Below are 144,179 nucleotides of genomic sequence, written 5' to 3'. Positions count from 1 at the left end.
CTTCCAAAAGCTCAGAATCCAAAGTCTGTTCATCCCCTTTGTGGATAGCGCCTGGTCCTGGACTGCCTGCCCTACATTCCTCCCCCGTAGTACCCATGCAGGCCAGTGACCCCAGCTGGCAGCACGGTGCCACATGGACAGCAGTCAAAGAACACCCAGATGCAAACTGCAGCTGAGGGCCAGACCTTTCGGGTCAGTGGCTGCTGTGTTCAGTTCTCTCCCTGCCTCCCCAAGTTCACATGCCAGCCTGATTTCTATCTGGAAGCCTCCCAGCCCAAACATGGAACAAAAGTTCCCTCTGACAAGCCCATTCTGGGTTCCAAAGTATGTTTTTATGTTTGTTGGCAAATGGAAGTGTCACCAACAACAATAACAACACTGTTTCCCCTCCGCTGGAGCTACTTCATTTCTTCACATTTGTTCCAGGGCTGGAGCTGGACAGATGAATAATGTAGGCTAGGCGGCTGGCCCGAGCCCTGACCTCGTGCCTCCAAAAGCAAACACGATGGTGAACGTGGAGACTTGTTTGTTTGAACTCTCACTGGGTAACTTAAAAAAGGAAAAGAAAAAAAAAGAAAAAAACACCTACCACCATCCCATTTCATCAGTGTAGCCACTGAAGTTTTATTGTTTTGCTTTATCTTTTTCTGTTTTCATTTCTCACTTTTTGAAACAAGGAGCTACAGCCCTCTACTGGTGCAAGAGATGGCGCCAATTCACCAATCGTCGAGGCTACCCTGCCATCTTGTGGCCATCTTACGAATGTGCAAGTTTAGAGACAATCAACTGCCAAACATCATAAAACACAGGTTGTTTGAAGGAATCTGCCAAATATTTAGACAGGCTTTCATTGCAGACACCTTGAGAAGATAGATCTGATTGTTTGGGGAGGATACAGATTGGGTTTGGAGTCAGAATGTCGTTCTGTATTCTCAGCGCCCGTCCGCCTCTCAAGGCATCACGCTTGAGCAAATCATTTCATTTTTATGAAGTTGTTTTTTCATCTGTAAAGTAGAGGTCATAATAAATGTTTGATTCTTGAGTTTTGTGAAGCTTAGATACGACTGCATATAAAAAGTGACTTGTAAATTTTATACACAAATACACATAAATATGAGCTTCCCAGGTGGCTCAGTGGGTAAAGAATCCACCTGCAATGCAGGAGACACAGGGAAAATCCACTGGAGGAGGGCATGGCAACCCACTCCAGTATTGTTGCCTGGAGAATCCCATGGACAGAGGAGCCTAGCGGGCTACAGTCCATGGGGTCCCCAAGAGACAGACACAACTGAAGTGACTGAGTAGGCACACATAAATATATGTTAATATCGCTAAAGAAGTAGATTATCTCACTATACTCGGTAAGACTTTTTTCAGAGACTCAAAGCCTGTTTCGCTACCTAACCTCCTTTAGGATAAAGCCTGAGCCTTAGGCTTAAGGGAGAAGGATTTCACAATGTTCCATGCTTTCCTAAATGCATACTGTCAAATCCCTTAACTTTCACTTTCCTGATGCAAGTAAAACCAGTTTCTTCAGCCTTTCTTCATAGGGCCAGCAAATCAGTCATGAGGAACAAGGAACATCAGTGAGCTTTTGGAGGTCAAACTCTGCTTACCTGGAGTCACAGAGTGCCCATTAATGCCTGAGCTTGAGTACTTGGCTACCTTGTCTTCTGGAAAAAGCCTGAGCCAGATGCAGCTGCTGAGGAGGCACCCGTAGAGGCCTGAGCGGCACACGGCTGACGCGGGATGACTCATCAAACACAAGATGGGTTTGGCCGCTGCTTCTGTGCAGCTGTTTGGAGGAAGCCAAAAATTTCTGGTGCCTCGCTCTGGACTTGGTGAACAAACCCAAATGTTGCAGTTCTCACTTTGTGCTAAAGTTTCTGCCCGGCCTGGGTTGGCAGACTAGCCGGTGCTGGGTCTACTGATAAGAATGTCCGAGGCCCTAGCCTGAGCTCAGAGGTTTCCCACCCACGGGCTGGCCCTTTGCGTCCTCCAGTTACAGTTTATCACACGTCTCATTGATGCAGGAGGCAGGCTTAGGGCACATTTGGCAGCAGGATCACTAGTTTTGCAGAGAGAAAATAGCATGCCAGCCAAAAGGACATCAAATCCTTGGGTGAGTGGTGAGGAGCTCTGACTCAGATTTCCAGGCCATCTGCCCTGCAGGCTGGGCTCCACTTCCACCTGTTTCCAAGTTTTGTTCATCTAGGCCTGTCCTCAGGAAGCCACCTTCAGATTCCCAAATATTACCAGTGAGCCTGTGTGTTAGCAGGTGAGGGGGACCAAGGAAGATCCTGTGGCAGGTGAGGGGGACAGAAGAGAAGGTCATGCTCCTGTCCTGCCCAGAGAGGGTCTCCTTCCAAAGGCTGAGCAGACCTCCACAGTCAGAGAGGCCACTCATTCCCCCTTCTAGTCCTCACTGGGCTGCCCCAGAATCTCCCACAGAGACCAGCCTGTGGAAGAGCCTTTCTCCAAGGTCACCCCTACGGAGGTGGGGCGGTGGTTCTTCCTTCTCCTGCAACCATGAGGGGCAGCAGTCAAGGTCTTCTGTCTGGAAGCTATAAGAGGGTCAGGTTTTTCTTCAGAGTTTTTCCTCACTTTATAAACTACTTATATCAGCCAAACGAGAGTAGGATCCAAAGGTATGGTGTCGAAACGTTCTGAGCTGAAGTTCATATGATCTGACAAAGCGAAGGTGATTGTCAGCGCACTGAGACTGCTGGCAACATTATTAGTTTTTGTTGTGTGTTGATAAAGATGGATTTTGGGAATTTAAGCACGTAGGTTTGAGTGCAAACAATGTGCAAGAGGCAGCCAGAGATCAGAGTGTGGGGGTGTCAGAATGCACTCGGGACTGGGTGCTCTCACATTCACACGTTCAACTGTGATAGGTGACGTGGAAGCGGGGGTACTATCAGCTTTAAATATGATATATATGGCTATGTGTGTATATATATATATATATACTATATATGTAATATAATATGTGTTACACGTGTGCTGTGCTCAGTCATGCCCGACTCTGACTCATGTGAGTGCATGGACTGTAGCCCACCAGACCCCTCTGTCCATGGGATTTTCCAGGCAAGAATACTGGAGTGGGTGGCCATTTCCTACTCCAGGGGATCTTCCCCATCCAGGAATAGAACCCAAGTCTCTTGCACCTCTTGCACTGGCAGGCAGATTCTTTACCAATAGTGCCACCAGGGAAGCCTCTATACACATTATGGCTACAGTAAAGATTTTGACTGGCCTTTGTCCCTGTTCACCTCTAAACCCTTGGACTTCCTAGAGTCACAGGAGTCTTATTATTCATGGTGGCCCCTCAGACCACCTCTGAGTTTATGCTAATGAGGTGACCAGTGGTGCATTCCTAGGTAGATTCAGGATGGGGTCTGGCAGAGCTGGAAAGACCTACATGTGATTAGAGTTGGGCTTTTGAGCTATGTGATGTCAGCGCAGCCTCTAGGGAGGAGAGTTGGGGTTCAGTCACTGTGGCCAATGATTCCCGGATCATTCCTGCAAAACTAAAACTCAGTCAAAACTCTGGCCACCCAGGACGTGCACCGGCTTCCCTGGATGGTGGTCACACACTGACGTGCTGACAGTACCAAATCCTAAGGACAAGGGAAGAGCATATTCAGGCCCCTCCTGGCCTTGCCCTGGCTCGTCCCCATCTGCATCCTTTATGTGAACTGTCATAAAGTACAGCACTTCCCTGGGTTCTGTGAGTCATCTCCACAAACTGTGGAACCTGAGGTGGTGCTGGGAAGCCCCCCAGATTTTAGCCAGTTGGTCAGAGGACAAGGCCTGGGAACCCCCAACCCAGAAGCTGGCTTCTGAAGTGAGGGAAGTCATGTTGAGGGTGTGCCTTAATTCATGAATTACACTGCACAGTGGAAGAAATCAGAGAGCCCTGGGGAAATTCACGAGGGTGCACTGATGTGGGCCCTAATGTTTGTTCACGTTCGCCTCCCTCGTTACAGAAGAAACATCCAATAGTGCATGTGGGTTGAATGAGTAAGTTAATTATGTAACAGAGTATTCACTGCCCATTGCCCAGCATGGGGTGTGGATCGGGCCTCACCTGACCCCCCAGATCAGCCCCATCCCCACCTGTACTCTTCTAAGTGTCATTTCTGTCCTGGAGCTTACAAGTGCCCTGGGAGGCTCCCTCTGTCCGTCCGTCTGTCTCTTCACCTTTATACTCAAATCCCCTTACATGAACTCTCATTAGCTTGTTTTCTCCCACAGTCTGGGCCATAAGAACTTAGTGACACTTTATACCAGAGTCCAAAAACCAATAATAACATCAAGCTAGTTTTCCTCCCTGGAAAGGGAAAGTGGAAGTGAAGTTGCTCAGTCGTGTCCGACTTTTTGTGACCCCATGGACTGTAGCCTACCAGGCTCCTCCGTCCATGGGATTTTCCAGGCAAGAGTACTGGAGTGGATTGCCATTTTCTTCTCCAGCTGGAAAGGAAAAGGAACTGCTTAAAACATATCAGATTCCCTTTCCAGGAAAAGGAACTGCTACAGAAGAATCTGATATGTTTTAAGAGACCCTTCCTTTGAACTGGAAGTTTTACTCTTTTTTTTTAATTGAGATATAATTGACATGTAACACTGGGATTAGTTTTAGGTGTACAACATAATATTTTGTATTTGTATAAATTGTTAAATGATTATCAGAATAAGTTTTGTTAACATACTTCACCACACATTTACAGACTTACAATTTTGTGTGTGTGTAGATTTTTAAGATCTACTCTCTTAACAGCTTTCAAATATATGATGCAGTATTATGAACTACACTTAGCATGCCATACACTACATCTCAGAACTTATTTGTAACTGGAAGTTTATACCTTTTGCCCACCTTCATCCATGTCCCCTACCACCTTGTTCCCACCTCTGGCAACCACCAATCTGCTCTGTATCTATGAGTTTGACTTTTTGTAGATTCTACTTACAAATGATATCAGACAGTATTTGTCTTTCTATGTCTGACTTATTTCACTTAGAATAATGCCCTCAAGGCCCATCTATACTGTTGCAAATGGTAGGAGTTCCTTCTTTTATTGCTGGATAATATTCCACTGAATATATTTACCACATCTTCTTTATCCATTCATCCTTCAGTGGACACTTAAGTTCTATGTCTTGATATTATAAATAATGCAGCAGTGAACATGGGAGTGCAGATATCATACCCAGAAGTGGAATTGCTGGATCATATGATAGTTTTATTTTCATTATTTTGAGGAAACTCCGTACTGTTTCTCATGGCAGCTGCACCAATTTACATTCCCACCAGCACTGTACGCTCGAGGTTTCCCTTTTCTCCACATCCTCACCAAAACCTGTTTTCTCCTGTCTTTTTTATTTCTTGTGATGCCCATTGTGACAGGTGTGAAGTGATATCTCCTGTGGTTTTGACTTGCATTTCCCTGATGATTAATGATGCTGAGCCCCTTTCCTGTGAACTGGGAATTTAGACTGTTCTACTGGGAGGTCCGTTGATGATAATCATCAGAACAAATCCCTAAACAATACTTTTAGAAAGACATTTTTTAAAATCACAAGCACACAAGAAAACCAAGGGTATGCTCTTAATGACTTAGAAATTATGCCAAATCCTCAAAACCCAGGTGGCAGGTAAGGATGGAATTAAAGGAGGAAGCTACAGCACAAGGCAAGAAGGTGAGAAGATAGTGCCCGCAGGTGGAGCCCCCTGCTGGTGCTGCCCACCAAGTGCACAGGGCAGGCTTGGGGGCCATCGCTGTGACTGCCTTGGGGTAGCCTTGGGGGACTCATGAGTTGGGATATTTAGATTTGAAAGGTGTACCGCTGAAAAGGAGGGAGCCCTTTTGACACATCACCTCACAGCCTGCCTCCCTCCCTGCAGTCCCCAGGCCCAGGCAAGCATGAGGAAATCCTGAGTGCAGTTTTGACCCCCACCAGGAGACACCAACTACATGAGAAAAAACCAACCCCATGGGAAACAGACATCAAGCTCAACCAACAGACCTGTACTGGTGGACCCCAAGGAGGCAGCCTTCAGGGGAGACAAAGGCCTGAGCAACTGACATTCAAAAAAAGACCCAGGTTGGGCCAGGGAGGCCTGCTCCCTCCACTTTGCATCAGTTATTCGCAATTTTTCCACAGAACATTTCCTGCCCTACCCAGTTGGGTTCCTTTTCTGCGTCCCAGAGTTGGCCTCAGAATGCTTGAATCCTCAGGACCTACAGGCTCTACAATTTCTTCATGAATGTGGTCCCCATCGTGTGTCTTTTCCCCTGGGATTTGGTCTGGTTCCAGTCTTTGAGTGTTTTTGTCCTTAAAAACTTTTACTGGTCTCACAGGGTCTCTGAGGTCTGGAAACACATCTGAACCTTCATAAATACCTTCTGAATGAAGTGCACCACTTAGGCACTTAAGGGCACCAACGTGCCTCTTGAGCTCCATCCTTGCCTCCAGGAGGTTCATTCCGCCAGCCTTCACTGTTTTGCAACTGAGAGACTGAACTCATAATTTTCTGGAGGTTCATTTTTAATTATTAAGATTGCTCTTTAGTCTCTAGGTCATGTCCAAGTCTTCTTACAACCCCATGAACTGTAACCTGCCAGGCTGCTTTGTCCATGGAATTTTCCAGGCAAGAATCCTAGAGTGGGTTGCCATTTCCTTTTCCAGGGGATCTTCCCAACCCAGGGATCAAACCTACATCTCCTGCATTGTCACACAGATTCTTTACTACTGAGCTACCAGGGAAGCCCAATAAATAAGTAAATAAAAATAAATATTTTAAAAAGCAAAACTTAGTATAATGAACTATCCAGTCATTCCGTAGTTCATATCCATTTTAATACATATATCAGTCACAGAAGTAACAGATTTCTAGAAGCACCTACAGCTGGTCCTACAGCTGCACTAATAGGCGGTTCTTCTGGAGAGAAGAGTTGAGGCACACCAGTAGCGTGATGCCCTCCTGAGTCACCTGGGCAAGGCTGGGGGCAGGGGACAGGGAAGGGGGCTGAAGGTTAAGGGCATGGTTTAGGAGGAGAAGAGAACCTCTACTGATTTTTCATTTTCTAATCATTTCTAATGAATCATTCTCAGGTTAGGTATAGGCAAATGGATAGCCCAGGCCTAGGCCCTTGGACTAAGTCAGCTGTTCACTTTAAAATGCTGACTTTCAAGTCTGGCAATGTAAACAAATACTTGTGTTGTCATTTATATTCTTTTTGTTGTTGTTGAAACTAATAGCTTGGTCTTTATTTTTATTTTTTGGCAATTTCTTATTAAGTCCTGTGGATGTACATTATGTAAGTTTCAGGTGTACAACATAGTGATTCATAATTTTTAAAGGTTGTATTCCTTTTATAGTTATTATAAAATATTGGCTATAGTCCCTGTGTTGTACAATATGTCCTTGTAGTTTATTTACTTTATAGAGTAGTTTGTACCTCTTAATCCCCAATGCATATGTCCTACCCCTTCCCGTCTCCTTACTGGTAACCATGGTTTGTTCTCTGTATTTGTGAGTCTGTTCCTTTTTTTCTATACTCACTCAGTTCAGTTCAGTCACTCAGTTGTGTCCAACTCTTTGTGACCCCATGGACTATAGCACGCTAGGCCTCTTTGTCCATCACCAACTCACGGAATTTACTCAAACTCATGTCCATTGAGTCAGTGATGCCATCCAACCATGTCCTCTGTCGTCCCCTTCTCCTCCCACCTTCAATCTTTCCCAGCATCAGGGTCTTTTCTAATGAGTCAGCTCTTTGCATCAGGTGGCCAAAGTATTGGAGTTTCATCTTCAGCATCAGTCCTTCCAATGAACACCCAGGACTGATCTCCTTTAGGATGGACTGGTTGGATCTCCTTGCAGTCCAAGGGACTCTCAAGAGTCTTCTCCAACACCACAGTTCAAAATCATCAATTCTTCAGTGCTCAGCTTTCTTTATAGTCCAACTCTCACATCCATACCTGACCACTGGAAAAACCATAGCCTTAACTAGATGGAACTTATACTCACTAGTTTGTTGTATTTTTTAGATTCCACTTATAAGTGATACCATCCAGTGCTTGTCTTTCTCTGTCTGACTTATTGCACTTAACATAACACCTTCAAAGTCCATCCATGTTATCACAAATGACAGAATTTCTTTCTTTTTATGGCTGAGTTGTATTCCATTGTATGATATGCATATGTATATATATACACAAACATATGCATATCAGATCAGATCAGATCAGTCGCTCAACTGTGTCTGACTCTTTGCGACCCTATGAATCACAGCACGCCAGGACTCCCTGTCCATCACCAACTCCCAGAGTTCACTCAGACTCACGTCCATTGAGTCGGTGATGCCATCCAGCCATCTCATCCTCTGTCGTCCCCTTCTCCTCCTGCCCCCAATCCCTCCCAGCATCAGAGTCTTTTCCAATGAGTCAACTCTTCGCATGAGGTGGCCAAAGTATTGGAGTTTCAGCTTTAGCATCATTCCTTCCAAAGAAATCCCAGGACTGATCTCCTTCAGAATGGACTGGTTGGATCTCCCTGCAGTCCAAGGGACTCTCAAGAGTCTTCTCCAATGCCACAGATCAAAAGCATCAATTCTTTGGCACTCAGCTTTCTTCACAGTCCAACTGTCACATCCATACATGACCACAGGAAAAACCATAGCCTTGACTAGACGGACCTTTGTTGGCAAAGTAATGTCTCTGCTTTTGAATATGCTATCTAGGTTGGACATAACTTTCCTTCCAAGGAGTAAGTGTCTTTTAATTTCATGGCTGCAGTCACCATCTGCAGTGATTTTGGAGCCCAGAAAAATAAAGTCTGACACTGTTTCCACTGTTTCCCCATCTATTTCCCATGAAGTGATGGGACCGGATGTCATGATGTTAGTTTTCTGAATGTTGAGCTTTAAGCCAACTTTTTCACTCTCCACTTTCACCTTCATCAAGAGGCTTTTTAGTTCCTCTTCACTTTCTGCCATAAGGGTGGTGTCATCTGCATATCTGAAGTTATTGATATTTCTCCCTGCAATCTTGATTCTAGCTTTTGTTTCTTCCAGTCCAGTGTTTCTCATGATGTACTCTGCATATAAGTTAAATAAACAGGGTGACAATATACAGCCTTGACGTACTCCTTTTCCTATTTGGAACCAGTCTGTTGTTCCACGTCCAGTTCTAACTGTTGCTTCCTGACCCGCATACAGATTTCTCAAGAGGCAGGTCAGGTGGTCTGGTATTCCCATCTCTTGAAGAATTTTCCACAGTTTATTGTGATCCACACAGTCAAAGGCTTTGGCATAGTCAATAAAGCAGAAATAGATGTTTTTCTGGAACTCTCTTGCTTTTTCCACGATCCAGCAGATGTTGGCAATTTGATCTCTGGTTCCTCTGCCTTTTCTAAAACCAGCTTGAACATCAGGAAGTTCACAGTTCACATATTGCTGAAGCCTGGCTTGGAGAATTTTGAGCATTCCTTTACTAGCGTGTGAGATGAGTGCAATTGTGCGGTAGTTTGAGCATTCTTTGGTATTGCCTTTCTTTGGGATTGGAATGAAAACTGACCTTTTCCAGTCCTGTGGCCACTGCTGAGTTTTCCAAATTTGCTGGTATATTGAGTGCAGTGCTTTCACAGCATCATCTTTCAGGATTTGAAATAGCTCAGCTGGAATTCCATCACCTCCACTAGCTTTGTTTGTAGTGATGCTTTCTAAGGCCCATTTGACTTCACATTCCAGGATGTCTGGCTCTAGGTCAGTGATCACACCATTGTGATTATCTGGGTCATGAAGATCTTTTTTGTACAGTTCTTCTGTGTATTCTTGCCATCTCTTAATATCTTCTGCTTCTGTTAGGTCCATACCACTTCTGTCCTTTATCAAGCCCATCTTTGCATGAAATGTTCCTTTGGTATCTCTGATTTTCTTGAAGAGATCTCTAATCTTTCCCATTCTGTTGTTTTCTTCTATTTCTTTGCATTGATCATTGAAAAAGGCTTTTTTTATCTCTTCTTGCTATTCTTTGGAACTCTGCATTCAGATGTTTATATCTTTCCTTTTCTCCTTTGCTTTTCACTTCTCTTCTTTTCACAGCTATTTGTAAGGCCTCCCCAGACAGCCATTTTGCTTTTTTTGCATTTCTTTTCCATGGGGATGGTCTTGATCTCTGTCTCCTGTACAATGTCATGAACCTCATTCCATAGTTCATCAGGCACTCTATCTATCAGATCTAGGCCCTTAAATCTATTTTTCACTTCCACTGTATAATCATAAGGGATTTGATTTAGGTCATATCTGAATGGTCTAGTGGTTTTCACTACTTTCTTCAATTTAAGTCTGAATTTGGCAATAAGGAGTTCATGGTCTGAGCCATAGTTAGCTCCTGGTCTTGTTTTTGCTGACTGTATAGAGCTTCTCCATCTTTGGCTGCAAAGAATATAATCAATCTGATTTTGGTGTTGACCATCTGGTGATGTCCATGTATAGAGTCTTCTCCTGTGTTGTTGGAAGAGGGTGTTTGTTATGACCAGTGCATTTTCTTGGCAAAACTCTATTAGTCTTTGCCCTGCTTCATTCCGTATTCCAAGGCCAAATTTGCCTGTTACTCCAGGTGTTTCTTGACTTCCTACTTTTGCATTCCAGTCCTCTATAATGAAAAGGACATCTTTTTTGGGTGTTAGTTCTAAAAGGTCTTGTAGGTCTTCATAGAACCATTCAACTTCAGCTTCTTCAGCATTACTGGTTGGGGCATAGATTTGGATTACTGTGATATTGAATGGTCTGCCTTGGAAACGAACAGAGATCATTCTGACATTTTTGAGATTGCATCCAAGTACTGCATTTCGGACTCTTTTGTTGACCATGATGGTTACTCCATTTCTTCTGTGGGATTCCTGCCCGCAGTAGTAGATATAATGGTCATCTGAGTTAAATTCACCCATTCCAGTCCATTTCAGTTCGCTGATTCCTAGAATGTTGACATTCACTCTTGCCATCTCTTGTTTGACCACTTCCAATTTGCCTTGATTCATGGACCTGACATTCCAGGTTCCTCTGCAATATTGCTCTTTACAGCATCAGACCTTGCTTCTATCACCAGTCACATCCACAGCTGGGTATTCATTTTGCTTTGGCTCCATCCCTTCATTCTTTCTGGAGTTATTTCTCCACTGATCTCCTGTTGATGGATACTTAGATTGCTTCCATATCTTGGCAATTGTAAATAATGCTGCTCTAAACATTGGGTTCATGTATCTTTTCAAATTATTGTTTTTATTTATTTTTCAGATATATACCCAGGAGTGGAATTGCTTGGTCATATGGCAGCTCTATCTTTAGTTTTTTGAGTAATCTCCATGCTGCTCACCACAGTGGCTATACCAATTTACATTCACACCAACACTGTATGAAGGTTCCCTTTTCTCCACAGCCTCACCAACATTTGCTGTGTTCTTTTTGATGACAGCCATTCTGACTGGTGTGATGTGATATCTTATTCCTGTTTTAATGTCTATGATGATTAACAATGTGGACCCTCTTCTCAAGTGCCTGTTGGCCATCTGTGTGTGTTTGGAAAAATGGCTACACAGGTCTTCTGCCCATTTTTTAAATTACAGTTTTTTTATATTGAGTTGTATAGCTTTTTACATATTTTGGATATTAACCCCTCATTGGTCAGATCACTTGCAAATGTTTTCTCCCATTCAGTAGGTTGTCTTTTTGTTTTGTCGATGTTTTCCTTTGCTGTGCAAAAGCTTTTAAGTTTAGGTCCGATTTGTTTATTTTTGCTTTTACTTCCTTTGGTTTAAGAGACAGATCCCCAAATATATAGCTTTGATTTATGTCAAAGAGTGTTCTGCCCATGTTTTTCTTTAGGGGTTTCATGGTTTCCGGACTTACATTTGGTTTTTAATCCAATTTGAGCTTATTTTTGTATATGACTTTAGAGAATGTCCTAATTTCATTCTTTTACACATGGCTGTCCAGTTTTCACAGCACCACTCATTGAAGAGATGGTCATTTCTCAATTGTATATTCTTGCCTCCTTTGTTGTAGACTAATTTACCATGAGTACATGAGTTTATCTATGGGGTTTTTGTCTTGTTCACTCGGTCTATATCTCTCTTTACGTGTCAGTACCATGCTGCTTTATTATTGTAGCTTTGTAGTGTGGTCTAAAGACAGGGAGTGTGATTCCTCCAGCTTGATTCTTCATTTTCAAGATATTTTTGCTATTTGAGGTCTTTAGTGATTCCATACAGATTTTAAAATGACTTTTTCTAGTTCTGTGTTATTTATATTTATTATCCCACATCTAATTCTAGCTTTAAACATCTTTCAATGCCTACTTTTTATACCATTCAACTCATTCACTCCCCTGGAACATTCCAATCTCTTCTACATATAAGAATTCACTGCTGGCACTAGAATTCCTCTATGGCTGAGAACTGTCTTTGCTGAGACGATTACTTAGGTAGAAGATGAGCCCCACTCTTAAGGGCCTGGGTATTAGGTGGCCTCATGCCATATCAATAATAATAAGGTCACAGCACTGCATGACAGAAAGAGAAGACTACGCCAGGATGAATAGAATAAGGAGGGAGGGAAAGGACAACCCAGTGGCCCCATCAGGGACCCCCAAATCTTCAGCAGTATCTTCTAAACACATCACAGTTTTGTTTAAGTGATTTTATCTTGTGAAAACCAGAGAAGGAGCTGAGTCCCTTGTTGGGGTAAATGTGGTCAGGACTGACGCAGCCCAGAGGAAGGCCAGACCTGGAACAGAGGAGGCCAGGGGACCCACACCTGCCCCCACCCCACCTAGTTAGCAGCAACCTCGATGATGTCTTCAGCTTCCACTAGCTTCAGAATTAGGAGTTTTCAGACCATTTCACCTGGACAGCCTCAACAGTCCAGGTGATGTCTGGACTGTATTACATATAATACTGGGAAGTTGGAAACTTGAATATACAATAGGAATCTGGTTATAAAAACAAAGAGAGAGCTAAGTGAGGAAACAATTTACAGACATTAAAAATTATATTTTCAAAGTCCATTTAATCACATGGAAAAGTTCCTGCTCTAATATCGGAAAAGAAAATAATCCAAAATGTCATTGTTGGTATTAGTTTGAGTTTGTGTTTTGTTTTAATAAGTGATCTTTGAAAAAAAGGACTAAAATTTTAACACAGATTGTTCCAGAGTTTGTTGGATGACAAGTGACTTTTCTTTTGTCATTCTCTTTGTTTTATTTCTACATGATTTTCAAACTCTCCATAATGAGCAAAGTAATGTCACAATCAGAAAAAAATCAACATCACTTTTGAAGCGTGGGAGCAGAGTTTGTTTGCATTAAGTGGTTTACTTGGCAGACACAAGAGAGATGAGCGAGAGGAATGCTGCCCTTAAGTGATGCTTGGTCTTGATTTATTTATTTTGGTTTAGGTAGAGACAGCATTTGTTTAGCAGAGATGAGAGGGACCTAGCCGCTTTTAGGAGAGCTTCAGGGTTGTCAGGAAAAACAACAACAACAACACACACACAGAAAAGAAGACACCACAGTAGCTCCAGGTTTGATCCCTGGGTTAGGAAGAGCCCCTGGAGAAGGAAATGGCAACCCGCTCCAGTATTCTTGCCTGGGAAATCCCATGGACAGAGTAGCCTGGCGGGCTACAGCCCATGGGGTCACAGAGAGTCATATACGACTTAACGAAAGAGCCTGTATGAACCATTTAGGGAGCCTAAGTTATACTGAATATAATAACCAAGGAAGAAATGATTGGCTGTTCTGTTGCTCTTTAGCTGTGAGACTTTGGGCAAGTCACCAATGCTCTCCAGGCCCGAGTTCCCACCTGTATTATATAAAATAAAGGGATTAGGAAAGGTGATGTCTCAGCCCTTGCCTCTCTGGAGAGCCTGGATTGGCCCCAGACCATACGCCCTAACAGGGCGCATCTTAATTCTAGAGACAAGATCTTGTCGAGTGGCTCTGCGTTCACTTTTCGCGACTTTTTCGAGTTTCCTCCCTCCTGGCATCAGCCTGGTTTGGCCTCCTCCTGCCGATGCGTGTGGCTCGGTGACGACAGCTGAGCTGGGAGCAGAGCCCCATGCCAGCCGCCACCTTCCAAGAGGCTGCGTCCTGCCCGACTGCTTCCTGGGCTGCCCGCTGACCTCGCTCCACAGCTGCCTCCACCGTGCAGTCCTCCCGGAGTCCTCATCATGACCGCAGGTGTGGCCTGCCACCCGCCCTCGCCACCAGGCTCTCAGACGCCTCAGGAGGCGTCAGCTGGCCCTGGCGCCTTTGCCATTGGGAGTCCTGGCACCTGCCCTTCAGAGCGCAGTGCGCAGTCGTGCCCTGAGGCCTTCAAAGCTGCCTCGCCCAGATGAGTCCCACGGGGCAGATAATCTCACCTCTTATAACAAATGGGGAGCTGTGGTGGAGAAACTGCCGTGTCTTCCAAGAGGGAACAAAGACAGCGGATCAGCCAAGGCAGAAGTGAAGCCTCGGCACTCTCCCAGAGCAGTGGAGGCTTTCGTAATCGGTCATGCGTCTTTTACCTTTTGAAACTTTGTCGGATTTATATATAGCCTCCATCTTGTCCCTCCGAACTCGGCAGGGCTCACCATCAGTCACTGGGCTGAACACCTGGAACTCTGTGGGGATTATCATTAGAAGGATGTGAGGCCAGGTGTGGTTTTGGACCGGAGACCTATTGGAAGAGGGAGGATTTCTCACTTTCCAAGTTTGCTCTGCTCAAGTTAAGACAATTAACCTCCTTTCCCCTTCAAACAACTGTTCTCCGCGGCTCTGCACTAGCAAGATGCGAGCCGAAGACACTGTCAAAAGTGGCCTGTGCCCTTCAAAGTCTTCAGATAAAAAGGTAGGTTGGATTGTCCCCAGGGCTTCTTCCTGCCACCACTGCCCTCTTTGCTCCACTAATTTCACCACTGCCTTCTGGACCTTACACCTCCTGAGAACAGGAATTTTCTCTAATGCTTCGGTGGTGAAGAGATTGTAGCCAAGGGGAGTCTGGCCAAAATTAGGCCCCCACATTGGGCCACACTCACCTCTCAGAGTTTGCCAGGCCTGCCTGCAGGGAGAAAGGACAGATGGCAAGGTTATTCCCACCCACCTGGGGTCTTAGCTCTCTTAACTGATGTAGCTGTCAGCACACTATTCCCCCTCTTGGTCTGCAAAATCTCCCCGGACACACACACACTCAAAAACTCTTGGTAATATTAGTATTTTCAGGAAATCATGCACCTCCTTCTTACATTATGCTGATATTCTATTACATAGCTAGCATGAATTGAATGCTTATTCCATTCTGGGCACTGTGCTGACTGATTTTTATGCCCTAATGACTTCATTTAATCCTCACGCTAATCCTATGAGGAGGTTTGTGGGATGAATCTAAGGCTTGTGAACTGAAGTGAATTATCCATGTCACCCAGCCAGGGAGGGGCAAAACCAGGACTTGAAACCCGGTCTCATCTGACAAGTGAGCTTTTCAGCCATCATCCAAGATCCTCTCCATGACGCAGGGGCTCAACTGCAGGTGTCAAGGCGTTGCTGGTCTGGTGAGGTAGTCCTAGCCAGTCTTGGCACTTCCATCCCCAAGAGGGAAGCTCACCCTCTCCCCTCTCACACAACCTGGCCTTTTCCTGAGCTTACAGACCAGGGCATGAAGATCCACCACTCTCTCAAACACTTCCCAGTTCTGAGGTTTCAGATTATGGGAAATAATTCATCACAGAAAATTAACTCTTCATCTTTCAGAAGTGATCTAACTTAGTCATTCCCTGGTGGCTCAGATGCTAAAGAATCGGCCTGCAATGCAGGAGACCTGGGTTTGATCCCTGGGTTGGGAAGACCCCCTGGAGAAGGGCATGGCAATCCACTCCAGTATTCTTACCTGGAGAATCCCCATAAACAGAGGAACCTGGCAGGCTACAGTCCATGGGGTCACAAAGAGTTGGACGCAACTCAGCGACTCAGTACAGCACACACAGTCATTTTCAAATTTGGCAGCGCAAGTCACAACTGGGGAAACTTTTTAAATCCTGCAGACCAGGCTGTACCCCCACACCAATTAAATCAACTTTAAATTGGAACCAACTAGCATTTTTAATATTTTTTCAAATGAGTGCAAATTTACAAAACAGTTGGAAGGTGCTCTGGACTGAATGTTTGTGTCCCCCCAAATTCATCTGTTGAAATCCTAACCCCCAGTGTGATGGTAATCAGGGGGTGGGACCTTTGGAGTAATTAGGTCATGAGGGTGTAGCCTTCACGAATGGGATTAGTGCCCTTGTAAGAAGAGACATGTGGACTTGTTTCCTCTTTCTGCTCTCTGTGACGTGAGGATTCAGTGACCTGCCAACTGGAAAGCAAGCCTTCACCAAGAACTTGACAGGGCTGGCACCCTGGCCCTGGCCTTCCAGCCTCCAGAACTGTGAGAAATGGATTTCCGTGGATTAATCTGCCCAGTCTGTGGTATCCTGTTATAGCAGCCCCAACTAAGATACAAACACAATACAAAAAATTCCTTCCTGAACCAACTGAGAGTAATTTGCCAAACTCGTGCACCATCTTCCCCAATCATTTTAGTGTCTGTTTCCCACAAACAAAGACTTTGTCCTATATAACCTCAATAGTGAAGTGAAGTGAAGTCGCTGAGTCATGTCCGACTCAATAGAAAACCCTAAATCAGGATATCACTGTTGTTATAGCTCTACTAACTAGTCCTCAGATTTCATTCACATTTCATGAGTTGTCCTAATAACATTCTTTACAGGAAAGGGTCCAATTCAGAATCATGAGTTGCAGCTATTGGTCAGGTGTCTTTAGTCTTGTTCAGTCTGGAAAATTCCTCAGCCTTTCCTTGACTTTCATGACCTTGACGCTTCTGAAGATTATTTTGTAGAATGTCTTTCAGCTTGGGTCTGTCCAACATTTCCTTACGAAGGGATCTGGTTTATTCTTCTTTGACAAGAATGTCACAGAAATGATGCTGTGTTCTCATTGCATCCTTTTGGGTGGTCCACGTTTATTTTCCTGTTACTGATGACATTTACTTTGATCATTTAATTAAGATGGTGTCTGCCAGACTTCTCTGTTGTAAAAGGACTCTTTTTCCTTTTGTAAATTAATTAGCATTTTGTGATGAGAGGCAAGAAGTGAGCTGCATATTGAGAGACTGACTAGCCATCAGTTACTTTTACATCTCCTCAGGTGATTTCAGAGTGCAACCAGCTTGGAGAATCAGTGGCCTAACTTCTTCCTGTGAATAAAGCATCAGCAAAGACATGGGGCCTTTGTGACACGAGTTAATGCTGCTGTTGCTGCTGCTGCTAAGTCGCTTCAGTCATGTCCGACTTTGTGCGACCCCATAGATGGCAGCCCACCAGGCTTCCCCGTCCCTGGGATTCTCCAGGCAAGAATACTGGAGTGGGTTGCCATTTCCTTCTCCAATGCAAGAAAGTGAAAAGTGAAAGTGAAGTTGCTCAGTCGTGTCCGACTCCTAGTGACCCCATGGACTGCAGCCTACCAGGCTCCTCCATCCATGGGATTTTTCAGGCAAGAGTACTGGAGTGGGGTGCCATTGAGTTAATGCTAAGAAGAGCCAACTGTATTAGTCAACATTATCATGAGAAATGCTGGACTGGAAGAAACACAAGCTGGAATCAAGATTGCCGGGAGAAATATCAATAACCTCAGATATGCAGATGACACCACCCTTATGGCAGAAAGTGAAGAGGAACTCAAAAGCCTCTTGATGAAAGTGAAAGTGGAGAGTGAAAAAGTTGGCTTAAAGCTCAACATTCAGAAAACTAAGATCATGGCATCCGGTCCCATCACTTCATGGGAAATAGATGGGGAAACAGTGGCTGACTTTATTTTTCTGGGCTCCAAAATCACTGCAGATGGTGACTGCAGCCATGAAATTAAAAGACACTTACTCCTTGGAAGGAAAGTTATGTCCAACCTAGATAGCATATTCAAAAGCAGAGACATTACTTTGCCAACAAAGGTCTGTCTAGTCAAGGCTATGGTTTTTCCTGTGGTCATGTATGGATGTGAGAGTTGGACTGTGAAGAAGGCTGAGCGCCAAAGAATTGATGCTTTTGAACTGTGGCATTGGAGAAGACTCTTGAGAGTCCCTTGGACTGCAGGGAGATCCAACCAGTCCATTCTGAAGGAGATCAGCCCTGGGATTTCTTTGGAGGGAATGATGCTAAAGCTGAAACTCCAATACTTTGGCCACCTCATGCTAAGAGCTGACTCACTGGAAAAGACTCTGATGCTGGGAGGGATTGGGGGCAGGAGGAGAAGGGGACGACAGAGGATAAGATGGCTGGATGGCATCACTGACTCGATGGACGTGAGTCTGAGTGAACTCCGGGAGTTGGTGATGGACAGGGAGGCCTGGCATGCTGAGATTCATGGGGTCGCAAAGAGTCGGACACAACTGAGCGACTGAACTGAACTGATTGAAGTCTATGTGCCATCCACTGTGCTAGTTACTTTATAAGCATCATCACCATCACTATAGCAGCTTACAGTTATTATTATCCATTCATTCAATAAATTCCTACTGAGCACTAACTGTGAGCCAAACACTCTTCTAGGTTCTGGAGATATAGCTGTGCACAAGAGACACACAAATCCCTTTTCTCATGGAGCCTACATTATACTGGAGCTAACACTGTGATACTTACTTTATACTCACAGTTTATGACAGTGATGATAACTTGCCTCTACTGAGCACGAACTGTGGGCCAAATTCTTAGATCAGCCTTACAACAACACTGTGAGGCAGGCTCATGAACTTATAAACTTATGTCAGGAAAAGAAAGACTGTAAAGCATGTAGAAATACACTTACCACAACACTTGATACATTAATTATGTTCCCTTCAGTCCTAGCAAAGATGATCATGGACACTAGAATTTGGGGAGAATCATACTGAGTCAACAAAATGCCACTTTATACGCATCAAGTTGGCAAAAACGAGAAAGCCAGACCATATCAAATACTGGAAAAGGATGTGGGGAAATGTGACCTTTGAGCATTGTTGGTTCGAAGGTAGCTGGTGAGCCACTCCAAGGGCATTTTCTACATGTATCCCTAGAACCCTGGAAAGCCACCTTTGGGTTTATCCACTGGAGAAACCATCACAAGTTCACAAAGAGACATATGTGTGAAGAGCTTCACACAGACTTGGATGCTGTCACAGAGCTGGAGGCAACCAGGGGCCCTTACCGGGGAAATGAACAAGCAACATATGTTACAGGTATTTGGTGAAATACTTTGCAGTAGACAGAAGAAATTACCCAGACTACATAAACCATGTATAACTCTCAAAATCATACTGTTAAGCTCAAAATGAAAGAAACAGAATATTTATAGCACAACACTTTTAAGAATTTTAAAACAACACACAAAACCACACTCTATATTATCAAGGATGTTTCCACACACATATGTGTGATGGAAGAGGGACTGGAAGGAGATGTGTTAAATATATGTCTAGGTATGCACAGAGGGGCAGGGGAGGAGGAGGGCAATGGGATTGGAGCTGGGAGACTGACTGAGAAAATAATAACGAATTAAACAACAGAAGAGACTTGTCAGGACAATTCCTTACATCCTGTGAATTTATGAGTGTGATCAGTTTGATTCTGTGGCTGACTTTATTCTGCCTGGAAGCAGAATAAAAGACAGTGCATGAATGTCTTTAAAAAATGTTATATAAGCACTCCAGAAAGAGCTCCCTTACACCCAACCCTCTTCAAACCCATCCTCACAGAAGAAGCAGAGTCTCTGAAACAGACTGACATCCTTTTACATCAAGCTGACCTCCTGAAATCAGGCCTGCGTCAATGCTCACCCTGAACCACCCCAGGACCCCTGACGCATGTTTTCCACAATGCCTTCCTCCGGTGACAGAGGGCCAGGAAAGAGAAGAGAGTTGCCCTGATCAGGAAACTGGTCTTGGCTCTGCAACTTACTGGCTGTGCGAGCTTGATCAGGATGTTCACCTTCTTCAGCTAGTTCCTCATCTCTCAAAATGGGAATCACACCAGCTATCTGAAAGGGCTGTTTGCAGAAATAAAGGAGATTCTGTATGAAGGAACATGGCCATGGTCCCCCTCCCTCCCTCTGGAGAACTTCAGTGGGACCTGAAGTCTCTTGTCCATAATTCTAAACATCCCCCAAATGCTGGGCTCACAGTTGGAAGTGATGGGGATACACTCCCTCAGTCTCCTCACTCTGGGCCATGCGGAGGACAGAACAATGGCCGTCCACACGTGTCCGAGTGGTGGCTCCATCATGCCTGGACCTGAGGTAGGTGCAGACAGCGAGTTCCCAGAGGAGGACTGTTCAGGGTGGCAGAGCCTTTTCTGAGCTGTTTGTCCCAAATGACTGGGCATTTTCTTTCCTGCATCTTCCTCAAAATAAATGGCACTGCTTTTTACCTGTGCTGGAAGGCCTCTTGAGTTCTTCCTCCCGCCTCACTCCAAGTCTAGTCACCAGCTCAGTCCTGTTCATTCTTCCCCCGGGAGCCTCTCCGAGCCGCCTGGACCCATTCCTGGGGACCTGTGAACTGGCAAGCTCTTAGCATTTTTCTCCAGGAAGGCTGCGATAGTGTCTTGTTTTATCTCCCTGCCTCCTCCAGCCCCATCCTCCAGGCAAGAAGGAACCTTCTGACACATGGTCTAATGTCTTCTTTACTACTCCAAATTCTCACAGGTTGCTCTAGACAAGCTCAGTTCACATCACTGCCTTTCCTCTTCCCTGCCCCAGTCTTGCTGGATTTCTTCCACTGGGTACTTGCCAAGGCCTTTGGCTCCACCCATCCATCGTGTGCAGGCTCTCCGGCTCACTTTGTGTGGCTGGTCCTTGTTGGCTTTGGGAGCTCAGCTCTGCTCTGCAGACTAGCCTTTCCTGATCACCCTCTCTAAGGCCTCCTTACCACCCCTACTGATTCCCATGGATGTCCCTGTTCATGGCTTTCAGGACATTTATCACAATCCTAGTTTGCTTGCAGCCTTTAGTCCCTTTTTTATAGAACTTCTTCTTCCAGAACTGGAAGGGTGCCAGAGACATAGTAAATCCTTGTGTGTGTGCACGCTTAGTCATGTCACTCTTTGCAACACCATGGACTATAGCCCACCATGTTTCTCTGTCCATATTTCCCAGGCAAGAATACCAGAGTGGGTTGCCATTTCCTATCCCGGGGATCTTCCCAACCCAGGGATCGAACCCCCATCTCCTATGTCTCCTGCATTGGCAGGCAGATTCTTAACCACTGAAAGTGAAAATGAAGTTGTTCAGTCATGTCCAAGTCTTTGCAACCCCATGGACTGTAGCCTACCAGGCTCCTCCATCCATGGAATTTTCTAGGCAAGAGTTCTGGAGTGGGTTGCCATTGCCTTCTCCGGGGGATCTTCCCAACCCAGGGATAGAACCCGAGTCTCCCTCATTGCGGACAGATGCTTTACCATCTGAGCCACCAGGGAATCCCACTCTTTACCACTGATGCCACCTCGAAATACCAACACGGCCTCCTCAAAATTCATGTCCACCTGGAACCTCAGAATGTGACTTTATTAGTCAAATCTACCTCACTTGTCTTCACTATTCAAGGTCATTTTAAGACTTGCACGTCCTCCAAGTTGCCCATAGCCTAAACAACAAGACATTTGCCCGAGGGACTTCTCTGGTGGTCCAGTGTCTAAGGCTCCACGCTCCCAATGCAGAGGACCCAGACTGGACCACTGGTCTGCAATTACATCCCACATGCCACAATGAAGAAGCTGTGTACCACCACTGAGACCTGGCAAAGCCAAATAAAGTTTAAAATATATTTTTTAAAAAAAAGATGTTTGCCCAAGTTGTTATCTAGGGACTGAGAGTCAGCAGCATCTAGTTGGAGCTGAGCTGGTTGAGACTGGATAGAACCATCAACCCTTCAACTGGGTGTGTGCAACTTGGTGCCCCTGTGAGTGTGCGTGAGCAGAATGATCACCCCTTTATCCAGTCACCTTTCCCACACTTCAGGTTGCCCTGCTTCTTTACTCCTTGTCCCATAAGCACCTCAGGTTCCTTGCCTCCAGGGAGGTAAATTTGAGATGTTTTCTCCCATCTCCTCACGTGGCTGCCTTACAAATAAACTCTCTCTTTGCTGCAAACCTCGGTGTCTCTGTGTCTTGGTTTGCTGTGCCTTGGGCAAAGTGAACCTGGTTCAGTAACACTTGTCTATATCTGGTCTGGGATCTTAGTCTGTTTGCACTAGGTCCGGGGAGCCTTTGTATTAGTTTTCCAGGGTGGCTGTAACAAATCATCATAAATTTAGCAGCTTTAAACTACACAAATCTGTCCTAGTTCTGTTGGTTAGAATTTCAACTCAGGTCTCACTGGATGAAAATCAATCATTGGCTGGGCAAGTCTCTAGGAGAAAATCTATTGCTTGCCTTTTCCTGTCTTTCTTGCCTCGTGATCCCTCTTTGCTTCAGCCAAGAAGGGTCTGCAGGAGTCTTCCTCATATTGAATCCCTCTGACACGAACACTCCTGCCTCCCTCTTCCACTTGCAAGGACCCACCCAGATAATTCAGGATAATCATCGTGTTTTAAAAGTCAGATGATTAATAACCTTAATCACATCTGCTACCTCAGTTCCCCTCTGGCACTTAACCATAACGTGTTCACGGTTTCCAGTGATTAGGGGGTGGACACCTTCAGGAAGCTGTTCATTATGCTGCCTACCACACCCGGGAAACCAGATAAAATGGGAATGCCAACTATACTGCCAGGCAACTTTGCTCATGTTAAAATTGTCCCCTGATTGGTAAATCACCTAAGAACTGGGAGGAGCTATGAACCGATTATAAACACCTGAGGTGGGCATCATCTCTTGGGCAAAGGGGGAATCCATTTCCTTGCCTTCCCCAGAATCTAGAGGTCACCACATGTCTTCAAGGCAAGCAGCGTGGCATCTCTCTGACTCAGCTTCTGTCGTCACGTCTCCGACTGCAGCTGGGAGGGGACTGTTATTCTGCCTACCGCAGCCTTCCAATATCTCATGCCACCTCTGTGGTCCAGAAGTGGAGGGGGCAGATCACGGCTCACCCACACTGCTGGCTTCTGAGGGGACTTTAAGGTATACGCCCCTCCCTGCGCTGGGTGCCCGTCTGTGGCTCCTGGGCAACCATGACCCCTGGCCATCCTCAGTGCTTCAAATTACCTGTGGAGGAGGTAGCCCCCTGGGAAGCCAGGTTTCCATTCTAGCCTTCAAGGGAAGGAGGAAGATCTCTTATGACTCCAACAGCAACAATATCCACAAGGCTTCCCCTGACTTTTCATCTAGGTTTCCAGATTACAGAACATGTTCTGCAGCCTGGGGAACCACCCTAAACTCAGAGATCTGGTGGTCACCTACCGTCTCCCTAAAGCACCTTTCCTGCCCCACTAGTCAGACCTGCCTCGTTTGTAAAGCCATCAGTTGTATCATGAATCTCTCTTCTTGACAACGTGCTTGGTGTCTGAGCCTCTGTTTCCTGGTCCTAAACACCCACTCACCATTGACCTGAGCCCCAGGACTCCGGACTCCCAGGAATCCATCCATGCACCATTCAGTCACTTCTTCAACAAATATCTCTGAGTATGAAACCACAGCCAGGCACCACACAGAACAGGGCAGGTACAAACTCAATATGGAGTCTACAGTCTAGTCGGGGAAAGGTTGTGAAACTAACACAAGAAAAATAGAATTACTAAAGGTGAGGAGCTGTATGAAGCCAGTAAAGGATGCCATAAGAAAAAGAAAGAATGGGAAGACTATGCCTGCAACACAGGAGACCTGAGTTCTATCCCTGGGTTGGGAAGGTCCCCTGGAGGAAGGAACGGCTACCCACTCCATTATTCTGGCCTGGAGAATTCCATGGACTGTATGGTCCATGGGGTCGTGAAGAGTCAGACACAACTGAGCAACTTTCACTTTCAAAGGAGAAAGAGATGGCATCTCTGAGGAAAAGACGTTGCTACTGAGACAGAGGGTTGTGAATAAACTGACGGGAAAAGAGAGAGAAAAGCAAGTGCAAAGGCCAGATCCCTCAGTCTTTCTCAACCAGGTTAAGCGTCTTGGATTTCATCCTAAGTATAGGAACGTCATTGTGGGGTTATTAAGCCAAGAAGAGGAAGAACATTATCTCATTCATATTTTACAAAGATCGCTAGAGCTGATTGGCTGGTGCAGGTGGCAGTGGAACCAGGGGTCCCTTCTGTGACCCCAGGATAATGCGGGGTGACTTCACGCCGCTTTTACGAGTTTTATGCCTTCATCCATCTTCGTTCTGCTTTGTGATAGTGTTGAAAAGCACTAAGTTTCTTCTCAGGTTAAAAAAAGGCAGGGACAGAAGTATGAACCCACTTCCCATTAATGGTCTGAACAGCTGCTGAAACACCTCCGGCTACAGTAAAGATTCCAACCAAGTTGTGAACAGGTGAGACCATCTTTTCTGACCCAGTGAATGGTATTTTCAGTAGGTTGGCATCAACCCACTTAAGGGGCAAGAGTCTAGTAGTGGGAGGGTCAAAGGGCTGAACAAAGGCTGCAGAAGAGGAACTTGGCACAGCTATGAGTTTGCTCAACCAGTGAATTTATTAGGATGACTTCACAACTAAATCTGTTTCTCCACAACAGGGGAGCCTCTTAAACTCCATGAAATCCTTTTTGGGTTTTAGAAGCACCTTTTTCTAGGACTTATCTGTGACCTTTCTGGTCACAAAGACACTGAGCCGGGGCCCTGGTGTGCTGTTCCTCACCTACAGACTCACACATGTCCAGCTCCCAGAGCACAACAGTCAACCTCACTGAAAAATGGGGTCCAAACTGGAGGTACAAGCTCTCTTCTGGCCTGTAAGTCAGGATATAGACGTGGCTCTTTTGGAGACTGGCTTTGCCAGACAGAGGCTCTGGTTGGCTCTCCTGTCCCACCCATGAGCACCATGGAGCCCAGCACAGTCTTAATGATCATCTACTGGTTATTCATCATAGCTGGAAAAGGCATAACTATGGACACAGTAAAAAGATCATTGGTTGCCTGGAGTTCAAGGGGAGGTAAGGATGAATAGTGGAGCACAGAAGACTTTGGGGGTGAGACGACTTTGTATGATACTATGACGATGGACACATGTCATTACACATTTGTCCAAATGCACAGAACATACAACAGCAAGAATGAACCCTGATGGAAGCCATGGACTCAGTGATTATGTTGTGCCTCTGAAGGTCCATCAGTTGTAATAAATGTACCATCTGGTGGGGGTGTTAATGGTAAGGGAGGCTATGCATGTGTGGGGGCAGGGGGATACAGGATAACTCTGTATCTTCCTCTCAATTTTGCTGTGGACCTAAAACTATTCCTAGAAATAAGTTCTATTTTTTAAAAAGTACTTTAAAAACTATTCAGGCTTATTATATGGTATATCCAGACAATGGAATAGTGTGTGTGTGTGTGTGTGTGTGTGTGTGAGTCACTCAGCCATGTCTGACTGTTTGTGATCCCATGGACTGTAGCCCTCCAGGTTCCTCTGTCCATGGAATTCTCCAAGCAATAATACTGGAGTGGATTACCATGCCCTTCTCCAAGAGGATTGTCTCAACCCAGGGATGGAACTCACACTTCCTGCATTGCATGTGGATTCTTTACTGACACATGCTACAACATGGAACATACTTGAAACCGTTATGCTAGGAGAAAGAAGCCAATCACAAAGGGCCACATATGATTTCATTTATGAAATGTCCAGGAAAAGCAAATCTATAGAGGCAGAAAGTAGATTAGTAGTTGCTGAGGGCTTAGTGGAGAGGGAAATAAGAGTGACTGCTAATGGATACATGGGTTTCTCTTGGGGGTGAAAAATGTTATAAAATTAGAGCTGGTTATACAATGCTGTGCACATCTTAAAACCCACCAAATCGTACACTTTCAAAGGGTAGTTTTGTGGGGTTTTTTGGCATATGTATGATAGCTCCATAAAGTTGTTAAAATGCATCCACAACTGTGCCCTGTCCTATCCCATTACTTCAGACTGTCTGGAGATGAAGCCCAGGCAGCAGTGGATTTTTAAAACTCCCTAGATGATTCTAATTTCTAGTAAAAGCTGAGAACCACTGGTCTAGCCTAACCCTCTAGGAAGCAGCCGAGGACACTGGGGTCGAAAGTTGTAGTGACTCATACTCTCACTTTGCTGGGTCAGCAGTAGGACCTAGGCGACACAACCCACCCTCTTTTGTGCTCACTCTCCAGGTTAAATGCAGAACAGACGAGCCAGCGTCTGCCTGACACTCCAGCCTCGATGCTCCCTGGCCTTCCCAACGCCCACAGTGGCTCTTAAATCGGTCTCTTTCCAAAGTACCGAAACCACCTCATTTGTCAGTATTTCTCTTCCAATCCACTGCTGCCTCCTTTGCTCTGATTTCTGGGTCATTTCTCTAGCTGCCCTGTAGACTTCACAGCTCCCTATTCTGAAGCCCTAGTTGTCCCATTGCCTTCCAGTTAATTTCCTACCTATTATGAATTTGCATGTACATTTAACACAGAGAATAATTTCTGTCTTCAGCTGTGAGGTTCTATCCATTCTACTTTACAGTCAGAGAGGAGAAGCTATTCATCACAGGGGTCCCATTTGGCAACCAAGTGTAATCGGCTATTCATAATTTCCATTTTGAGCTAGATGACTGTTTAAACTTTAAGGGATCTTCACTACAAGTTAACATCCAGGGTGAGAATATAAAAAGCTTGTAGCATGTCATTTTTAGGAATCACTACTGTTAGGAAATTAGGAATGTGTTGCAAGCAAGGCTTTATCAGATAGCTTAAGAGAAAAAATAAAAAAGGCAAAGTCAATCATTTTCAAAAAGAGGGTTTTTAAGTTTTTTAAATGTACAATTTCGTATACAATTTGATCGATGAAGTGTGTGAACTTTTGTGTTTTCTGAGCACTACGATACTTGTAATACTTCTTAGTTGAAGAAAGTAAGGGGGTTGTTTTCATTTATATTTGTATCCTTTCTCCCCTTTTAGATTTTAGATTTTTAAAGGTCAAGGGTCTTCTCATCCATCTGTTCATCTGACACCACCCCCCCACACCCCCATTGGAATCTGGCACGGAATTGGGCTCAACGTGTTTCAAACAAGCTCAGACCAGTGACCCTCAAATGGAAACAGGGACGTCGGTGATAGGCTTAGAAATAGCACCATCAACCTATTTCTTATTGTTATATTACAAACTATATCTACTCAACAAATATCTACTGAGTTCTTACTCCGTATCAAGCACGGTTGTAGGATAAAGCTGGACAAAACTGACAAACCTCTGGAGACACTTTCACTCTATCGAAAGCAAACCACCCCATGTGAGCTGGTGGGGACGTGAGGAATGAATGCTGGGGGAAATCAGAGAAATAAAAATAAAGATACTTGCACCATTTCCGTCACTCCCTCCACACTAAATTCATGGTTTCCTTTTTCTTGGGAAATTGAGACCAGAAAAAAGATCGAGGAAAAAAATTCTAGAATCTGAATGGCCGTGTGAAGTTCCCGTCTCACTTTCACATAATTTACATCATTCAATCTCGAAACCCCAAGGAATAGATGCATTACTCCCCTTCATAGGTAAAGAAGGCAAGACTCATGGAGGACATGTGACGTACCCACAGTCACACAGCAGATGACATGCAGAGCTGGACTCAATTCCCCAGGTCACCGACATCCTGGTCTTGTGTCTTCACACTTTACCACCCAGGTTCCCAAGGAAGCACAGAAGCCTGGGGGAGGTGGAGGTGTGGGAAGAGGGTAATGTATCTTGGCCCGAACACTGAAGTATTGCTCTCAGAAGTGGGAGTGAGAGTAAGTATGACTGCAAAAGTAGGCTGGGGCCTGGCCACCCAGGCCTTGAGAATGGCTTTGCACTCATCTTGAGAAGAGTGTGCACTTAGATCAGTTGCCCCAGCATAAATATTAGGAGCACCCCTTTCACTATCAGAAGTGTCAGGGACTTCCCTGGTGGTCCAGTGGTTGGGAGTCCACCTGCCAATGCAGGGGACACAGGTTCAGTCCCTGCTCTGGGAAGATTCCACATGCCAAGGGCAAGTAAGCCTGTGCACCAACTACCAAGCCTGCGCCCTGGAGCCTGTGCTCCGCAACAAGAAAAGCCACTAGAATGAGGAGCCTGTGCACTGCAAGGAGGAGTAGTTCCCGCTTGCTGCAGCTAGAGAAAGCCCACAAACAGTAGTGAAAACCCAGCACAGCCAAAAATAAAGTTACTCTCATTTCTCCCCCTGCCCCCAACTCTGGAGAACCCAGAGGTAGTAGAGTGAGCTGAGCAACAGGAAAAACGGGAGCTTCCCCTAAGGCTGCTGGTCAGTCCTCAGCTTTGCATTGGCTGGAAGACGAAGCTCTGACTTTACGTTCAAAACTGAAACTATCCCAATTCCTGAAAGCTTGGGATTTTTCGAGACTGAAGAAGTTATAGGCTTTGCCCAAGAGACTGTCCAGGAGTAGAAAAAGAATATCTGACCAAATGTATTTGAGTGCAGTGATAGGAAAAAAATAATAATAGTTTTTCTTCTGGTCATAAAACAGCAAGTGTCTAGAAAAGGGGAAAAGGATGTTCTTGAATTACTTTAGTAAAAAATAACAACAACAAAAAAAACACCCAGGATGATAAAGTGTATGGCCACTGCTATGGTCCAAAATGTCTGTGTCCCCCCAAAATGCACATGTTGAAATCCTAACCCCTAAAGTGATGGCATTAGGAGATGGGGTCTTAGGTCATGAGGGTGGAGCCTTCAAGGGTGGGATTAGTGCCCTTACAGAAGAGATCCCACTCTTCCTTCTACCATGTGATAACACAATGAGAAGGCATCAGCTATGAACCAGAAAGTGGGGTCTCAACCCCACTCAACCATGCTGGTGCCTTAACCTTGGACTTCCAGCTCCAGAATTGTGGGAAATAAGTTTCTGCTGTGTATAAGCCTCCCAGTCTGTGGTATTTTGCTGTCGCTAAGATAACGACTCTGTCTCTCAGCATGGAGGTGGGAATGAGACCTCAGCAACGGTCCTAAGCCTGTTTCGCTGGCTCTTGCCCTGACACCCTTAATTAGAGGCTATCTGACTTTGCAAAAGCCGCTCAACGTTTGTGGGGTCCTTGGAGTGTGTTTTATGTGTTCACAGGGTCCCCTCACGTCCTTTGGCCCTGGACCTGTATCGTTTGCTGCCCATGAAGGTCGGTGAGGGCTGCCACCAGACGCTGTCACAGGTGTCGTGCGTGCCTGGAGGTATACACCACCACCATCCCCAAGCCTGTGTCACATTTCATTACCTACACAGTGAGTCCTGAGTCTTGTGTGAAAGTAGAGCCTGCACTTTCTGCCTGCAGTGCCCTTCTGCCAAGACACAAAGACATGGTCATCAGGGCTTCCTCCTCAGGCTCGTTGTTTTTGTTGCTTCAACTCTTTTCCCCAGACTTAGACAACCTCCTCCGTCTACTCCAGCCTCTTCCATCATCCTGCTTGCTCAGACAAGACTGAATCTCAGCTTGATCTCAAGCCCAGACCACTGACAGTCTGGCTTGATTCAGCAGACAACAGGAAGCCTCTGATGGGCTTTGAGCAGAGAAGAAACCTCATCATTAAGAAGATTCATCTTGGCAGTAGCTGCGGAAATGAACTGGTGGGGGAGAGAAACTGTTCTTGCTTCTATCCCAGGGCGGATCCGCTTCAGGATGACGGCACTCTGGTGCCACCTGGAGGCAGCCAGCCTCAATTACAGAAGCAGTTTGCTGAGAGCTGAGTTCTGAAGCCAGATTTGCGCATCAGAAAGTCACAAAGCAACTTTTCAGTGCTGCCCGGAAATAGGCCCATTGGTACGGACCAGGCTAAAAGGAACAAAGCATCGAGGGGGAGGCTATGCTGGAGGCTCTAGGAGCCACCTAGACCTCCGTGCCTTCCTCCAAGGAGGCTGGTTTATAAGGAGATTCTTGAGTTAACTCAGTGCTGAAGCCTCCCAGGATGGGCTGTAGACACACACCCCCAGCCCCTTACAACAGATTTGCAAATCAGCATCTTTGCCAAAATAAAGGGTGGTCCTTGCTCAGAGGAAGGAAGAGGACTCACTCCTGTTTCAAGTGACACATTCATCCCAGGTGGCTGGGCTCTCTTCCTTTAGAAGTCCTCACCCACACTGGAAAGAGAAAGTGTGTCTTTGACAAAGACAGTAGAGAGGCTGTTATGGGGAGGGTGTTAGTCAAGAGCCCGCCCTGTGAGCCTGCGGAGGTTTTTCCAGTAACTGTTTTTTTTCCCCTAATGGCCCTGTGATTGATTTACAGCACAACCCAGGAAGTAAGTAACAAAGAGGGAATACTATGATTGTAATGAAGCAGTTTTGAGAAGGGAGACTAGACCTAAATCTTTGAATCCTGGATTCTTTCTGCCAGAACCCACTGAATTACATACTTCAGTATATAATTCTTATAATATTATGTAATTTGTTTCTCCTCTCTTTCAAAACAATTTCTTATTCCTTATCAATTTTCTCCAGGTTACTGAGTCATGGAAGTTTTTCATGGCTAAAATTTCTTTTGCTATTAGCTTTATCTCCTTTTTCATAGCAATGTTTTCTTAAGAAAGTGTTTCACTGTAGACAAACAAGGTCATTTCTCTGAGTCTTTGCCAAGACTGCACTGGACTTTGGCTTCTGAATGAATAGGAACTTACAAGCAGCCTAAAATCAGTCATCCTGATTTGTGCAAGGAGAAAAGGAAAGCTAAATTACTCACATAATACTCAAGCAGCCCTGTAGGGTTTATATTGTCATGTGCATTCTAAAGGTGATGAAATAGATATTCAGAGATACTCAAAGTATCTTTGCCCAAAGACACAAAGCTAGACAGTTGAAGAAGTAGAATTTTTAATTCTAGGGCTGCCTGACTTCAGAGCCAACTTGTTATCTACAGCATAGGAGTTTAGGCAGAGGAAATCCCAAAGTGCTAAAGACGGCAGTGTGAATCCTAAGGACGAAAGGAAAATGCGTTGGGCCTCAGGGCCCACGGGGAGGGGCTATGTTGAGGGAACCCCAGTGCTGGTGGTCCAAGAGAAGAGGTATTGGGGACAAAGAAAGGCTGGGCCCAGGAAGGGTAACAGTCAGATTGGGGGTGGCCCCAATGGCAAATGATGAGGAAGAAGCCCTGGGAAGGAATTTTGCCTCCAGTGCCAGTGCCTTATGTCTGCCACTGAGGCTCTCTCCACCCCTTTCTTCTTTATTCTTCTCTCTGGTCTCACACCAGCCCACTTTCTTCCTCTATCAGTTTTACTTAATTGTGAATATCATGGTGGAGTCAGGGGAAGTTCAGGCCTCTTCTTCTGACTCAGCATAACATAATGCCTTTCACTTCCTCCTTTCGTTAAGGGCAAAACGTGTGCTATAAAATCAAAGTTCACCTTCTGCAACTGGCTTCCAGGAGAGTTATCTTTTCTGTGTTTTTCTTTTAAACTGCTTTCAAGCTTTCTCTTCCCTCCTGTCCTCTCTCAGAGGCCTTAGTGTTGAGGGACTGAGCTGCATGGAGGTGAGGGGAAGGGAGCTGTCCCCCGTGGAGGCCGTGATGAGCTTGGAGTGGGTTACACTGAGCAAATAACTAACTTGAGCAAGTGAGTAAATGTAGGGAGGGCAGTGAGAGCCAGGCTGGAGAGATGACAGGAGGCGAAAGGAAAGACTGAAAAGGAACTCGTATTGTTGAGGTATTAGATTATAATTGGAAGTATAGTACAAGTTCATAGTTTTTAAATATATAAACATAAAAATATAAACCTGCATACATAGATACAGATGATATATACAGATATATATAGAGAGATACACAAAGGCATATAAACAAATTTTAGCCCTATCAGCTGAGAGGGCCCAGAAATTATAACATCCCAGTAGCCGTGAGTGTATGGACCATCTAACATTGGTTTCTCCCTACCATTCTTCACTAAAAGGAACCAGGAATAAAATAAGCCTGGAACTTCTTTATGCCAGAAAGTAATGAGATGCTTAAAGAATGACTAAAACTGAAGGTGAAAAAAGTCACCCAGTCGTGTCTGACTCTTTGCGACCCCATGGACTGTGGCCTATCAGGCTCCTCCGTCCATGGGATTTTCCAGGCAAGAGTGCTGGAGTGGATTGCCATTTCCTTCTCCAGGGGATCTTTCCAACCCAGGAATCGAACACCCGGGTCTCCCGCATTGCAGGCAGATGCTTTACCATCTGAGCCACCAATGACTAGGACATGTCAAAAGGACACAGGAACAAGCTGAAGGAGATCCCATTGGCTAAATCTGGGACAATCTAAACATCAAAATGATATGCTAGTATCTTACTTTCATTTATTACATGAAATAAGAATCTGTATTGATAAATGAATAAATAAGTTCATGGGACGTGTGTGTGAAAGCTCTTTCTTCTAGTAGACTGCTAAGCTGTAAATGGAAACAAAATGATGAAGGTAGAAAACCATCATACGACACCACTGCGGTGATTTATTCAGGTAAGGGTCCACAATGAATGCAAAACTGACTACTGGAGGTTGATAAGGACTAGGATCTTGGTATCTCAGAAAATCTCCCCACAAAATGCTTACCATTACTAAAGAGAAAGTAGTGATTTGATGAGATATCTGGAAGATGCCTGCACAACCAAGCTATGAAGATCAATGTCCCATGGCTAGACAGGATGACATCTTATGCCATAATATGTAAAGTCCAGCTTCTTTTCCATGGTGTTGCTGCCAAGAATGAATAGCGAGGTCTAACCAAAAGGAAATATCAAATAGAACCATATCTGTGGTCATCTTACAGAATAAAAGGCCTGTACTCTTTAAAACCAAAGGACATTATCAACAGAGGAATGGATAAAGAAGATGTGGTACATATATACAATGAAATATTACTCAGCTTTAAAAAGAATGAAATATGCCATTTGCAGAAACATGGAATGGACCTAGAGATTGTCATAGTGAGTGAAGTAAGACAGACAGAGAAGGAGAAATACTGTATGACATCCTTACACGGGAATCTAAAAAGATTTAATACAAATGAGCTTATTTGTATTATAAGAGAAACAGAAAGAGACTCACAGACCTAGAGAAAGAACTTACGGTTGCTGGAGGGAAGGATAGGGGGAAGGGATATGTAGGGAGTTTGGGATGGATATGTACACACTGCTATATTTAAAAGGAATAACCAACAAGGATCTACTGTATAGCACGGGGAACTCTGCTCATTGTTATGTGGCAGCCTGGATGGGAGGGGAGTTTGGGGGAGATGGATACATATATACATATGTTTCAGTCCCTTCACTCTTCACCTGAAACTATCCAACCATTGTTTGTTAATCAGCTATACCCCAATGCAAAATAAATTTTTTAAAAAAATCTAAAGGACATTAATGACAGAAAAACTCGGAGAAATTACTCCAAGTTGAAGGAGATTGAAATGATGTGGCCATTGAATGCAATGTGTGTGTTCCAGGATTGACTGGATCCTGAACCAAAAGGGAAAGAGAGTTGGCTGAGCTGGCAAACTTTGAAGGAGGTCTGTGGACTGGATGTTAATGTTGGGCCCTTGCTAGTTCCTCATTTGAAGGGTTTGCATTAGCTTCCTAGGACTACCATCATAAATTACCACAAGTGGAGCTTAAAATGAGAGAAATCTCTTCACTGGATTGTGTGTGTTCAGTCGCTCAGTCATGTCCAACTCTTTGCGACCCCAGGGATGGTAGCCCGCCAGGCTTCTCTGTCCGTGGGATTTCCCAGGCAAGAATACACAGCGGGTTGCCATTTCCTACTCCAGGGCCTCTTCCTGACCCAGGGCTCAAACCTGCGTCTCCTGCATCTTCTGTGTCTCCTATGTTGCAGGCTGATCCTTTACCACTAGCACCACCTGGAGGCTAAATCACTTCTGAAGACTGGGGGCAAAACTGCCCCATGCCTTTCTCCTAGCTTCTGAAGGGTGCCAGCAATCCCTGCCATTCCCAGGCCTGTGGCAGCATCACTTCAGTCTCTGCTTCCATCTTCACATGGCCTTCTCCTCTGTATGTCTCTGCGTCCCTCTTTGTCCTTTCCTCTTACTCTAAGAGCATCAGTCTACTGGATTTAGGGACCACACTAATCCCAAGTGATCTCATGTTGAGACCTTTAATTCCATCAGTCTATTTCAAAATAAGACCACATTCTGAGGTTCCAGGTGGGAAAAAAATTTTGAGGGAACGCTATTCAACCCACAATAGGGTTGTATCCAGAAACACACACTGGAGTGTTTAGGGATGACAGGGCGTTGTGAATGCAGCTTGCTCTCAAAAAGCTCAGATAGTGATAACAAGAGACTCAAGAATTCTTTGTGGAACATTCTTACAACTTTCTGTACACTTGAAATTATTTCCAAGTGAATCATTTAAATTTTTAAAAACCTGCTTTTGACCTTTATTGAAGGTTTTCATGGGGCAATATTCAAGAAACAATAAGCAAGATGTTCAAGCTTCCACGGGTTTGGCCACCATTTGTCATTTGTTTGAGGGTCTCAAAGTTTGGGGACAACCCTCCTTGACTGGGTAGGAAAGAGCATGAGAACCCCCATTCCTCTCAATGTCTTGCCCTTTCACATTTTCAGCATTTTCCAGGGTTTGAAATATTGTTTTGGGGTCAAGGAGATCAAATTTCAGAGGGAACTGATTTACAATTTGGTCACAACCATGAGAAGTCTGGGGCTTCCCTGGTGACTCAGATGGTAAAGAATCTGCTTGCAATTCAGGATACTGGGGTTTGATCCCTGGGCCCGGAAGACTCCCCTAGACTAGGGAATGGCTACCCACTCCATATTCTTGTCTCAAGAATTCCATGGACTGAGGGGCCTGGAGGGCTACCGTCCATGGGGTCATGAAGAGTCAGACACTACTGAGCGACTAACACACATGAGAGGGTTTGTTCAAGCAAAGCCTAAGAGTGAGGGTAGTGGCTTATCTGGTTCACAAGGCTGGGTGCTGTGCCCTTGCCTCCAGGGCTGGGCAGCCACGCATTGGCCTAAGGATCACCCAGTGCCACGTGTGCTGCATGCCTTCAGTTTTTATTTTTAATTTGACTTCAGACTCATGTTTAGCCTTTTCACTCTTACTTTGTCTTTCCTGATTTTCTCTTCTTTTTATTCCTATCAAAGAAAAGTGAAAGTCACTCAGTCGTGTCCAACTCTTTGCGACCCAGAACTCTTTGAATTCTCCAGGCCAGAATACTGGAGTGGGTAGCCATCCCCTTCTCCAGTGGGTCTTCCTGACCCAGGAATCAAACAGGCATTTCCTGGATTGCAGGCAGAGTATTTACCAGCTGAGCTACCAGGGAAGCTCCTATCAAAGAAAGAGAAACACAATTCCTTTTTGCCCATCACACATGTTTCTACTCTCAATCTAAAATCTATCTCTGCGTGTTTTTAACCTTTTAATCCAGCCCATAAAAGGGCTTTGCCTTTTATTTTTCTGCTTGAAATCTCACTTTACTGTTTATTATTTCTCATTACCTTTCAGGTTTAGCGGGTTGTTGACTGCTCTGTGTTTTACTTTTCCTACTTTTTACCTTTACTTTTTACCTTTAATCTTTCAAACTTCCATTGGCCCTTTATCATCCTGCCCTGATTTTCCTTCTTTTCCTTTTCTTCCTCTTCCTTGCAATGACTGGCTTTGACAGTGACTGTTAAGAGGATGATCCCTAGGGTATGAGGCATTTAGAGCAGTGACCCTGCAGGCTGTCTTCCCCATCTGTCTCTCAAGCCTCTAGTCTAGTTCACACCATAGTCTTCACGGAATCCTTGCCCCGTCTTCAGAAAATTCATCCACTCCAGGGCTATGATTCTCTTAAAAATATTGTTTACGTCTCACATAATCCAATCATCTGTGTTTTAAAGTCAGTGATCTTTAATATCCAACCAAACTTTGAATGAAACGTGCTGGTGACCTATGACATTTCACAAGGCGAAAGGACGGGGTCAAGGAGGTCACAGCAGCCTGGCTGGATGTGGTTGACCCATTCGGCCCTGAGCCCTGGGTAGGAATTCTGCAGAGGTGCAGTCCTCAGGCCCATACAAGACTTGTTTTTCTGTCTGTTTCCAATATGCTTATTTCCAAAGTGTGTCACCTTCCTTCCAGGCTGGCCAGGAAAGCTTGCTGGGTGTGTGGTCCTCCAGGCTTCCCTCCAAAGACAGTACTGGAAAAACTGGCCAATGTGGAGATTATTCTCAATGAGTTTTTAAAATAACCACGCAGTTCTCTCCAAGGTGAACCTCTATTATCAGGATCCATTCTGTACCTCCCAGATGCACTTGGAAAATCTTAACAAGAGATGAATGGGAGTCTCATTTTCTCTCCATATCAGAAAACATCTCTCCTTCCCTACCCCTACATCTCTGTATCTGACTTTTGCCATTTCCTCCAGGATGGAATGGCCTTTCCTGGTGGCTCAGTGGTAAAGAATCTGCCTGCAATGCAGAAGATGCAGAAGACTCAGGTTAGATCCCTAGGGAAGGAAGATGCCCTGGAGGAGGGCATGACAACCACTCCAGTATTCTTGCCTGGAGAGTTCCATGGACAGAGGAGCCTGATGGGCTACAGTCCATAGGTTCACAAAGAGTCAGACCTGATTAAAGAGACTGAGTGTGCACTTCAGGATGGAGTATTAGTTTTGTTTTACTGTCTTCGCTAATCCAGGGAAGAAGAGGAGAGTTTCAAAGACTCCTTCTCTTCCTGCTTAACTATAGTAGCTATACCAAGGAACCAATGTAGGGGTAAAACCAGCACCAAGTACTTCCATCATGATTGTGCATTCAGGTTCTGGGGGAAGGACCACCAGATGGGTCAGTGAGCCCAGTGGACTCCCTATAAGCCAGACTTAGGCCAGAATACCATTTATTACCTGGCCTCGTATGTCTCCATTCAAACAGGGGTGCCATGATCATCTAACTCTGAGGGTGATCAATGTCATTATGCAGGAAAATAACCACAACAATCACTATAGAAAGACTAGGACAAACATTACTACATACAATTGTGATGTTGTGGAGTTTTTCCTTGAAATAACCCAGTTTCTTCTTCAATCAATGGGTCTGAAAACTATCTCAGGACCAGAAAATGGGAAAAGGATTGTGACTTTTAATTGTGGCAGCTGCCCCTGTCTGTCCTTTACTTTTCTGGTTGTTAATATTGCCCGTGTTTGGTGCCCGTCTATAGTGTCTTAGCAACACGTGTTCTATTAACTATCTCCAAAACTGTAGATTTGGTCCCTTGGCTGACCAACTGACCTGCCAGTCACCTCCTACCTCCTGCAGCATGTGGTCATTGGGGTGGGTTTTCCAGCCTTATACTGTACAGATAATTATGGCCCACTTCTCTGACCTTTCCCTCCACTTCCTGCCACAGCATTTTGGCACATCTACTTGATTTAACATGGGCCATTGCTTCCTCCAATCTTCTGGGAGCTATCTTTGCTCTGTCTCCTGGGATCTTTGCCAGAGAGTTAAATCTTATATCCCAGGAGAATGCTCCAGTATCTATAAAATTTCCCTTATCCAACTGCATTTTCTACCTCATAATATAAATATATACCCAGAATTTGTCTAAATGGGTTTGGTAAGATAGCAGACATGGAAATGGTTGTTATGAAGGAAGACATTTATACTCACAGATACCCAGACACAGGAGGCACGACACCCATGCAGAACCACATGGGGAAAGAGAAGGGATGGCTTGGAGTCAGAAGAAGGAAGAGGAGAGTGTGACCCAGAGCCTTTGGAGGGTTTTCTTGGAAAGGAATAAGTGAGGCAGGTACTAATAAGGGAAACACACACTGAAACTGTCCACCCTGGCCACGTACCATAGTAACCATTTGGGATTTTACATTTGAGTAACCATTTGAGTATTTTACAGTGGGAGATCCTGGTAAGGAACACAGAACTAACAAGCCACCACCAACCACAAAATTCAGGAAAGTTCCAAAGGAGATGCCACACGTCCTACCAACCTCTCAGAATCCTCCTTTTTGGAATCTATCTTGACTGAGCAATGTGTGTACCACCAGGAAAGACCCTGAATCAGAATGATTGGTCAGAGACAACCTAGAAACTAATCCCATCATCATAAAACCCAAGACTGTGAGCCACGTGGCAGAGCACTTTTCCTGGGTGCCCTTACCCTGCTGCTCTCCACCTGGGCGCCCCGCCCAGTAAAGTCTCTTGCTTTGTCATCACGTGTTTCTCTTCAGACAATTCACTTCTAATTGTTACTTCTAAATGTCACTTCTAATTGTCCTATTAGACAAGAGCCCACTCTCAGGCCTTGGAAGGGCCCCCCCACTTCCTGCAACAGTACTCTGAGTAGATTTAAGACTGCGTAGTTTGAATAATTTCCCCAGGTTCTGGACTATAAGAGTGGTCCACAGTTGTCCCATACCCAGCCCTGGGGTGATATTGGCTTGGTGTGTGGGAGTCTCTCAAAGGACACAGTTGGGGAATATGGGGTTAGGATGGGTTGGTGTGCATATGAGAAGTGCACTCGCATGGGAGTCATTTGCTCTCTCTAGGAATGAGTAGCCCTGGGAGTAGCAGTCTCTTCAGAATCAAAGACCCAGATGCCAGAGCACTAAGAATACAGAGAATAAGAAAATATAGTCACTACATCCCCCACTCCCCCACATCCCCCATTCTCAGACTCAGCACTCTGAGAACCTGGCCTCTCTATACACTGCTGGCTCCCTCCAGGAGATGTTGGCCAGGCCCTGCAGCCCCTTCAGTGGATAATTCCTTTCCTCCCTTAGCAAATATAGCTCTTTCCCAGCTGGAGAATGGCCTCTCTTCATGCTAGTTATTGGCTTAACAACCAAGAGGTCAGATGAGGGCAGACCCCGATGAAGGAGCCTGCTGTCATACAAGGGAATGGCCTCTAAAGTGTCTCAAGGCTTGTCGGGATAGATGTTAGACCTTAGTATGGAGAAGGGAGCTGATTCTGTGGACAGAAGAATCAGGATATTCAAGAGCATCAACCCAGACATCTGCACTTTGTATTTCCAGATCCCATTCTTTACTCATGAGAGTCCTGACTTGGACAGAGCAAACCTATCTAGGCTGAGTGTTCTACACTCTCTAGAGCTCAGCTACTCTTTCAATTATAAATCCTGGGCTGGACTTCAGCTTTTCTGCCCTTTGGCTACAGGGGCTACAGATTCCTTTATATGCTGCCAAGAAAGCCTCTGACTTTTGTAACTACCTCGTAATCCGTGCAATCACTGTCAGCCTTTCATTTTCCAAAGCATCAACTGCCTCCCAGAAATAGCCATCTAAATCCTTTGTCCTTCTAATTCCTTTTCCCCCTCATTTCTTAAATGTGTAATACATTTCACCTATGAGTGCGTTTCATTTCACTGGCATATCATCCCAGTTCACTACTGGTCATAGCTTTATCATTTGCACTGCTACCTTCTACCAGGGCTAAGATGGGCCACAACCACCAGTTATGAAGTTAACTTTGCCAACTGGACAACAGACGCTTCAGCTGCACAATCCCATATTAACGTCCTCTTCTTGGACTATTGCTGGTAGCAACAAATACAGGTTGAGTCCCTAGGAAACAGACTGTGAGATGGAGATCAACATGCTTATTGATCTTATTATTTATTATTTTTTATTTTTAATGTTGTTATTGTTGTTCAGGAAACTTATTAGAGAGTGTGTTCTTGGGATTAACCTCCCTGGAGAAAGAGAGGGAAATGACTGCAAGGAGAAGTTGGACTGTGCTGTGGTCTCAACAAAAGCCTCCGCTGACCCCATGGGGAACTTTAATACTGGGATGCCCCTTCAGAGTTGTGATGATTTGGGGTAAGGCATTTGAGGCATTATACCCTCACAAATAGCAGTCATTGGATACAGGCTTCCCCAAGAAGAGAATGTGACCTTGAGCAGGATGGACCTCTGTAGCCAAGGGTAATTTCTGGAGAAGGCAAACAGCTCAGGGCTCTCAGGCAGCAGCACTGCCGGAGTCCTTCAGATCTACAGGGGACCAGGTACGGGGCTGGACCATCCTGCATCTTGCAGTCTGGACATGAGCTATCATTTTTAAGTTTTTTTTAAATTTTTAATGTTGTTATTGTTGTTCAGTCTATCAGTCGTGTCTGACTCTCTGCGACCCCATTTATTGCAACACACCAGGCTTCCCTGTCTTTCCCTACTCTTTCTAGGGATAAGAGTATATCTCCCAGGGTATATACTCAAACTCATGTCCATTGAGTTGATGATGCCATTCAACCATCTCATCCTGTCACCCCCTTCCCTTCCTGCCTTCGATCTTTGCCATCATCAGGGTCTTTTCCAGTGAGTCAGCTCTTCTCATCGGATGGCCAAAGTATTGGAACTTAAGCTTCAGCATCAGCCTTTACAATGAATATTCAGAGTTGATTTCCTTCAGGATTGACTGATTTGATCTCCTTGCTGTCCAGTGGACTCTCAAGAGTCTTCTTCACCACCCCAGTTCGAAAACATCAATTCTTCAGTACTCACCCTTCTTTACAGTCCAAGTCTCAAGCTTTGTAATATGCTGTCTAAGTTTGTTGTAGTTTTTCTTCCAAGGAGCAAGCATCTTTTAATTTTATGTGGACAGTTTTTAAAGTCTTATTGAATTTATTACAATATTGCTTCTGTTTTATGTTTTGGTTTTTTGGCCCTGAGGCATATGGGATCTTAGTTCCCTGGGATGGAACCTACACCTCCTGCATTGGAAGTTGAAGTCTTAACCACTGAACCACCGGGGACGTCCCTGGACATAATTTATTTCAACATCCTATTCCCCCTCAAGGTGCATGCTATCTGCTTACACAGATGGTCTCTCTTTCATGATTATATAACTCGTATTTACATTTCCTTCTGCATGACAGAATTAGTTAACTTTAGGACCTTAAATACCTGGATTTGTAATACGTCTAAAAGGCAAGGAATAGGAATGGGAGCATCGATTTCCTATGGGTAACTTCTCTGGAGACAGATGTGTTAACCTAAATCAAATATTTCTCACATTTATTTAAAGAGCAGGATCTGGAAACTCAGAATACAGGAGACTGATAATTTTGCTTTGAAGTACTTGAAAGAGACTGTTGGAAACGCTATCCCCCAAGATTCTGCTTTCCGGTATGAGAACAGTGTGACGTTACATTAACAGCTCGCCTGCGTAGATACAGGAATCATTTGCTAAGTTAATTGCCATTTGAGGTTTTGAAAGTAGGCAAAATGTGAATGAAACCACCCTTTGACCATTCTGGTTGTTTTCTTTAAAGAGTTTTGTGAGGAGAAATATTCCCTCTTGACACAGAGGTCATTTGTTACAAAACTTTTCTCTATGTAAGAAGATCACTGGCTACGTCCTGAAGGTATTTTTCACAGGAATTCTTGCTACAAAGGAATTTGACCTATGTTTGCATAGCCAGTGATCAGTGTCGAGGTTGTTTGGTTTCTCTAGAGCTAGACCACCTCAGGTGGGAATAAAAAGGAATTGTTTCAAGTTCAGACCAAACACAAGGACTGAGAAGCCAGCAGGAGTTCCCTATGACTCCCAAGACTGAAATGATATGTGTATGGTGGCCGTGGTATGTTCATGGTCCACAGGAACTGGTGATGGTTCAGAGGGGCTCAGAGACAGTGGGTAGGAAAGCCCAGAGAGAAGACTTAAGTTTATGGGGTTCTTTTTTGCTTTATCATTTTGCTTTTAAGTTAAAAGAAAAATAAATCAATTTTCAATTAAATTTTATTATTCATATCAACTGTAACAAAAACTATATTTGGGTTTATCTTGTTGTATCCCCTCCTCTGCTGACAACACAGACACCAGAATTCTTAATAGTGAAAGGACACTGGTTTTTGGAGATAGAGAAGTGAAGGGAGGCCAGTTCATGAGTTGGATCTGGGCCCCACTTGTACATTATTACGTCTCAAATGCACAGAGGTAGTTGTTTTTAGGGTTTAAGATTTAGCAAATAAAAATGCAGATGGCCCGTTAAATTTTCTCTTGTTTTTGGCGGCACTGGGTCTTCATTGCTTTCTCTAGTCACTGTGTGTGGGCTTCTCATTGTGGTGGCTTCTCTTGAGGATCACGGGTTCTAGGGCGTGGACTCAGTAGTTGTGGCACACAGGCTTAATTGCTCCGAGGCATATGGAATCTTCCCAAACCAGGAACTGAACCTGTGTCCCCTGAATTGGCAGGCGGATTCTTAACAACTGGATGACCAGGGAAGTCAAAGCCAGTTAAATTTGAATTTCAGATGAATAATAAATAATTTTTTTTGTACAAGTATATCCCAAATGTTGCACAGCACCCTATAAATCATATCCCATTTTATCCTGTATTTTGGGCTTCCCAGTTGGCGTTAGTGATAAAGAACCTGACTGCCAATGTAAGAGACAAAAGAGATGCAGGTTCAAACCCTAGGTCAGGAAGATACCCTGGAGAAGAGCATGGCAACCCATTCCATTATTCTTGCCTAAAGAATGCCATGGACACAGGAGCCTGGCAGGCCCATAGGACTGCAAAGAGTCGGACATGACTGAAGCAACTTAGCACACATGCACACATCCTGTGTTTTACCTGGCAACCATACTGTATTTTCAAGTGAAAACTGTTAGGCTATGCTTGGGGATTTGCAAGGTGAATACGACCAACAGTGTGACTGCCCATGACAAAAGAAAGGAAATGAGCTGAACCATGAAAGAAGTGACAGAGAAAACTAAAACTGAGCTAGAGAGCCAAACAAAATTAAATAAAAATAAATTTTTAAGGATATTACATGACAAAACAGATCAGCAGACTTGGCTTGGCAAACAAGTGAGACAAAGAGCAAATAACCGCTGCAATGAGCGTGCACTGGTTTGCAGTCCAAGAGGAGTAGGCGTGTGGCACGATGGCAGCTGCCGTGCTTATTTCCAGTGAGAAATGAATGCTAATGTTGACCTGTGGTTTTAGAATTTTAAGAGGTAGGGCAAGCCTCCACTGTGATTAACTCACTCTCCATGGAGGGATCTGGCAGGAAAATCCTTTGGCCATTGTCAAACCAGAACAACAAAGCATCCAGGGATTCTTTGGGGGTCCTTTGCACTGATGATCAGGGCCAAAGGTCAGGTGCCCACAGGTCTCTCAGGGAAACAAATTCTGTCTCTACTTGCCCATTCAGGTAATTAAGGGGTCCCTAAAGCTACAATTGGAGAGGGCAATGGCACCCCACTCCAGTACTCTTGCCTGGAAAATCCCATGGACAGAGGAGCCTCGTAGGCTACAGTCCATGGGGTCGATAAGAGTCGGACACGACTGGGCGACTTCACTTTCACTTTTCACTTTCATGCATTGGAGAAGGAAATGGCAACCCACTCCAGTGTTCTTGCCTGGAGAATCCCAGGGACGGGGGAGCCTGGTGGGCTGCCGGCTATGGGGTCGCACAGAGTCGAACACGACTGGAGCGACTTAGCAGCAGCAAAGCTACAATAATGAAAGCTGTGTGCAACAGTTGCAGAATTGAGAGATGAAAGAAATCGTATTAAAAGTATTTCTCACTTTCTGTGATGTGAGCATATGATAAAAGTAAAGCGTAAAGTGTTCACTCAATGACCGTGGGACAATTGGCTCACCGTTTGAACGAAAATAATTGAAATTGATTCCCTTGGTGAGGATTAACATAACTGTCTTTTACTTGGTCATCTGAAACCAGAGCAGTTTTCTTCCTCAAAACAAAAAACTCTCCCAATGGGCATTGACTGGGTCCTGGAAGTGACTTCCAGAGGGTCCACTTTCCCCAGCATTTCTCCTAACTAGATTCAGGGCCACCTTTAGATTTGATGCTTCAAGAGCAGGGGGCGGTGACTCCATGAAGTGGGCAGATGAGGGGGAGAATATTAAAGACATGTATAGAATTGACAGCCCTGAAGAAAGCAACCACGAAATTCAAACTACAAACCCTTAGAGACTTAAACTTGCCTTCCTAAGCCAGTATATAGCCATTGCATATTTAAATACATCAAAGGTTTCCCTGATTTCTAAATCCCTCAAAGGCTCAGGAATGTCCCCAGCTCTGACAAATTTCTAGTAAGAAAATGATATATAAACATGTTATTTTTAAAAAACAATACCTTACACCCCAGCTTTTGTTGTTTGTAAATCTGTACCCCACTATCACATGTAATCACAGACATTCAATACATAAGAGAGTATGGAGTTTGTTTCAGCAGATTAAGCTCTGTGACCCTGACAGGTTACTGCTGTTTCCTTGAATTCTGTCTCTTCTAAGACGCAAGGGATGCACCAGGGGCTCTCTGAGGTTGCTTCTAACATGTGACTCTGTGATTCTATAATCACTAAAAGTACATTGTTTGATGGTCTAGTTGACATTTAGACAGGGCTGCTCAATCTTTTTGTTTAAAATATTGTCATTATCATTAACATACTTGGGTAATGTTGCTGAGTCTGGGAAAACAGAACAAAAAACAAAAGTCTTAATAGGAATAGTTTTGATCTTTTTTCACTGGATTTTCTGTCTCTGGTTGGACTTTTTGAGTTTTGGAAGCAATTCAAAAAGACCAAAAGTAGAACCACAGCTCTTACATCAGTAATCAGAGGGGGAAAAAAACAAAAACAAATAATCAGGAAAAAAAGAAACCAATCATTCACTTGATTCTCTTCCTTTTCCCTCTTGCACTGAGGCCATTGAACTGGTTTGCCCAGCTTTGGAGTAATTAGTAAATTTTGTATTATTTCTTATGAAGACACTAAAAGAGTGGTTCCAAGACAGATTTCAGAAGACAGTACAAGACTAACTTGAGTGTAAAGAACATCCAGTGTACCAACTCTGCTATAAACAGAATAACCATTTTCAAGTGAACCATTCAAAGATCGTGAATTGGAGATGACCTATAACTACAGAAGAACATTTAGTTTACTCAAACATTTTCTTGGTGGCTTAAAAAACAAGGTTTGTTTTCTTGGAGAGCATAGCACAGCTCTGACTCAGTCTTGACTCAAAGTTCCCTGACCAGTTGAAGAAGAGAAAAACAATTCAGTTCTCAGGAAAGAAAAAACAATTCAGTCTGGTTAATGAGGAGTCACCTTGAGCCAGCTTCCAGAAACGTGATAAAGCAGCTTCCCTGCCCCACAGAAAATGTCTCTTTTCTTCAAAATGTCACGTGTCCTCCAGTTTGGAGGAATTGGGGGCAAGTCTCACAGTTGAGCAAAGAATGCTCTCTGTGCCTCCATTTCTGTGCCTGCTTAGCCTAAGATGTGCTTTCTACCTCTCCTGCTGGCCTACGTTTATCATCAGGACTGATGTGGACTGAGCATTAGCTTGGTGACAGGCACATTACTTACCCCATGTATTCATCACAGTAATTCTAAGATACTTTCTTCGCCATCTTATAGAATTGGAGAATGAGCTGTCAACAGCTTTCCCAGGGCCCACACCTAATGAGTCAAACCAGAATTTTTGTGGGCAAACTCTTGTACAAGCACTTTTAAAATGTCTGTTTTCCTTTAATCGAGGTATTATATACAAAAATATTTATCTATCTTAAGTGAGAAATTTGATAAGCTTTAATATTGATATTAAAGCTGGTAACCACCACCACTGTCTAGGTATATAGTAGTTCTCTCTCTTTAAAAACTTCCTTGTATCATCTTTACAGCTGGTCCTCTCTCCTTACCCTCAGTCACTGATCACTTTCTCTCAATGTAAATAGAGGAAATAAATACCTTTTATTTTAAAAAGGCAATAAAATACCTTTTATTTCCTTTTCTCACCTTACTGCCTTCCCTAGGACTTCCAATACCGTATTGAAAAAGGTTAGTGGGCTTCCCTTGTGGCTCAGCTGGTAAAGAATCTGCCTGTAATGCGGAAGACCTGGGTGTGATCCCTGGGTTGGGAAGATCCCCTGGAGAAGGGAAAGGCTACCCTCTCCAGGGTATTCTGGCCTGGAGAATTCCATGGACTGTATAGTCCACAGGGTCGCAAAGAGTTGGACACAACTGAGTGACTTTCACTTCACTTCAATAACAGAGGCCATCTTTGCCCTGTGCATGATCTTAATAAGAAGACTTCTAGTTTCTCCATTAAGTATGACATTAGCTGTAGGTTTTTTGTAGATAGTCCTGGTCAAATTGAGAAAGTATGCCTCTATTCCTAGTTAACTAAGAGTTTTATCATGAATGGGTATTGGATTTGTCAAATGGTTTTTCTGCATCTATTGATTTCATAATCAGACTTTCTTCTTTAAATCTGTGTGGAAAAGGTCAGTTTTCATTCCAATCCCAAAGAGGCAATGCCAAAGAATATTCAAACTACTGCACAATTGCATTCATCTCACATGCTAGCAAGGAGAAGGCAATGGCACCCCACTTCAGGACTCTTGCTTGGAAAATTCCATGGACAGAGAAGCCTGGTAGGCTGCAGTCCATGGGGTCGCTAAGAGTCGGACACGACTGAGTGACTTCACTTTCACTTTCATGCATTGGAGAAGGAAATGGCAACCCACTCCAGTGTTCTTGCTGGAGAATCCCAGGGATGGGGGAGCTTGGTGGGCTGCCATCTATGGGGTCACACAGAGTTGGACACAACTGAAGCGACTTAGCAGCAGCAGCAGCACATGCTAGCAAAAAAATGCTCAGAATTCTCCAAATCAGGGTTCACAGTATGTGAACCATGGACTTCCAGATGTTCAAGCTGGATTTAGAAAAGGCAGAGGAACCAGAGATCAAATTGCCAACATCCTTTGGCTCATCAAAAAAGCAAGGGAATTGCAGAAAAACATCTACTTCTGCTTTATTGACTATGCTGAAGCCTTTGACTGTGTGGATCACAACAAACTGTGGAAAATTCTTAAAGAGATGGGAATACCAGACATACACCTTACCTGCCTCTTGAGAAATCTGTGTGTAGGTCAAGAAGCAACAGTTAGAACTGGACATGGGACAATAGACTAGTTCCAAATTGGGAAAGGAGTATGTCAAGGTTGTGTACTGTCTTATATACAATAGGGTTATATTGTATGCAGGGTATATTGTCTTATATACCCTTATTTAACTTCTATGCAGAGTAAATCATGTGAAATGCCAGGCTGGATGAAGATTGCTGGAATCAATGAAGTAATGAAACAAAGAAGATTGCTGGAATCAAGATTGCTGGGAGAAATACCAATAACCTCAGATACACATATGACATCACCCTATGGCAGAAAGTGAAGAAGAACCTCTTGAAGAAAGTGAAAGAGGAGAGTGAAAAAGTTGGCTTAAAACTCAATGTTTAAAAAACAAAGATCGTGGCATCTGGTCCCATCACTTCATGGCAAATAGATGGGAAAACAATGAAAACAGTGAGAGACTTTATTTATTTTTTATTTTATTTTATTTTATTTTTTGAGCTCCAAAATCACTGCAGATGGTGACTGCAGCTGTGAAATTCAAGGACATTTGCTCCTTGGAAGAAAAGCTATGACCAACCTAGACAGCATAAAAAAAAGCAGAGACATTACTTTGCCAACAAAGTTCCATCTAGTTAAAGCTATGGTTTTTCCAGGAGTCATGTATGGATGTGAGAGTTGGACCATAAATAAAGCTGAGTGCCAAAGAATTGATGCTTTTGAACTGTGGTGTTGGAGAAAACTCTTGAGAGTCCCTTGGACGGCAAGGAGACCCAACCAGTCCATCCTAAAGTAAATCAGTCCTGAATATTCATTGAAAGGACTGAAACTCCAATACTTTGGCCACCTGATGCGAAGAACTGATTAATTGGAAAAGACCCTGATGCTGGGAAAGATGGAAGGCAGGAGAAGGGGACAACAGGGGATGAGATGGTTGGATGGCATTACTGACTCGATAGACATGAGTTTTAGCAAGCTCTGGGAGTTGATGATGGTCAGGGAGGCCTGGCATGTTGCAGTCCATAGGGTTGCAAAGAGTCAGACACAACTGAGTGACTGAACTGAACTGAACTGTAGTGATAATTACATTACTTGACTCTCAAATGTTGAATCAGACTAACATATCTGGGATAAATCTCACTTGATCATGGTATATAATTCTTTTTATACATTGTTGGATTCAATTTATTTGTATTTTGTTGAGGGGTTTTGCACCTATGTTCATGATAGATAATTGGTCGGTAGTTTTCTTTCTTGTAATGTCTTTGGTTTTGATATAAGGGCAATGCTGATCTCATAAGATGGATTAGGAAGAATTCCTTTTAATAGGTTATGGAAGATATTATAGAGAGTTAGTCTAATTTGTTCATTCAGTGTTTGGTGGAATTCAGCAGTGAACTTATCTGGGTCTGATGCTTTCTGTTTTGGAAGGCACCAAAATTGATTCAATTTCTTTAAAGACATGAAGAAATGAAATGAAAGTCGCTTGGTTGTGTCCGACTCTTAGTGACCCCATGGACTGTAGCTCACCAGGCTCCTCTGTCCGTGGGATTCTCCAGGCAAGAATACTGCAGTGGGTTGCCATGCCCTCCTTCAAGGGATCTTCCCAACCCAGGGATCGAGCCCAGGGATCAAGCCCAGGTCTGTGGCATCTCAGGCAGATTCTTTACCATCTGAGCCATCAGGAAAGCCCAAGAAGCGTGCAGATGCAGATTCTTTACCGTCTGAATCACCAGGGAAACCTGAGAATACTGGAATAGGTAGCCTATCCCTTCTCCAGGGGAACTTCCTGACCCAGGAATCAAACCCTTGTCTCCTGCATTGTAGGCGGATTCTTCACCAGCTGAGCTAATAGACATGCTGCTGCTGCTAAGTCACTTCAGTCGTGTCTGACTCTGTGCGACCCCATAGACAGCAGCCCACCAGGCTTCCCGTCTCTGTGATTCTCCAGGCAAGAACACTGGAGTGGGTTGCCATTTCCTTCTCCAATGCATGAGAGTAAAAAGTGAAAGTGAAGTCACTCAGTCATGTTCGACTCTGTGCAACCCCATGGACTGCCGCCTACCAGGCTCCTCCATCCATGGGATTTTCCAGGCAAGAGTACTGGAGTAGGGTGCCATTGCCTTCTCCAGCTAATAGACATAAACCTATTCAAATTGTCTGTTATTTTTTTGTGTAAATTTGGCAGGTTGTGCCTTTCAAGGAATTGGTCCATTTTATCTAGGTTTTCAAATTTGTGGGTATAGAGTTGTTCATAGTATTATTATTATTAATATCTGATATTAGCAACCTGTGTTCTCTCTCTTTGATTTCTTTTTAGCTTGCCTAAAGGTTTATCAATTTTATTAATCTTTTCTGAGAACTAGCTTTTGAATTTATTGATTTTCTTGTTGATTTTCTGTTTTTTCAATTTTATTTATTTCTGCTCTAAATTTTACTATTTCTTTTCTTCTGCTTACTTTGGATTTAATTTGCTCTCTTTCTATGTTCCTGAGGAGAAAACTTAGATTCTTGATTTTAAATATTTCTTCTTTCTCATACATGCATTCACAGCTAAAAATTTTCCTTTAAGCTCTGCTCTCATTGCATCTCACAGATTTTAAGTTCTATTTTCATTTTCATTTAGTTCAAAACATGTTTTAATTTCTCTTGAGGTTCCTTCTTTTGATGAATGTGCTATTTAGAAATGTACTGTTCAATCTCCATGTATTGGGGAGATTTTCCAGCTATCATTCTGTTATTGGTTTCTAGCTTAATTCCATTGTGGTCTGACAGGAGATATTGTATGACTTCCATTCTTTTAAATTTGTTAAGGTGTATTTTACGGCCCAGAATGTGACCTATTTTGGTGAGTGTTTCATGTGAGCTTCAGAAGAATGTATATTCTGCTGTTGTTGGATAAAGCAACCTACAGATGTCCATTACATCCAGTTGATTGATGGTATTGTTGAGTTCAACTATGTACTTATTGATTTTCTGCCGGCTGTATCTGTACATTTCTGATAGAGGGGTGTTGAGTACTCCAATTACAATAATGGAGACATCTATTTTTCATTGCAGTTCTATTAGTTTTTTTTGACTCATGTAGTTTGACACTCTGCTATTAGGCACATACACATTGAGAATTGTTATGTCTTCTTTGAAAATTGACCCCTTTATCATTATGTAATGCCCCTATTTAACCCTAATAATCCTCCTTGCTTTGAATTCTACTTTGATTGAAATACAGGTAGTCTCACTTTATTTTTATTAGTGTTAACAGGATGTATCTTTCTCCATTCATTTGCTTGTAATTTATATGTGACTTTAAAGTGGGTTTTTTACAGACAACATATAGCTGAGTCTTGTTTTTGCCCTACTCTGACAAAATCTGTCTTTCCTTTGGGGTATTTAGACTAAAGACATTAAAAGTGATTTTGGATATAGCCTTCTCTTGTGGCTCAGTTGGTAAAGAACCCACCTGCAATAGAGCAGACATGGGTTCAGCCCCTGGGTAAGGAAGGTCCCCTGGAGAAGGAAATGGCAACCCATTCCAGTATTCTTGCCTGGGAAATCCAACAGACAGAGGAGCCTGGTGGGCTACAGTCCATGGGGTTGCAAGAGTTGAACACAACTTAGCGACCAGACCACCATGGATATAGTTGGATCATTATCTAACATGATTTTTACTCTTTTCTATTGGTTGCCCTTGTTCTTTGCTCCTGTTATTGTCCTTCACTCTTTTTTCTACTTTTGCGGTTTTAACTGGGCATTTATAAGATTCCATTGTCTCTCTTTCTTGGCATCTCAGTTATACTTCTTTATAAAAATTTTTTAGTGGTTGCTGTATAGTTTGAATATACATTTTCAAATCATCCCAACTCTACTTTCAAATAACACCATATAACTTCAGGGTGAGACCAAGTACCTGGTGATAACGGCATAATCCTAATTCCTCTTTCCATTCCTTGTGTCATTGCTGCCATTTATTTCACTTATATATAAGCACATACAAGCATATGTACATAAACATATGCATATGTAGGCATATATAATTGAGTACATTTTTGCTATTATTATTTTGAACAAACTGTTCAAAATATTGTTACATCAATAAAAAATAAGAAAAGCACAAAAAAAAAAAAGAAAAGTAAATACTTGTATTTTATCTTCACTTATTCCTTCTTTAGTGCTCTTTCTTTATGTAGGTCTAAGTTTATGACCTATATAATTTTCCTTCTCTCTAAAGAACTTCTTTTAACATTTCTTGCAAGGCAGACCTACTGGCAAAAATTCCTCAGTTTTGTTTGTTAGAAAAAAAAAATTATTTACTTCTCCTTCACTTTTAAAGGAAAATGTTAGAGGGTACATATTTTTAGGTTGGAATTTTTCTCTCGATACTTTACATACATCACTCCATTTTTTTCTTGCTTACATAATTTTTGAGAAGTTGCATGTGATTCTTGTCTTTGTTCCTCTATAGTTAAAGTATTTCCCACCCCCGACCCCCCTCTGGCTTTTTCTTTATCTTGTAATTTTTTCCCCTTTATCTTTGATTTTCTGTAATTTGAATATATGTCTATGTGTAGTCTTTTGGCAGTTGTCTTGCATGGTGTTCTCTGAACTTTCTGGATCTGTGGTTTGGTATCTGACATAAATTTGGGAAGTTTCTCAATCAGCTTGCAAATATTTCTTCTGTCCTTTTCTTTCTTTCTTCTCCTTTTGATGGTCTAATTACATATATATTACCTTTTACAATTGTCCAATCATTCTCGAATATTCTGTTCTGCTTTTTTCAGTCTTCTTCCTCTTTGCTTTTTAGTCTTGAAGGTTTCTACTGCTATATCCTCAAGCTCAGAGGTTCTTTTAGACATATCTAGTCTACTAATGAGTCCATCAAAAGCGTTCTTCATTTCACTTATAGGGCTTTTGATTTCCAGCATTTCTTTTTGGTTCTTTTTCAAAATTTCTACCTCTCTGCTTACATCGCCCATCTGTTGTTTAATGCTCTCAACTTTATCCATTAGGAGCCCTTAACACTGTAACTATCGTTGTTTTGAATTCCTAGTCTGATCATTCTAACAGCTTTGCTGTGTCTGAGTCTGTTTCTGATACTAGTTCAGTTTCCTCAGACTGTGTTTTCTGCCTTTTAATATGTTTTGTCATTTTCCCCTTGACATCTGATATGATATACCAGTTAAAAGAAACCGCTGTAAGTAGACTTCAGTCGTGTGGTGGTGAAGTGTGGGGCAAGGGAAGGCAGTCTAAAGCCCTATGATTGGTCTCAGGGGTTTCAGTGAGCCTGTGTTGCTGGACCATGAACTTCACCAGTGCTTCTCAGCCCCTCCTTCTCAGGTGGGACAGGATGGCTAGGGTGGGCTGGAGTTAGGTACTTCCCTTCCTCTAGGTCACATAGGCTCCAGTAATATCCCAGCAGGTTGGACCCTGGTAAAATAGTTTCTCCAGCCTTGCTAAGAAGAACAAAATGCTCTGGTGCATTTCAAATGTTTCCTTTTCCCATCCCCCTGCCGAAAGCATGAGGGGATCTTTCACAAAAGTGTGGGACCCCTTTATGATTGGGTCCCCCTGGAGTTCTGTCTCTGCTACTTGTCCACACTGAGCCTTCAGTGATTTGTCAATAACATTTTAGCTTTTCCTACCCTAACACTGGTTCTCACACAGTTTCTGCTCCTGAGTTTCTGCTCCAGTAAGTTGTGATTCTCTGTTTTCATCTTTCTGTTTTTCCCGTTTTGGAGGCAGCAGTCCTGTGACTTCATGTCTCTTGCATATCTAAGAAGTCACATTTTCAGTTTGTTCACCTTTTCACTTGATGTCACAGTGGAGTGAGTGGCAATTTCCAAGCACCTTATATATGGAATCAGAAACTCAAAGTCCTTAACTGATTGTTCTTACGTTCGTTAATCCCCTGAGCTCAATTTAGGCAGTCTCTGGACAACGGTCTCTGGCTTTAATGACTGGGGTGAGTGCACCCTCTACGTGCTTTCCCGGAACTGTGTGCTTCCTCTTGCCTAACAATTCATTCACTCCTCTGTCCAATAAATGTCTACTGAATAACCAAACTCCCAAGCACTGAAAAAGCCACTATGAATTTTAAAAGTCTCCTCTCTTGAGAAGCCTAGAGCCTAGGTAGGGGAAATTAGGCAATTACCATAACTATGGTGCATGACCCAACCATTACTGGTCATCAAAAGCTTTCCAGTGGACAGGAATATAGGAGTCCTGAGGGAAATGACGAGTTAGCCAGGTGGAGAGAGCATAGAGGTCATCTGTTTCTACCTCTGTTTCCCTTTTTTGATTCTCAACTTTTGCAAGACAAGGTCTAGTTCTTTTTCATATTACATTTGTAGTTCCAATGCACAATAATCGTTTAAAGAAGCAAATAATTGAAATTTAATAACTGGACAATGAAGCAAAGGGCATATCAGGTTGGAACAATTAAAGCACTGAAGTAAACCTTATTAAGTGTTCAGGGAACTACAAATAGTCTAGGGAGATTAGAGCGTGATGTCTGTGTGGAGAGCTGACCTAAATGAGATGGCGGCTGGTTGATGGAGGACCAGGAATGTCAGATGAAGGAGTTTGGTCCTTATTCAGCAGACAGTGAAGGGCTCAAAAAAGATGTTGAAATGATAGAAAGCAGGTCAGTTAACAGAAGCAGTTCTCTCTAAGCACCCACTGCTTCTTGTAAGGAGTGACTATAAGCGAGTAATTCCCAAATTAGTAGTGTTCCTAAATTCCACATCTGCAGTTAAAAGTTATTTTAAAAATTATACTCTTAGCTTCACAAATAAAGAATGAGTGCTGCTAAGTCACTTCAGTCATGTAGGACTCTTTGTGACCCTATGGACCATAGTCCGCCAGGCTCCTCTGTCCATGGGATTCTCCAGGCAAGAATACTGAAGTGGGTTGCATGCTCTTCTCCAGAGCATCTTCCTGACCCAGGGATTGAACCTGCATCTCTTACTTTTCCTGAATTGGCAGGTGGGTTCTTTACCACTATTGCCATCTGGAGAATGTTTGAAAGCCTTGATGCCCTGGACAAGACCCATTCTTTGGCTTGACTGATGAGGCTACACCTATTTCCCAGGATCACCTCTCCTGGGCAGCAGAAAACCCACCGCACCCTAACCCTGAGAGCCCTGGGGGTTCATGTGGGAGTGCCAGTCTCCAGAGGCAGAGAGAACGCTCTGAAGAAGCTGAAGTTTCCTTATCTATGAAAAGAGAGCTTCCTGGGATACTCTCTCGTTGCCAAAGAGGCAATGCGGGAGCCTGAGGAGAACAGAGCAGGAAAGGACAACACTGTTCACAGGAACATGGGTCCCAGTCGGGCCAGCTCTCCTTGGGTTGTGAGGCCCCGCATCTTCAGCTGTTGAAGGCACCCCCAGTGTACCCCCTGGAATGGATTCAGCTAATGGAGTTCTACTACTGAATTAAATTTTTCATTTCCAGCACTGTGAATAATTAATTTGGGGACCTTTGTTAAAGCAAAGAATATGAAGAAGGAGATTAAAAAAGAGGAGAGGTATTCTGTTTTACTTTGACCCATGTAAGTAGTTTCTTTAATTTGGAGATTCACAGGGGCGAGAACAAGAATGAAAGGCTAATACGATAAATTCAACCACATGCTTTGTTCAGCTTGCTCAGGGTACTGGAAGTCGGAAACATTCCATTAGGAATGTGTTTTCTCTGAAAACTCTGGAAGACCTGCGTTCCCTGGGTCCACCCTCCCACAGCAGCAGCTGTAGTGGGGAGCCGAGCAGCAGTCACCCCCCTGCAGGGCGGGGAGCCCCCCGTACCAACAGCCCCTCCATCCTTAGGCTCCTGAGGGCTTCCACCCACTTCTGCCCATCTGCCGGCTCCTCGTTCCTAGGGTTCTGAGTCTTCTGACCCCTGTTTCACAGATTCTTTAACTCTTCTCAAACCTTCTTCTATTTCCAAGAAGAAGGTTTCTCTTGGTCTCTTTCCAAGCTCTTCACTCACAGCAGACAAAAGTGAGTGTTAGTTAAGCAGTCATGTCTGACTCTTTGCCTCTTGTCCTCTAGTCCTGAGAATCTCATTAAATTATTTCTACAAAACACCTTAGATAGAATTCTCAGGGGGCTTGCTGGCCTTCCCATGGGTTACGAAAAAGTAAAGACAAGGTTAAGAGAAATGAGGATTTTCTCGAGATCTGCCTGCAGCCTATTTTGTAACCATAGTACACTTGGTAACTGGGCTTCCCTGGTGGCTCAGATGGTAAAGAATCTGCCCATAATGCCGGAGACCTCGGTTTGATCCCTGGGTCAGGAAGATCCCCTGGAGAAAGGAATGGCAACTGACTCCAGTATTCTTGCCTAGAGAATCCCATGAACAGAGGAGCCTAGTGGGCTACAGTCCCTGTGGTCGCAGTCAGACATGACTGAGCAACTAACACTCTCACTTTATACTTGGTAACTAGCACCATGCCCAGCACACGCTAGGTGCTCTGGTAAGAAGTTTCAAATGAATGAACAAACCTTACTATGGTCTTAATCAGTTTCCTCACTTAACCAGATGGTCTCCAAGGTTCACTGAGCTCTACTTTCTGTGATTCTGTGAGGGCAAAGGAGAGTTTCATGTGGCTTCATATGGCTGAATGACAGGGTGATGGGCACAGACCCTAAAGTCTGCCAAATATTAATTCCAGTTGACTGGAGCCTGTAAACATTTGTTGCTTCCGTGCTAAATCTAGATATACAAGATTTATAAGATGCAGAGTCTGCCTTCCTTATGATGGCAACCTCCTGCCACTAGAGAATAAAGATATCAGTTATTGAGACAGTAAGGCTCACTGGGATGATCCCCCCAACACTTCTTCTGTCTTGCAGCCCCCTGGGCCACCACCACCTGTGCTCCTTCATCTTCTGCCCTCCTCTCTGGGAAGCTACTAGCAGCTCTCTAAGACAGAGCATCAGTTTCCTGGCCCAACCACGTCTGCTGGTGGTTAGATGAGTGATGCCCCTGTAATTATGTGGGTTACAAATGGAGAAGCTAAAATGCTCATTCTCCCAAGAGAGGCAAGCCAAACCTCAGATTACATTAGGATCCAGATGATAAACATCAGCTCCTTTCCTGGGTGCTGACCTTGGTCAGAGGAGTGAGGAAGAAAGCAAGGGAAAGCAGTGGAGAGTTAGGTCACTGTCGGCAAGGTCAGGGCGGCTCCTGTCTATAACTCTCAACTCCTCTTGTGAAGGTACTTATGGCATCAGCTGTACTGTTATGTAGTTTTATCTCTATATTACTATATTGTATTGAAAATGCTGGCTTTCTGGAAGAGAGGTCAAAGTTCAATCAGACAAGAGAAGTGATTGTCCCAGCCAAGCTGGCAAAGGTGGTAGCTTGCAACCACGGAGCTCTGCCCCTCACTCAGTACTCTCCTCTACCACAGTTGTCATTTCTCTGCTTCAAGAACTGAGGCTAGAGGGAAACAGGACCCAGGGCCACGCAGCTGGTTTTCTGATGTGCGAGCCTGCCCAGCCCCACAGCTCAGCGTCTCCCCCTCCCCCAAAGCTAAGTCATTTAGTGTCACACACAGGTCCTAGGATTCACTCTGACCTGAAGCAGGAGGGCTTCGAACTCAACTGCCAGACTCAACATGAAGTCTGATGTACTTGCTGTCCACATTGGTCTGGTCCTGGAGACCAGGCATCATGGTTTTGTTCCTAGACTCTCTTCCTCCCCAACACATGATCTAGTTCTTACCATAGGCTCCTGGATATTTTTAATTAATCTGGCAACTGCCCAGAACATCCTCCTATCACCACCACCACCCATGCCTCCCAGATCTGAGCTAGGATCCCTTCTGGAGAGAGGAGGGATGAGCTAACATTTGCTGATGGCTTCCCTGTGCCTGCATTATCCCTTTCTGTCCTCACAGCACTTGTGCAAAACTAGTCCCTAAATACAGATGAAGAGCATTGAAGTCACTGAAACTTAGACACAATAAGGACATTTCCCAAGGTCGCCTGGCTTCTAAATGGAGGAACAGAGGTTGAATCACAGTCAGTTTGGCTTGAAAGCTTTATGTTCTTACCCCTCCACTCTGGAGGCTCCCAGTGACTGAAGCCCAGCTCTAAATGCAGCTGTCTGGCCCGACCTGCCAGCCCCCTCTCTGACACCCAGCAACATCTAAGTGCTATTCACCTTAGATTTACCACAACTCTGTCCACTTCCTGGCTTGGGGTTCCCGTCTGTGGTAACTTGACTTCATGCTGTTAACCAGCCTTTGGGGGAAAACCAAACTCTGGAGTCACATCTGGGGTTGGCCACTTCATAGCTTTCTCTGTGACCCTGAGCAAGTTTCTAAACTACTCTGAGCCTCAGTTTCCTCATATGTAAGGTGTGATGTTAAAACTCACCTCAGAGAACAGTTGTACAGATGCGAATCTGACTACCCTTTAAAATCCTAAATTTAAAAGCTTGTTTCTCTGGCCATGAGTCTGGACTCATTATTTTAAAATCTTTGTTTTAAAGCTGAGTTAAGAAAAAAAAAAAGACACTTGCAGAGGACTTCACAGATGATTTTGCTATTGAAATCACTAAATTGCATTGTAGACAAAATAGGATATAATACTGTCTTTCTGGCATTTATTAAGAATACAGCCATTAGGCAACAAAGGCAGAAGAAAATTGCAGCGTTCTGTAAGCATATCTCGTAACAATGCCTCTTTTTAGGAGGGGCCTCCATGACCACTGCTGACAATTTTCTTTAGGCTCCATCAATGTTTTTCGTTGTTTAAAGACACACATTAATTTAAAGTCTCCTCCCATTCTCTGTGCAAATTACAGCATTCAGATGAAGTGGCAGCTGCTGTAATTAAGACACAGTTAATTGCCTATCTCCTTAATTGCAATGATAGGATTTTGACAGTTCGGTAAATAAGAATTGTTTGGTTTCCTCTGGCAACTTCAGCCTTGTTTCCCATCACAAGTGCTGAGTCACTCACTTCCAGGACAAGAGCTGTGGTCCAAGGGAGCCGGAGTGGGAGAGGAATCGTAATTTACCTGCAGTTCCTTTTCTTGCTGCAGGAACCTCCCAATGGAACCACCCAATCCATTGCCCGATAAAATCCTCCCAGAAGTTTTCTCCGCGTTAATCAGTCATCACATGAGAGCAAATGGGAAATCACAGAAACAGAAGGATGGGGTTGTGGGACAATGATTTGCTGCTGCTGATGGGCACAAGAGGAAACGATGCTGTTAGATGAGAAATCGGAAGTCCAGAGTGTTTAAACACCCAAAATCAGGGTGCTACTGAGTGCCAAGCCAGGTCTTCTGACCCACTGTGCTCACAGGATGCTCAGTGGAAACAGAGAAAAACGATGGTTCAAAGCCAGACCCTTGGGGTCACGTGGACCTGGGTTCAAAGACTACCTTTACTGCTTGTGTAACTATTGGCGAGTTACTGACGGTTTCCAGGCCGCATTGGCTTCCACTGTAAAATGAATTTTGCATTCCTCACCTTGTATCATTGTGAGAATTAAGAAAAATAATCTTACAAAGTCCTTTACAACCTGTCAGGTTTGTGGTAAGTTCTCGACAAACGGAAGTTACAGAGCAAATATGACTCTTTTTCCAAAATCTACATAAACAAAAACTTTTTTTTGCATTTCTTTCTTTTCCATAAACTTAATTTTGACTGTGGCTATGTTCTAGGTTCCCATCTGAGGCATTTCTCTCTAAGATCTTGCCACTTTCCAATGACACTATAGCAAGGAGCCAAAGTCCAAGTGATTAACATCAATAACATCAGGCACAGTGTTCAAAGCCTCGTAGGAGACAAGGAGAAATATTTACACTCGTCTGCCATACTCTGTGGAGCTGCAAAGAAAGGAAGAGAAACAAAACAAGTTTCCACAAGAAAACAGTATAGATACTCATATCCTACCATGGGTATTGTTAGCTCTAAAAACATGACTGTAAACTTTAATTGTGTTGTGACAACCATGTTATTGGTTAATCGTTGCTTCCTACAGGCCACACTAGACTTGGGAACTAAAAAAGGATGTTAGTCATAATAACCATTTAGCTTTTTCCCAGTGCCCTTGTGTTTGTACTCAAATTCCTGTCCTTTTCTAAGTATGAAGTGAAGAAAGTATTAGTATATAATAATTAACACATTTCAAAGAATGAATGAATGAAGAGGAGTGAGTGGGTGAGAAAATCCTATCTAAAAACAAGATTACCTTTGAGGAAGATGTTTCTTGTCCTGCTCAGCACATATGTGGCTTTAGCTGTGATGAGATGAGCTTTAAAAAGGACAGAAACATGAACTTCCCTGGTGGTCCAAAGGTTAAGAATCCACCTGCCAATCCAGGGGACATAGGTTCAATCCCTGGCCCAGGAAGTTTCCACATGTTGTGGGGCAACTAAGCTCATGCACCACAACTACTGAGCCCATGTGCCCTAGAGCCCATGCTCTGCCACAGGAGAAGCCACTGCAATGATAAGCCTGGGCACTGCAGCTAGAGAGTACCCCCCCACCCTTCTCTGCAACCAGAGAAAGTTCTCATGCAGCAGCAAAGATCCAGCACAGCTAAAAATAAATAAATGAATAAACAAAATTAAAAAAAAAAAAAAAACAACAGAAGCCCAGTGTGCTTTCATCTAAACAAAGTCCAAAGTCAAGGCTTGTTTGCCGGCTCCAAAATCATGAGGGAGTGAGCTGCTTCAGACTTACTATCATCCTAGACGCATGGCTTCCATCATGTGGTCCCAGGGCTGCTCAATCTTGAGAGGGCTTTGCACTTCCGCATGGAACAATATTGTGGGTTTGAGGCAATCTTATCTAGATTCTAAGCAGCCAGACCACCGGCGACATCTGGATGTAACTGAGTGATGAGTATGTACTTGTCACTACACAGCCGGCGACAGCGGCACACTTGAACCCAAGACATTAGCAAAGCATCTGCGTCTTTAACTCCCTGCAGTCCATAAAAAGAGCGCTGGACTTGGAGTCGGGAGTTCAGAATTAAGAATCGGAGTTCAGCCATCCTGTGAGTGATTTTGTATAGGTACCAGAACAGAAATATCAGTGGTAATTAATGCCTGATGAGATGTTACCATGCACTAGGCACATGCTACACGCTTTATATGCATTTCTTTATCCTCCACAAAAATCCTGTGATATACATAATATGATTATTGCCACTTTTCAAACTAAAGAAAGAGATTAAGAGATGACCAATGGAACTAGTAAAGTAGCACAGTGAGAATTTGAACCCATGGCTTTGAAAGGTCAGATTTCTCACTCTGTCTTTCTTCTCACAGAGAGAAGATATACGCCAACATCAGGCATATAGAGGCTGAGAGGCAAGGAGACAGTACATAGTGACCAGGTGCCTACGAGGTCAGGTGCGTGGCGGGGGCTCCCTAGAGGAAGAATGAATAATCGGCCAGGCAGACAAAGAGGCACAAGTGTTCTGGATCCAGGAGCCAACAGATGTTATGGCACAGCCTTCACTGACCACAAAGTGGCTGCTGGGCTCCAGAAATGGGCTCTCCCTCAGGAAGATGTGGGTGGGAAAAGATGTCTCATTGATTAGTGAGGAAAATACTGCTCAGCAACTCCCCGACAGACTTTGTTATGTCCCACTGGCCAGATCATGTCACAAGACTACTGCAAGCCATGAGAAAGGACAGAAAAGTCACATTTCCTGTGGTTAGTCATGAATCATCCGCTGGGGCTGGGCCCACTGCAGCACTAACAGAACTGAGGTTGTGTTGGCCAAGAAGGAAGCGGGGATGGGAGGCGGGGAGGCAGGCAGCCCATAGACTCAGGTCACCATTCTTCACACAGAAGTCCAGGGGGAGCTGAGAACAGCGCAGTAAGACGAGTGAGAGGAAGAACTGAAATCATTTAGTGAGATACTAGAGGTGAGAGCTGAGAGGCCAGGATTGTTAGGTGTTTAGATTTATGGCTTGGGTGACTGGGATGTCAGTGACTAAATTAATCAGGGAGCAGAGGGCTATAGCTGGAAGGCAAACTAATAAGATGTCTTGTTTTAGTCAGCCCGGACTGCCACAATAAAGCACCACAGACATGGCAGCTTTTTTTTTTTTTTGGGTCTTTTTTAACAATTTATTTATTTTTAATTGGAGGATAACTGCCTTTCAGTTTTGTGTTGGTTTCTGCCATACATCAACATGAATCAGCCATAGGTATACATATGTCCCCTCCCTCTTGAGCCTCCCTCCCACCCCATCCTACCCCTCTAGTTTATCATAGATCTCTGAATGGAGCTCCCTGCACCATAGAACAAATTCTCACTGGCTGTGTATTTGATACATGGTATGTTCAAGCTGGTTTTAGAAAAGACAGAGGAACCAGAGATCAAATTGCCAACATCCGCTGGATCATACAAAAAGCAAGAGAGTTCCAGAAAAACATCTATTTCTGCTTTATTGACTATGCCAAAGCCTTTGACTGTGTGGATCCCAATAAACTGTGGAAAATTCTTCAAGAGATGGGAATACCAGACCACCTGATCTGCCTCTTGAGAAATTTGTATGCAGGTCAGGAAGCAACAGTTAGAACTGGACATGGAACAACAGACTGGTTCCAAATAGGAAAAGGAGTTCGTCAAGGCTGTATATTGTCACCCTGTTTATTTAACTTATATGCAGAGTACATCATGAGAAACGCTGGACTGGAAGAAACACAAGCTGGAATCAAGATTGCCGGGAGAAATATCAATAACCTCAGATATGCAGATGACACCACCCTTATGGCAGAAAGTGAAGAGGAACTCAAAAGCCTCTTGATGAAAGTGAAAGTGGAGAGTGAAAAAGTTGGCTTAAAGCTCAACATTCAGAAAACGAAGATCATGGCATCTGGTCCCATCACTTCATGGGAACTAGATGGGGAAACAGTGGAAACAGTGTCAGACTTTATTTTTCTGGGCTCCAAAATCACTGCAGATGGTGATTGCAGCCATGAAATTAAAAGATGTTTGCTCCTTGGAAGGAAAGTTATGAGCAACCTAGGTAGCATATTAAAAAGCAGAGACATTACTTTGCCAACAAAGGTCCGTCTAGTCAAGGCTATGGTTTTTCCTGTGGTCATGTATGGATGTGAGAGTTGGACTGTGAAGAAGGCTGAGCAACACGACTGAGTGACTGATCTGATCTGATCTGAATGTACATGTTCAATGCTACGCTCTCAGTTTGTCTCACCCTCTTGTTCCCTCGCTGTGTCCACAAGTCTCTCTATGTGACAGGGCAGCTAAAACAATAGAAAGTTATTTATCACAGCTCTGGAAGCTAAAAAATCCAAGATCAAGGTGCTGGCTGATTTGTTCCTTGAGGAAAGCTCTCTTCTTGATTTGCCTTCTCACTGCGTCTTTACATGGCTTTTCCTTCATTCACATGCAGAGTTTCTCTCTCTGTCTTCATCTTCTTAAGAGGACATTATATTCATCAAATGGAAACAGTGAGAGATTTTATTTTCTTGGGCTCCAAAATCACTGCAGAGGTGACTGTAGCCATGAAATTAAATGATGCTTGCTCCTTGGAAGAAACAAACCTAGACAGCATATTAAAAAGCAAAGACATTACTTTGCCAACAAAGATCCATATAGTCCAAGCTATGGTTTTTCCAGTAGTCATGTATGGATGTGAGAGTTGGACTATAAAGAAAGCTGAGCACTGAAGAATTGATGCTTTTGAACTGGGGTGTTGGAGAAGACTCTTGAGAGTCTCTTGGACTGCAAGGAGATTAAACCAGTCAATCCTAAAGGAAATCAACTCTAAATATTCATTGGAAGGACTGATGCTAAAGCTGAAACTCCAATACTTTGGCCACCTGATGCGAAAAGTCAACTCATTAGAAAAGCCCCTGATGCTGGGAAAGATTGAAGGCAGGAGGAGAAAGGGATGACAGAGGACAAGATGGTTGGATGGCATCACGACTGAATGGACGTGAGTTTGAGCAAGCTCAGGGAGTTGGTGATGGACAGGGAAGCCTGGTGTGCTGCAGTCCGTAGAGTTGTGAAGAGTTGGATACAACTGAGAGACTTAACAACAAAATATTCATCAAAGGGGCCCCACTCTCAATTGAACTCTAATAACCTCTCAAGGCCCCAACCCCAAATACCATCACACTGGGGAATATGGTTTCTACATATACATTTTTCAGGTGGCACATTCATTCAGTCTGTACCATGCATAAAATCATTTTATGACTCAGGATACATTTTATTGCTTTGGGATTCTTCACAGACTTTTCCTATCTCTTGGTCTGATGGGACAATCAAACAATTAAAGCAAGTAAAAGTATCTTTTACATAAGCTTTGTATAACAGTAAATTGTCAGCATCATGTAAATAGAAAGCAGTTGGAGTGGCTGCCTGATCCTATTTTCCTAGTGGCTCTGAACAGGCTGTGATCCTATCCTCTGACTGATGGGCTGTGTTACTGTCATATCAATTTCAGTACCCAGTGGACCAGGAACCCCTGCTTCTGGGATCCCAAGACCTGTCCTAATGCTTGCCTTCCTGAGGCTTAGTGATTCTCATCCTTCCTTCAATGTCTAAAAAATTACTATTTATTATTTTATTTTTGACTGCTCTGGGTCTTTGCTGCTGCCCATAGACTTTCTCTAGCTGTGGCAAGCAGGGGCTACTTTTTGCTGCAGTGGCTTCTCATTGTGGGGGCTTCTCTTGTTGTGGAACACAGGCTCTAGATGTGAGGGCATCAGTAGATGCGGCTCACGGGCTCAGTGGTTGTGGCACGAGGGTTTGGTTGCCCTGCAGCGTGTGGGCTCTTATTTCCCTGACCAGGGATTGAACCCACGTCCCCTGTATTGGAAGGCAGATTCTTAGCCTCTGGACCACCAGGGAAGTCCCCCTCCCTTTCATTTTATATGAAATCCTACACTAATAGCCTTCCAAGAAATTAATACTTTCCATTAGGTTAATAGTAATCGTTTTTGTAACCTACAAGCAAAAGAACTATCCAACTTTTTGGTAGGGTCTTTTTTTAAATCACTTTATTGAGGTGTGATTGACATACATCTTGATCAAGTCTTTAAAAGTATATAATATGCCACAATATCCCATTTGTGATAGTCTTGCCAAAAATGTTTACATAAAATTTAATTATGAGGAAATGAAAAAATAATAGACTGTGAGACATATTATGAGACAATTAGTGTGGCCCCTTAGAGCAAATCATTATCATAAAAAGTCAACAAAATTCTGAGGGCTTCTGTTGTAGATTAGCAGAAACCAGAGACATAACAGCCAACTACGGTGTGTTAACTTTGGGTTTGGGTTTTGTTTGTTTGTTTTGACATTAAGTTTAAGCCAGCTTTTTACTCTCCTCTTTCACCCTCATCAAGAGGCTCTTTAGTTCCTCTTCACTTTCTACCATTAGAGTGATATTATCTGTATGTCTAAGGTTGTTGATATTTCTCCCAGAAATCTTCTTGATCCAGCTTGTGATTCAAGTCTTGATGTGGGGAAAGGTGCAAAATATGGAACACTTCATGAATTTGCATGTCATCCTTGCACAGGGACCAGGCTAATCTTCTCTGTTTTGTTCCAATTTTAGTATATGTGCTGCTAAAGCCAGCACTAACTTCAGGTTTTAAATTATTTACAAAAAAAATCAGCTTTCAAAAACAATTCTGAGTCAATTTAGACTGTACATGAGTAAATACTATAGAATTTTTAGTGTCACTTATGTGAGACAATGTACTGAAGTTAATAGCATTAACCTGAAACAGACACAGTTATTTCTCCAGAAAAGATGATTTATTCAAGATCAATGAGAGTTACATTTCTGGGTCTGCAGCCATGGGAAGCCGCATAAGTCACCCCATGACAAGGGAAGGAGAATGCTTTTATAGTGGGGAAAAGAAGTTGGGAGGGCTACAAATTGTCCATGGCTTTCATTGGCTGAGTCCTTGCCAGGAAAGAAGAGGAATTTTTCTTTTTCCTCTGCTAGGCTCTGCTACCCTAGAAGGGAGTGAGAGCTTCCCCTTCTAGTGCTTTGACTCTAATTGAGATTTTTTATTCATTCATTTTTTACAGTAGAAAATAATTTTATTTTTAGGAAACACATGCTGAAATGCTTAGTTGTGTCATGTCATCTACTTTCAAATGACTCACAAAAAAATTTATATGACTTCATAAATTATTTAAAAACTTCCCCAATTAGGTAAAAGGTATATAGATGCTAATTGTACTGTTCTTTCAACTTTATGAGTTTGCAGTTTTCTAAATAAAATCTCTGAAAAAGTGTACTATATGCAATTGTCCTAAAGGACAGATTCATGAGTCAGCGTGAAACAGGTCTATACTGCCCTATATAATTATAACGAACCTTTACAAACTAACAAGCTGCTGCCACAGGCATCATATCCTATAAGCCTAATGGGAATGACCCTTATGTGGTAGGTTTGTTTTTTTAATCCAACTTTGCAGCAAAGGTGCAGAACTGACCAGCAGAGCTGCAATTCTGGCCTGTGTTTGATTCTGATCCTCCTAGGCTTTCCTCACTCCCTGCGGCCAGTGCAGTAATGAGCACCTGGCAGGTTCTTCTTGAACATTCATGTAGGGTTTACTAGAGAAAGAGAAAATTTTTAATTGTTAATTTAAAATTAGAAGTATTGTGTTAAATAGTTCTCAAGTTTTTAGATTTTTTAGTAGATTTCATGACACCAGAAACTTGAGAATAACTTTTTTAATCAGGGAAGAAACTTTTTTCTTTCTTTTCTTCTTTTAAGCTTTCTTTAAATGGAATACACTTTAGTCACTACTTCCTCCTCCTCTCCCCAGCATTGGACTGGAAACAGACGGAGAAAGCAGGAATTGTGGCTCTTTAAAAGAGAGAGGTCTTTTAGCTCTGAGTGGGTCTCCCACATAAAGTTTCCTGGAAAACACTCTGTGATAGAAATTTGCCTAGCGGAGATTTGGGGGTATGTTCCTGTAGAAATGGCTTCCCATGTGGCTCAGTGGTAAAGAATCCACCTGCCAAGGTAGGAGATGCAGGAGATACAGGTTCAATCCTTGGGTGGGGATGATCCCCTGGAGGAGGAAATGGCAACTCACTCCAGTATTCTTGCCTGGGAAATCCCATGGACAGAAGGAGCCGGCGGGCTATGGTCCATGCAGTCACAAACAGTTGGACCCAGTTGAGGACACATACACTTGTAGCAACAGGATCTGGCAAAAGGATCAGCTGAACTGCACTTGCATCAGAGGCCTCAGCCAATGCCATGGAGAGCTCCAAAGCTAGAATGGAATTTCAGAGACGTCCCAAATTGGAGCCAGGAGACTGGGCTTCTGTATACCCATGTTAACCAGCCGCTGGAGGTGGTCTGCCTCAGGAAACACTCTTTTCAGTCATGGGAAATTCTCAGGGAAGGGCTGAATACTTTCAGCTGGGACTCCAGTAGGTGGAGTCTGGGTGGGCTGAAGAGCCCTTTTACAACCTGGGCCAGGATCCAGTCCAAGATTACAGAGTGCTTTTATTTGTCTTATCTCTTATAGGCTTTCAATCTGGAAGAGCGTCTTAGCTTTTTTTTTTAATCTTCCTTTGTCATTTTTAAAGAGTTCAAACCAGTTATTTTGTAGAAATATTTCAGCTTGTCTAAACTTTCCTTATGATTAGAATTCAGGTTATATTTTTTGGACTCAAATTTCTTTCCTCTCTAAGCAGGTCCAACACTCCCTGCAGATTACACTGTTACTTGGTCTAAGTTTTGTCTGATGGTCAGAAGAGGAAAAGTGGGTAGATTCTAAAGAGGGAAGATGGACTCTGCATGATCTTCAAGCAAGAGAGGAACAATAACCCTTTAAAGAGATGAGTAGTTCACTTCTGCAGGTCCAGAAATTCAGATAAGTCTGTTTTCAAGGTTCCCAAGTACCTCTTCTTTCTCATCCCAAATCTTAGGTTGCTACTCCTTTCCAATCATGGCCTTGACATTTGCATGGCAAATTTGTTCACTATTCTCTGGAACTTCACTACACTTATGCCTATGTCCTGAGACTGATTCTCATCGGTTCCCGCCTTCCTGCCACAACAAATGAGAGTCTTTCTATGTGCTACAAGGGGAGGTCCTCAATTTCACATTTTGCCTAAGTTAATGCTTAGTCATCCTCATACTTCTCTATCTTATTGCAAAACACAGTGGAACTCATCAAAGCCATCTAATTCCATTGCTCTAATAATTACTTCTTTCTCCAGCTTTTCCAATGCCTGAGAAACTGCACCTGTCCATGGATTCCTTCCTTTCATGTCCTCTAAGTGAAAGTCTCAACAGTTGCTTTGCTATAGAATGCCAGCGGCTCTCCCTGCTCCACCTGCCACCAGTGGTGACGTCCTCACCAATAGTCTTGGGTGACGCAATTCCAAAATTCAATTCAGAGTCTATTCCTCAGACAACTCACAGAACCAACTCTTTTAAGATTCACTGAGAAACAGACAACTCTGAGACAGAATTGTATGAAGGTGGTTTATTGGGAAACAGTCTCAGGAACTAACTCTGTAATAGAACAAAGTGAGCTGGGTTGGATAGAGGGAGAACTTGAGCTCAAACACAACAATTCAGTCTCAGCCAGTTGGTTCCAGAGGGTCCATGGAGCTGGGCTACTTGTAATCTGTGGATCTGTCATTAATATTTTTGGCAAAAGACTGTTGAATGGGATGTCCTTCTCTAGGCAATATTTCCCTACCTCAGGGATAAAGTGGTGGCAAAACCAGACCTGGAAAATGGCTTGTGTGCAGCCATGAAATTAAAAGATACTTACTCCTTGGAAGGAAAGTTATGACCAACCTAGATAGCATATTCAAAAGCAGAGACATTACTTTGCCAACAAAGGTTCGTCTAGTCAAGGCTGTGGCTTTTCCTGTGGTCATGTATGGATGTGAGAGTTGGACTGTGAAGAAGGCTGAGCACCGAAGAATTGATGCTTTTGAACTGTGGTGTTGGAGAAGACTCTTGAGAGTCCCTTGGACTGCAAGGAGATCCAACCAGTCCATTCTGAAGGAGATCAGCCCTGGGATTTCTTTGGAAGGACTGATGCTAAAGCTGAAACTCCAGTACTTTGGCCACCTCATGAGAAGAGTTGACTCATTGGAAAAGACTCTGACGCTGGGAGGGATTGGGGGCAGGAGGAGAAGGGGATGACAGAGGATGAGTTGGCTGGATGGCATCACTGACTCGATGGACGTGAGTCTGGGTGAACTCTGGGAGTTGTGTTGGACAGGGAGGCCTGGCATGCTGCGATTCATGGGGTCGCAAAGAGTCGGACACGACTGAGCGACTGAACTGAACTGAACTGAACCCAGTCTTTGGGGGACTCTTCTGTTTAAGGGCTCTCGGGTTCTCTGAATGGTAACAAAGAGAGGCTTCACCTTCATATCACCAGAAGCATTGCCACCAAACAACAGAAGTAGCTCGTCCTTTGCCACTTTATAGGCTGGCATCAACTTTTCCTCCTTACTGATGTAACTTTGGTCTGGCATCCTCTTCCATTACAGTCATGTCTTATCCACATAATAAACCTGTTTGTCTGGGGTAAGAAATGGCTTTCCACTCCAGTTTTCTTGTCTGGAAAATCCAATAGACAGAGGAGTCTGGGAGGCAGCAGTCCAGTGTGTTGCGAAGAGTCATTCAGGACTGAGCAACTGAGCACACACACACTCACAGGCCGTTCAGTGGTGAAGATACTAGGCTTCCACTAGACGGAGCACGGGTTCGATCCCTGGTTAGGGAACTAAGACTGTGCATGTTGCACAGTGCAGCCAAAAAATAGAGAGAAAAAAGAAAAAAAGCAAGCACGGAAGTTTTTGTAGTCCTGTCACATGCAAATGCAGATTTGTAGTGACTTTTGGACCTAAATTACAGGGACATTTGAGAATTTTCCAGTGTCTTTCAGTGACAGAGCTAAGAACCCAGGTGGTAGGAAGTCTGTGGATCTTGATGGATTTTCTAAGAAAATGGAATCAATAGCAATAAATGTGAGGGAAGGAAGGCTTTAAAGAGGAAATTAATGCTTCATTCCTTGCATGGTTTCAAATAAGTATCCCCATTTTGTGCATCTGTGTCTGATCAGGAGAACAGTTGGCTCAGAACTGTTTCATACCCTTTTGTGATATCTTTGACACAGGTGGTCATACCTCACCCCCAGTTGTTCTTCATACGTGTAGTCTGTGTTCATGTCACCAGTTGCTGAGGAAAAAGGTGATGTTATTGTTTTGGAGTCACTGATTCCAATCTTGACTCGTTGGCTGCACAGCATCAGAGAAGCCCATGAACCTCTCTGTGCCTTAGTTTCTTATCTCATGGAAGAGCTTGTTGCCTGACCCAGGGACTACCTCAAGGGCATTAGTGAAGACACGTGAGATTAGGAAGGCTGGAGAACCCTGAGGACCAAATTTCTCAATGCCAACAATTTGCTGGAGTCAGTTGGGACATTTTTAAACAATGTTGGTGTCCACACCTTCCTCCTCCCCCACCGCGGGCCCATTAAGTTAGAACCTCAGGCATCAGCATGCTTTGAGATGCCGTGAACCACTGCTTGAAAAGGAAGGACAGATACTTTACTACCTTGGAAGAATCCACTAAGGTTTAGGAATTTTTAAAAAATTCCTTTTGGAAGGCCAGGCATTTCTTTAAGGATGACCAGATGCTGACGAGATACAATGAATTCTGTCCAAACAAGTTCTCTTTCTGCTCCACACTACACGCTTTGGAAACTCAGCTGTGCTCTCATCTACTTAAATATTTTGTGAAGCCTTGTTGTCAAATGTAACAGACATGAATTTATATCTGCTAAACAAGCATTAAGGTTATGAATGAATTATTGAGAGGAAAGCGCCTTCCATCTCACTAGACTCCTGTGATGATCATAAACTCCATAACCCCAGGAAAAGAAAACCTGCTAGATAAGTACATGCCTTTATCAATAATTTCTCAAAGCATTTCAGGAAATTCCCAGGCAGCTACAATATTGGCACATATATGACATATATGATAAACTGCCATATATGGTAAACCCACAGCTAACATATACTCAATTGTGAAAAGCTGAAAGCTTTTCCTCTAAGATCAAGAATAAGATAAGAATGCCCACTCCTGCCACTTTTATTCAAAGTATTAGTATTTTATTCATAGCATTAGCTGTCCTGGCTATAACAGTTAGACAACACAAAGAATGAAATGTATCCACATTGGGGAAAAGAAGTAAAACTGTCATTATTTGCAGATGGCATAATAATATATATAGAAATAATGATTATATATATATAATATACAAAACTATTAGAACTAATCAATGCATTCAGTAAAGCTGCAGGATACAATACAAAAAAATTTGTTGCTTTTCCGTACACCAATAATGAACTGTCAGAAAGAGAAAGCAAGAAGACAAACATTTTAAATTGCATCAAAAGAATAAAATACCTAGGAATAAACAACCAAGGAGGTAAAAGACCTATACTCTGAAAAACTATAAAATATTCATGAAAGAATTTGAGAATGATATAAAGAAATAGAAAGATATCTCATGTTCTTGGATTGGAAGAATGAATGTTGTTAAAATGTCCATACCACACAAAACAATCTATAGATTTAACCCAGTTCCTATCAAAATACCAATGGCATTTTTCACAGACCTAAAGCAAACAATCCTAAAATTTGGGTGGGATCACAAAAGACCATGAATAGTCAAAATAATTTTGAAAAAGAAGAAAAAAACCTGGAGGTATTACACTCCATGATTTCAATCTATGGAAAGCTATGGTAATCAAAACCATATGGTACTGGATAAAATTACAGACACAGAGATCAATGGAACAAAATAGCTTAAAAATAAACTCATCAACATCACTAATCATCAGGAAAACGCAGATCAAAGCCATAATCAGATACCAATTTATAGCTCGCAAAATGACTACAGGCATACCTCAGAGATATTGTAGGTTTAGTCTTAATCTACAGCAAAGAAGGCAAGAATACACGTGGGGAAGAGATAGTATCTTCAAAAAAAATGGTGCCAGGAAAAGTGGACAGCTACATACGATAAAATAAATCTAGGCCATGTTCTTATACCATATTCAAAGATTGAAATGGATTATATACTTAAATGTAAGGTCTGAAACCATAGAACTCCTAGAAGAAAACATAGTAGCATGCTCTTTGATATCCGTCTTAGCAATATTTTTCTGGATCCTCAGGCAAGGGCAACAAAAGCAAAAATACACAAATGAGAGTAAGTTAAACCAAGAAGTTTTTGCACAATGAAAGAAACTGTCAACAAAATGTAAAGGCAGCCTACTGAATGGGAGAAGTTACTTGCAACTAGTATGTTAGGTAAGAGGTTAATAGCCAAATATACATAAAAAATTTGTATAACACATTAGCTGAAAAACTAACAAACTGATTAGAAAATGGACAGAGAACTTGAAGAAATATTTTCCCAAAGAAGACATACAGAGGGCCAATTAAATGTCTCCTTTGATACCTTCAGTAGTAGCAGGATGGAGCCTAATCTAGCCTTGGACCAAGCAGAGCTAGACTCATTTGTTCCAGGGGCCAACCCCTACTTCCTCAATTTTAGCTTGCAAAGGGTAGTGCTTGCAGTACAGCACCTCTCAGATCTTTGACCTTATGCTGTCTCTGGAATAACCTTTACAGAAAATTCTAGTGATTAAATAGTCCAGGTTACTTGCCACATGGTTTTCCTTTCCACACCAATTTTTATCCTTTCTTTCATGTACAGGGAGACCAAAGGATCTCTATTTTTAATAAGTCCAAGACTTGAAAGGCATTACCTACCAAAAGTTTCTAAGTCACAGTGCATCACAATACCCTTTCAATGATGTAAAAAAGATCAAGTCCTATAACTCTGCAGTGAGCCTTGGCAGTACTTGGAGACAGCTAAAATAACTGCTGTCCTTAGAGGACTGCTTTTAAGAACAAGGAGGTCTCTACCCACTTCAGCCTAAGCAGGTAACACCAGTTACTGCCCAAACCTCTCTCGTCTCACTTAGTGGTTGCATTACTGAATTGCTGATTGCATTTTGAATGCTCTAGGGACAAGAGCTCACAATATAAAGAAACTTTGTGGCAAACCATTTTGTAGAGTGAAGAATTCTTTTGGAAACTGAATATTCATATCTCAATTTTGAATTATTTGAAGAGCTTTTTCTAGATCAACATTTTTTCCTTAGAAATGGGATATACCTATGTTAAGGCAACTGGCTCTTTATGATACAAGAAGAATAAAGTTTAAAACGTATTAACTAGATTGCCAGATTATGGAGTGGGCTGACTGACTGACTGATTCTGTATGCAGTGAGCATTTCCTTGGATGGGGAACACTTTGCAAGACAGTGAGGTAGGAGGACAAGGAGAGGGAAGATAAAGACCATCAAAACAACATGGTTCTGGGATTTCCCTGGTGGTTCAGTGTCTAAGACTCCACAGTCCCAACACAGGGGGCCCAGGTTCGATCCCTGGTCAGGGAACTAGATCCTGCATGCCGCAACTAAGACCCAGCACAATCAAATTTATTAATTGAAAAAATAAACATGGTTCAACATCCAGGAGCTTACATAACTTTAGCTGAGAGGCAAGACATTGTATGAAACTAGTATCTTACTCGTTGAAGAATCTCTAGAGCCTTATTCAAGACCAGGCACAAAACTGCCACTCATTAAACATTTTCTTAAATGATGAATAAATGAGTTCAGAAATCAATGAACCAATAAGAACCAAAGTGCATCATAGAATTAATCAGGGGCTCTGGGAATTCAGGGGCAGACAAGAGACCCCTGGGAACTCAGAGTCCTAGTAAGAGATTGTAAAGGACCTGAAGAAGGCCCTGAAGGGTGGGTGGAATTTAGATTAGAAAAGGAGGAAGGAAGCAACATTCAGGCAGCAAAATTCATGGTAGGGTTTTGGGGGTTGGGTGCAGGAATGTGGAAGGGCAAGAGAGCAAGTGGGTAAACAACCTTCTTGAACTGGGAACCCTGGCTTCCTGAGGAAACAGAAGCAAGTAACTCAGTTACTCAAAACCATTTTCTAAATGACCTCTTATGACACACATGCTGAAAAGCAGCAGAGAGCAATTGCCTTGGCCACAGAGTAACTCTGCAGTCAGCGAGGCTACTGTCGTGCTCCTAGCAAGGGCGAGGCATAGGAATTCTGAGAAAGCCGGCCGCCCCACATGCCTTCTGTGCGCTGGCAGATTACGAGGACCTGGCTTGCTCCAGGGGCCCAACTTCCCCTGGTATAGAGTACAGACGCCACACCTTCAAGGAAAGGGGACACCCAGGACTCTGGTGTTACGCACTGCATTTTGAAAGTAAATTGTTGCCATGCGTGTGCCAGATTATATGCCACTCCCTTCTATTTCCAAAAATTACCAGATAAACAACATCAGAGTCTGGGGACCCCACTAATATTCTGCCTCTGCCCTTCTTTGGACAGATGAATTAAACGATAATTTGCTGTGCTCTGCTGTGCTTAATCACATCTGACTTTTTGCAACCCCCATGGACTGCAGCCCACCAGGCTCCTCTGTCCATAGAATTCCCCAGACAAGAATATTGGAGTGGGTTGCCATGCCTCTTTCAGGGGATCTTCCCAACCCCAGGGATCGAACCCAGGTCTTCCACATTGCAGGCAGATTCTTATGCACAGGGAAGCCCAAGAATACTGGAGTGGGTAGCCTATCCCTTCTCCAGAGGATCTTCCTGACCCAGGAATCAAACAAGGGTCTCCTGCATTGCAGATGGTTCTTTACCAGCTGTCCTACCAGGGAAGCCTGATAACTTGCTAGTTATCATGTATTAATGCTTAAGGTCCACAAGCTGATTAACTTACCAGGTAATTGCTGCTGGATCCGTTTAACATTGTAAACCTTTGATTTAACAAATCTTATTTTTAACTCTTTCCTACCATAAAAGTTGGTGTCAGTTTTTACAAACTTTTTCTCAGTCTCAGAAAGCGCATCTCCAAGAGGAGAGCTTCTCGAATGTTTCCTATCAGGGAAAATGTCCTGAAGCAATTGTGACTTATCCATTCTTAGAGTCTTTAGAATTCTGAAAGAGGGGAGGAGGGATGCAGCCCCTCAACTACCTGAAAGCTAACGTCAGAGGATTCTATTTCAGCAGTTACCGAGCTTCAATTTTACATTGCCTTGTGCGACTCTGATTCATATCTGACTTCATCTCCTCTAACACATAACAGGAGAACAAAACCACATACTTTTGGCTAAATGCTTTTTGCCAGTACCTGGTACAATGCCATCGGAAGGTAGTTGATCATTAAATGTTTGCTGAGTAAATCAATGAATCAGTGGCCCTAGAGGAGAAGGCAGACAGGCTTTGGAATCAGGCAGATCTGTATTTTTGTTGTTTACTGGCTGTGCTTAGTATGTGTGTGTGTGTTTAGTCACTCAGTCATGTCTGGCTCTTTGAGACCCCGGGAACTGTAGCCTTTGTCCATAGGTTTTCCCTGGCAAGAATATTGAAGTGGGTTGTCATTTCCTTCTCTAGGGGATCTTTCTGACCCAGGGATCAAACCTGCATCTCCTGCATTACAAGTGGATTTTTACCCACTGAGCTACTGGGGACTACATGACCTTACACATGTAATTTAACATCTTCTACAAACTCAGGATACCGATAAACAGCTCTCACTACTCCTATGAAGACTGAGTGAAATAACACATGTGAAATGTCTAGTTGATAATAGATGTGAGCTGAGGACTAGTGTTTTTCCATCCCCTTTCTACCAAAGCGTGATTGCTCTTTTTCAAAATTACTTCAGCTATTTTATTAACATTTCCCTTGCATTTCCAAATAAACTTTAGAAAAAGCTTTTGTCTATATCTATTACCAAAAATATTGCTGGGAAGTTCAACCAAAGAAATCAAATCAATTTGGAGAGAATTGTCATCTTTACAATGTTGAGTCTTCCAATCCAGGAACACAGTGCCTCTTAGGTCTTTGATTTCTTTCATTAGTACTTTGTACTTTTCAGCATATAGAACCTGAACATGTCTTGTTGGGAGAAGGCAATGGCACCCCACTCCAGTACTCTTGCCTGGAAAATCCCATGGACGGAGGAGCCTGGTAGGCTGCAGTCCATGGGGTTGCTAGGAGTCAGATACGACTGAGCGACTTCACTTTCACTTTTCACTTTCATGCATTGGAGAAGGAAATGGCAACCCACTCCAGTGTTCTTGCCTGGAGAATCCCAGGGACGGGGGAGCCTGGTGGGCTGCCGTCTATGGGGTCGCATAGAGTTGGACACGACGGAAGTGACTTAGCAGTAGCAGTTAGCATGTCTTGTTAGATTTATACATAGTATTTTTTTCTTTGTTTCTTTCTTTTTTTGTGTGCTATTGTAAATAGTTGTGTTATAAATTCTGTTTGTTTTTTTACTTAAAGTATATTTATTTTTTATGTGTTGACTTTGTATCTTAAGATCTTGTTAAAAACAGCTATTAGTTTAAGACTTTACTTGTAGATTCCTTGAGATTTTCTACAGAGACAATTATGTCACTTGCAAATAAGGACAGTTTTCTTTCCTTCCAATCTGCATGCCTTTTATTTCATTTTCTTGCCTCTTGCCCTAAGACTTCCAGCAGCATGTTGAGTAGAGAGGTAAGAGTAACATCCTGTTTTGTTCTTGATTTTAAGAAGAAATCAACCTTTCACCATTAAGTATGATGTTAGCTGTAGGTTTTTATGGATGTTTCTTATCAGGCTGAGAAAGTTCCTTCATTACTTGCTAAGAAATATTACCATAAATGGGCAGAATTTATCAGATGTTTGACTGCTATTATATTTTATAAAATTCTGGTTTGATCCATAATATACAATACCAGAAAGTTGCCAGAATAAGTCCTGAAGTCAGCATTTTGAATATGTTGAATATTAACTTTGAGGAAGCTTGTTGGAATGTGCATCTCATATACATTTACCTTCGTTCACCTCCTGAACATCAGCATGATAAAAAATTCTATTATTAAATTTTAATTCTTAGGCCCTAGGGTCTATCCATAGTGATTTAGGTACCAAAATTAATTATTGAAAGTGACTCCAATCCTCCTAAGAAAGAGCCATGAAGATGCCCAAACCTTGACTCACTTCTAGGAATGTATCCTAAGAAATTAATTCAACTGCATCAAACATATAAAAGCTCAGCATGACCAAAATGTCCAACATTAGGGAGCTGGGTTTCATAAATTATAGCACATTCAGTTGTTCAAAGAATATTTGTTAAATGTCTACCAAGTGTCAGTTATCATCTTTGGTCCTAGAGATACAGCTGTGAACACAACATTCAAAACTCTCTTTCCAATGGGGCAGACAGACAAAAACAAGATACCTAAGTAAACATACAGTATGGCAGATGGTGATGAGTATTTTGGAGAAAAATCAAGCATCGAACATGGATGAGGAGTCCAGGGAGTGAAGAGGATACTGTTTTAAATAGAGTAATAGGTGAGCTAAACAACACAAAAGAACATTAAATATTAGAATTAAGAATATTCTGTAGCAGTGTAGAAAATTTTAATATATTGTATTAATTTTAGCATAATATGTTGTTAAATGAAAACCAAAAAATATGAAACAGAATGCCTGCTGTGTTTTCAAGTTTTTAAGTATATATGCTGTTTATGTTGTTGTTCAGTTGCTAAGTCACGCCCAACTTTTTTGCAGCCCCATGGACTGCAGCATGCCAGGCTTCCCTGTCCTTCACTATCTCCCGGAGTTTGCTCAAACTCATGTCCATTCAGTCGATGATGCCATCTAATCATCTCATCCTCTGTCACCCCTTTCTCCTCCTGCCTTCAATCTTTCCAGTGAGTCATCTCTTCGAATCAGGTGGCCAAAGTACTGGAGCTTCAGCTTCAGCATCAGTCCTTCCAAAGAATATTCAGGGTTGAGTTCATTTAGGATTGACTGGTTGGATCTCCTTGCTGTCCAAGGGACTCTCAAGAGTCTTTTCCAGCACCACAGTTCGAGAGCATCAATTCTTTGGCACTCAGCCTTCTTTATGATCCAACTCTCACATTCATAGATGACTGCTGGAAAAACCATAGCTCTAACTATGGCTTTAGCTTAACCTTTGTTGGCGAAGTGATGTCTCTGCTTTTTAATACACTGTCTAGGTTTGTCATGGTTTTCCTTCCAAGGAGCAAACATTTTAAAATTTTGTGGCTGCAGTCAGCATCCACAGTGATTTTGGAGCCCAAGAAAACGATATTCACATTTGTTGTTGGTCAGTCACTAAGTCGTATATGACTCTTTTGTGAGCCCATGGATTGTAGCCCACCAGGCTCCTCTGTCCATAGAGTTTTCCAGGCAAAAATCCTGGAATGGGTTGCCATTTCCTCCTCCAGGCGATCTTCCCAATGCAAGGATACAGCCTGCGTCTCCTGCTTGCAGGGACACTCTTTACCACTGAGCCACCTGGGAAGCCCCACATATACACATATAAATGTAGATGTATGTGCATACATGAAATTTAAAAATTTAAAATAGTTGTTTATGGGTGGTTTTAATATTATTTTATAGCATTATTCAGTCTGAGCATATTGTATTTCAGTTTTTTTTAAAAAGAAAAAAGCTGAAGATTTTGTAGAGTTAATGTGAGTTTGAATGAAAGGTAGGATGACAGTGTAGACAGAACTCATATTTGTTCTGGAAGAATTTTACTAAGGGCACATCAGAAGGAGAATCTTCTATTAAGGTAACTAAGAAATTATACATTTTAAAGGTGATAAAAGATATGTTGTTCGTGGTGCCTCTGACAACAGCTGTGCAGTATTGGCTGTGAGTTTGTAAATGATGGCAAGTTTAACATATGTTCATACCTAAGTCACATTCTGATTTGGTGGGTGACTCTATTTTTTAAGATTAACTAAAATAAAATGCACTGACATATCTATTGCAAGCTACATTTTCTTATGTGTTCAAGAGATGATAGCTAATCACACAAAATGTGATCTGGTACCCTATACGCATGGTAGAGGCATTCTCTAAAGATGTAGAATGGCAAGGTCACCCTCCCAGACAAGGTCTTCTGATTATTCTGGAAGCTTAGACTTAGACTCAAAGTGAGTTATTAATGTGTTCCTCTGAAAGGGTTTCTACCACATAGCCAAGTCACAGCCACCCAGGCCTGATGTTCCCTGTGATGCTGATTCAGAATTTCTAGGCACTGAGCAGTCACTCCATCATCGAAGGCACACTTGCTGTTGTCTTGGTTAGGAGCACAAATGTCCTAAATATCTTGCATTCTTCTCCGGCATGTCACTTCTAGTGAACTGAAATCCCAGCAGTGATGTTTTCTGAGTTTAAAAGAGAGCTCAATTGTGTTTGCTCAGATTCTCTCTTTCATTCTTTCTGCTTTCTTTTTTTAAATAAACACACCAGTGCTGAAAGTAAAAACACACTTTGTAATGAACAGATTCTGTTGGATAGCTGAACTGTCCTATTATGATCTTGTTTGAAACTTTTCAAGTTGCTTGAAAAACATAGAGGTGAAGTAAAGCAACCAGGGGGCCTGTGGACAGAAGTCGAGTTATACAAGGAAAAGAGGGAGGTATCACACTCTTTTTTCCCAGTTCTTTCTCCCTCCTGGTTATTGCTTCTTGTGTATTATCCCAGTTTTGTTTTGGCTGATGGTCAGGGTGCCTGTGGTTGTTCTGATAGACAACTGTTTGTGGAGCTAGAGGAGTCTAACCATGGATCCTCAGAAGTTACTTTACTTCTCAGAATTTCAGTTTTCTTGTCAGTAAAGTGTAGTGATAAACACTTAATAGGATTACTGGGAGGCTGATAGGAGTTTGTACATGTTGGTGGTGGTGGTAGTTAGTTGCTGAGTCATGTCTGACTCTTTCGTGACCCCATGGGCTGTAGCCCGCCAACCCCCTCTGTCCATGCAATTTCCCAGCAAGAATATTGGAGTGGGCTGCCATTTCCTTCTCCAGGGGGGTCTTCCCAACCCAGGGATCGAACCCATATCTTCTGCATTGGCAGGCAGATTCTTTACCACTGAGCCACCAGGAAAGCTCCTTAATACGTGTTACTGTACACATAATACATGCTCATAAATAGAAACTCATATAGTCTCCTTTCTCCAACGTGATTTTTAGGTTAGAAAACACACATGCATCATTGTCTCACATAACTCTCCAGAAAGATATCATAACCATCAACGTACTGAGCTGGTGCCTGAGTCTGTTCAACTGCTGTAACAAGCTTCAGAGGCTGAGTGGCTTGTAAACAACAGAAGTTTCTTTCTCAGGTTTCTGGAGGCCGAAGTCAAAGATTGGGGTTCCAGCATGGTAGGGTTCAGATGAGACCCTCTTCCAAGTTGTAGGCTGCAGACTTCTTGTATTCTCATATGGCAGAAAGAAAGCCAGGGAACACTCTGAGGTCTTCTTCATAAGAGCACTAGTTCCATTCATGAGGGCTCCATGCCCATGAGATAATTACCTCCCAAAGGCTCCCCCTCCAAATACCATCACAGTAGGATTAGGGTTTCAATATATGACTTTCAGGGAGGACACAACCATTCACACACATTTCCACTCTAGCGAGGCAAAGACTGACCACAAGTCACGTGGGTCTCAGGACAATGTTCTTCTGCTACCCCATGTTGATGCAAATTGGAGCCCAGCTGTCTTTGTATATGCATAATATATACACCTTGTACAAAACTCCCAAGGTGCACCAAAGGTAAACTGTAAAAAATAAGGCTTTCTCCCACCTCTGTCCCCCAGGCACTTAGTGTCCGCCCCATTGTAGACCCTTTCTCAAGTGAATACTTAGATGCAGTGGTTTTCTATGGCAAGTTCTCCAGTACATAAGCAGATGCAAAATGAAAATTTAGACTAGAAACATTATGTATTATATGTTTAAACTGGAGCCAGCGTATGAACAGAAAAGAGTTCAGTGTAGATAATGAGATGGTTACAAAATCATTTGAAGTGTTGGAAAGAGTAGGCCCTGGGGAAGGCCTCCAGGAAGCTTCTAGAACATCTTCACAAAACTGACCCATCATAAAAGCAGCTACCTGTGCCCTGATCAGGAAGTTCCTTCCAGACAACTGAGTTCAAGAACCTGGTCCCAAAGCTAACAACACTGCCACTCCAGCTCCCTCTCTGCCCTCAAGAAGCTGGTAGTTGAACTCTAAACACAGCGTTCAGCGTTGCTTCAACACGATTGCCTCTTCCACCGTCAAAGCTGGAGATTGGACACTGGCATTCTGCTGCATAAAGAAATATCACATTGTCTTAACCAGTTTTGCCAATAGAAAAAGGCAAAGAAGCAGAAATCAGCCCCTGTCTCGTTTTCATCTTCCAAATCTCAATTACATCTGATTTGAGTACATCTAACTCATTTCCAGAACTCTAATTATGAGGGCATGTGGAAGATGCAGAGCTTAGCCCAAAAGCGGGCGCAGTAGGAAGATACCTCAAGAAGAATGACAAAGGAGGCTACGTCCCCAACTCACACAGTACTTTTTACTGTTAAAGAAAAGCATGCGTCTGTGTGTTGGCTTATGCTTTCCATTTCTTTTTGCTTCTTTTAGAGTTTATTTCCTGGGGCTTCCCAGGCAGCTCAGTGGTAAAGATTCTGCCTGCCGATGCGGAAGACACAGGTTTGGTCCCTGATCCCAGAAGATCCCACGTGCTTCAGGGCAACTCAGCCCAAGTGCCCCAACTACTGAGCCTGTGCTCTAGAGTCTAAGTCACAACTATTGAGCCCACGTGCCGCAACAAATGAAGCTCGAGCATCCGAGAGCCCATGCTCAGCAACAAGAGGAGCCACCACAATGAGAAGCCCGTGCAGCACGATGACGAGTAGCCCCTGCTCACCACAACTGAAGAAGGCCACAAATAAATAGATAAATAAATAATTTTTTTAAAGAGTCTATTTCCTTCCCTAAATAGTCTAGCAGAAGCTATGAATGACCCTTCTACTTTCAAGACAGACTTTGTAGTACTAGGTAGGCATGCCTGGGAAATGTGTATAAACTTGCAATAAGAAACTTCACTTAAATTTTTTTTTCAGAATCTTATCCATCATGACTGCCATCCGGCTACGAGAATTTATTGACCGCCGCCCAGCAATCCCACCCAGGTAATGGTCTTCCAAATGCAGACACCTCCAGAGCTGCAGCACGGAAGACGGACTCCTGGGAGGCTAGAATTATTCATCCTGCTGCTTGCTCCCTGATTTAGAGATAACTGCTGCCAGAGGTTCTACTGAAGTTTCTTTGGGTTTAGAAAAAGCTGTTTAAGAAAAAAAAATCCAACATTTATGGCAGCATCTATGCAAACTTGGCAACTCCAAATTTTAATATTTAGTTATTTTCCACAATGTTTAGTTATCAAAGATATGTCCTTTTGCTTCCAGAAATCACTGAAGGAGGAAGAGAAGGCTGCTTTGTTCTTAAAAAGATGTTCTTTCTCTAAAAAAGAGTCCTATTTTAGAGAAAGTATAGTCCCTATCCTTCCTTCCCTGAAATGCACATACGGAGGAAGCAGGGCGGAGAGAAAGGGGTGGGTTCCAGAATTATTTGATTTCTGCCTCCGCACATGCCCTTGGCTTTCCGTGTGTGTGTTTGAGATTTTTGCCCACCACTGTCGGGCCTGTTTAATTGTGGTCTCATCTCCTGGGGAAAATGGAGACAATCCTCCATTGGCTGCTGCCGCCCGGAGCTAAATGGAACCAAGTCAGAATCACTAGACCTGACTTAGGGTCCTTAGCAGCCCTTGGGGAGCTGGAGGGTTGGGGTGGAACACAGTGCAGAAGGCACCGGGCCGCTGATATCCTCAGGCTGGGCTGCATTCAGCTCTCTTGGGCTCATCCATCAGAGAGGCACAGTGTGCCTGCACTAGACTGGGGCCCCCACTCGCCACTTGAGTGCTCCCTGTGGGGCAGGTCTCTGTCTATTTTGTGTCTCTCCTGCCTTGCAACAGAGTGGACCAGTCCATCAGCAGGGTCCTCAATTCTGCCTCTAGGGTGTATCTCCATCTGACTGTTTTTCTTCATCTCCACAGCCACCACTTGGTCCAGACCACCACTGCCTCTCCCCTGTTCACCTACAACGATGGCCACTCTGGTCCTCCTCCAATCCATTCTCCAGAGAGAACCCCATAAAATATAAATGGGATCAGAGCCTTCCATTGCATAAAACCGTGCAATCTGGGACCTCTCTTGTGGTCCAGTGGTTGAGAACCCATCTTCCAACGCAGCAGACACAGATTTTATCCCTGGTCAGAGAACTAGGATCCCACGTGCTGCGGGGCAACTAAGTTTGAACTCCACAACTAGGGATCCTAAGTGCTGCAACAGAGACCTAGCACAGTCAAAAAACAAAACAAAACCAAACCCTGCAATTATTGCGTTTTGCATGAAGCCTCAACACTTGCCAGGGCCTGCAGAGCCCTACATAAACAGACCCTGCTGATCTCTCCAACCTCCTCTTAACCTCAGCCCCATGATCTTTCTTGTTGCTTCAGGAGGCCCGCACTCTTTGATGTCTCAGGGTTTTGGGACATGTTCCTTTCCCCTGCATCACTGCCTTCTGGACTCTCTGCTACTCTTCTTACTCGGTTCAACCAGCCCGATTTCACTCAGCATGTCTCCACTGTTATCAGCTGCTCAGTGAGCAGAAGGTGGTACCATCCAGGCTGGGGGAGGTCTCTTCCTTTCACCGACCTCATCACCTCTGTTAGTTCTCCTTCTCACACCGTTTTTGGTTTCCTGTATGACACCCATCATAACTTTCAGGTATTTTCTGTTTCTTTATTTCCTGTCTAGATCACCCACTGGATTAATAGTTAACACTTTTACAGCCCTTAATATGTGGCAGGCACTGTTCCAAGTATATATCAACTCATTTAATCTTCACAGTGACTGGGAGGAAATTGAGGCAAGGAGTGGTTAAGTGACTGTCCTGAGATTCCACCATAGTGAACTAGCAGAAGGAGGATTTGAACCCGCTAGTCTGGAGCCAACATCTGCGCTCTTGGTCACTGCCCTTGACATCCCCAGGTCAGCCCCCAGGGCGGGGCTTGTTTCACTGGCCACTCTGCCTAGCAGACTGCCACACTTGGTAGGAGCTCTGTGCACCTTTGTCGGAAAACTGAAAATGAATGAATCAGTGAGAAAAACTCATTCTGGCATGTGTTTGAGGTTTGGCCTCCTGGTGATTGACAGTATCCACAGAAGGTCTGCCCTCTGCTGCTCCTCTCTGTAAGCATTTACCCAATTAATTCATCCTTAAATGCCTAACCCTTGGGCTATAGTAGGGAAAACTGAATTACAAACCAGTAGGGGCACCTCATAAAGTTAAATATTAAGTGATTCACAAGGAGTAGTGACCACACAAAATTCTCGTAAAAGAATTACATTAGATACAAATTATCTTAGCCTTGTCACGCAGGGGCAGGGCTGAGCATTGTGTTGACTTGCGGGGCCTCGGATGCTCCTGGAAAGATCACTTAGGTTGGATTAAACTCATTGTGGTGTGCAAAAGACAAAGAATTTGTTTTGGGCTTAAATGAATTTTAAAAACATCAACTGAAATGATCTCTGAGACATCAAGGGGCAGCTGTGAAGATCAGATCATCCTGCCTTGAATGATAGATGGCAACAGCAATGGGATACTTCAGTCACGAAGGACGTTCACACGTCTTGTTGACTTTCATGTAGTCATTAACAGAGATAGCATCATCCCCACTTTATTTATTTTTATAATTTTTTAAAATTTCATTTATCTATTTATTATTGGCTGTGCTGGGGGTTTGTTGCTATGCAGGCTTTTCTCTAGCTGTGGCAAGTGGGGGCTACTTGCTCGTTGTGGTGCCCAGACTTCTCATCACCATGGCTTGTTATGTTGCAGAGCGTGGGCTCTAGGGCGCGGGGGCTCAGTAGTTGTGGTTCCTGGGCTCTAGAGCCTGTGGTTCCACAGGCTCACTAGTTGTAGCACGCTTAGCTGCTCCGCAGCATGTGGGATCTCTCCAGATCAGGGGCCACACCTGTGCTTCCTGCATTGGCAAGTGGATTCTTTACGACTGAGCCACCAGGGAAGCCCTCCCCACCCCATTTTATTGATGAGGAAACTGAGGCTCCCTCTTCCTTGAGGAGATTTGTGAAGCTAGTAGAGTCTGGGGAATGAAAGCATGAGGATGTGGGAATGGTGGCCTCCCATCTCTGTACTTATCGGCTCCTGTCCTTAGTAAGAGACTCATTCCCCCTGAGCCTTTGTTCCTGACTGGTGCAGCACTTACCCCCACTCTATATGATTAGGCCTGAGGAGGGTTTTCCTTGCCTGATCATGAACTCTCAGGTGGAAAGACAATGTTTCTCATCACTGCAGCCCTGGCATCTAGCACACTTCAGAGCCTGCAATAAGCACTGTTTTTATTCAACCAAAAGCCGCCTCCAGTTACACTGCTGGATCTACTTCTCTTCCTATTGCTTTGGTACAGGACATCCACTTCCTGTCTGCCCACAGTGAATCACAGAGTTCACACAAAAGTACGCTGAACTCTTCTGAAAAAGAAGTCATCGCACAAACACAGAGATGACTCTGGATGTGATCTGGAGTTCAGAGAACTGGGTTTGACTCATGCTTCTGGCATTTATCAGCTGGGTGTTATTTAGAAAGCCCACTTAACCTCTGTGAGCCTTGGTCTCCTTTTCTATAACAGGGTGTTAACAATGTTTACCTAGCAACAGGACTGTGAGAGTTAGATGAGATCATCTCTGCGAAGCTTTGTAACGATGAGGCCCAGCACAGACACAGGGCTGCACCATCACAGTGGCCCGGGCTGCCTCAGGTCCCAGAGGGATCCTCCCCTTTGGGTGTTGAGTTTTGCCTGCGGGGAAGCCCAGATCCTGCTCTGGTTACATTCACCCTCCCAGGGAACAGGTTTGCTCTTGTCTAGACTGAATGTGTAACCTCAAAGAGCCAAGCTGTCAGGGACTGGTAAATACTGTGCCCGGACTCCTACTCCCACCCAGGGAGGAGAAAAGGCCTTTCTACAGCTGACTCAAGAATCTTACAAGCCAAGTCAATAAAGTGGGTCTGAGCAGAGTCCAGGGCAGGGCTCCCAGACCAGGAGGCCAGCCCTGCTTTCCTACTCATTAATCGATTTTTTCCTCACCCCCAGCCCCTCCTCAGGAGAGGCCAGGTACTGTGCAGCCTCTGGGAGGACTGACTGCCAGGTCAGACCAGGCATTATCTTTTAGGACATAAAAATTCTCTTCCAAACCACTGACATGTTACCACATTCATCTAGAGCTTTCTCCTCTCTGAGGTGAAGACCACGTGGGGGAACTTGGAAAGTACCCAAAGAGTTGGAAGAAAAGCATACCACACCTTCATTCCTCAAACCTCTCCACGACCTCACCCAGCCCTGCCTCCAACACCCACCTGCTTACACATTTTCCTACTCTCTCCACTTCAAAAGCTACCCAGACAGGGACTTCCCTGGGGGTCTGGTGATTAAGACTCTCCGCTTCCACTGCAGGAGCTGCAGGTGGGATCCTTGGTCAGGGTATTAAGATCCCACATGCCACGTGTTGCAGCCAAAATAAAACAAATTAAAAAAATAAAAAAACTACCCAGGGAGACTCCCGAGGGACTTGGGGTGGGCACGTTACCTGGTGCTGGTGAGGGGCTTCTCCAGTCTTAGACGGCTTGTACAGACCGTTTCTAGGAGCAGGGCTTAGGCTGCTCACCCAGACTCATGCCAGGGAAGGAACCCAGAGTCAAAACACAGCCTAGTGCAAATGGTATAGCAACCGTGAGAAATCAGTGTTGTTCTGGAACTCCAGGTGGATGCTTCACAGAGCATCCAGTGAGATAATCTTCCCAAGGTGGGGCTTGGAAACTGGACAGGCACCTAAGAAATCTGTGTCTCCCACTCCCATGCCCTCAGGAATGTCATTTGTTCCCTATTATTGTGCCAGTTCCTCTTTCTTCTTGTGACCTAATCCCCTGCTGTTATTTACTGTTCAGGGCTCAGTCATATTATCCCAGCCACTGGGCAGGCCCAGACAGACTGTGGGTTTTCTGCAAATCAGAGCTCCCTGAGGTCCTGTTTGCATAGACAGGCAGACCCGCCCTGCTGACAGCACTTTGCCTTTTGCACCAGCCAGACAGCAAAGTCCGCACTGGCCTTCACACACTCCACTCTGATCACAACTCTGTCCGAGAGTTGGGTTCTATCATTCCCTCACCTGGAATCTCTTCCCTCTCCTACTGACTTGCTCAAACCCTAGACAGCCCTCCCTCTTTTGTGCCCCAATGACCCTTTATTCAGGTCATGATTTCAGCACATAAAGAGCGTGATGAGGACAAGGACTGCTTTTGATTCAGCTCTCTATCTGTAGAACCTAGTAATGTGCAGGGCACACTGTTGTCGTTATTCAGTCGCCTAGTCATGTCTGACTCTTTGCAACCCCATGGACTGCAGTATGCCAGGCCTCCCAGTCCCTCACCATCTCCCGAAGTTTGTCCAAGTTCATGTCCACTGCACGGTGATGCCATCCAGCCATCTCATCCTCTGCCGCCCACTTCTTCTGCCCTCAGTCTTTCCCAGCATCAGGGACTTTTCCAATGTGTCAGTTGTTTGCATCAGATGACCAAAATACTGGAACTTCAGCTTCAGCATCAGTCCTTCCAACGAACATTCAGGGTTGATTTCCCTTAAGACTGACTGGTTTGATCTCCTTGCTCTCCAAGGGACTCTCAAGAGCCTTCTCCAGCACCACAGTTTGAAGGCATCAATTCTTTGTTGCTCTGCCTTCTTTACCGTCCTGCTCTTACAAACATCCGTGACCACTGGGAAGACCATACCTTGACTATACGGACCTTTGTCGGCAGAGTTATGTCTCTGCTTTTCAACACACTGTGTAGGTTTGTCATAGCTTTCCTGCCAAGAAGCAATCGTCTTCTGATTTCATGGCTGCGGTCACCGTCTGCAGTGATTTTAGAGCCCAAGAATAAGGTATCTGTCAGTACTTCCACTTGTATTCACCATGAAGTAACGGGGCCAGATGCCATGATCTTAATTTTTTATTTATTTTTTTTAAATTTTTTTAAATTTTATTTTATTTTTAAACTTTACATAATTGTATTAGTTTTGCCAAATATCAAAATGAAGATCTTAGTTTTTTAATATTTAGTTTTAAGCCAGCTCTTTCACTCTCCTCCCTCACCGTCATCAAGAGGCTCTTTAGCTTCTCTTTGCTTTCTGCATTGGAGTGGTATCATCCACATATCTGAGGTTGTTGATGTTTCTCCCGCCTGTCTTGATTCCCGCTTGTAACTCATCCAGGGCAGCATTTTCCACGATGTGCTCAGCATATAGGTTAAACAAGCAGGGTGACAGCAGACAGCCCTGTCATACTCCTTTCTCAATATTGAACTAATCATTTGTTCCATACAGGGTTCTAACTGTTACTTCTTGACGTGTGTACAGGTTTCTCAGGAGACAGGGAAGATGGTCTGGTATTTCCATCACTTCCATCAAAGGTTTTGGCGTAGTTGATGAAACAGAGGTAGATGTTTTTCTGGATTTCCCTAGCTTTCTCTATGATTCAGCAAATGTTGATCTCTGGTTTCTCTTTCTTTTCTAAGCCCAGCTTGGACATCAGAAAGTTCTTGGTTCATATAATGCTAAAGCCTAGAATACAAGATTTTTAAGCATGACTGTACTAGCATGGGAGATGAGTGCAATTGTGTGATGGTTAGCACATTCTGTGCTACCACCCTTCTTGGGAATTGGGTTGAGGATTGACCTTGTCCAGTCCTGTGGCCACTGCTGGGTCTTCCAGATTTGCTGACATATTGAATGCAACACCTTGATGGCATGGTCCTTTAGAGTTTTGAATAGTTCTATTAGAATTCCATTGTATCCACTAGATTTATTAACACTAGTACTTCCTAACGGAGAAGGCAATGGCACCCCACTCCAGTACTCTTGCCTGGAAAATCCCATGGACGGAGGAGCCTGGTAGGCTGCAATCCATGAGGTTGCTAGAGTCGGACATGACTGAGTGACTTCACTTTCACTTTTCACTTTCATGCATTGGAGGAGGAAATGGCAACCCATTCCAGTATTCTTGCCTGGAGAATCCCAGGGACGGCAGAGCCTGGTGGGCTGCCATCCATGGGGTCGCACAGAGTCGGACACGACTGAAGCGACTTAGCAGCAGCAGCAGCAGTACTTCCTAAGGCCCACTTGACTTTGCTCTCCAGAAAGTCTGGCTATGGGTGGCTGACCACACCATTGTAGTAATCTGGTTCATTAAGATCTTTTTTGTAGAGTTCTTCCATGTGTTCTTTCCATCTCTTCTTGATCTCTTCAGCATCTACTAGGTCTCTACCATTTCTGGGCGAAATGTTCCCTTGATATCCAATTTTCCTGAAGAAATCTCTAGTCTTTCCCCTTTTGCTGTTTTCTTCTAGTTTTATGCACTGTTTGTTGAAGAAGGCCTTCTTATCTCTGTGCTATTCTTTGGAACTCTGCGTTTAGTTGGATATACCTTTTCCTTTCTCCCTTGCTTTTTGCTTCTCTTATTTCTTTGGCTATTTGTAAAGCCTCCTCAGATAACCACTTTGCCTTCTTGGTTTTCTTTTCCTTTGGGATGGTTTTGTTTGCTGTAGTATACATTATGCATAGTTAATAAATTCTGGTCAAACTGGAGGCATAGCTTAAGTTTCCATTCATCATTCAACACGTACTTGATGAGCTACTCCATGCAAAACTATGTACTACCTTCTACTGACTCTTCTTGAATTCTTACGGCACCTACTGAGTAAGAACCTATGGAAGGTCCCCAAAGACCCCAAATACCACAAACTCTACGGTCATCATCTCAAGAAGGCTCCCTTTCCTGCCTTCTGTCTCCTGGTGAGTGGCAGCCTGTTTCCCAGCATCTGAAGCCTTGTCTTGATGTCCTCCTCCTTTTTCATCCTCAACCCTCTCTCCTAGCAGTCATCTTAATCAGGCCTCTCCTCCCCAAGTGAACTTTCCACCACAGAGTTCAAAGCTTCCCTACGTCCCACATACATTACTATGATTACCTCCTGACCAATCTTTGTACCTCTAGTCAGATCGTCTTCAGATTTGTTTTCCACATTGCCACCAGCAGAATCTCTCTTCAACAAAAATTGCATTCATCATGGATTTTCTTTAAAATCCTACAAAGATTCCCTATTACCTATATCAATGGTTCTCAGTTTTTCAGATGACACACTCCCTTGGTTTATAATAAATATTTCGTAATGTCTCTGATACTCTCCTGAAATAAAATCTGTAAATAACATAATACAACTACATATAGTTTTAAGATGTCAGTATAATGCTGTAGGGCTTCTCTGGTGGCTCAATGGTGAAGAATCCACTTGCCAATGCAGGAGACACAGATTTGATCCCTGGGTTGGGAAGATCCTCTGGAGGAGAAAATGGGAACCCACTCCAGTACTCTTGCCTGGGAAATCCCATGGACAGAGGAGCCTGGTGAGCTACAGTGCATGGGGTCAAAAAAGAGTTGGATACAACTTAGCAACTAAACAACAGCAACATAATGCTAGAACTATCATCTAAAAGAAAAGTAATTTATTATAAAGAAGATGTATTTCAAAATGTGAGATCTGGGCACCATGAGCCCTCAACTTCTCCCGACACTGCTGTGTTTCAGCTGCGTACACCCGGCTCATCTCACGCCCCAGAAGATTTCCCCCCACTCTCCACCTTACTCACTTATGCTTGTGCTTCCCAACATCCTCACAGCCCAAGCCTCCCAGGCAAGGCTGGAACCCCTCCTCCAGGCTTACAAGTAACTTGTGCTTTGACCTTCACAGTGCTGCTTCATTTTTAGCCCCTATATATTTAATTATAAGAGTTTCTCTTTAAACACTGTGAAAGTTCATAAAAATATCAAAAGTAGAAAAAAATAGTATAGAGAATCTCCATTTATCCATTTCCATCTTTCAATAATTATCAACATTTGCCCCACTGGCCTTATATATTCTCTTATTTTTTTCTTGATATTTTGAAACTAATACCTGACAAGTCAAATATTTCTTTATGAATCCTGAAAATTGGATAACAAAAGATACTCCTATCAAAAGATTCCAAGGATTTTAGGACCTTTGTGCCAGGAACTGAGGATAGAGATTGAATATATTTTTTTACCATACCACAGCTGGTTTTCCTCTGTAAAGAGCTAATAATGTTAATTCCTTTTGTCTCACTCTCCTTCCTGTCCCCACTAGTATATTCATTGTTCACCAAGGAAAGGATCTCCGTGGTTATTACACTGGGCAGCTGGCAAGAGTCCATTATGATTATAGTGTGAAGAGATCTCCCAGGTAAGACACTTTCCTAAATCTTAATGTACTAAAGTTAGGCTAATAAATGAAAAACTGGGAATCACAATTTGCAATGATAATAACAATAATAATTATTATTTAATGCATGGAAAAATTTGGAAGGAAATACACCAAACTGTTGACACTGGTTTTTCATGAATAGTGAGATTATTGATATTTGTATTTCATTTTTTATCTTTTTCTTTATTTTCCAGATTTTTCTATGATGAACATATATTACTTTTATAATTAGCAATAAATATAAAATTATTTAAATCATCAAAGGAACGTAAGAAATACCATTAGTTTAACATTTTAACTCAATCAAATAACTTAATCTTCCTGACACTCATTTTCCTTCTCAATAAAGTCACAAATTTGGCCTAACCAGTTTCTGCCTTTCTGCAGTGATTTTAACAGAAAGGGGAAAAAAGCAGGCACTTCAATGCTATTTTCTAGTTTGGGGAGGCTGTTCAGTTCAGTTTCATTCAGTCGCTCATATGTGACTGACTTTGTGACCCCATGAACCACAGCACACAAGGCTTTCCTGTCCATCACCAACTCCCAGAGTTTACCCAAACTCGTGTCCATCGAGTCAGTGATCCATCTAACCATCTCATCCTCTGTCATCCCCTTCTCTTCCTGCCCTCAATCTTTCCCAGCATCAGGGTCTTTTCAAATGATTCAGCTCTTCACATCAGGTGGCCAAAGTATTGGAGTTTCAGCTTCAGCATCAGTCCTTCCAATGAACACCCAGGACTGATCTCCTTCAGGATGGACTGGTTGGATCTCCTTGCAGTCCAAGGGGCTCTCAAGAGTGTTCTCCAACACCACAGTTCCAAAGCATCAATTCTTCTGTGCTCAGCTTTCCTCACAGTCCAACTCTCACATCCATACATGACTACTGGAAAAACCATAGCCTTGACTAGACAGACCTTTGTTGACAAAGTAATGTCTCTGTTTTTTAATATGCTGTCTAGGTTGGTCATAACTTTCCTTGCAAGGAGTAAGTGTCTTTTAATTTCATGGCTGCAGTCACCATCTACAATGATTTTGGAGCCCCCCCCCAACTAAAGTCAGCCACTGTTTCCACTGTTTCCCCATCTATTTCCCATGAAATGATGGGACCAGATGCCATGATCTTTGTTTTCTGGATGTTGAGCTTTAAGCCAACTTTTTCACTCTCCTCTTTCACTTTCATCAAGAGGCTTTTTAGTTCCTCTTCACTTTCTGCCAGAAGGCTGGTGTCATCTGCGGATCTGAGGTTATTGATATTTCTCCTGGCAATCTTGATTCCATCTTTTGCTTCTTCCAGCCCAGCGTTTCTCATGATGTACTCTGCATATAAGTTAAATAAATGGTGACAATATACAACCTTGACGAACTCCTTTTCCTATTTGGAACCAGTCTGTTGTTCCATGTCCAGTTCTAACTGTTGCTTCCTGACCTGCATACAGATTTTTCAGGAGGCAGGTCAGGTGGTCTGGTATTCCCACCTCTTTCAGAATTTTCCACAGTTTATTGTGATCCACACAGTCAAAGGCTTTGGCATAGTCAGTAAAGCAGAAATAGATGTTTTTCTGGAGCTCTCTTGCTTTTTCAATGATCCAGTTAGAAACATCAATTTGAATAACTTATGAAGTATTTGATTTTAGGCAGTTTTCATCCATTCTGAATATCAATAGGCTTACCTGTTAAATAAAATAATTGATGTAAAATTCCAGAACATAGTAAGCACTCAAAATGCGATTGCTATTATTTTGAGTTCATCATCATAGTGTATTTTAGAAACTACTTTTCTTCTCTTAATTACCTTTGACATAGTCAACTCCTGATTATTCTTCAAGTAAAGAAAAGGGAGCCATAGCAATGACAGAATAGCACACAGACTAAACTTAATGGATGACCAAACTGAAAGTAGCTTTAGCTTTTTAAATTCTGATTCTATCTGATAAATAAGATGTAGCCAGAGAAATGACATGACTTGCCTGACATGTAGCTGGTTGGTCTAAAAGCTGAGTTGTGAATTGATCCACACTTTCTGATTCCCAGTTCAAGGTTCTTTGTTCTAATTCAAATACATTCTTATATCAAAATCTTGGTAGGAGCATGATCTCTGCCAGAGGATAAACAAGGAAGGAAACAACTGAAACCCTCTTCCAGAAGCCAGCTCCACAGGGCACTCTCCACACATGTTCTGTGGACTCTGACCGTTCCCTCAGCTGCATTATCTGCCCCTCCTGCTACCACAGAACGCTCAGGCAAAGGGAACCTTGACTCTGACAAGACTTGAGCCTGCTTAAGATTAGTCTTAAGGGGAAACACTTAGTCAATGTTTTGTCAACCAATGACTTTATTAAACTTCTGGTTAAGAATAAGGAAAAGACAAGCGAAACCAAAACAGACAAACAAGACAGGAAATCATGCAATTATTAGGACCAGGCCTAACTTCTTTATACTCATAATTTAAACAGACAGATGCCTATGGCTTACCTTCCCCAGATATATTCTCCCACCAATGTGATATTTTCAGAATTAGAGTCCCCCTTTTGAGTAAAAGTCTTGTCTCCAGAACACCATCAGTATTCTTGAAAATGGAGATGATTCTGGTTCCATAGAAACATCCAGGACAAAGTCAGAATAGGCTGCCAGTCTAGGAGGGGTGGGTGTGGGAGCACTCACCAGGATCCGGTTCAGGAGCCATCCATGGCTGTCAATGGCATAGAAGTGACCAGATGACAGTAACAGGCAGAACACAAACTCACAAGAGACTGATCCATTCATCAGAAGGCAAATGTTTTGCTTCACAGCAGGAGACAAGCTTTCATAGGAAAAGAAGTGCTCCCACCCACCATGTAAGGGACACATTTTCTAGGACCAAGAACCTTTTAAGCACAAAACAAAAGCAAGTAGAGGTGGGAAGGAATTCTTGGTGCTTCTCCACACCTGTCTTCAACAGAACATCTCCCGCCCATTCAGCATTGCTCCACTGTCCAGTACCACACACAGAGTCAGAGTCTTGCTCTTTCTTTTCCTGAACTTCAGGCAGAGGCATCCCATTTCTGCTAACAGACTCTCCTCTTTAAAGAAGGCACATCACAATCAAGTTTTACCCAAGTATATAAACATAATTCATTATGATTAAATAGTGTCAGTCACCTGTTTCAGTGTGATTAATCATGGTTATACAATCAAGTAAGATGACATCCTACTCAAAATGATTGGATTAGGATGTTCTTAAATCTCACCCAAGATTTAATCTTTTTCACATCTCTAGTAGCTCACCTTCTCTACTTTACAGTACAAAAATACACGTGTTCATTAGAACATTTGAAAATACTGATAATCAAAAATTTTTTTAATTATCCATAATGCCATTACCCAGAGATAGATTAACATGTAAAATCCTCCAGATCTACACAAAATAGAATGAGATGGTATTTTGAAACCCTTTTTTGCCCAGTTTTATTGAGATATAGTTTATATATAACATTTTATTAGTTTAAGGTATGCAGCATAGTGATTTTGTATATGTTGTTGTTGCTGTTAAGTTGTTAAGTTGTGTCCAAACTTTTGGGACCCCATGGACTGCAGCCCACCAGGATCCTCTGTCCATGGGATTCTCCAGGCCAGAATACTGGAGTGGGTGGCCACTTGCTTCTTCAGGGGATCTTTCCAACCCAAGAATTGAACCCTCATCTCCTGCATTCACAGGCTGATTCTTTACAGCTGAGCCACCAGGGAAGCCTGTACATATTGCAAAATGATTACTATGTTTATAAATATCCATCATCTCATATAGTTACAATTTTTTTCTTGTGGTAAGAACTTTTGAGGTCTATCTCTCTTAGCAACTTTCAAATATACAATATAGCATTGTTAACTATAGTCACCATGCAGTACATGACATTCCCAGAACTTATTTATTTTATATCTGGAAGTTTGTATCTTTTGACCATTTTCATCCATTTCCTCCAGGCCCCAAACCTCACCTCTGGCAATCACTATGCTATTTTCTGTTTTTATGAGTTCAGTTTTTTTAGATTCCACATAATAGTGAGATCACGGTATTTGTCTTTCTTTGCCTCTTAGCATAATGTCCTCGAGGCTCATCTGTATCGTCACAAATGGTAGGCTATTCATCTTTTTTAGGCTGAATAGTATTTCATAGTATATACATTTCACACATTTTTTTCCATTTATTCATCAATGGACATTTAGATTATTTCAATGTCTTGGCCATTGTAAATAATGCTGTAGTGAAGATGGGAGAGCAGTTATCTTTTTTGAGATGGTGATTTTGTTTCCTTTGGATAAACACACAGAAGTGGAATTGCTGGATCATATGGTAGTTCTATTTTTAGTTTTTTTTTTTTGAGGAATCTCCATACAGCTTTCCATAGTTGATGTAACCAATTTACATTCCCATCAACAGTGCATGATGACTTTTTTTTCTCCACATCCTTGCTACTACCTGTCATTTTTAGTTTTTTTGATGATAGCCTTTATGACAGGTATGAGGTGATATCTTATTGTGGTTTTGACTTGCATTTGACTGTGTGGATCATAATAAACTGTGGAAAATTCTGAAAGAGATGGGTATACCAGAGCACCCAACCTGCCTCCTGAAAAATCTGTATGCAGGTCAGAAAGCAACAGTTCGAACTGGACATGGAACAACAGACTGGTTCCAAATAGGAAAAGGAGTACATCAAGGCTGTATATTGTCATCCTGATTATTTAACTTATATGCAGAGTACATCATGAGAAACGCTGGGCCGGAAGAAGCACAAGCTGGAATCAAGATTGTCGGGAGAAATATCAATAACCTCAGATATGCAGATGACACCACCCTTCTGGCAGAAAGTGAAGAGGAACTAAAAAGCCTCTTGATGGAAGTAAAAGTGGAGAGTGAAAAAGTTGGCTTAAAACTCAACATTCAGAAAACGAATATCATGGCATCTGGTCCCATCACTTAATGAGAAATAGATGGGAAAACAATGGAAACAGTGTCAGACTTTATTTTTGGGGGCTCCAAAATCACTACAGATGGTGACTGCAGCCATGAAATTAAAAGACGCTTACTCCTTGAAAGAAAAGTTATGACCAACCTAGATAGCATATTGAAAAGCAGAGACATTACTTTGCCAACAAAGGTTGTCTAGTCAAGGCTATGGTTTTTCCAGTGGTCATGTATGGATGTGAGAGTTGGACTGTGAAGAAAGCTGAGCACAGAAGAATTGATGCTTTTGAACTGTGGTGTTGGAGAAGACTCTTGAGAGTCCCTTGGACTGCAAGGAGATCCAACCAGTCCATTCTGAAGGAGATCAGCCCTGGGATTTCTTTGGAAGGAATGATGTTGAAGCTGAAACTCCAGTACTGTGGCCACCTCATGAAAAGAGTTGACTCATTGGAAAAGACTCTGATGCTGGGAGGGATTGGGGGCAGGAGGAGAAGGGGACGACAGAAGATAAGATGGCTGGATGGCATCACTGACTTGATGGATGTGAGTCTGAGTGAACTCCGGGAGTTGGTGATGGACAGGGAGGCCTAGTGTGCTGCGATTCATGGGGTCGCAAAGAGTCAGACATGACTGAGGGACTGAATTGAACTGAACTGAATGATTAGAGATATTATTTTGCCAACAAAGGTCCATCTAGTCAAGGCTACGGTTTTTCCAGCAGTCATGTATGGATGTGAGAGTTGGACTGTGAAGAAGGCTGAGCACCGAAGAATTGATGCTTTTGAACTGTGGTGTTGGAGAAGACTCTTGAGAGTCCCTTGGACTACAAGGAGATCCAACCAGTCCAACCTAAAGGAGATCAGTCCTGGGTGTTCATTGGAAGAACTGATGCTGAAGCTGAAACTCCAATACTTTGGCCACCTCATGCGAAGAGTTGACTCATTGGAAAAGACCCTGATGCTGGGAAGGATTGGGGGCAGGAGGAGAAGGGGACGACAGAGGATGAGATGGCTGGATGGCGTCACCGACTGGATGCACATGAGTTTGAGTGAACTCTGGGAGTTGGTGATGGACAGGGAGGCCTGGCATGCTGTGATACATGGGGTCGCAAAGAGTCGGACATGACTGAGCGAATGCACTGAATTGAACTGAATGATTAGTGATGTTGAGCGCTATGATTAAAGCCTTCAACAAACTGGGCATAAAGGGAACATACTTCAACATAATAAATTCCACATATGACAAGCCCACAGCTCACATTATACTCATCTGGAGGTACAGGAAGGTTATAACCAGTTTCAGGCTAATCAAACACCAATATGCACCATAGTGGTTAGTCTGGTCAAAATAAAGCAGTAGCACCTTGAGGGAACTAAATATGCAAACAAAAATTACACTTCAAAAGGGTACTGGGAAATAACCATGCCAGAACAGATCCAGAGGAAGTTTTGATGCCGGTCACCTTCTGTGACCTGTGATTAGAAAGAAGGAGGGATGCTAAAGGGAAGAACAAGAGTCTGGAATCCTTGAACCGTCTACTGACAAGTTTGCTAGGGCTAACCTTGGAGTTACAGAGTCTTGTCAATACTATCTTGGTAGCCTCCGGGCCACTTTTAGGGAATGGATTTCAGCTGATGAGAAAATGAAATGCTTTTCTTCTACCAGGTGGGCATTTAGCAAGCTGTTTCTATTTTCATTTAGACCTCTCATAGACTTGGACATTCCGTTTAAGAAGAAAAGTCAGTATCAGCCTCAATTAGACCAACAAACTCTCATTCAGTACATCTGTTTTCGAAGACGTTCAAAGCCTGCCGAACCATGGTATAAAGAAACCTCTTACCAAAGAGACTATTCTTTGCCATTTTACAAGACGGGTAAGTTAGATCAAGGGTTCTTACTGTCTGAGAGCAACTCTGCCTGGGCCAAATTTTAGCATCTTCTGTGGGCTTGCTGTCTCAGGGAGCACGTCTGGGACCTGTCACATTGGCAGGGAGGGGTATTCACTTGTGTTTGGTGCAGGAAGAAGAGTTTAGAGAGCTGCCCCTGGGCTACATCCTTCTTTCCTAGCTCCTCGTACAGGAGACTTTCAGGCTGAAAATTCATCAATGTCCTTGGTAGATAGCAAGCTCGAGTCTGACCACTCCTTGGAGCCCCTTGTCACTTGACAAATTTGTTATTGTGCCATACTGTTGAGAGGATCTTCCTCCCCTCACTCTATTTTAAATGGATTTACGACAATTATTTAATATTTGCAGGTATGTTTCAAAAATTCTAAGTTCCCTCTGTAGTATTTCTCCATGCTGCAGCCCGTGTGTGAGTGCTGAGGGGCCAAGGACCCCCACAGATATGACCCTTGGGAGTACATGTGGTTATGACCTTAAACTTGACTGCATTCCTGTAATCACTGACACTTTGGATTTTAGTCACAGTATCGATTGCTCTATTGACAGACTTTCTGAATGAGTAAACCCCAATACTTCTGGGTCTCTTACACGGTGGCAAGCATATATTTGGTCCGAAGGCAATGGCACCCCACTCCAGTACTCTTGCCTGGAAAATCCCGTGGATGGAAGAGCCTGGTGGGCTGCAGCCCATGGGGTCGCTAAGAGTCGGACACGACTGAGTGACTTCACTTTCATGCATTGGAGAAGGAAATGGCACCCCACTCCAGTGTTCTTGCCTGGAGAATCCCAGGGACGGGGGAGCCTGGTGGACTGCCGTCTATGGGGTCACACAGAGTCAGACACGACTGAAGCGACTTAGCAGCAGCAGCAGCAACAGCTCTCTGCAGTAAATGCTATTATTTCCCCACTTTACAGTGACCAAGTTGCAGAGACAGCCCCAAGTCACAGGAAACAGGAGAAGCAAAACCCAGACCCAGGCAATTTCAGACACAGAATTCAGCCCTAGCCCAAGGTCTGTGCTGGACCTTTAAGCTATTTTACCTCTGTCACAGCTGAGCATCACTTGTACTACTATCTGTTCAACAGTTTTCTTTAAAACGAGCCACTTTTTTTTTTAATCTTAAAATTAAAAATAACAAAACTAGTAAAAGTATGGTGAGAGGAATGGGATGTGGAATGGGAAGAATCTACCCCTCTTTTTTTCTCCCCTGAACAAAGAGCTGCAGCCTGGAGGGAATGACAGAGCAGGGCTGAGACTCAGTCCCAAGGGGACAGGAAAAAATAGCAATTGGGAAGAGCGGGAACCCAGCAGAACCAGGCAGATCTTGGGGAGTGGAGCCAGGCATAGGGGTGGTGATGGATGAAGCTGGGATTGGGGCCAAAGAGTAACAGGGCGAGTTGGCATAAGAAGCTGCAAGCAGGCTAATCTGGGTTCCGGGAGGTGAGAGAAGTTTGGAGCCTGAGAAGAGAGGAGCTGAGGGGATAGGGAGGAGGGTGAGGGCTGAGATATAGGTCATTGGAGGAGGAGGTATGGAGTGGAAGGAATCAGGGGACCTTGGAGGGGTTATATTAAAGAAAGTCAGCTTCGGGTGGAGGACACTACCTGGGGCTGAGGTGGGGTTGGAAAAGAGAAGGGGTGGTTGGGAAGCATCGGTGGGGCTCCCATCCCTGTAGAAGCAGTTTTTGGAGGCTGACTGATTGTGAAATCTCTTTCCTTTGTATGAGGGAATCTAGGTGACCTCTAGTTTCCAAAGGGATGGTAAACACTTTTAAAAGACAATTCCTAATTCTTTCCAAACCTATCGAATCAGGTGAATGCTTAGCAAAGAAAACACCCAGGCTAAGTGCCATGGGAGGAGGTAAAAGGAAGTCCATACTATGATCTCAGCCTCAGGAAGCTCACAGTCTAACTGGGAAGATGAGGCAATGATGAACCTATCAGAGGTTGCTGCTGCTACTGTTGAGTCGCTAAGTCATATCTGACTCTTTGCAACCCCATGGACTGTAGCCCACCGGCCTCTCTGTCCATGGGATTTTCCCAGCAAAAAGACTGGTGTGGATTGCTATTTCCTTCTGCAGGGGATCTTCCTGACCCAGGGATCAAACCTGAGTCTCCTGCGTTGGCAGGCAGATTCTTTACTGCTGAGCTCCCTAGGAAAAAGTGCCAAGTAGAGGAGCAGCAGCTGAAAGATGAGAACACTGGGGCCTGGAGCAGAATGCGCCCGTGGGGACCTAAGCTTGATCTTGATGGATAAGACTTGCAGGTAGCAAAAGAAACAGGGGGACATACCAGAGGCAGTGGATGAGAAGAAGGGGGAGGTTTGTGGTGGGGGGTGGGATAGGGGAGCAGGGAGGAACCCCAAGAGGACCAGGCCTGATTGAGCAAGGTAGAACAGAAGCGGGAAGCCAAATGCAGATTGGCAGAGTGGGCAAGAGTGCCTGGAACTGAAGAGGAGCTACAGGAGCCTGCAAAGTTGAATCTGCATAATCAGAGCCATTATAGGATCAGAGTCAAGAGGGCAACCCAGTCAGCTTCAGAGGACGTTAGCTTAGCATCCTCTGTCTGATGATTAGCTTAGCATCAGTCTGTCGGACTGCTTAACTCAGGCAGGAGAAGACACAGCCAGCAGGTGAGAAGAGCAGCTGGGAGGCGGTGGCAGAACCATGGATGGAGCAGTGTGAGGCAGTGAGCAGAATTCAGGCCTTAGAGTGCTACAGGCCTGGCACATTCTAGCTGTGTGGTGTCAGGCAGGACACTCGACTTTTCTGAACCTTTCTGTCTATAAAATAGAGATCAGAGTCCGCATTTTAGGATAATTGCTAAAATTTAAAATATTTGTCACGTGCCCAAAGTGCGCTAAGTGACTTACTCATATGCGTGTCACGCTTACCGTTGCAATGAGTCGTATTGTCCCCACAAAGTAGGTATTTTTACCAACTCCGTTTAGCAGAAGAGGAAACAGAGGCTCAGAGACTTAAAAACCTGTTCAAGCAAGCAACTGCTAAGTCATCAGTCTGGGTCATATGCAGAGGTGTCACACGCCCAAAACTGGCTCTTAAATTGAACTGAGCAAGTTTCATGAGAAATGGGAAGAAGACTCATATGGCAGAGCCTCAGGAGAGAGAAAAGACAGTACCAAATAAAGAATTCACAGGAGAGCAATTAAAGCTAATTGCACAGTGTCCCACTTGTACTGCAAGATTGTTAAAGCCTCTGATAGAAATATGGAAAATATGGTACTTGAAAGTGTGGCCTAGGATCATTCCCTGCTTAATGAGGTTTGAAGCCTGATCGATTCAAGAGATAATTTACATTGAAATATTCAGGGCTCCGTTTATCACTCATGGGGTGTGTATGTTAGTTTTCTATTGTGGAATAACAAATCATTCCAAAACCCAGTGACCTAAAACATCAATAATGATGATTTTTATAACTACCTCTCATCGTTTCAGTGGGTTAGGGTTTAAGAACTCAGGTGGGCAGTTCTTGCTCAGAGTCTCTCTCAAGGTAGCAGTCTATGACAGTGAAAGCTTCATGGTGTGAAGGCTCAACGGGGGCTGGAGGATCCACCCTCAAGGTGGTTCACTCATACAGTTGTCAAGTATGACGGCTCACATGGTTGTCACAGGCTGGTTGGGGATTGGTGTCTTGATGTCTTTCCATGCTGAGCATCCTGATGGTGTGACAGTTATCTTCCCCTGGAATGAGTAATCTGAGATGAAGGTGGGAACTGCAATGTCTTTTATGACTTAAACTTGAAGGTCATATTACAGTCAGCCCTGAAGCAGTGTGGGAGGGGAGTCAGACCCAGGGGCATGGATACCACCAGAGGGCAAGAATCATCGGGATCCATCTTGGAAGCTGGCAGCCGTAAGATGATTCAGTTACTGGTTGAACACCCAGTACAAACTATCTGTCTACTGGGAATACAGTGATCAGGATAAACAAGACATCTGCTTTCATGGAGCTGACATTCTAATGGGGGATATGGAGCATGAGCTAAGTCACTTCAGTCATGTCTGACTCTTTGCTACCCAATGGACCGTAGCTGGCCAGGCTCCTCTGTTCATGGGATTCTCCAGGCAAGAATACTGGAGTGGGTTGCCGTGCCCTCCTCCAGGGGATCTTTCCCACCTAGGGATTGAACCCATTGTCTCTTAAGTCTCCTGCATCGGCAGGCAGCATTTTTGTTTGTTTTACCACTGGCACCACCTGGAAAGCCCATACGGAGCATAACCAAGTAGCTTTTAAAAAGAACTTTAGACTGTAGTAGTACTGTTAGGCAGAGAAGGCAATGGCTCCCCACTCCAGTACTCCTGCCTGGAAAATCCCATGGACGGAGGAGCCTGGCAGGCTGCAGTCCATGGGGTCGCTGAGGGTCAGACACGACTGAGCGACTTCACTTTCACTTTTCACTTTTATGCATTGGAGAAGGAAATGGCAACCCACTCCAGTGTTCTTGCCTGAAGAATCCCAGGGACAGGGGAGCCTGGTGGGCTGCCATCTATGGGGTCACACAGAGTCGGACACGACTGAAGTGACTTAGCAGCAGCAGCAGTGCTGTTAGGGAAGTAAACAGTGATGAATGTAGCCAAGGGAGATTACTTTTAATACTGCAGTCAGGGAATATCTGTATATAATTTTAGCTGAGCCCTGGAAAATAACAATGAATCATATAAACAGCAGTAAGTGCTAAAGCCTGAAAGTTGGAAAGGGCTTGCATGTTTGAGGAACAGAAACGAGGCCAGTGTAGTTCGGTGGATAGTCAGTGAGGGTGAGAATGGTAAGATGCTTGGATTCTATTCTGAGAACAATGGAAAGACTTGGAATAATTTTGAACAGAGGGGTAGCATATTATTTGGGATTTAAAAAGATCAGTCTGCCTGCTGTTAGAACACTGGCGAGGAAAAAGAGGGAGGGTCTGCAGACCAGTGAGGAAACTGTTTAGTAGTTTAGACCAGAGATGATGGTGGCTTGGACCAGCAGGGCAGACAAAAAGGAATAAATGGGTCCTGGAGATATTTTGGAGCTGACATCAGTTGAACTTGTGATAGATCTGATGTCAAGCATATTTTCATTCGTTCATACATATTCCTTCAGTAACTAATTTGAGGGTATAATTATAGGCCAGTGTGGAAGGTTTTAGCAACACCATGTGAAGCAGAAATAGACCCAAAGTTTCTTCATTCAAGGAGCTTCAATGGGGGAACCAGCATAGAAATAAGCATAAAATCTCACTGGCCATAAGTCTTATGAAGCAGAGTTTATGTGGTGTTATAAGAGCATATAACAGGTCAGAAAAATGATGAGTTGACAGCTGAAAGATGAGCTAAAAGTTAACTAGGCGAGGAATGGGAGAAGAGCTTCACTAGGCACAGTGTGTGCAAAGGCACTGTGGTAAGAGCATGGCACGGTTGAAGAACTAAAAAATAAATGTGTTGGAGCCCAGAGGTCAAGAATGGTGTGGCCAAAGAGATGACAAGGTCAGGGAGGGCTTGGGGACCTCCTTGGTGGTTCAGTGACTGTAACTGCACTCCCATGCAGGGGGCCTGGGTTCAGTCCCTGGTCAAGGAACTAAATCCCACACGATGCCAGTAAGAGTTTGCACGCCTCCACTGAAAATCCCACATGACACTAGGAAGATTGAGTATCTCACTTGCTGCAACTAAGACCCAACGAAGCCAAATAAATAAATACTTAAAAAAAGAACAAGGAGGGCTTTATGAGCCATTTTCGGGTTTGGGGCCTCTAGCTTGACATTACTGGGAAAGTTTTGAAAAGTTTTAAGGGGTTCATGCAGTCACTTCAGTTGTGTCAAACTCTTTGCAACCTGTGGACTGTAGCCCACCAGGCTCCCCTGTCCATGGGATTCTTTAGAAAGAACACTGGAATGGGTTGCCATTTCCTTCTCCAGGGGATTTTCCTGACCCAGGAATCAAACCTGCGTCTCTTATGTCTCCTGCAGTGGCAGGCAGATTCTTACCACTAGGGCCACCTGGGAAGCCCCCAGGTTTTAAGGAGGTGGAGGTGACACAGTTACAATCGCAGTTTGAAAAGATTACTCCAACTATGGAGAAGAAAAAGGGACAGGATGGGGAGTAGACTGGAGCCAAGTTGGAGTAAGAAGGGTCAGGAGATGATTTGCAGGGGTTAGGCTGAAGGTTTCCAACTTCAGCTACATCACTTTTAAAAATCCAGATGCCGAGGATATACCCAATACCAATTAAGTCAGAATCTCCTGGTGGGAGGAAGAAGGTCCCAGGCATCAGTAATTTGTGAAACTCCCCAGATAATTCCTTTGTACAGCCGAGTCGGGAACCAGTGCTTCAGGCAGCTGATGATGGGAGGCAGTGAAACCGACCAGGGTGCTAGGCCTTCCCCAAGCAATAGAAATTGACTAGAGGCCAGACAAGAAATTCAGGCAAGGTTTGTATTGGGGCTCCTGTGCTAGCTGCAGGAGGGAGCAAGAACAAGTAACAGGTTCCCTTGTTTGGTAGATGGTAGAGCTGGTTCCTTATATGGGATGTGAGTAGAGGTGTGCTCAGGGATCGGGCTTAGGTGTTTTGCCCACCTCGTTGGTGGTGGTGTGTGCAGGGGGCATGTGCAGAGCCAAAGCTCCTGAGACGCTCTTTTTGCTTCCAGCTCCTCAAAAGGGGCAGTTGGGATTTTTGCTCTTTTTGTTTCCCCCAACTGCCTGCATGCAGTTATTTTTAGTCCCTTTTCATTTCTTTGTACTAATATTTTGTTACTGGAGAAGTTTTTCCAGGTGTAAGCATTATAGCACTGAAGTAAAGGGTACCAGGTGCCCAGTCTGTCTACTAGCAGCACAGAATGCATGCGTCCCTGTATGCTAAGTCGCTTCAGTCGTATCCAACTCTATGTGACGCCGTGGACCGTAGCCTGCCAGGCTTTTCTGTCCACAGGATTCTTCAGCAAGAATACTGGAGTAGGTTGCCATGCCCTCCTTCAGAGAATCTTCCCAACCCAAGGATTGAACCCATGTCACCTGTATTGGCAGGTGGGTTCTTTATCACTACCACTACCTTAAAGGCAGAGGAGCCAGAGATCAAATTGCCAACATCCACTGGATCATCAAAAAAGCAAGCAAGTTCCAGAAAAACATCTACTTCTGCTTTATTGACTATGCCAAAGCCTTTGACTGTGTGGATCACAATAAACTGAGGAAAATTCTTCAAGAGATGGGAATACCAGACCACCTGACCTGCTCCTTGAGAAATCTGTATGCAGGTCAGGAAGCAACAGTTAGAACTGGACATAAAACAACAGACTGGTTCCAAATAGGGAAAGGAGTACGTCAAGGCTATATATTTGCACTGTGCTTATTTAACTTATATGCAGAGTATATCATGAGAAATGTTGGGGTAGATGAAGCACAAGCTGGAATCAATATTGCTGGGAGAAATATGAATAACCTCAGATACGCAGATGACACCACCCTTAATGGCAGAAAGCAAAGAAGAACTAAAGAGCCTCTTGATGAAAGTGAAAGAGGAGAGTGAAAAAGTTGGCTTAAAGCTCAACATTCAGAAAACGAAGATCATGGCATCTGGTCCCATCACTTCATGGCAAATAGATGGGGAAACAGTGGAAACAGTCAGACTTTATTTTTTGGGGCTCTAAAATCACTGCAGATGGTGACTGCAGCCATGAAATTAAAAGACACTTACTCCTTGCAAGGAAAGTTATGACCAGCCTAGAGAGCATATTAAAAAGCAGAGACATTACTTTGCCAACAAAGGTCCATCTAGCCAAGGCTATGGTTTTTCCAGTGGTCATCTAGAGATGTGAGTTGGGCTACAAAGAAAGGTGAGTGCCAAAGAATTGATGCTTTTGAACTGTGGTGTTGGAGAAGACTCTTGAGAGTCCCTTGGACTGCAAGGAGATCCAACCAGTCCACCCTAAAGGAGATCAGTCCTGGGTGTTCATTGGAAGGACTGATGTTGAAGCTGAAACTCCAATACTTTGGCCACCTGATGCGAAGAGCTGACTCATTTGAAAAGACCCTGATGTTGGGAAAGATTGAAGGCAGGAAGAAAAGGGGATGACAGAGGATGAGATGGTTGGATGGCATCACCGACTCAATGAACATGAGTTTGGGTAAACTCTGGGAGTTGGTGATGGACAGGGAGGCCTGGTGTGCTGTAGTCCATGGAGTAGCAAGGAGTTGGAACACGATTGAGTGACTGAACTGAACTGAACCACCTTACTTGGATTTTAGAGATACTTAGGTGGCAATTATTTTATAAACAACTATCAGGCAGGCAAAGGGCTGGTTTGCAAGAGACCTAACAGATAATTATTACGAAGCTGAGCACTGACTGAATCAAGCTTTTGTTTAATTCAAGAAACTGACTCCTTGAAGGAGTATTTGGGGGAAGGCCTTTCACAGAATAAGAGAAAGTACTATTACAGTGTTTATCAAGGTGTGAGACTGTTTTTAAATCTTATCCATTTGGCTAGTCTTTGTCATCAGACTTTAAGGGCCAAGTTCATGTCTAGATTAGCAATTTGCATTTCATGTTTGGTTCTTACCTCTTATTTGGGAACAATTGAAGAACAGATTACATACAGACCATGACAGATTATGGTTATTGATTAAGAAATTCCTCCTCAGTAAAAGTTCTTTCTTAGGACATAGGGGTCCATTTATTTGGGAAATATTTATTAAGTACTGACTACGTGCAAGACACAGTAGAAGAGAAGACTCTGTTCTCAGGGAATTTATAGCCTGGGAGGGTGAGATGGCCCCTCAGATGAAAGTTGCCCTTGTTTTATGCACCTTGGTGCCAAGTAATTAAAAAACCTCATTCTTCCAAAATACAATATATTCTTTTAGTAGCAGTGTGACACTTAAGATTCTGACCTTCAGTTTTCTCGCATGCAAAAAGGATAAAAATAATATCTACCTAATAGAATTGAGATACCCATGTAAGTAATTTAGCATCGTGCTTGTACATAACATTAAGAAACCTCCAAAACTGTTAGCTATTACTAATGATCAAAGTCAAACATGTGCCACAATAAATGTTTGTTTTTTAAAAAAAACCTATCTCACTGGGATTAATTTCTAAAACTAGAGCATAAAGTAATAATCATATATAATCAAGGTTATCCTTTAAAATTTCTTAATTGCCCAAAGTGATAATATTAAATAATACTAAGTCATTAAATCATTTGGAATACATGGGATTCTTCAGCAAGTTCATTAAATTTTCTCTGTGGTTCTCAACTAATTTTTCACTTCATTTTTCAGCAATGCATTTCAAAGCAGTCATCACACACAAATCCACATGAACAATAATTTGACTTTGTCAAATGATATAGAAATCTAAAAAATCATTTCAGTTCTTTCCATAGTATTCCCCACCCCCAAATTTGTATAGTATATTTCAGACTTGGTAGCACCCACTGTCAGAAGGCATATATACGCACTAAGTGGAATAGCAGGAGAAATCCCCCCAAAATGTTGCTCTGTTCTTAAAACATTTACTGTCAAATTTACCTGGTTAAAAGTACCTAATTCAGCTCCATTATAATTCTCATAACAAAGATCACTAAGGCTATCAAGTAGGATTCCTAACACTTCTAAACATCATTAATATATTTCCCTGGAATACAATGTAATCCTTAAGAAGGTCAGAGTTAATATTTAATACAATAGTAAGCTTTGAGAAGTCATATGGTTACCAACTACGGACAGCATCACATTTAGTTAAATCTGATTTTTAAAATCTTCCAGAGATGGCATTTCCAGCTATATTTCCTGAGTAAATGAAATGTTATTCATTCTTAATATTAAGAAATGTTTATTTCTTTAAATGCTGTTGAAGTGCTATGGAAGGTGGAGAGAACAATGAAAAGATTAGGGACTTTGGGGCCTGACAATCTTGGGTCAAATGTGGGCTCCTCCTCTCTCACAAGCTCTGTAAACTCAGGAAAATTCATTGATCTCTTTGAGGCAGTGAAACTATCAGTGGGCCTCTGAGGATCTGTGAATTTTAGGGTTAACCCTAAGTACAACACCTAACACAGGGAATAGCATGGTACCTGATAAAGTTTTGTTACACTATCACTGAAACATTCTAGTCTTTGGTCCATTGGGTGTAGATGCAATGATTGCAGTGTCCAACCCAACTCCTTGAACCCATACCTTTAGATAAGCAGAACTGCTGGTGATTGTAGACAAGGAATATAAAACATGAGGGCACTCCAATGGGTCTGAATTTAGGGATGGTAACAACTACATTTTGATACAAACATGACACAAAGAGACCTATTAGGGCTTAAGGGGCAAAGCGGGTATCTAGAATTAGAATGTAAGAATACAAATTTAAGAATTTATTTCGTTTTATTTACATTTTGGAATAATCTAATAACATGCCTCAATCAGAGATTGAACCACAAAAACAACCTTTTGATTAAACCCTTTTGCCCCCACATCTTTTAAATATATTCCTTTGTTTTAAATCTTATAAATCACTGTTATTGCACACAATTGTTGCTGAAAAGACAGTGTGTTAAAACTAAGTAGTCTTAAAATAAATCATTAATTTGTTTTATTTTCCAGATTGGGACCGGAAATTAGCCACAGTTTCATCGAATCCTAGACCACTCAATTCACTGCCAGAGCACTACTGTTGTGAAGGGAGGTGGCTTTGAAAGAAAGGCTTTTAAACTAAAGTAACCATGGCATTTTGAACAAAACATTTGGCATTCTTAAGTGGCTCCTTTAGGCTAAAATAATGGTTAACAGAATTACTTTTCAGTGTGTATCCTGATGGCTACAATCCTAAAAATATTTACATGTTGCAAATTCTCTTCCAATCAGTTGGCCAGCCTAGGGCAGGGAATCAAGATCAGCCTTAAAAGAGTTTGTCACCTGTTCTTAAGGCCCCACTACCAGTCTTGTTGCTAATGTCGCCAAACCATCTCACATTTAGTCCAGTGGTTACATGTGGGACCAGCTAAAGAGATAACTGCATCTGTTCAATAACTGTATCACTGTTAGGAAAAAAAGAGAGAAGAACCTAAAGATGTAGCCAAGAAGGAAGATTCCTGGCATCACAGACCCTGAAGGTGCTCTGGATGCAGAACCTGGTATGGCAGAGAGCTACAGTGAGAGGATTAACTGAAAGTCTCCACAAAGAAGAATTAATATCCCTATACTGACAAGAAGCCTGACAACTAGGGATCAGCTCCCTAGGCAAAATGATAGAGGTTCTCTAAAGAAATGCTCCCAAAGAAAAGAATCTTAAACATTCTGTTCCCTAGGGATTCCCCAAGCATAGTAGTTGATCCCCTACTCATCACCCCAAAGTGAAGTCTGTTAATAAACTACCCCCAAGAACAGTTATATATACACACATATATATGTATATACACACACACATGTATTAATATACATACATCTCCATTGCCTTAGTCTTAAGTTGTGAAGTAATAAATCAGGTCCATCATCTAACTAATAAGACACAAAGCGATAAACATTAGAGGTATTTTTCAAAGAAATATTTCACAGAACTTAGACAAGAAGCCTCCCAAATGAAAGCTTTGCTTATCATTCTACTGGTTGTCAGTGGTCTATTTGTTGCAGTTTTTTGTTTTAGGGATATATGTTGACTTTTTCTAAACTTTTACTTTTCTCAGTTGTTTTTTAAAAATTTTGTTTATAGTGTTTTTAAAATTTTAATTTGGTCAAATTTTTTTCTTTAGGGTTTCCAAGTTTCCTGTTTTTCTTTAGAAGGCTCTAAAGAGTATATATTTTCTGATATTACTTTCATTACTTAAAACTTTATAACTTAACTTTTATTCTATTACAAATTTCTATTCTATGTTGAGGTTGTTTTGCTATCATTATTTTTAATGTATTCTTTTCCCAGTGAAATGGAGTGCTTACATTACGTTCCCACACATGTGCATCTATTTCTGGAATGTCTAGTCCACTTCCCTTACATATCTGTTCTTTCCCATGACAGTATCACATACTTTGATTTTAGTAGCTTTATACTGCTTTAATATCTGGTGAGTAAAAACCTCCTCTCTCAACACATTCCTTTTTCAAAAATATCTTACACTCTTACATATTCATTTTTTTCACCTAAGCTTCAATAATTTTTGTCCAGTTACAAGGAACACCATGGTGATTCTGGTTGGAATGGCATTACATTCATATACTCATTTGTGAAGGGAAGGCATCCCCATTTAACTGTATTAATATACATAAACATATATACTAGGCAGGTCCTCTCCACACTAAAATATCTTGTTCTGTCATTTATTTCCCTTCTACTAAGTTTTACAATTCAGAGTTTTGTTTCCGCGGTTGTTCCATGCAGTCATTATGCCTCCTGAAGTATATACATATTAGCCTACAGTCCTCATGTAAAACATGGTTTGGTTGTTTGGCTTTACCTTCCTCTGGTTTTTCTTGCCAGCCTCAGCAGCCTCACCAGTCCCTTGCTATTTTGTTCAGTTGCTCAAACTTTCCAAATTATTTCAAGCCTCTGGGTCTTTGCATATTGACTACTTTGTACTCCAGCCACCTAACTTTTTGGTCCGTTTAAATGCTATTTCCACTAAAGGCCTTCTCTGACCTTTTCCAAATTTAGATTAGGTTCTCCTGCATAGCACTCCGGGACTTTTCCATCCTAGCATATGTCTGTTTAGCATGCTCTCCCCACTACAATAAACTTTAGGAAGACTGTGTACTTACTTATCACATACCTAATACCTAGCATATTTATTTGATCAACAAAGACTATTTTAATACAGTTGCCTATGATTTTTAAGACTTAACTGTATCTGAAGAACATATTCTCTCAACCAACTTAATTAGTAACAGCTCATTTTTTTTTTAAACTTTTTGGCTGCACTGCACAGCCTGTGGCATCTTAGTTCCCTGCCCAGGGACTGAACCCGCACCCACTGCCGCAGAAACGCAGAATCGCTGGACCCCCAGCGAAGTCCGCAAACAGCTCACTTTATTTGCTTCTGGACCATTACTAAAGACACGTTTTAATAATGCGAAGCTTATAGCCAAGATAATGGACTCTAAAAACTATCTAAATACACTTAGTAAAGATAAAAGACACTTAGATCCTTTCAAAGATTCTGTTGTTGAGTTTTCCTCACTTTACCCCACAGACTGTAAAGGTAGAACTCTGTCTTATACGCACTAGTAGTATTACTATTAATTCTCTTATTGGAACAAAAACACAATACACAAAACATACTAGAAATAGTTGGTTCTTTTTAATCAGCTATTGATGGCATAATAAAATAAATTTAAGTGGCACCTAATTTAAACATTTAAAATAGTTCATTGAAGGATAATCTACAACGCAGTACGTTAAGCCAAATAGTCAAAATAACACCTTTTTTTTTTCAAGAAAGAAGAAATAAAGGCATGATCAAAATTATGACCAACAAGTTGGTTTCGTTTGGACACTTATAGATGACTCTGTAGGCATATTGGCAGGCACGATGTTCAAATATCAACCCATTTGACTTTAGAAATAATGGTAAGAAAGCTATACATTTCAGAATTAATGTCTGAAATAAAAGAAAAATATCCACCAAATATCACAACAGATCTTTTAATGACTAAGTTTTTTAACATTACAATTGTTATTTTAGGGAACACTTTTTTCTTTTCTTTGAACAGTTAGCTAAATGTTCAATGTTAAATAATTTACACAAGAGAAATAAGTTTCGTGTTCTGTACAAATTAGAGGACTCATGAATATAATCCCCTCCCACCACCAAAGCTCAAATTTGCAATGGTCTCAGCAGAAAATAAACAGTTCACAATTTAAACAATTTAAAGCATTACAAAAATTTACAGGACTCCTCTCTTATTTTCTTTCGAACAACAAAGGTTCCAGCGACAGAAATGAATGATCAGAATGTGAAAATATTTGTGCAAAACTGCATTAATTGTTCTGACCATTCAACCGAGGTAAAACCTATGAACACAATAACAATAATGAAGAAAAACTACACTGAAAGTAATTCTATTTTCGATTTCAAACAACATTGATTTTATTATTACTAAATATTCAAAGAAAACATGGCACCATGAGCAGCAGGAGCAACAAATGATTCGGCAATTATGCCAGCTAAGGAAGCTGACACTGGAAAACGCCAAAGTGTATCTCCACACCAGTCATCCATCTCAAAGACTGGAAACAACTGTAGGGCTTCAAACTCACTTCAATGTCTTTATTCTTGGAATTTGCAGATCATAAACGAAATATTTAAGAAAGTCCTTTCCCCGCCTCTCCAGGAGTGTTTCCTGCATCACTGGTAATCCTTAAAAGAGCTGAATCATAGATTCTCTGGATTTACCTACACCAATCCATTTAACTGGGAGGGAGAAAAAGAGTATAAGAATAGTATTAATCCACGTATAATGTTCAATCTTTGGGATTAACAGATCCCCCGCTTTTCTCAGTGTTTCTCATTTAACTTTCCCCCCATGTCTTTTGCTATCTTTTTCCTCTATTAGCAGATTATGCCAATTTCTAAACAGAATGTGCGGTCAACATCCAGGACAGGGTAGTATGCCTTAAAATTCTCCTGTTTTAATTGTACAATATTTACAACTGTTCAGTTCCTAGTGATTAGTAAAATACTGGCCCAAACCAGCAGAGACCTAAAGAACCTTTAATCAAATTCCTAATTAACTAGAAAAAATAAGCATCTTTAATAAATGGATGACAGTAAGAGGACACTGAAGTGACACTGCAATGTCCATATCCCACAAAAAGTAGAAGTATGTGGAAGAGAATACTGTTTATTTGCACAGCCTGAGAATCTGGCTATTATACCAGTCTAGGGGAATCTCTCCTCATCGGCACTACATGGGCAAACCTTTATGGCATTTTACAGATGTCATTGTTAAACTCACTGCTTTTTATTTCAGAAGACACTGACAAAGTACAGTGAGCAAACATGCTTACAAGATTTAATATCAAGCTGGGAGACACAGCTAGCAATATGGAAAACAAAACAAAACAAAAAAATATGGAAAACAAGATTCATGTTTGGAAATGAACCACAAATATAATCAACAATATAAAATCAGGTTAAGTGCATAACAGATTTTATACAGAGGCGATTTTCCACTCTACCTTTTGTCTCTGAACCAGTACCAAAGGGGAAAAAAGCAATGTTTTAAAAGACAGATTTCACATAACTAGTTCATAGCCATAATTTGGTTATGTCTAACTCCTTGGCCAGCTTACTTATTTTTTTTAAATAAAGAACTTTTATTCTTTATTCTTTCATTTTTTTCAAGTTGGATTTCCTATCTTCTGCATCTACTATTTCCTAAACTCTAGTCAAGAAACTTTACCAACTCTCAAGGGTAACAACCTCAAGTGGAAAAGAAATCACAAACCAGTTTTGATGGTGGTAAAGACATAATGATTTATTATTAACAGGGAGAAAGAAGTAAGAATGAATGTCATAGGGCAAAAAGAAAAAAAAAGACTAACAGAGAATTAAAAACAGGGTCAAAAAGGGTGAGAGGTAATATATTATCTTGAGGCATGTGAAAGATTACAGAAAGATATTTTATCTTTTCCTGGGCATCTGTGCAAATCATAAGCACTCTACTGAGAAATAATCTGTTTTTTATCCTATTTCAAAGGTAGTTGAAATCAAAATAGAAAAAATAGTTGTTCATAAAGTATATTTACCTGGAATTTGAAGTTCATCTTCAATAAATCGAACATAGTTTTGTGCATTAATAGGTAGTTCCTTAAAAGTCCTTGCATTTGATATGTCTGTGTTCCATCCTGGGAGAGTCTTATACTGAACTTCAACTTTATTTAAGACTTCTTGGTTTGCTGAAAGTTAAAGAATAAATATATTTGCCCATGGTGTACACTGCCTATTGTCAAATGAGTTTTTAATACATCATAGGTTCACAATCTCTTACATTGGAGCCAAATAATGTTTTGAAATTTATAATTTTTCAGAATTTAGGGAGGTAGAAAAGTACACTATCTAGTATTTCATAATCAAACATATTTTTGCAGTAATAGGATTATTTACTTTAAGTGGGTACTTTAAGTCAGGTTTTGCTGTCAAATCAGTTTTGGTGCCAAACTTACAACTTTCCGTCTTCAGAGCTTTTTAGATTTCCATACTACAGACTGGGGGCTATGGATCCGTATAATGGCAGCAGTGTCACAGAAAGAAGGTTTGCATACGTGCTCTCACCTGGGAAATCCTCTATTGTTTTTGTGACTGTATACAAAGACTTAGCCGGAAAATTTCTTCATTATCTCACCTAACCAGTTTCTCCGTATTCCCTAATAGAAGCCGAAAACTAAAACAAGAACAGTGTCTTTGACTGGAGGTTGTATGGTGGATGCTATGGTACACTGTCCAGACTTCCCTCTTCAGGATTCACACGCTAATTCCCCAGCTATGGGAGTACTGCCTGCTGAGAATGCACAGTTCAGAATTCTCTTCAGAATCCCCTGGAGCAGCCCATACCAACGACTAATCAAAACGGGGATATGAAGGACCTGCCTACTTACCTTAACTTGGGACTACTCTGGAGGACTATTCTAGTCCCAGAGTTCCCCATGTGACCAACTGAGGGTTTTTCATGGAACTTCTTAGCAGTTCAACTTCTGCTTAATCCTGCTACTTCTCTCCCCCTCCCTTACAGACATTGTTGCTCAGAGCGCTTGCCAACAAACTACCTACACATACATCTCTGTAACGTAGACTGTTTCCCAGGGAACCAAGAGTAAGACAATTGGCGCCAGGAGTGGCTCTAGAATGGGGTCTGGAAGCCTGGTCACTGGCCAGCGGGCTGGCAACAAGGACGACTGCGAGTGGTAGAGAGAGTGCAGCCTTGGGCATGTTCTAGTCGTGCAACTATCCACAGAAGGTGAACTGGGACGCCGTGGTGGGAAGTAAAGCACTGGCAATAGCTGACGTTCTCATTTCATCGTGAGAAATGAGCACAAGGGAAACGTGGAATTGAACAGCTCTGGATGGATGCCATTCATGGACTGGACAAAGACAAAGGTCAATGGAAACACCTAGAGAGAACCTCATCTCCTACAGCGGACAGCAGGAAGAGCTGAGGATCAGGCTTAGGACTCAATCATACAGATGGCAGAGCTCCAGAGAAAGCTGAACTCTCAAATCCAGCGAATCTGCTACGACAAGGCCAGATCCTGTTTGAGAAAAAAGTGGGACCCTGAGACTTTTGAGACATCTGGCTGAATCCTTCTATAGATTCACTGATGGCCTGCAGAATGGCTGAGGCTTCCCCTGGCTTGAGGATGATGTAGAAGCCTCTCAGGGCCTCCTCTCCTGACATGCAAACATAAGTTGGCCAAGGAGTCACAGGGCCTGCTAAAGGAGGAGGGGAAATATATTCTGAAGGATCTGTGTAACTGAGCCAATATTTACTAGTAGGAGCGAAAGGAGTATGTACAAAACTGGATCCTAAAGGTACAGGATGAAAGGATTCTACAAGTGGTGGAATAAAAAGTTTAGTAAGAGAATATATGGATACGAGAGTTCTCTCCTATGATCCATGATACAATGAGAATGTATCATGTTAGGAATGTTCATGGACATCTAGAGAAAGTGATGAACCACACTATGTCGCACTGCTTGTGACAGACCATAGAAGAAGAAATCAAGAGACTCAGTGGGGCTTCTCCTTTTAGCCATGATGGAGTACATGGTTCTAAATGAACTTTTCTAGCATAAATAACTGTAAAACTGAACCAAATACATGACAACTCTTTCCAGGCAGTGGTCAACAGGTAGCACAAACTGTGGTCTCTGAGAGGAAGAAAACTCAAGCAATTCCTGAAACTACTTAACTCTCTGCCAGGGACAATTTCTTGATCAAGGAAAGTCAGGACACTGGAGTCAGTAGGGAATGGTGGTCCTACTGACCTGAGAACACAGATACCAGACTTCAGGAAAGCTGAAGCAGCTAGAACCATCAAGGGCAAGCATCAGAGAGGAGAGAGCTATACAGAGAGGGTATTCCTCCCCCAGAAATGGGTGTGAAGGTACCATGGCTAAAGCTCAACCATACATTCATGGTCCCATAGGTGGCTCACCGGATAGCAGCTGTCACACAGCTGAGTGAGACAAAGATTCTAGAGGCCAAGCAGTGCTGGTGAAAGGGAAGGGACAGGGTACACTGGAGCTCCAGCACTGCCAGATTGGAAAGATCTCTTTATACCTTAACTCTCCTGGCATCCAGCTGAGACAACAGAAAGGTTGTTCACTGAAAGTAAAAACCAAACTTTAACTTGAAATCTCCTATAGACTCTCCCTCACCCTGCCCGCGCCCCACCCCCTCCCACATCCACCCCTCAATAAAGCCTAAAACTAAGTTCTGCCAAGACCCACAGAGATAATTTGGAGACTGTCTCACACTAGGTTAGAAAGACTTGGGAAACACCTTACAATCTCCATATACTATATGAACAAAGTATAAAAAACCAAGCTATACAAGGTTCAGGATGACAAGCCAGTAATTCAACTGTCCCCTAAAACAAGAACCAATACTCTTCAGAGTAAGATAACGGAATCCAAGTCTCTACAACATATTATGCACAATGTCCAATATTCAACCAAAAGTCATGAGACACAGACACAGTGATCCACAATCAAGGAAAAGAATAGTCAGAAGAAGCCAAATAGGAGATGGCCAGATGTCAGCTAACAAATAATGACTTTAAACATGCTTCTAAGAACTCACAGTTCTCAATTCCAACCTACCAGTCTACCAAGTTCCATTAAGCTAGTCTATTCCTTCATTTGACATATTCTTAGTCTTCCAGGATGACTAAACAATTTAAGTTTCTATTTCTGGAAAATGGAAACATTTTTGGAACTTGCTGAGTAACTGAAGAACTCATATAACTAAAGATATGCCTGAAGAAACCCACTGGCTCTAGTAGGAAATCTCCTTACATCCATCTACTTTAGACACATAAGTCAGAAAAAAATCATTCCTGTAGCTTGAAGGACACAGTGGGTTAATGCCTTAAAAGCCTGCTTACCCTGACAAGCAGGGCTCTTTTCTCCTATCTCACATTTTCTCAAGGAATGCCTACAGAAAGGTTACTTTCAAAGTAGGGAAGATAAGATTCAGGAGCAGCATAACTGGGCCCAGTGCTACCATGTCTCTTCTTTTCTATTCAAGTGTGAACACAAGCTTGTCACGACATAGCACCCAAATCCACAGCAACTATGAAACAAACGTTAGTGCGTATACTTGCACTGTTCACAGAGCGCATTTCAAGTCTGTGGCTGTACGTCATAAATTATACAAAAGCGTTTTATGAATTGCTCTGATACATACACCTAATAAAAGAGTACCTGGAAAATGAGGTATAATTTCACCATCTAATTTGTATGCAACTCCAACTTTGATTTCCGTAAACATGTCCAAAATATCCAATTTGGTAAGTGCCAACCTAATTTTGGAAGAAAGGGAGATGTCAACAACTTGATGAAGGAGTAAAGCAAATTCATACAAAGCTAAAAGTTCCAAAGCAATTCTGAAAACTGGTTAGAATTATATTTTAAAGCATACCACACATAAAACACTGCAGGGCAATTTATGGGTATATTTTCCTCTATTAAAAACAATGACTTAACTGATCTACTAGTGAGTCACTTTTCTAATAACTGTAACAGATTTTCACTGATTGATAGTCCACGTCCTCTGGCTTAGTTTCTCAGGATCAGCTAATACATATCCAGAGAGGGCTGCCTGGAGTAAAGGACGCATTCTGTGGCTGACACAGCAAGACTGACTATTCCACGTGAATGACAAGGTACATGCACGATACATACACAGATGCAATCAATCCTCATTTCTTCACTCTCCTTTAACACTACCCTCTGGTCAGAAACTGTCAAAGGAGAGTGAGGATCTCTTCATAACACATCAAAACCTCCCAATAAACTGACTGGAAAACAGTTTTCTAGGAAAATCTATAGAAATTAGATGAAACACTAGGTCTGAGATTCTTGTCCACAGATTATTTTTTTATCCTTTATTCTAATATTTGCTAAAAGTTAAGCCTAAATAATATAAACATGAATACATTTTTACATTTATTATGTGTATGCAATATTAATAGCAACTTTTGCTGAGCATTTTTAGTGTGCCAGGCAGCATGCTATATACTCTCATCTAGATTTCAAAATACCCCTTGGATGTAGGTAGTACTATTATTGAGATTTTAAAGATGATGAAAAAGGCACAGAAAGATTGACTTACCCAAAGTCACACAGCATAATGTATGGATCTGGTATTTGAATCCAGAAGTCAGATGTCAATCAAGCCTACCCACTCAGTCAGTTCCATTGCCTCCCTGCTGATATGCATGCTCCATGTTGCTCCATCTATCTACCTACTCACCTTTCTACCTGCCTGGCTTACCTCCCTCTAAACTTATATGCATGTAAGAGTATCAAGATTTTCTCTCCCAACCTTGGATATCTAGGGAGAAAAACTAGGGTCACTCTCCTTACGCACCCCTCCCCTGTATTCTGGTCCACTTCTGAACTGCAATTTCATTTGGAGTCTAAAGAGTGAAATTTTTGTATTAGTGCACTACCTCAAGTTCGCACTCCACAAAATTTAACCTGTAGTCAAGAACTGTCATTTATGAAGTAAGGGTTTCTAAGAATACTCACGCAGTAAATCCATTAATCATATGAGCATATTTGAGCAAAACAAGGTCCAACCAGCCACATCTTCTTTTCCTTCCTGTCGTTACACCGAACTCTCTACCCCTTGTTTGTAATAATTCTCCAATTTCCTAAAGAACAGAAAATAAAACTTTAGGATTAGAATACCAATAGTCTAAATCTAGTAGATGATATAACATGTTACAGATGATATAACAAGGCATAAAGTTTCTTAGAGATAAACATCTTTCAGAAAAAATAAGTTGGAAGGTATAATTTCACAGAGATAGATTTTATGTGAAGGAGGCATTATTTGAAATACATCCACTTTTGACTTTATTTTTTAAACACTATTTTAAGACCAACATTTTTTTACATTATACATATAACTTCTAAAAATTTAGATTAACATATATAAATATTGCATATTAAAAACTAAGCTGCTAATAAATATTTACTAAAATAGATAAGTTTGGCCAATTTGTTCTAAGAACTATAGTTTGATGGTTTTCCTGAAAACCATAAGGCAAATTCCCATCTAGTAGTTGCTACCACAATGTCCTTCGAAGAAAATTAAGGCTGAAAACAATGCTCAAAGTTCTAAGCTACAGCCACTCCCTACAACCTAATTTTTCCATCTATCATCTATCTATTCCTTAATTTACACCTTTCTGATTAAAGCCATCATTTCATTATCACACATACTCTGACAGAATTACAACTTAAATACTGCTTTGTCAGGTTTGAATTTCAGCCTTGTTTATCTGTGTGGCCTGGGGTAGTTACTTCAGTTCTCCAGGCCTCAGTTTCCCCACATGTAGAATGGGGATGGTAACAGCACCCAGCTCCCAGAGTTGCTGTGAGGATACAAAGAGCTTTTAAGTTTACAGCGATTACACAGGGGCTGGCCTGAGGTCACCACCAAGTAAACAGTGGGCTATGATTAGACAACGTCTGGAGATCACTTTCCTCAACCTTGACTCCTAATAAGCTCTTGGTGAAAGATACCTGTTATTTTTAAATTCTCCCTCCTCTACTATCTTAATCCCCTTCATAACCCACCTTCACTTGCCTGCAATTACAGTTACCTTTAAGTGCCCACTAATTTCCCCCTTTTGTTGCCAATCTGTTGCCACTAACAATAAAGGTATATGTAATTTTCTTTTAGAGTTGTGCTGATTAATCTTGCAAATTAAGTGAAATGCATAAAAGACAATAATTCTTTAAGAAAAAAGCATGATTTTTCATTTTCAAACTTTTGAATCAGATTTACTGAGAAACAGGCTTACATTGTCTTGTTCTGTAGGAAAGGCACCAATACCAACTCTAGTTGTATAAGCTTTCACAACTCCATACACTTCTCCAACGTTTTGAGGGGGCATACCCAAGCCAGTACACACACCTCCAACTGTACAGTTCGAAGAGGTCACAAAAGGATAAGTTCCTAAAAACAGAAACAAACAGTAAAATATTCACAAATGATAGACATTATTTTTTCAAATTCTGCATTTGAGTATATTCTAGGTATCTGACAGACTTATGGAACCACCCTTTCAAAGCCTCGATGTTTTATTCCTGATTCTTTCTGTCTGCAGAGATAAAAACATAGGTGGTTAAGCTATAGCTGCAGTGCTGTACTACAGACGCCCCTTGAGTACATGCAATTACTCGGTTCTGTCCAGTAGGTACTCACCTAATTTAATGCCAAAACTCTGCTGTTATCCTACTATGTAGATTTATATTTTATACTTTCCTGTTAATTTAAAACAGGAGTAAATTTTATTTTACTCCCTTGATACGGATACCCCAGCAGCCTGGAGTGACAAGAGTACACCAAGAATTCTGTGGTATGCCACAGTTTATGACCTTTTGATCTCTCTTCAGGGAATAAACCCCAGAAATGACAAGAGTAAACAAAGGTGTACTTCCTATCCCCCGCAACCCTGACCCCAAGATCCTATTCATACTTGAACTCTCTCCTATGCTAATTAGACACTGCTTTCTTCCAGATTGGATAGGCATATTATGGTATCAAGAATATGTATCTACTGTACACAAGTACACTTTAATTGGCTTACTTGGAATCAAAAGTCAATGAAATGTTAGTAACAGCTGAGAACAGTCTTATACTGAGAGATCATGTTTAGCTTGAAGGTCAACAAAGGCAGTAGTTTGAAGATGATAAGTATCAAATTTTTAAATTCAGAATCTCACATCCAGGGAGTTAATTAAACAGACTTCCATAGATCTTAGGATGTGCATGCTTAGTAACAATGTATATTATTAGCTCTTGACAGTTTTTAAAAGGTTGAATTATAGGTTCTTTCACAGAATTCACCTAATCATCTTTCAGTTCCAAGGAAATAGTCTGGAATTGCTATAAACCAAACAACAACAAAATCCCATTGACCCAAAGAGTGATTTCATTTTTCTAATAACTGCAAAACACAAAATATTCCCTTTTTAAAAAAAGGGTTAGGAAAAAAAAAAAAAAAAAAAGGGTTAGGATAAGATGACAAACTTTCATCATTCCTGAATATACAAGCAAAAAGCCTTATTCTAAAATACTTTAATGCTAACATTAATTATGCATATCTTAAGCAATTTAGGACTCAGTTATGCTCCCCGTAAATTGTATTTCACTTACCAAAATCAATATCTAGTAGTGCTGCATTTGCACCTTCTACCAAGATTTTCTTTGGTGGTCCATGGAGAGCTTCATACAGGAAATAAACTCCATCTCTCACCATTGGCTTAATCCTTTCCATATAACCCTATATACAAAGACAAAAACCAAGCTCGATGTATACTAATAAATTTACAATGTAAACTATCTGAGTAAAAATCACCCAACTTTTGACAATGAAAACTGACAACTGTAAAGGAGAAGGGGATTGGTGACAATGCTCACCCTATTGCAACATTTGGATTGGCTTTGGTCTCTCATGCTGATTCCCCAGAACCAGAAAAGAGACACTATTTTAAGAAAAGTAGAGATACAATGAAATTCAAAGGTTCTACTTCAACCTCACTGCAAATAATGATAACAATCTTCTGAACAGCCCAGTACTCATACTTCATATAACAGCTTTTAGGAAAACAAAAAGAACTGAATATTGTGCTTTTATATTTTGTAGGTATTAAAAAAGCAGCACTTAAGAGTCCATATAACCATAAGTGCATCAAAGTCTTTCTCAAAATGTTGTGAGGACCACCAGTGTCACTGCCAAGCAAGCATCAATAATTGATTACTAATATTCTTTTCCCACTGTATTCCATTACAGTAAAATACCTTAGCAGTATTACTAGTAATATCAAATACTAACTCACATAAACATGATAAAACTTTCTCAAAACATGTTTAAAGTATTAATAATACTGCTTAATTCTAGAGATTCAATTAAAAATATAAACAAGAGTTCTCCCAAGGCCTATAGTATAACTGCAATAAAATTTAGTTTCAACCATGTTTAAGTGTTTAGCCAGACCAGTAAGGAAATTCCAAGATCCACTCATGAACTCACTAAGTATGTTATACCTATTGATGGACATATAATCCCCCTCTGGCTCTAGTCGCCAGTCTCATGCTTCTTTCTGTTTTAGTCCTTTATTTTTAATGTCTGAAGTGACTGTACCATTCATCATGTTCCTTAAAGTCCTGGTTCAACATAGAGCAGTCCCCCCACATATCCTAGGGGAATATGTTCCAAGACCCCCAGGGGATGCCTGAAACCACAGACAATACCAAACTCTACAGACACTGTGTTTTCTACTATCCATAGACACCTTTGATAATATTTGTTATAAATGAGGCACAGCAAGAGATCAACAATAACCGATAATTAAATAGAACACTTATGACAATATACTATAGTAAAAATTATGTAACACAGTTATACTTTTGCAACAGCAAAACTAGCATAAATTTCTTTTTCCTTGGATAGAAGACTTATTCTTACTGTAGACCTTAGCAACCACAGCATATTTTTTTCTTTCCTTATTAAGTCAAGAATTTTCACTGTATGGTTTCTCTTTGGTATATCCAAATTGCCAGCATTACTGCTCTTGTACCTTGGGGCCATTAGTAAGTTAAAAGGGTCACTTGAATATAAGCACTGTGATACCAGGACAGTCAATCTGGCAAGTGAAATGGCTAGTCAGCGACTAACGGGCAGGATGCACTGGACAAAGGGATGATTGATGTCTTGGGCAGGATGGAGCAGGACAGCAAGAGGTTTCATCACACTACTCAGAAGGTCTCAAATTTAAAACTTAAGAGTTGTTTCGCACTTGACCACAGGAAACTGAAACCACAAAAAGCAAAATCAAGGATAAGGGGGGAATACTGTTCAACACCTATTAAGAATCTTCTTACTTAATTCTGGTCATTATTATTCATATACTTTACATTCATATGGAATATAAAATAGAATTGAAAAGATACACCCGTATATTAGCATGTAAATATTTTCAAGTTGCTACTAATAAATTTAAAATATTTGTTGCATGACAGAACGAAAACAAAGTGGCAGTCTACTCTGAGCAACAATCAATATACTGAAATCCAAATACCTAACATTCACAATGTCCCTTGAAGGTCACTTTTTCAAAAGAAATTCAGTGAGTAGGTGACCTAAGGTCTGCTACAACTCTAAAATGATATATAAGGTATGTAAATTCCTATTCAGTTCTGGAACTGATGTCATACTTATTCACAGGAAACAAAGAGTAATGGTCAGACACAACGGAAGCAGCTTGCAACTCCAAAGATTTTGGAGGAAAGGAAGGGTAGAGAGGATAGGCAACTTGATTACTGACTAACTTAGGCACCAACTGTGGTCCTAATCTTTGGTCAATCACCTTCTATGTCTCTAAAGAGTACAGTGCTTTAGAGCTGTCCCTTTAATTGACCCTTTGGGGTATCAGTCCTACCTGTGCTGGTTAGCTTTAAAAGTTATCATCTCTCACTTGGCCCTTTGTTGATCTACCCTCCAAATGCTTATGAGTGATTTTTATATAATACAAAGTTAGTCCTTTTTTTCTGCTCAAAATTATTGAGTAGCTAACCTTCCTATTACTGCATATAACATCAACACAAGACTTATGATTTGGTTGCTACTTGTCTAACTTTTTGTGATCTCATTCACTGTAGCCTGTCAAGCTCCTTTTCAAGTACTTTATTCTTGCTCCCTGGTCCCCAGTGGATGTTTTGTTAAAGGCACATCATGTAAAATTACTCAAACATGCCACGTCCTTTTAGGCCTATATGCTTTTAGACTTAAAAATACAAATTCACTTTACCAGTTCTTACCTATAATACTTTACACATATCTGTGCGGCACTTACTAACCACATGTTCTTCAATCTCGTATTTTCAGTTCCTAATACAAAGACTGAATGAATGAAAGATCTAGATGCTATTTTGGCAAACAAGTTTTAAAAAGGACATTATAAATGTCAGAAAGCATTACCTTGAGTTTTTGTAATTCACCTTCAATGTCTATTTCCAAAGTAGGGTATATAGATTTGTACTGGTTAGCCAGAACTTTGAACCTGAGAAAAAACAGATAAATCAAGACCTTAGCTCTGTTTTAAAATATTCTGAATAATTTCATTCTATTCAAATGATTTCTGGAGTTAAGTGGTCTTAATAACAATCCCCAAAGTGAAGTTATACTCTGAGAAACAGAATCTAATTAAGGTCAGTCATATGAATAAATGATACATTCAAAATATTTTTTACTGATAGGAATATCAACAATATAATTAAGGTGATGTGTGTGAGGGGCAGGAGGAGCAGGGAATGACTCAAATCTGTAACCACAAGACTTAAATCTGAATTAATTATATTATACTCTGTGAAAGATAAAAGGGAATGGTCTAAAATGATGCTTTTAGGAGAGTCAGCGGCAGACATTAGCAGCTTGTCTCCAATATTCTCACTGGAGGTGCCCTAACAATGCAGACAGACAAACTGCTGACTGAAAATGGATACAGCGAGTGATCTTCAATGCTGTTATTAGATGCAACCAACTAACTCATCACTGAGTCACCATATAGTTTACTGATGATTATTAGGTTTCCCACGGAGATTTTTCTACAGTGATTAAATGTCAAGGGGGCATTCCTATTTTTTAAGCTGAGCTTGATACATGTTAGTTCACAAGTACTTGATAACCTAATTATTTCTAGGTGAAAGGACACAGCAGTGTCTTTGAACTTGAAAATCTGAGGATCAAGACCCTAGGATATGCAGACCCCACCACAGCACTGCCACATACTCCCGGAAACATGTCTATTTCTCAGTAAAGCATTCTAAATTCCAATCCTTAAATATAATTTTGGCTTTGTCTTTCTGGGGGTACTCATATGATATCAACATCATGTTATTTTCATGAAGTTAATCTCAAATTAAGGATCAATTCAAATGTAAAAAAAAACAGTATTTCAAAAGAAACAAAAAAGCCAACCACCACAAATCAACTAGAATACAGATTTTTATCAATTTGCATATTGAGTTTTAAAAATTCTAAAAATCCATTTGTTCTTTCCATTTCAAAATACAAGATAGTTACCTCTCAGAGAAGCCACCAAAGTCAGAAACAAGATCGCACATCCTGAGTCCACTCCGAGCAGCTTTGGAAGAATAAACTGGGCCAATGCCCTTTTTTGTGGTACCCAAACTTAAAAATAGATCAAAACAAGCTCTGAGTTAGAAGAGAAAGATCCAGTTCTTAATGTCAGCTGACCACAAAGAATTAAGTTACTATGAGTGTTTTCTGTTTATGCTATTTTATTTTCATGATCTTAATGATTTTCTCTGAAATCTAAACAGGATAATCTAATAGCTATTTTTCTTAAACTTCTGGCCCAGAATTGAAACAGAAAAAGACCAGATATGCTTAAAACTGCACATACACACCCACCCACAAAAACCCACAAAAAACAGAACATACTTTTTTCCTGCTTGTTCTTGTCTCTGTTGTTCCTGGATACCATCAGCTGCTTGATGAAAATCAAATACTGAGGGAGAAAAAACAAAATCAGCTGTTATTGACTCAAAAGTAATGTAGGAAAGCAAAATGTATTTTGTTTTAAATTACTTAAGTTACAAATCCCTTCAGCCTAGCTTCTTTATGACAAATACAAGCCTAACTGGTATATTATTATGAAAATATACCTGTTCATTCATTCCTATTTATTGCAATCTATCATATTTTTACAAATGAGTCCTTAAGACAGTAATTTTGGAATTCTATAAAGCTCATTTTACTAAGATATTCTCTGCAAGTTTTGGACTCTAGAAATTTGGGGGTTATGTTGATCATCTCCCTCTTCTCTTTCTCATAAGCTAATAGTGGAGATAATATTAAAAAAATCAAATCCCAGAGAAATCAGGAGAGAAGAAAAAACACAAAGAACAAATAGAAAACAAAGAGTAAATATAAATTCAACCATACCACTAATTATACTAAAAGTAAATAGTTTAAATACTCCAATTAAAAGGAACATTATCACAATGAATAAAAAGCAAAGTCCCAATATACTTGTTGACAATAAATGAGCGATAAATATAAAGAAATAGGCTAATAATATATGCAAATAAATGCTCTTTATATTTTAATATGGCTTATTTTCAAATAGAAGTAGCAAAGCCTCTTGAAATACTGCTTATTCATTTGGTTAGCTAATTCTTCAGAAGTAGGTAATCTTAACCTAGTCCTTATCAGAAACAGAAGAAAAAAATTATTAATATTTCATGTACTTAAACTCAATTGTTACAATTCATCCTACTTAGTTTTCAATAAAATTAAAGATCAAATCTATTAAACGCTTTCATGTTTCTGATAAAAAGACAGTTATATATAAATACAGTGTACCCCCCCTTACCAATATGGGCTCTGTCAGATATGATAAGCCTTTTCTCCCAGCCTTCCAGACCTAGAAGGAAGGGAAGAATAGACATGCTTAATTGAACATTTGTATAATAATGTTTAAATCTTAATTTCCTTATAAATACAATGTTTAAAAGTGTTTTTCACTGAAGTAATCATTTTAGTATTTTTTCTTCTGCATAGGAAATATGTTTAACAAGAATTTTCTCATCTGTCATTATACAAACTCATTCACAAATTCTATCTTTCTAAATGTTTTGCTCTAAGTTATTCCAAACTCAAGCCAGCCATAGCCACATAAAATACTTTTAAGCATCCAAAAACACAAATGGTACAAAATATCATTTTGTCAGCAGTGGGGAGTGAGGAGCAGAGCATGGGGAGAATTTTGAGAAAGGGAGTTAATTTTGGGAATGGTGCCCTTTCCCAAGACAATTACAAAAAAATGTGATTAAACAAAATAATAAAATGTTCTCACTAATTCTTCCAAAGTACTATCAATTACTGCACTTATCACACTGAATTATAAGAAGATCTATGTATCTTCCCATTTAAGTGTGAATGCCTGAGAGTAGGAGTCATGAGTTTTCATAACATGGGGTCTGGTATCCAATAAATGTTCAAAGAAAATGACTAAATGTTCAAAGAAAATGAATAAATAAATGAATTTAAATATTTTTCTTTAAAGACAGAACCTTAGGTTATATGTATTCTAAGGATTAGCCACCCAGCCCAGGTTATATGTATTCAAGGATAAGCCACCAAATACTAATTTTGAAAATTAGTATTGAATAGTAAAAAATATTAATTACTTTTGATAATATTCAAAGATTTGTTTTAAAAATATTCCTTATAAAGAAGATATTAAGGCCCCCATAGTTGTTGACATGTAAACACATATGTATTCTAAAGTTAGCTTAGGCAATATTATAAAGTAAATATTACAAAGAAATTCAGTAAGGTGGATTCAGCTGGGTTAGGCAGGGAAGAAGGAAAAACAGTAGGGCAAAACTGTAAAGGGGGATGAAGAACAGCGGAGAGCAGCATGGGAACCTCAACCTAACCAATTAAAGAAAGCAGACACAACAAACAGGTAAAATTTCAGGAAGACTACAGAGAGAGAAGCAAGACAGGCTTCTTTTAAGTCAGATTTAGTTGTAAGGAACACTTAAGGATGGATGGACTGCTACTTTTATGCATGAAAGATAAACTTTAAAAATTTAATAGAACAGTACATTAAACATGAGTTAAGGGGAAACTACACTAATGATTTTTCTCAATTATGTTTTATTTGTATTGTCACAGTCCCCTCAAACCCTAGAAAGGCAGCCAAATTGAATGTAAACAGACTTCCAAAACCCCAGAAAACATAAGAGAAGGCAGGAAATCAAGTCTTTTTTTTTTTTAAGATGGAAGTGGATTCACTGCATAGAAGCGTTTTCCTCACTTGGAGGGAGGGATCTAAACAACCCTCTTTTGTCCTGGGTTGTAGTAACCAAGGGACTTCCAGATCCTCTAGGAAACGAGGCTAATAGTGTACAAAATGGGCTACAGTGCCTTCCTGAAACTGCCTTCAGCTAATTTTGGTTTGTGCAGAAGAGGATGCTAGCAACCACAAGTGACAAAATGAGCTTGTTTCCCAGAGTCGTGCCACCAACATATAGTAATTCTAGCTACCTAAAGATAAGGTTTGCAGACAACCAATGTGTAAAAATTCAGGACTTACACAATGAACTTGCTATGCTTGTTTTTTGTTTAGAACACTGATTATAATGAATAAAATATAATAAAAATTTATTCAAATAAATAAAAATTATGACATAAAAATTATGTCCCAATAACCTGTAATTTTAAAGTGGAAGATAAAAATGTGAAGTTTTTTCTGGAATGAGAGTCCCTTTAAAACTTTACCCTTGCCCCCCACCAAAAAAAACAAATAACTGGTTACCAGATAAAGCAGACTCATTCTTTCATACCTTTTCCTTTTTGAACATTTTTTTCTGCTTCCTCAAACAATCCAGGTAAATGAATCACCACACCATTTCCTTAAAAAATAAAACACATACACACAAATAAACAACTCCCAACTTTAAACATCTATATTTGTAATACATAATGATATTTAAACAAAGACATTTACAATAACCCTTATCTAGAATAGTAGAAGAGCGATACACTTGAATTAGTAGAACATTCTAATTTATCAGGGAGTTACCACAGAAATGACTCCAAGTCTTAAATAGTAGTAAAATGTAAATATACAATTGAACATAATGCACATAATATAAAACACTTAAAACTATACTCAATAAACTTTGAAATTTCTTTGAAATGAAGTGAAACTGTTATTTTGAAAGGAACCAGTTATATAGTTTTAGGCAAACTGAACCAGATCACAGTCTTTCAACTTGGGGACTCAAACCAATTAGCGGCCATAAAATCAATTTACTGGGTTGTGATTAGCATTTTTAAAAGTAAGACTAGAAGAGAAAATGTCAGATTGCATCTTATGTTACAAGCCTTCAGAATCCATCCATGAAACATAGACTTCTCGCTTTTCTTACTATGCTTCACAGTGCTTGGAAACCTGATTCGATGATCCAACACTTTGCTACACAGTTAAGATGCCAAAAAGAAATAAATGCAAAGTAATCATTCCAAAAAGTATTAGGGCTAAAAGATCTAAAAGATGTGTTAAACAGTCCAAGTCAGGTATATTCCAGGAGGTACCACTGTCAGGATTAATAAGCAATCAATAAATCATTTGATTAGAGATTAAATAAGCTTAATGAAAAATAAACACTATTATCAACTGGGGGAAGAAAATCCCTAAGTTCAGTTTACATACTTACCAATGAATGCAGTAACATTTGGGTTAATTATTCCACTGGGTAAAAGGTGAAAATCATACTCCACAGAATCTACAACAACTGTATGGCCAGCATTATTTCCTCCCTGAAATACAAGATTGGGAAAACTAAACCTAACAATGAATATGACAAGCAATATAACTCCTTCCAAAGTGAATTAATGATCTCCTACTACAATGACAACGTTACTTGAGGCAACCCAAGTATTTGCCACGAATACTTATTCTCTAGAGGCTTACGACAGTTTGGCCATCCTCTTTCCTTTCCCTACTTGAGTGATTATTCCTAACAGTATCTAGAAATTGGAGAATTCAGATTTCTGGAAGACTGGAAGACATATCCCGTCTTAAAAAGAGAAAGAAATGAACAAAGTACAGGGAACAATCAGCTTGTTATTCTGTTTCTGGCACTATGTGGAACATGTAGCAATCTACTTAATTATCCATGACACTGATCTTTAAAATATCCTTAAAATTGAAAAAGTAATCTATCCTAACTTGATAGAAATATTCATATAATTCTCATTGTCTTAAAACTGTGACAAGCAACTCTGATCTAAAATTATTATTCCTATATGGATTTATCAACTAGGATATCTCCCAAGCAATTCCCTCAACTATTAGTTATCCTAAAGACTAATTTTTAAATTTTAAAATCAGTCTTGTGAGCTTGGTTAGTGACCAATTCCTTGAATCTGCTTGTCTCTGGCTTAAGTAATACACTGGGTCAAGGAACTTCTAAAGCTGAGCATCATAGTACAAATCCATGGTGAAATTTCTACTCTATGAAACAAAATGTAAAACTGAATTATAAAAATCAGGTACAAACGAGACAGTATTAAGTGACCAGACAGTTTTTCTAATTTCTAAGCTTAAAAAGCATGAGGAAAAGACACAAATCAATTTGATTATGTTTAAACGTCTACAGAACACTAATTTAAAAATAAACAACAAACTAGGAATATATCTGAAGAAATAAAAAGTTTAACTTCTTTGCAGGACATGACTGGTTTAACTTGATCACAAGGCTACCAAATTTATGTACTTTTACTGTCATCATGAATTCACAAAAATGCCAGAAAAATAGGTCCTGCAAAAAAAATCTTCAACAAAGCAAATACTTATTTACAGTGTTTTGCACTGCACAAAGAATTCCTTGCTTAAAGACTAGAGTTATGTCATGTATGTTTAAAAGGAAACAAAAGACTTGGCAGTGATAGCCTGTAGTCTACCAGGTAACAGGGAGGTGACAAGACACAGGAAGACAGAAACAGGGATTTAAGCAACACCTCCTTCACCTGATTCCATCAAAGAACAGGTGAATTTTTTTTGACTATTTACTTATTTGTAGGCAACGTCTGCACATGGATACAAAAGGCACAGTAGGATGCGCAGTAAAAAGTCAAGTCTTTCTGGTATTCTGCTCTCCCTTACCTGCTACAAGGCTGCTGTTACTGCCTGCTTTGTGTGTCCTTCCCTAAGTAATTCTGCATATACAAACACATATTTGCATATTCCACCTATGCAAATAATAGCAAAGATATATACCTGGGCAAATTGCTTTTCTACTTAACAAATCTTAAAGCTCATTCTCTATAACCTTGCAAACCTTTTAACAGCTGCACTGTATTCTTTTTTATAAGGACACATACATTTATTAAACTGGTCCCACAGAACGGCATTTGGATTGTTTCCAACCTTTTGTCTTTTATTAACAATGTTGCAATATACTTCCTGGTCATACTTTATTATTATTTTACCCTTGGCAAGTTTATCACCAACTCTGACAGAATCCTAAAACATATTACATAAACTAAAGAATATACTGGAAAAAAAAAAAAGAACATATTGATCTTAGTCTTTCTTAAATAATCCACAGAACAATTCTTACTTGGTTTTTATGGCTTTTCTTTCATTCTATCCCTCATACCAATATTAGCCTTTTTATCACAACTTTCTGTGATTTAGGAAACTTCCAAGTTTCAGGAAAAATATTTTCAGAGTATAAAAACTCATTAAAATTTCTTCAAATCTTAGGAAAATGTTAATTTGTTATTATAACTATTTACATTGTTATAAAACACTAAATTTAATGAATTCATATTAAACTGTTATCAAGTACTGGTGACTTTGAAACAATCAATAAAGTGTTATTATTTAAGCAGAATCAGTTTTCTTTTTAATTCATCATTTGCTTAATATAAAACAAACTATCCACTTTGTAATTTTGATGTAGACTTTTAAAATAACCCTCTTTATACATTTTTTTTACACAGTTGTTTTTAAAGATATACTAATATAGTCATTTGGATAAATAATTTTTAACTCAGTTGTTCTTGTGTATAACAAAGCCTACTACTCTCTTAGATAATATCTTACTAAGACAGGACGTAATGATGGAAGGATAGTGGCTGATATATTTGTTTGAGATAGGTCATTGTGATTGGTGATAAATGACTTTAGGGCAATACATTGGTTTACTTCTTTGAGTTCTTCCAAGTTTACACACAGGTGGTGGTTCAGGCTAGAAAAGTTCAGCTGCAAAAGGCTTGAAATCACACTTTCGTGAACAGCTTGCTCATTCAAACATTAACCAAGATTGTTCAATAATCAATGCCTTATTAAGGATTACTATATGGTTTAAATCCCACTTAAATTGTTTAATTGAGTAGGAAAATATGGTTAAATATATTCAAGAATAACCCTAAACTATCCTGTTGAGGAGTTAAGGGAGAAAATGCGTGTATTAGCTAGTATGCTTGGTCACTAGTGCCCTACAAGGGTTGGGGTGTAAAAGCTTCTAACCTTGAAACACTTGCTGTGCAGAAGAGTCCTGAGGTGAACTGAGACGGAGCTACTCATAAGGCATTTTTTGACAAATCTATATATGATACAGCTTTCAGTATAGTCATTTCACAAAAAGCCTCAGATGAAGCTTCAAATTTCAACTGCCTATTTGGATGCCAACCTAAAATATGTATAAATTTTGTGTGCAATGTGCTTAGTCGCTCAATTGTGTCCAACTCTTTGTGACCGCATGGACTGTAGCTCCTCTGTCCGTGTGGATTCTATAGGCAAGAATACTGGAGTGGACTGCCATGCCCTCCTCCAGGGGATCTTCCTAATCCAGGTATCAAACCCAGGTCTCCCGCATTGCAGGCAGATTCTTTACCATCTGAGACACCAGGAAAGGCCATAAATTGTGTGGAATATACAAAATTCTTCTTGGGAGCTGAGGAAATTGTTCTGAAACACAGGTCCAAGGAGGGGTCACATGTTAGCAGCAGACAGCAAAAACGAAGAGGTTTCAACAGAACTACCATTGCCAGTCTTACCCAACCAACACCCATGACCACATTACCAGGGCAAATAGTCCTTCTGTATCCACAGGAGATTGGTGCCAGGACCCCCAGAGACACCAAAATCCACAAGTGTTTAAATAGTGCAACATTTGCATATAACTTATGCAAACCCTCAGGGATACTTTAAATCATCTCCAGATTACTTATAATACCCAATACAACATAAAGTCTATGTAAATAAAGTTTTGCTTTTTGGAACTTTCTGGATTTTTTTTTCAATTTATTTTTGACTGACGGTTGGTTGAATCCTTGGATACAGAACCCATGGATACGGACGGCCAACTGTACTCTCAACTGCAGACTCCCACATTTGCGATGAAGAGCGTCTCACATGGGCAACTCTCTGCAGTATGTACCTAAATAAGTAGCAAGGACATATATATTTATTAATGTTTCTCCTAACTAGCACTGGGAAGGCCAGATAAATGATGGAAGATAAATATATCTTTCATTCTATTTTTAACAGATGCCTCAAAGCAAATTTCGAAAAGTATCCTCCCAGATCCAACATTAGTCACATATTTATATTAATAGTTATATGTAACTACCTCTTGTTGCTTTGCTAAATTTCCATAACACTTATGATCCCACTCATTTATGCAGCATTTAACAAATACTTCTAAATATCACAGCTGTATATTTTATACTACTTAACTAAAAAACAGAATATGTTCAATTGTTATAGAAACAAGGAGTTGTGGAACAGTAATTAATGCTGTTTTAAAGATCAACCGTATCAATCGAGAAAATGTTTCTTAATGAATCTCAGATGCCTTCACTTTTGAACATTTTTAATTTTGAAATATACCATCTAAAACCCCATTAAACAAACGAGTGGGGCTCAAAAGTGGCTGCATATTCTGTGGCAAGTCTCTTTGAGGAAAAACATAAGTTTATAATGCCTTATATATTTTTCTTACATTAAATAACAAGAACAAATGTAAAATTCAGTGGGGATAAAAGATGACGAATATAAACTCTTTAAATACAAGGGCTCAATACTTCTTTGCTTCCCCCACAGTGACCAATAAAGTTCTAGACACTGTTAGTACTTATTTGATATGCACTAATTAATGAGATGGTTGATATAGTTGATATGGACTAATTAATGGGATGGTTAGATAGCATCACCGATTCAATGGACATGAACTTGAGCAAACCCCGGGAGACAGTGGAGGACAGGGAAGCCTGGTGTGCTTAGGGTCAAAAACAATTGGAAAAGAGTTAGTAACTGAACAACAACAACGATAATTTTAGAAAAGTAAAACTCTACAATTCTTTGAAAATAAAGCCATTCTACCACCTCTTCAAAACAAAAGGAAATTAACAATATTAAAGTGAAGAATACGTAAAAGGAAAAAATCCAGTCATCCAATCAGCACTCACCACAATCACAAAAACATCCTCTAATTTGGTGTTTATTTTACTGATTTTCTTTGACCATTATTCTTACATTAAGATTCAAGGTAAATACTAAACAAGCTTCTTAATAACCAAAAAAAAAAAAAACACTGTACCTCACTGAAATAAATTAGAATATTATCATGGAGGTGGGGGAGAGCAGAACTAAAATTCTATGTTCTCCAAGATGAAGAGCAAAGTTTCTTGTATATACTTTTAGGGTTTAAAAACCAATACAGCTAAATCTCATTATTTTAATTATAATAAAAACCTATTTAACACCAAACATTTTCCCTCCAGAAAAGCACCAAAGGTCTACAATATAGTAGAAAACAACTTACAAAGGAGAATAACCCTGAATTGTTTCCTCATTTCTTATCTTCCCATATGAAATGAACTGAAGGTTAGTTATACCTTCAGTACAGTGAGTCCCTCTGCCTCCCCTCCCCCTTACCATTTACTTCCTAAATCATAATATGTAATCATCCCCTCTGGCAACAGTAATTGATCCAGAGGAGGAAAGCTGATCCAGGCCTGAGCCAATCAAGCTTCTCTCGGGAATTGGATTGTGAGAGATGCCTATCACTAAGAGAGCATCCTAAAAACGGCCAGTTCTGCCTGCTGAGATCCAAGGAGCTGCCTAAGGCCAGGCCACTCCAAAGTTTAGCCATCTAGGTCTTCCTTCAAGCCTAGCCCCATTTGGCTTAAGACAGTCTCTTTTCCATTGTTTATAAAGAATCCAAAGTATTTACAAAACAAAGTCACTGCAAGACGGTATGTATACAGCCCATTCTCTAAATTCACGTCCTGCACTGGTAATAACTGAATATAAGATAATTAACTTATGTACACCTGAAACTAATACAGTAAATCAACTACAGTTCAATTAAAAACTAATTTCTAAAAAAGTTAATTTCTAAATTTTAATATCTATGCCATCAAGAATAAACCTCTAAAACATGGTACTGGAGGACACAGGGATAATATATTATTTAGTTGTTTTGTAACTGTTCTCTTAAATATCATAAAAGTCATTATAAACTTATGATTTTCCTCAAAGAGACTTGCCACACAATATGAAGCCACTTTGGGGCTCCACTGGTTGGTTTCTTGGGGTTTTAGATTGTCTATTTCAAAATAAAAATATTTAGCTCTTTTATACTGTTTTCATGTACACTTTTTCCCCCAATTTGATTTTAAACTTAATAAAGTCAGATGACAAGTGTTTTAAATTTTCTTTCCATAGTTCGTCAGAACCAGAGGCTATCAAGCCCAACTCTATAATATAAGTTTGGATCAGGAAATGTTGTTATATGTAAGTTTCTAAGAAGGTCCAAGAGAGGAAAGAAAAAAAGAAAGGAAAGGAAAAGAAAAAAAATTTTTTTTAGATTGGAATGAAATGACACTAGTCTGCAAAAGTGACTCCTGAGTCTTGACTTAGTTTGCTGTTAGGTCTTCCTCTTTTCCAAAATCACTCAAACTAAGTGAGTTTCTGAGAGGAGATGGAAACAGTCAATGTTACAAACCTGAAAGAATGGTATCTCTTTTCCATCTAATAGCAAGAGTGTTAAGGGCTAACAATTTCATGCACATAGCCCAAAGGCATTACTCAGGCCACTTAGTTTGGCCTCCAAAATAGTCTGTGTCTTCTCTTTGTCCTTGTTCCTCTGAATACATGAATACTATACTGTAATCATAGAGATCAAAATGAACGTCAATCAAAAAAAGTCAGAATAAACACTATGAATTACAGCATAGAGTAGCCATGCTTCAGATCCATGCCTTTGAACTATTCTAGCAACCAAAAAAGGGTTCCCACTTCATATCTAGTCTTGAAGTTCCTTAGAAACCTAACAATCTTGTTTGGAGTTGGTGCTGATTACCTGTGCTGATTTTCTTGGTAAAGACCGTTCCAGCCCGTGTCCCATTGTTGATTTCACTATTTGCCAAAACTAAAACACAGCAATCCACAGCAATAAAGGAATTATAAACAAGGATGACTGTTCTTTTATAAAAACACTCAAATAACTGCAATTAGCTTGTGATTCCAAAGTAGAGCAGGTTTAAGTTACCGGCAGTAAGCTGATCAAATTAAACTATTCAACAGTAACCAGACACGCTAGATAGGAAAACATATACAGGGTATCTGAATTTCTTTTTAGCAAAGACATCCAAGTGCACTGCTCAGTTATCTCTTAAAGGCTTAAGACATCTGCTTTACCTTACAGTATTACATTTACCTTCCACTTTCATACACAGATAAGTGTCACAAGGATGACAAAAATCTCAGGTACCTCGTATTTTGTACCTTAAATTACATTATAAAACAACTCACAAGGAAAATGGAAAGTGGAATAGACTTGGAGGATCTCAGGTTCCTGATTAAGAAGCTCCGATTCTAGGTGCATGTGTGTGCTCTAATATACACACTTAACAAGGGTCAGAGATGACCACAGTCATAGATAGGAGGATCAGACATGCAACCAAAAAAATGCATAAACCAATGTTATGCAGCTCTTTATAAATTCCAGATAAAAACTCCCCTAATCATTAAAACATTTATGGAGATATTTTCTTAAAACACACTGACATTGAACTGCAGATTTCAAGTCAAAAAAATTTTCTCTCATGAATAAAACCCTTCCTTTAAAAGGGTTTTCAAAACATAATACAGACAAAAGTCCCATTTTAAAAAATGTCATGGGACTTCCTATTTTGTAAAGAGGAATTTTATTACATTGAATTAAATATAATTAAAAGTTGGTTCAATGTAAAGAACCATCCATCTTGGAGCCAGAGTAGCCATGGGAACTGTCCTCTATTAACTGTCCCGTTTTTTTTTTTTTTTAAATTGAGCATACAACAAACTGAGGAGAAGGCAATGGCACCCCACTCCAGTACTCTTGCCTGGAAAATCCCATGGATGGAGAAGCCTGGTAGGTTGCAGTCCATGGGGTCACTGAGGGTCGGACACGACTGAGTGACCTCACTTTCATGCATTGGAGAAGGAAATGGCAACCCACTCCAGTGTTCTTGCCTGGAGAATCCCAGGGACAGGGGAGCCTGGTGGGCTGCCGTCTCTGGGGTCGCACAGAGTCGGACACGACTGAAGTGACTTAGCATACAACAAACTGTGGAAAATTCTTGGAGATGGGACTACCAGACCACCTTACCTGCCACCTGAGAATCTTGTGTGCAAGTCAAGAAGCAACAGTTAGAACTGGACATGGAACAATGGACTGGTTCAAAATTGGGAAAGGAGTACATCAAGGCTGTATACTATCACCCTGTTTATTTAACTTCTATGAAGAGTACATCATGCGAAATGCTGGGCTGGATGAATCACAAGCTGAAATCTTCAACCCTGAATATTCATTGGAAGGACTGATGCTGAAGCTAATGCTCCAATACTTTGGCCACCTGAGGCTAAGAGCTGACTCCCTGGAAAAGACCCTGATGCTGGGAAAGATTGAGGGCGCGAGGAGTAGGGGGTGACAGAGGATGAGATGGTTGGATGGCATCATCGACTCAATGGACATGAGTTTGAGCAAACTCCTGTAGATAGTGAAGGACAGGGAAGCCTGGCGTGCTGCTGTTCATGGCATCACAAAGAGTTGGACACAACTTAGCAACTGAACAACAACACAGAGTTGATTTACAATGTTGTGTTAGTTTCAGGTAGACAGTGAAGTGATTCGTTATACACACATATATACCTTTTTTTTTTCAGATTCCTTTCCCTTATAGGTTATTACAAAACATTGTGTTCCCTGTGCTATACACACTTTACTGTTCTTTTCAAATGCTTTCCCCAGACAATACTGAATACCTCAACATCCCTTTTTCTACTGATAAAAAGTACTCTAACATCACCAATCTTCACTTACTGTTTGCTATGTAGCTAATCCACATTAAACTTTGGTGTCAACACTGACTTAGTCCCCAAAACATACATAGATTTGTATCCATTACTGTTAAGTAAGCTATTAAGTATATTATCAATTTACAAGTTCACTCTAGATTTGTTCTAGGCAACAATTCTTCCTAAAGATACTTAAAACAACCAAACTAATCCACCCTTTCTCACCAAAATTAAAGAAACAGAATAATATTGGTCAGATTACTGAAGATAATTTCATATAATTAAAAAAATTTATGCCTCAAAAATAAAGATAATGCTATATTATCTATACTAATACAGTAAGCTTAAATAGTGAACAACTTTGAGATCTACTGCCCTCAGCAAAGAAAAACTGTTTAATAGAAACACATGGCAGTCAACTGAAATTTGTTGCGGAAATGCACAAAAATTATACAATTATCAGTTATCTATTTTCTCATAGATACAGGAGATAAAACTTTAAAGGAGTAAAGCCTTTGAACATAATAGTACAACATAAAAAAATACTAGCTAAAAATACTATGTAACAATTGTTAATCCAAGGAACGCTGGGGATTCCACATTAAGCTCACATCAATAGTCAATTAAATTGCCCAGGAATATATTAAAATAATAAGGCTTTCCCAGTGGCTCAGCGGCAAAGAATTCGCCTGCAATGCAGGAGACACAGGAGATGTGGGTTCAATCCCTGAGTGGGGAAGATCCTCTGGAGGAGGGCATGGCAACCCACTCCAGTATCCTTGCCTGGAGAATCCCACGAACAGAGGAGCCTTGTGGGCTACTGCTCATAGGGTCACAGTCAGACACAACTGAAGTGACTGAGCATGAGTATTAAAATAATACAGGAAAGAGCTAAACTACGGAATTCAAAGAAATTTCTAAGGGTGATTCAGGTCACACAATATATATTTGTTAAGTATTTACTTCCTCTCTGCCTCACAGGGCTTCCCTAGTGGCTCCGATGGTAAAGAATCTGCCTGCAATGCAGGAGACCTGGGTTCGATCCCTGGGTTGGAAAGGATCTCCTGAAGGAGGGCATGGCAACTCACTCCAGTATTCTTGCCTGGAGAATCCCATGGAGAGAGGAGCCTATCGGGCTACAGTCCATGGGGTCGCAAAGAATCGATACAACTGAGCGACTAAGCACACACTGCCTCATGTAGTACTGGGTGCTATGGAAGAAAACAAAAAGGGAATGAGTCCTCTTTCTGAGAAACCTACATTCTAATAGTACTAAATCACTTCAGTTGTGTCCGACTCTGCACTGGCAGGTGGGTTCTTAGCACTAGTGCCACCTGGAAAGCATTCTATTAGGGAAAGCACAATAATTCAAGAAAGTAAAATTTAACCAAGTACACCACACAGTGGTAATCACTTATGTACTTTCTTGGAAAATACTATATATAGAAAACAATCCTGATATGAGACAAAGAAACAGCAATTGTTATAAAACTGGAAGAATGGCTTACCTTAAATGCTAATTCTCCACCAGCTTCAAAATTATGGAAGGTGGTTTAGAAGATAATTTTAGCTGTATAAGGTCAAGGCATTAAAAGAACATTGAAGTTATTTTCTTTTAAATTATCTCTCAACCTTTCTGAGTATTTCAAGGAGAAAGTCTCAGTTGCTGCTGATATGTCTTTTGCATTTCTTTATCACTTGCTAATTGCTGGTTTCAGACCCTTCAGCAGATACCCACATCTAGCTACAAAACTTTTTTTCATTGTGCTTAGTTTTATGGCCAACTTTACATACAGCATGTGACAGGACATACTTTCCCTTTATAATTAATTTTACTTAGTATTTCCTCTTTACATTAACATTAAAACCCTGGGGAAAATCACAAAGAAAGGAAATACTGTTCTAGCTACCCCGATCACAGGCAACTAACCTCATGCCTGTCACAGCCAAGACTGCCAAGCTTTACTTTCACCAGAACAATAAACAAGCCCATGCTTAAGGCCTGATATAAAGTACAATAGTCAAAATCTCTGTAGTTTCTATTCGACAAAATGAAGAAAATAGAGACTAATTTACTTTGAGGGAATTGGGGTAGGGGGACAGTAATGACCTTCTAATAAAACTATTTTTGTGTTGCCAGGAAGGGGCCTTCCTATTCCCATATTTTAACCTTTTGAAAAACCCACACTAACACGCTTCTCCATCCCCATCCTGGCAATACTTTTCTAAGTAACAGTTGTCCACTAGACTATAAACACCTTGTGAGCACAAGCCCTGCCTTTGTCAGCTAAAACTTTGGGGCTAAGTGGTCCCCTATAGATATTTATTATGCGATTGTTGGATGAATGAACTATGCCAGAAATTGGTCCTATACTTAATTCTTCTTCTCTTTTTCCTGCAAGACCTATTGAATTAAGTCATCCTTCCATGCAAGTCCTACACACTTATTTAAGGATCTAAAGTATAAGTATCTAACAAGTTATAACTTCCTATAAATCCCAAATCTAAAATGATGATGAAAATGCCACAAGCTTTGCACCTATTCTTTCCAAAAAGATCTTTTATATTTAAAATAAATAGTTACATGCAATGTCAGCTTTTCTTTTAAAAAACTGTATTTTTATTGGGAGAAATTCCTTATTTTATGATTCCGTTAGAGACACATTATGTGTATACCACTTCTGGAGAAACACTACAAAATCTGAGCTTATGGCATGAATATGACAAAATATACTGATTAAACTCTAAAAAGTGCATATTATTTTCAATAATACACAAAACTTAAATCATCAAACAGAGCAATTCAAGTCCAAATGTCCTTCCAAAAGTTGACTTTTCCCAGCTCTCTATACTTCTTAAGAATTTCAACAGTCCATAACTATCAATTTTATAACTCAGGAGAACTTCACTAAGAGATGTCAGCTTACTGGGACTGACCAAATAATATAGTTACCAAAGTGAATCACAACAGATATTCTTAAATCTATTCATTATCTATCTACCAGCATTAACAAGACATTAAGAATCCTCTACAAGACATTAAGAATCCTTTGGGTTCTTAAAACACTAGAAGAATATAAATTTTTAAAATTATATAAGGAAGGTAGCAAGTCAAAATTTTACAGGTGAGTCAAATCTGTCTAACAAGTTTGCTCATACATGTCTCCTCTATCTTCAGCCAACACTAAAGCCAAACTTGGCTCCTTATCACTCACTTCTCTCCAGACTTTCCAAGGGCATCAGATCAGATCAGCCCATGACCTCCTTCAAAACTACTTTTTGCAGTAACATGGTAATACCCTCTCCAACCATCAAGTGAGTTCTACTTCTTTTCAAAGTGATTATTAAAATTGAGGATCTTTTAGAATGAAGGCAAAATGGTTACATCCCCCAAAACTTCTTACAACCTATATTGTTATTTATGTTAGCTATTTCTGTATAAAAGAATTTGCCTGCAATACAGGAGACCCGGGTTCGATTCTTGGGTTGGGAAGATCCCCTGGAGAAGGAAATGGCAACCCACTGGAGTATTCTTGCCTGGAGAATCCCATGGACAGAGGAGCCCAGCCAACTGGGCTCCTCTGTCCATGGGTTTGCAACAGTTGGACAGGACTTAGCAGCTAAACCACAACCATTTCTGTATAAGGAAGATATCAGAAATGACAGTGAAGTAGATAAAGGGGTCTCCAACCTCTCCTCCCCCCCAGAGTTAGGTATTCCCATACTTTGCCACAGCACAGCAATATAGGATCTTAAGAGAAAAGGAAGGTGATGGTCAGTTTTCTGGAGCAGCTCCTACAGCAGTATGAGGCAACACCTTTAGGGGTGTCATGAGTAACCTCCTATGTGTCTAGCCAGAGAGGTGGAAGAATAGAAGACTGGAAGAGAAGTGGTGGTGGTGGTAGTGGTAATAATAAGAAGCAGCTTAACCCAGAAACGGGCAGGATGGATTTCCTCATGCAAAAAACAAAATTTTCTCATTTAACTTTTGATGTACTTATGATTACTTTTTTCTGCCTGCCAAAATGGTATTCAATTTTAGGTTCAGTCCGACTCTTTGCGACCCCATGAATCGCAGCACGCCAGGCCTCCCTGTCCATCACCAACTCCCGGAGTTCACCCAGACTCAGGTCCATCGAGTCAGTGATGCCATCCAGCCATCTCATCCTCTGCAGTCCCCTTCTCCTGCCCCCAATCCCTCCCAGCATCAGAGTCTTTTCCAATGAGTCAACTCTTCGCATGAGGTGGCCAAAGTACTGGAGTTGGTAGAACACTTCTCATCAAGCAGGCCTACGAACTTGTTAGAATGCACACAGCATTATTATATTATGCCATGTACACAGTTCATGAAGAAGAAACATTCTTGCAACCTAAACAGCAGTTAACTTCAGACATTACCATTCGTTCAGAAAGGGCTTATTGCTCAACTATTTCGAATTTTGAAATTCGTAACAGTTAACTATGAGCCTTTAGAAAGGCCCAGCCTCTTGGCTGCTTCAAAGCAAACGACAAATAGGAAGAAGGCTTACAATGAAAACCACGAGTCTTCCGGGAGGAAGTATATTACCATTCCATTTCCCGAAAGTTCACTCTAGGTGTGAGCGTTAACAATGTAAATATTTCTAAATACTAGATCTGACACTTGTATTCTTTTACTTGCCTCACTCGTAAAAGAGCTGGGATGCCTACCTTTAGGACCAACAAGTAAAATTAACGTTCCTTAGTATAACCGTGTACCGAGTAAAAAAAGGGGCCATTACACGGTTATAAACCGCCCTAAAGCCCAGAAGTGTGTTCTCATGTCAACAAAGTGGACCCGAAGAGGCAAAGCTCGGCAAGCTCGGGCCTGCAGGTGGGGGAGTGGCGAGTTTGGATTTCTGGGCGTTTCGGCCCGGTTGGTATCCCCTGGGCGGATGGGTGATGACGGGGACGATTTTGCGGCCCTTTAGGGTCTCTGCCCGGAGCCGGCAGCAGGCCTCGGGCGGTAGCTCCTCAAACTCGAACGGTCTCCCATCTCCACCCCGGCCCCAGTCCTGGGTTTGAGCACTGGTCCTCGGACCGAACACTGCAACTCCCCAGGCATCGCGCATCTCAAAGGCTCCCAGAGTCAAGCCGCATTTTCCTCCTGAGCCATCACGAGCCCGCAGCCCGAGACCCAGGTCAGGGGTCTCCGACCTCCCGCCATTTCTCCACGTCGCCGCAGCTCGTAGTAAGAGGAAAGAACCTCAAGGTGACACCTTATTTCGGACGGTGGATGCGAGTTCTGGGCCCGAGCTCAGGGGCCGGCTTCCCGTCAGAGCCCTGCCGCCTCACCTGGCAGCGGCACACGATGTCGGCGTCCTGCGCTAGCAGATCTACCACCTTCCCCTTGCCTTCGTCGCCCCACTGCGCGCCGAGCACCACCGTTACCCGGTTCCCTCCAGGCCGCGTCCTGGGGCGGCCGCAGTCGCCGTTGGGCAAGGAGGATGTCGCCGGGTTGGTCTCGGCAAACGCCATGGCTCCGGAGACACGAGGAGAGCCCAAATGGGAGGCGGGTAGCTTGAAGTGCGCGAACTGAGCTGCCCTGCGGTCGCCAGCCACATGCGGAGGAAGAAGGAGCCAGAGCCAGCCCGGCCCCGCCCCACCTGCCGGGTCGCCACCCTCCCACCAGGCCCGCCCCGCGCTCCCGCCGCCCTCTCAGAGGGACACCGGGACCTCCCCGCGCACGCCGGCCTTGGCAGCACCGCCCCAGGGAAAAGCCACGCCCCTTCCGCGGCCGGGCGCGCCCCTCCAGTGCGAACTCAGAACGGAAAGGATGGGGGCGGGGCTTCGAGCGCGCTTCAACCTCAACGCCCCGCCCACCAGCCCTTTCTCGGGCTTTTCAAACTGGAGAGGCGGGGAGGTACGTGCCAGTGCGTCAGACTACAACTCCCGGCAGCGCTCTGGTCAAAGTGGTGTATTCCGGTGATTTGGTGTCTGCCATCTGCACGTTTCAGTTTGTGAAAAATGTTTGTTTTTAAGTTGTTTCTTAATATGCTTTTATTAGGGAATGAGATAGTGTATACAAAATACGAAGGGTGGAATTTCAAAATACAAATGGGATGAAATTGGAACATACTATAGATTTAAAATTGGAAAGTAAGGTCTGAAAGTAAAAACAGAGATGCGAACGGGCATCAGAAAAGGGCAAACTCGAACGTAAAGCAGTAATGTAGAGGTCATTAGGCCTGAAAATCTACAGAATACGTAGAGTCCTATACCTTATTAGAATTAAATGCCGATGTCATTATAATGTATGCCAGAATACAGTAACAACCATATGAGGTAGGTAATACTATCTTATCCGTATTTTACAGGATTTAAAAGCTAGTTAACTACCTCTAGTGAGGAGTGAATTGGTACCTAGGTGGTCAGTCCAGAGCCCAGGTGCTTTCTGTAGTGTTTAATGTTTCAGTTGCCATTAGATTCCCAAGTATACTATAAAAATAAAGCTCATTTTAAACGGAATCAGGAAGCCCCAAAGGGGAAAGCTCTCATGCGGGTACCACTCCGAGCAGATTGCCTAACAAGGAAGAAGAAAGATAAGAATATTACTTTTCTTCTAGGATAAAGGAAGACATTTTTCATATAGGAATTTTATCTCCTGCTTTTAAAAAATGGAAGGCAGTTTCCTCCTTTGCCCCAGCAACAATGTTCTAACCTTTGAAATCTTTTTGTCACTTTAGTTAAATGAATAGTTAAATATTATTTTATAATGATCTGTGACCCAATTTAGTCACGTCCAAAATTTTTG

At 41.8% G+C, this 144,179-nt stretch overlaps 2 protein-coding genes and 1 non-coding gene across 4 annotated transcripts; 1 reads left to right on the top strand and 2 right to left on the bottom strand.

The window, feature by feature from the left end:
* Nucleotides 1-64,521: 64,521 nt before the first annotated feature.
* LOC112441929 (U6 spliceosomal RNA) lies at nt 64,522-64,628 on the bottom strand. The gene has a single exon (XR_003029884.1). It is a non-coding gene; the product is annotated as a U6 spliceosomal RNA (small nuclear RNA).
* A 7,277-nt stretch (nt 64,629-71,905) lies between these two features.
* C16H1orf100 (chromosome 16 C1orf100 homolog) lies at nt 71,906-108,022 on the top strand. Of its 2 annotated transcripts, XM_059875561.1 has the most exons (6): nt 71,906-72,012; nt 76,337-76,520; nt 81,105-81,173; nt 90,334-90,429; nt 97,094-97,266; nt 107,886-108,022. In XM_059875561.1, exons 3-6 carry the CDS (start codon nt 81,118-81,120, stop codon nt 107,975-107,977), a joined length of 417 nt encoding a protein of 138 aa, XP_059731544.1. In that variant the 5' UTR covers nt 71,906-72,012; nt 76,337-76,520; nt 81,105-81,117; the 3' UTR covers nt 107,978-108,022.
* A 2,525-nt stretch (nt 108,023-110,547) lies between these two features.
* ADSS2 (adenylosuccinate synthase 2) lies at nt 110,548-143,004 on the bottom strand. Its single transcript, NM_001167809.1, is given in 13 exon segments — nt 110,548-111,682; nt 113,020-113,169; nt 116,696-116,793; nt 118,025-118,149; nt 119,308-119,462; nt 120,666-120,792; nt 123,490-123,571; nt 124,594-124,701; nt 124,975-125,041; nt 125,909-125,959; nt 127,890-127,958; nt 128,766-128,868; nt 142,721-143,004. Coding segments are annotated over 13 exon segments (1,371 nt in total). The 5' UTR covers nt 142,904-143,004; the 3' UTR covers nt 110,548-111,629.
* Nucleotides 143,005-144,179: the final 1,175 nt, after the last annotated feature.

Source organism: Bos taurus, chromosome 16, assembly GCF_002263795.3.
Source record: "Bos taurus isolate L1 Dominette 01449 registration number 42190680 breed Hereford chromosome 16, ARS-UCD2.0, whole genome shotgun sequence".
Lineage (NCBI taxonomy): Eukaryota > Metazoa > Chordata > Mammalia > Artiodactyla > Bovidae > Bos > Bos taurus.
This window is presented reverse-complemented; position numbering and strand designations above follow the sequence as displayed.

Coding starts and splice junctions, on each gene's coding strand:
- C16H1orf100 (XM_059875561.1), top strand. CDS start 81,118: ATGACTGCCATCCGGCTACGAGAATTTATTGACCGCCGCCCAGCAATC. Junction 81,174..90,333: donor CGCCCAGCAATCCCACCCAG/GTAATGGTCTTC, acceptor TGTCCCCACTAG/TATATTCATTGTTCACCAAG. Junction 97,267..107,885: donor TTTGCCATTTTACAAGACGG/GTAAGTTAGATC, acceptor TTTATTTTCCAG/ATTGGGACCGGAAATTAGCC.